Consider the following 144,179-nt stretch of genomic DNA (forward strand, 5'->3'; position numbering starts at 1 on the left):
CCTAGCAGGGGGGTGGAGAGCGAGGGACTGGCGAGGGCAGGGTGAGGAAAGGTAGCTTACCGGTGAGAGGGCTGTAGCGACGTCGGGCAGCTCCTTCGCGGCGGGCAGCTCCTTGGGTGGCTCCTTCTCGGCGGGCAGCTCCTTTGCGGTGGGCAGCTCCTTCGGCGGGCGGCTCCCTGGCGCGGTCTTCTTGCCGGCGGCCATCTTCTTGTGCCGGCGATGCGTTTTTAGAGGCCGGGGGCTCCCTGGGCGGCGGCGGGCGCGGCCCGCGGGCACGGCCCGATGCGTGGGCGCGGCCCCCGCAGGGGCGGCCCCCACGGGCGCGGCCCGATGCCCTGCCGGTCCCCAGCCTAATAAAGGTTGGGGACCACTGGCTTAGAGGTTCTTAGAGGCCGGCTGGCTTGGAGCAACTGCGAGCTGCGCTACGCGCGGCTCGCAGTTGCTCCGGCAAGGAATCGGAGGGACCAATCGGCAGGCGCTTCGCGCCTGCCGATTGGTCCCTCCGATAGTCTGTCATGAGGAAGGGGCCAATCGGCACCCTTCCTCATCCCGGACACAGCCCGCCTTCCAAGGGCTTACTGTTTTATTTAGTCCGTGGCGCCGCGGCGCCACGGGCGGTGTAAAGATGGCGCCCGCGGCGCCACGGGCGGTGTAAAGATTGGTGTCTGCAGCAAAATTTACTTGTGATAGATGTAAGCCACTTGTCTCTGAGTGGCAGTCTTTGATCACGGAACAAGTTGAAATGGTCTATAGTCTCTATTTCTCCAGATGTACATTGGAAATTCTTCTCTTTTTTTGCCATCAAGTTGCAGCTAATTTGTGGGGATCCCATGGGGATTTCAAAGCAAGAGTTGTTCAGAAGTGGGTTGCCACTGGCTGCCTCATACAGCCACCCTGGTATTCCTTGGGGGCCTTCCAGCCAAATACCGACCAGGGTTAAACCTTCTTCGTTTTTGAAATCTGATGAGATTGGGCTAGCCTGGGCTATCCAGATTAGGACACAGCCTCAATAGAAGTCAAAAATACGGGGAGCTCTGCTGTTGGCAGGACATTCAGTCTGCCGAACATCAAAGTGCTCTTATGGCCAGGAGTTGTAAGGAGACATAGGTACATCTGGAAGATCAAAGGTTCCCGTAGCAAAAGTAGAACATTACAGACCTTACACAGGACTATGTGCTGGTTTGATCAAACTCAATAATAAGAGTGAGAAAAACAAAACAAAACAAAAATCGGTATTTTTCAGTTTGGGTCTATTGGACCCGAAATCATTTTGGTATTTCTGAAAAATCCTGAATGCTAATACCGGTACAGTGTTTGGATCTAGGATTTTCCACCAATCACCATTTTTGGGGTCCAATAGACCTGAGAAGCAAAATGCCAAATTTAAAAAAGCCAAACCAACCACACTGAAGGAGAAGACCTGGCTGATAGCTCCCAGTCCCTGCTGCACCTGTTTCCGCACTGAAGGCTTCGCCCCCTGGGCTGCAGGCTGGAGTGTGAGCTAGGGCAGGTTGTCCCGCCTCTTCCTGCTCCTGCAGGGGGGAATAGTTGGCCTGGTGCACTTCGTCCACTCCGGATTTGTGTTCCCACACAGGAGCCAAGACAGTGGAGTTCCCAGTGCGGAAACAGTCAAGGGCTGGCTCCTCCTGCAGCTCAGTTTAAACTGAACTGCAAGAGAAGTAGCCCTAGCTGAGGTGGTTTGGAGTTCTCAGTGCTGATATGTACAAATGTATGCCAGTTTCACCTGGGGTGAAAATCCTGCAGCATCTGCCTACACCCACACACAGACCATGTACACTCCAGCCAGATGCCACACTTTCCAGGAGCTCATAATGATTCCTCATGTGACATTATGGACCCGCAGGGGTTGCTCAAGCACTGGCTTTTCTCTCCCCCACCCTAGAAGCAATGCCTGCCTGCAGATCAACGGTGAACCTGTGATTGTGACCAATCTCATCGGCCCTGAAGTGTGTTTTCTTCCCTGCCTTACCAGCAGAACCCCATTAGCCATGGCTAACAGCTGACCTCACCCAGGCCATCTCCAGTCCTCTAATCCCAGGGTTGGCCCAAAGTCGTCTGCACTGTTTGCCTCATTTGGGTGATGTCCTGTAACTATGGCTCCCAATGGCTTGAAAGGCTGTCGCTGCAGAGGGTCCAAACAACGGAAAGCCCACTTCCTTACCAACTCTCCCAGACTGCATCGATATGTGTGTGTGTGTTTGTGTAACTGCTGTCCTGTGGGACAATCGTCTTCCAGCCCCAGTCACCAGAGGTCCTTTGCTCGATAAACAAAAGCGAATACTGTAGCCTTGAAGATCAACCGCATAATGCCGGGCGTGGAGGGTTTCCAAATCGATTCTTGTCCTTACCCTGATAATCCCTTGCAGGCACCACTCAATTAGAGATGTGAACCATCTGGATGTTTTGAAATTCCATGGCATATAATTCGGGAAGCCAGTCTTGGAAGCCTGAATGAGTTCTCCAACCTTCCTGTTTAGGATTCTTACAGTGGTTGGTGCCCTCTTGTGGTCAAAAGCTGCTTGGTCCGAATCATAGCCAGAGGAACAGCATCATGGCAACTGTTATGAATCATTAGTGTCACATTCTACAGCTGCAAAGGACTTTGGCGAATGCTCTGAGGACAACCCAGGCTCAGTCCCTTTAGGAACCCTCAGCCTTGAAAGGGGCAGTTCCTTGACTTAAACCCAGAGTTGCCATTTGCTGAGCTCCAAAATAAGGAGGACAGCGTGAGAACAGAAGGACACAATGTCTTCCGCACGTCCGAACGTGAACAGTACTTTCCGAAGAGCCGGCTAGCGAAGTTTGGAAACTGATAAAAGCTGTTTGCAGCCATGCTGGTCCAAAATCCCAAATGAAATCACAGCCTACCTAATAACTTTTATCAGGGCCAACTAAAACGACAACACTGTGCAAGCTTTTCATGTTTGTTAGAACATTTAGCATTGTTAATTTAAAAAAAATGTGGAGAAAGGGGCAAAAAGAAATAAATAAAGATGTTCTAGGCCACGATTTTAAGGCCTTTTCTTGCCAGACTTCTTCTTGTGCTTAATGCCAGAAGGGAAGCAGATATAATGCAGTTCCTTCGGTGTCCAAAATAGCCAAGGTTACCTGCTTAAGGGAGCTTTAGTTTGTATGTTAGAAGAGCAACTGTTAGACCGTTTATGCACTGGGAACTTCACTGCCCCAGCTCCTGTGCAGGAGCACAAATCAGGGGTGGATGAGGCGCACCAGGCCAAATGCTCCCCCGTGTGGGTGCAGGAAGAGGTGGGACAACCTGCCACGACTAAAACTCCAGCCTGCAGCCCAGCATGAAACAGGGATGTAATTCTTTTTAGGATTACACTATTAGGCATTCGAAAGAAACTGAGGCTCTCAAGACTGGGCTCCTCCCTGGCCTCGTAGGTGCTCCAGAGCATCCTGGATGGTTCTTTTCTGCTATTTATTTATTTTTATTTAGGCTGCCCCTCCCCGCAAGAGGGCTTGGGGCATCTCACAACATATAAAATCATATTAAAAATATAATAAAACAATTTTTAAAATTTTAATTTCATTTTAAAATGTTATTTCTTAGATTTTTATCCCACAACTCTCCAGGGACTTGTGGTGGGTTACTCAAAGCAGAAACAACCCCCAATAAAATTATTCACATCCCCCATGCTAAAAATCCATTAAAAGCCCATAAAAACCATAACCCCCAAATCTTCCTCAATTCACAATCAAGCCACCACAGGTACAAGATAAGCAGGATGTGATAGCGCTGTCCGGAGGAGGGCCCCCCATTTAGCATCTCTATTTGTTTCATAACTCTCATTGTCTTGTCCAGTTGCTCTTCTCAGTCTTGATGGGTTTCACACGGATGGGGGGGGGCATCATCATGGCAATAGAACAGGGAGAGGGAGCACATGAAATGGGTGAAGGCAGGGGGAGGCCCATAGTTGTATCTCAGCTGTCCTGGACTCCACCATAGGCCTGTTGGAAGAGGGCCAATTTACAGGCCCTGCAGAACTTTGATAGCTCTGTCAGGCCTGGTTCTCTACTGGTACTCTAGTCAAGGCTAGTTGCACTACCTTGGAGCCAGGGCTCACCAACAGGCTGATATTTGCAGAGCAAAAAACTCTGTGGGGGACATACATACTTGCAAGTGCTGAGCAAACTGTTCATGGCAGGACAGCCTGGAGTCAGCAGTTTATACGGCTGTCATAGTGGGAGGTGACTTGATGGTACACAGCACACACACGATTCTGAGTTTGGCCAAAGGAAATATGTGTCTGCAGCTTCTGATCGTGCAACTACAACCACAACCGCTCAGAAATCAGGGGTGGAAATACAAGAATTAACGGCAATCAAATGCTTCAGAAGATGACCTCGCCTGATGATAAAGCCTCGGGCATTTAACTGACTACTGTATGACACCCAGTCGTCTGCAGCCACCCTCAAAGCAGAACAAAATACAAATTGTGTTTTTTTTAGAGTAACAGCAGCTTCTGAACTTGGCTGCAAACCGGGAGAGCCAGGATTCTCGAAAGCAGGCTGGAACACAATGGGGCCCATGTCATAGTCCAGGGCTAGTCAAACTGCGGCCCTCCAGATGTCCATGGACTACAATTCCCAGGAGCCCCTGCCAGCATTCGCTGGCAGGGGCTCCTGGGAATTGTAGTCCATGGACATCTGGAGGGCTGCAGTTTGACTACCCCTGTCATAGTCAAACCTCATGTCTGCACTAAAGTTGCCTCCTTGAAATGGAACAATGCAGTGCATGCTTCCAGATCTCAAGACACTAACACCACTCCTTCAAGGGAGACCCATACTGATGCAGAGGGACGAATGCTAGTCTTTGCTAGTCTCTTCATACTGTTTGGAGCCAAAGGGCACAGTATGCTTCCTACTTAGTCTATCAGTACAGGAAGATCCTTTATTGGTGCTGAAAGTAAACTGACATTGACTTACTCCAGATGTAACTGGGAAAGCTATCACGCTCCAGCTCTGTATTTACATGTAGTAGTAGAAGAAGAGCTGGTTTTTATACCCTGCTTTTCTCTGCCAGGAGTCTCAAAGTGGCTTACAACTGCCTTCCCTTCCCCTCCCCATAACAGACACCCCGTGAGGTAGGAGGGGCTGAAAGAGCCCTGACAGGACTGCTTGGTCAGAACAGCACTATCAGGGCTGTGAGGAGCCCAAGATCACCCAGCTGGCTGCACGTGGTGGAACAGGAAATCAAACCTGGCTCGCCAGATTAGAAGCTGCCATTCTTAACCCCTACACTACTCTAGATTAGAATTCCTAAAGTGGAACTCAGCAGACAGTTTTTAGACTTGAATGCTCTGCTGGTAGAATATGATGACAATATTGTATGTCTTTCACAGTGTCCAATCATGCAGCCAGCTGGAACAGCGCAAGATGTCCCCTGGTACAATCTCCATAGGGCCTGGCAGTAACCCTTGCAATGCTGCATCTGCAGTGTGTATTGCCAATCACCGTATCATGCTAGTCTGGATGGTACTAGAAAGCCAGGCTGGTCACACCCAGCGGGCTTCTCAGAGCCCCATGGCTTTCTCCAATCATACTGGCAATACCAGGGGGTATGTATTTCTAGCTCTGTGCTGAGTATCCAAAACCCACCCCTAACCTGAAAGCCATTTCTCATTGGTCAGTAGGCACAAATGCTGCTTCTTCAACTCCCATTAAACAACCACCACCACACAAATGAGCCACAACACGGCCCCAATATTCTGGTGCATCATCAGTTTAAGCAGTCCCGCTGTGTCCATGAGAATTCCCAAATGGCCATGAGAATTCCAAAATGATTTACACACAGGAACTGCATGCAAACAGATGCCACAGGATCCTGGGCCACACGGCAGCTAAGCAGTGAAAGAGGAAACGGTTGGTAGGTGATGGGAAAGTATAACAAGGGTGAAGCCGAGCAAGGACCGAGCTCTCAGGGAGTCAGGCTGTTGATTCACAGAGCTCAGTGGTGACTAGCCTGACTGGCAACAATTCTCCTGGTGTCAGGCGACGGTCTCTCATGGCCCTGCTGCTGCACAAGATCCTTCCCTTGTGAATCTGTGACCTGTATGTGATGCTCTCTCATAGAGCTAATTTAGGAGAGCAAAAAGGAACAAGGTGAAAGATGGAGAAGGATAAACGAGGAGGGAGTGCAGGACAGACAAGAGGAAATGGGGGCGGGGAAGGACTCCTAAAGTTACTGCCCAGTAACTTCTTTTGCCCTCTTCCAGCAAACAATCGACTTAACCTCTGTGGTATCGTCTCACCTTTTTGCATGTGCTTTTTCAGACAATCCCCAGCCTGGCCTCCTTGGGAAACCCAAAGTTTGGATTCCAAGTGTTTTAAGACTGAAGCTTTATACTACAAGGAAAGTGTGACTTTTCAAAAAGCCGGCTGTGCAGATACAAAGGTTTTGCATTCTTCAATGTTTTGGAGTGCGTCCAAGCGAAGTTATTCTAACGAGCCACAATGCATCCTCTTTCCAAGCTGCTGGCCCCAGCACCCAAGTGTCTTACGATCCAAGGCAGTCGCAACATTGTCAGATGGCCTCATCGAGACGAGTGGTACACAGGCACCAAGAGACTTCATTGTGTTCATTCCAAGCCTGCCCATTGTGCTTGACCCAAGCCCTGCCCAGTTTCCCCATTTTGCCAAGCTGTAAAGGAGACGGACAGAACAAGTTGCACAAGGTCACACCCAGCCTAATATTCAATGCATCCCCCAAATATCTCCATTTGGGTCTTCCTGCTTTGGACTGCAGGGGGAGCTCACATGATGTGATGAATGAAGAGAATGAATCCATCCCTGCATCTGGAGAACTAGGTGCCCAGAAGGCAGCGAAAGCCAAGGAGTTCTCAGGTTCAAGCAACTTAGTTGAATTTTTAATAAGTTGGGTCTGGGCTCATGGCAGCTCTGAGGTCCAAGAGGGAGGAAGGCCCTGAGGCATCTGCCTTTGGGAATGGAGAATGGCTAGTTCCCCCCTATAAATGCTGCAAGCCCCGACCACCAACAATCAAATAAAAAGGGAGTTACAAGCTTTGATTAGAGGATTGGTATTGCGGAAGTTATGGGCTTCCTAAAGGTCTCTTACTAGGAAAATGGCTAGACCAAGGCTGTCACTGTTCACTTTACTTTCCCCTAGATATTTGACTAGATCAGCCTTTCTCAACTTCTTTACCATTGAGAAACCTCTGAAACATTCTTCAGGCTTCGAAAAACCACAGAAGTGGCACAATCAGACAGAATATAGTTGGGAAACAAAACTGTGTACACGTCCACCCGGGGCCCCTCCCCTTCTCACCCCCTCCAGGACCATCATTGGCCATTGGGGGGAGGGTAACATGACCACATGATTACACATGTGAGTACTAGTGAAGATGTGAAAGTTGAATTTCAGACATTAGATCCTCAGAAATCTGGAGCTATCTGTCCCTTGAATATTTGATTCCATCTCTGAATTAGATACCATGAAAAGCCATTGTAGGTTCCAGAGTAGATTCTGCGTGGCAATCACATCATCAGCAAAGGAGCATGATTTGTCTGAGACAGCCCGATACTTGCTTCTTGGTCCGGCTGTATGATGGTCATTCTGCAAATGTCTGCTGCCTCTTTGCTTAGGCAACCATTTTGAAAACAGCCACCACATTAAGGACCTCATTGAATACCTGTAACATTTCTACTGGTGCAGTCACTTATTTAGTCAATAAATTGTGCAAAGACCATTCAGGCTTCACAGCTATGTAACAATTTCCTTTGTGCACAGACCATTAAAATGAAGGGACAGTTAAGGTTCTGTACATAAGGCAGATGTGGCTAATTTCAAAACAAAGGAACACATACAGGGCAAATCATAGCAGCAGTGCCGATATTGGCTCAGATCCATGGCAGCATTTCTGCAGACTGAATTTCGGCCCACAGAGTGGGACTTCTTTATCTCCCTCCCTCCTGCTGCAACCCAGAATGCCTCCCCGTTTGCATCCACAGTCTCTGTGCAATATTATGTGTTAGTTGTTAACCTGCACTTGTGCTCCAGTCTTGTAGTCTGTTTAACTTCCTGGTTCTATATCAACTTATTGTCACAGAGGAAGACTCAGTGCAAGGACCCTTACATGTTGCCAGAACATCATGATGTAGATCGAACAAAGAGGCTGCTAAGTGATGAGTCCCCCCAGGTGACAACTCAGCTGGCTAAGGTTTGTGCCGCCGCCATAAAAATCCGATGTTCTAAAGCAGGGGTAGTCAACCTGTGGTCCTCCAGGTGTTCATGGACTACAATTCCAATGAGCCCCTGCCAGCAAATGCTGGCAGGGGCTCATGGGAATTGTAGTCCATGAATATCTGTAGGATCACAGGTTGACTACCCCTGCTCTAAAGTAGCATAATTTTAAGTTCTATTTTATGATCTGTTTTAAATTGTATTATATTAAATGACCATATTATTTTGGTCTTTTATGTATTAACTTCATGTAACTTGGTCTGAACGACTGTAATAAAGTTTGAACTGAACGGACCCTTACATGGAGCGCTATGATGAATCCGTGATAGGATGACCTGCATTACCCCGGAAGACGTTTTAAGGCTTCTTCAACCTGTTAGCATTCTGGAGGTAGCTTTGCATTTCTCAGGAAACTGCTCAAAAGACGTGATTGTCACAATCCTTTGTGTATCTTTCGGATGCTTTGACTTCCCAAACAAGCTAAAAAACGGTAAATCCTGGGACCACGGCATGAATTCTGTACTAGAATCTGGAAGGACCGGGTTCAAATTGCTACTCTGCCATGGAGGCTCACAGGCTGACATCACTTTTTCTCAGAGTTGTTGATAGAACGGAGGATGGGAGAATGATGTTGTAAGGCTGGCAGGGGCTCATGGGAATTGTAGTCCACGGACATCTGGAGAGCCAGTTGGACTGCCCTGCTGTAAGCCAACCTCGGAGAAAAATAAATGCATGCTCATCTTGCATAGGCCATATTCTAATACTCTATTACATTATAGTTTGAAAGCATTTCCCCCTGAACATAAGCTTCATGCTAACTATCCTTTGATTGTAGAGGATTATTTCATATTCAGCAACAAGCCAAGCAAGCAGGCAGCCTCTGTCTTTCAGTCAAGCTTCTGGTGATTTGATACAGACTTCCTGCTGGATGGCCACTGACATTCAGGTAACATAGCAAACGTCAAGGAAATGGCAGAGAGTTCATTGCTTAGACTGTCACAGGAGGTCAAAGGCTTTATAAACTCCCAACCAAACCTGTGCGTCACACTTATGCATACAGGATACATAAGCAAGCATAGCCACCCCCCCCCCCCCCGAGGGGACAAAAGTCTTAAAATGCAACCTCATTTATCGGATCCCTTGCATTGCCTTGGCTGTTATGCCAAAGTCTAGCTGCATGGGGAATCTGTGAAACTTCTTACAAGTGAAAGAAGCATTTATACTCTACATTGTCATCAATACCTGGGGTTTGAAAGCTGACTTTTGGTGATGATTATCCTTCACCAAAATAGAGAAATGAATGATTTCAACTCATATTTATGCAGCACCATCAGCCAAATACACGCAGGCACTCATTGCGTTTGTTTTCTATCTTTTCTTCAAGCAGCTCAGAGCAGCACCAGAATCTCACAGCCAGCCCATTAAGTGATGTGTCTAATAATGATGTATTTCCCTATCAGAAATACAGAGATTGAAACTTGGGTTCCTTTACGTCCAGTCTCAACATTTTGACCAATATTCCACACTTGGTGTCATGTAGCAGCTGCATAAGGAATATTGACTGAGCCAGTATGTTCTCAAACAAGTCGATTCCTAAGTATCAGAAATCCAAGCCAGAGTCCTGCAGCTACAATAATCTTGGAACAATTCCTGTGCGTTAGAATGTTAAGGTCACCAGACACCTAAGAGGGTCAATATAAAAATGGAACCAAGCTGAACATGAAGTCAGAAATGTCCATATCCCTGTCCCATGACAGGTTTCGTTCAAAGGCTAAATTGTGAAGCATAAGCAGCGATACCAGTGCAGGAAATAATATCACGCAGTAATTTTTATTTACGTGATTCATCAGTTTTTCCCCCCCTATTTCACAGGCATGGAACTGCCATGCCACTTTCCTTATTATCACAATCAAATGCTCGTTCTTAAAGAAAAGCCCACCAGCTAGCACAAACCTGCAACTAACTGTTCTCCACCTGTCATGGCACAGGACTGTTCAGGTAAGTTATGTGTACCGCAGTCATACTTCTGATTGTAGCCATGAACAGAGAGCAGCGGCGCTGGTCCCTCAGGCCCCGATCGACTGAATGAGTACAAAATGCAAACGTTATCCCAAATTGCACAAAAAGTTTATTTGCATTAATCTAGTACACGTAAAACTTTATGGACTAGACAGAATTCAAAGTATTTTTGGCGAGTGTGATCCTTCGTTGTCGTTTTTTTTAAAAAAGCAAACACTTTTCACTCTTAAAAATATACACACATTAAAAAGACGATAAGAAGTTACCATAAAGGCAGCAGGACTAACCGAAGCCAGTTTCATAGTTTTGACGAAAGCTAAGAGTTTTACATATATTTTAGTGGTATTAACAGTACTGCACTTGAACAGAGAACAAGAACCCACAAAAAAAAGTGAATATATTAAAGTCAAACACATTAATTGAAAAAACAAAAACAAATACAGAGGCATTCAGATGTTCCAGGACTTTCACAGTCTGTTCTGCTGTTTCATTTTCATGATACTAAGAAAATCTAATCAGTTCTGCTCATCCAGAGGATCCAGTAATGTGGGAATTTTTATGAGCATCTCCACTTTTTTACAATTGTACATGTGGAACATTTCACAATATCCACAAGAGCGGTGTTCTCCTACCTCTCCAGAGCCCTATGTGCAATCTGGATCTTTGGAAATGACTCTGGTGTGGGACTATTTGGTAGACATTAGTTATACTGGATGGAAGGAGAGTTCCAATGCCCTAGTTTTATGGTAACAGTTGTCCCTTCCTGCAAAATGTTTTACAAGTGCACCTCATTCTAAAATATGAAACCAACCACTGGCAAGACTAGAAGAAATTATATATTACCTTGGGGAGAAAAAAAAAACCCATCCCTATAAGTAGAGGTCTACAGCTGACAGGCAAAATATCCAGAGTAAAATCTGAAAAAGGCAACATGTTGTTTCATTTTTTTTTCAAAACACGGACATGAAAAAGACCAAGTTAGAAAAAGCATAAATTCAATCTTAATATAAGACATTCATAGTACAGTGGGACACACTACAGTAACTGGACACGAGTCATTACAGTGAGATTCTAAGATCTTAGTTATTTAATGCACATGTTCTACAATCAAATTGCTACATTTCATTGTCCCGAATGCTTAAAAGCAGCACACTTACAAGCCCAGTTTTGCTATTTTGTCCCAGAACTGATGAGACCTATCAATTTATTCAAGCTTCCCTCCCTGAAAAGGCCATTTGGGTGTCGTTAACTATTAGTTCTCAAAGCTTTATAGGCTATGTTGGGAAAGGACAGACGGTGCAAGGGACAAACGTCCTACTATTATCCAACGAGAATGGCCTGGCTAAAGTTCAAGGGGTAGTCAAACTGCGGCCCTCCAGAGGTCCATGGACTACAATTCCCAGAAGCCCCTGCCAGCAAATGCTGGCAGGGGCTCCTGGGAATTGTAGTCCATGGACCTCTGGAGGGTCGCAGTTTGACTACCCCTGGGCTAAATTATGGTAAGCATCTTGGAAAAACCTAAGCCGCATCATTTGAGCACCAAAGTGTCCGGTGCATTTATGAAACCAGCAATGCTTTCCAAGAGTGATTTAAACTAAGAATGTTAACTGATAGCCACTCGCCAATTCTGATGGCACATCCCCAGAGTGCTTTGACTAGGTCTACAACTGACTCTAGAAAGAGCTTCATGCATTAGTCAGCAGAACTCGTATTGTTGCAGTGAACCCAAATCAAGCCCATTCAGCGCCTTGTGGCAGAGCTCATTTTGAAATCCATATTTATTTATCATCACACAGTTTCAATAAAAAGCCTTTTCAAGAGGTATATCCGTCAGCACATGGCGTGGCATGTCGCCATTTCTCTCAAACTTTCACTGTTGGTTCAACTGCACGACAGCAGGTGCATTTCCATGTAGCGCGTGTACTTGAAAAAGTCATTTACAAAACAGTCGTTTATAGTAAAATTCACGTTAGGACAAGTGGTGGGAAAAAGCTACAGTGCTCTGCCTGTGATCTGAATGTAAGAAAACTGTTTATGAAAAAGTGGTACAAAGCAACTTAAGAAGGAATTTAAGTCTCTGCTACTGCATCAACTTCCATAATTCAAAACTGTCACGTGGTTTAAAGTTGCAAAAAAAAATCAAACCCCTTGAATACACTTTTTTAAAAAATTTGTAAACATCAGTCATTCTTACACTGTTTTGCCTGTTAATGTGGAATGGACCTATTAGTAATGTCTGCAACAATTCAATAGTCAAGCATGCTCTAAAGTCCCACTGATTTCAATGGGCTGAAGAGTGCAATACTTTTGTGTTGTACTGTAGCTGTTGAACACTGACAGTGTGTGCAATACAAAAAGGAAATGCTCGTGGGAAAGCCGCACTGAAATGAGCAGAAGGCGTGTAACACACTTGCGCCATTCCCGTTTATTTCAGCAGGGGCTTCTAGAGGGAGAATGTTTGGAGAATTGTGCGTTTAGCACTTTGTCTATGAACAGCAATTCAAGAACTCATTGTAGTTCACAGTAAATGTGTCCATAAAACTATCAAAGTCAGTGCATTTCCCCCCTGTGCAATATTTCTCCAGAATCTTCACCCGAATAATACTGAGTTGGAAGCATAGTGCAGGTTGGAGCGACGCTGTGTATCATAGGTGACGGATGATATCTGCAGGGCTTCGGTAAAGGTACTTCCAGATAGCATAATAATGAACCGCAGCAGCCGTGGCGACAAACAGATGCCAGATGGCATGGGCAAAGGGAATGACCCCATCGCTCTTGAAGAAGATCACTCCCATACAGTAAATGAAGCCTCCCCAGGCCACCTCTTGGAGTCCATCCGTATTGTTCTGTGTGGATTCACAAGAGAGAACAAAGGTTACTCCATGCCCTTGAACACGCAACTCTTCTGACAGTCATAACATTGGAGAGTTGTGAGTCCTGTTATGACTGCATTTATAGCTAAGCACTAGTTAACTGCAGCAATTGTAAATACCAGCTACCGTATTTGCCGGTGTATAAGACGACCCCCCAACATTTCCACTCAAAATATAGAGTTTGTTACATTACATTACAGTGCCTGTCATTGTCACTATTGTACGGCCGCAGCGCGACCGCAGCGCCTCCGGCCAGCCCCTGCATCTCCCTGTGACCGGCACTAGGGCACAAGTGCCCATGTGCGAGCTCTGCGTAGACAAGGGGCGGGCCAGAGCACGGCTGCTTCCTGCTGAGCAGAATGGGCTGGTCACGCCGAAAAGGCTGGCACCCCTGTCTCGCTGCTGATGCTCACTACAGCCACGCTGATGACCCACCGCGGCCGCGCTGGATGCCGCACAATACAGCAGTGGTCCCCAACCTTTATTAGGCCGGGGACCGGCAGGGCATCGGGCCGCGCTCACGGGGACCGCGCGGGCGCGGGCCACGCCCACGCTTCGGGCCGCGCGGGCGCGGCCTGCACGGGCGCGGCCCGGCCCTGATTCCCTCTTCCCGCCCTCCCGCAGTAAGAAGCTTCCCGGGCCGCAAGCTTGCGGCCTGGGAAGTTTTTTACTGCGGGCGGGGGGCGGGGAGAGGGAGCCGCAGCCCGGCGCCATGGCCTTTGCGGCCCAGCGCCGGGCCGCGGCCCGCAGGTTGGGGACCATTGCAATACAGGATGGTATGTAGAATGAGGTGGGTGGGCACCGGGAGGCCACTATGGGCACTGGGTGGGCATCGGGAGGCCACTATGGGCAGCTATGTCTATCCCAGCTGAAGTGCACCCGGCATATAAGACGAGACGACCCCCCCCCCACTTGGAGGCATGTTTTTCAGGGGGGACAAGTAGTCTTATACGCCAGCAAATACTGTAATTTAAGAAAACTTGCTGCAGAACCCTACCTAATAAGACTCACACCCTTCTAAGCCCAGAGCACTACTGAAGACACAAAAGTTTTCTAAGAAGGGGTGATGATTTTTACTGACCCACTTCTTCTGCACAGCCCTGCAACGTTGTACCTAAGCACTCTCCGACCTCCAGTAATAAAACCTGGTGGCAGGGCTGCAGCAGGAGGATGGAATTGGTAAAAACAAGGTCTTTCATCATCCTGAATAGGTTTTCTTAACCACTTGGTTGGATAAAAGCAATTCTGGTGCAGGAAGACGAGACAAGCCCTGCTGAATCAGGTTAACACATTCTAGTCTGTCATGGTGTTTCCAACTGTAGCAAAAATTCCTATCCATTAGCAGGACATGAAGGCAAAGGCCACTTTGGTTGGCCCTGATCAACTGGTATCCAGTGGCATAGTTCTTATGAATATGGAGATTCTATTTAATCATCATGACTAAATAGCTACAAAACACAGATAAGAAGAATAGAGACAAGCTGGGTTTTTGGACCTCACATTTTACTACACAAAAGCATCTCAAAGTGGCTGACAATCAACTAGCCTTCCTCCCCCAACAAACACCCTATGAGGTAGGTGGGTGGAGAGGGATCTAAGAGAACTGTGACTGGCCCAAGGTCACTCAGCTGGCTGCATAAGAAGGAGTGAGATGTCAAACCTAGTTCTCCCAGTTAGAGGCTGCCACTCTTAACTAGAACACCAAGCTGGCTCTCAGATTCCCCTAGGAGTGTCTGTTAAGGGGTTTTGTCAAAACAGCTGAGGCATAATGTTCACTGGATTACCCGTTCATGAACACATTCCTGTAATTCCAGAAGTTTGGCAAGGCAAGACTTCCCTTTGCAGAAGCCATTCTTCTTAGACATGCTAAATAAATCTTTTTTTAAATGCTGCTTTATATGAATTCACCAGAGAGGGAAGTTGACTGTACTGTGTAAGCAGTTTCCTGTCTTGTCCCTGGATTTTATTCAAAAACTGATATTACAGGAGCTTCCATCCTGTTCTCCAATAAGATCAATTGCAATGACAACTTATATTATCAGAATATCAAATATTTCATGGATGAGTTAAGACCTCTTTGCTTTTATTCTTGAAAATAGGGGACCTGCAAGGATATCTGGACATCTTCTGCAGTAAAGATAGATGTAAAGGACTCATGTAGTTTTTTCTGGAGTTTTTCCATCCTTCTTCAAAATCCCATTTACAACTTTGTCATCTAGTGGCCCAATCAACTTCCTGGCTCATTTCTACTTCTGCTATTAAAAGCAATATATTCACCTTTTACGCCCATTTTGGCTTACTGTCATCTTATATTTATTTTGCCAGTTTGTACTCCTCCTCATTTTGCAATACTTTCATATTTTAAAAGAAGCCGTTTATAGCTTACTTGTCAAACAATATTGGTGCTCTTTGAGACTTGCAGGTATCTTTTCTAAATTTGTGGGATTTTAAATTGAGTTTTTCTTTCAAGATATGTATTAGATAAAGGGTGCTCCAGAAGATTAGCCAAACTTGAGAAAATCCTTAATTCTAGCCTAATGGATGCTTAATCAAATGAATACAAAAATAAGGAATTAATACAGGTGCACAAACACATGCTAGTTTGGCTCCCTTCCCATTTATATGTGGTGGCCAGTTAATTTATGAGCTGTTTAGCTGTTCCCAAAATGTTTGTGTGTATTCGCACCAACAACCTCCTCAGACATCAGCTGGGAGTCAGCTTCTTGCCTCCTGCTGGAAAATTTTTGCTCTGTACCTAGGAATTTTTTTTTCTTTGGGAATGGGGGGCGGGGAATTGGCTGCCATCTCCCAACAGATCAGTTGGAAGTCAGGTTTTCTGACTTCCCATCATGGAAACATTGCTGCCTCTTAGACTTGCTAAGATGTAGGGCATGTAGTATGTGTGATAAAAGGGGATCAGAAGACCAGCTGATTTCCTTTCCCTTTGCTCACTCCAATTTGTTGTCTTGGGCTTCAGGGACAAAAAAAGAGAGAAACAAGCTCTTGCTCCTCTCTTTTTGCAATACAGACCTTAAAAACCTTTCTCTCTCTGCTCAGTTTGAAGGAGAAGAAAGCCCAATAAATTCTCTTTCCTCTCTCTTTTTCAGCATCAATATGTTACTATTCAGAGATGGTGGTGGATCAGAAACAGACTCCCAGCTGATCACCCAATCAGCTGGGAGTTGGCTTCTGACAAACTGAGCTCACAGTATGATTGAGAGAGCTGAACAAAGACATTTAATGGCTGAACATGGTCACTGAGAAATTTGTGGCATTCATAGAAATTAATTCTATGTCTTTGGGTACGTGATAAGAGTGCTTTAAAAATAAAGCCAGGGAAGAGCATTGTGTGCTGTGCAGTAGACAAACACATACCTCTGCACAATGGATGAGCATAAAGAAACCATCATGTCATATCTTTCTGTAAATCAGCAGACTTTTGCAGGTTACAGACTCTCTTCCTGACAGTAATTTGGCACATACACTTCTTTGTCCCAAAGCTATTTCCTGAGATATAGAATTAAAACTGACTGAAATGCTAATGATGTAGTATTCATGCATGTTCATATTCATGTTTACTTTTGTATATTTTATACTTGTACATAGCTGTTCATTGTAATATCTTGTAACTACTTCAAGATAAATTTTATCCAGTTCAAAATTTGTCCACAGTTATGTTATTTCCTATGTCTGGTGATGTAACAGTCTTATGGGACATTTCAAGGATCTCACAGGATATGCTGAATTCTTTTGTCACTGTGAGAGTCAAACAAGGTATTCGGTGACTCTATCAGCAAAACAACTCATTTGAAATCTGAAACCCTCTTGTGAAAGGACAATCAATTTAAAAGTGGAAGGTGTTTTCCATACTCGAAATCTATGCAGAATTTCAAATACATGTTTGTCTGCATCTGGAATTCCATGAGAGGAAAGTCTTTAAGAAGCGTTTTGGAAAAGGGAAATGAGATACAGTGAAAGGATTAAGCATGTCTCCATTCCTTATCAGACTCCAGCTCTGGATGTGGTTTTGGCTTTAAAAATGTGGCCGGGGTGATGTTCCACATCGGCTGGCAACATCTAACTTGTCTTTTAGAAGATTTAGAAGAATTGTGTGTAAACTGAAACTTTATGTAAGGAGGATGCAATAGAAATCTGTGCATGTATAAGAAAACTCCTCTCCCTATTGCATGCTGGGACTAATGGAACTTCACGTGAAAACAAAACATTTTCTCATAGCCAACAATTGAGCCCACACCTCTGAGAAAAAGTGCCAGTGTGGTTCTTAGTCTGACGAAGAGTGCTTGCACTGGAAAGCTCACGCCTTGAATAAATCTTTGTTGGTCTAAAAGGTGCTACTGGACTCTGATTTAATTGTGCCAGTGTGGTGTAATTGTTAGAGCAGTCTTTCTCTACCTTCTGACCATGGAGTAACCCCTGAAATATTCTTCAGGCCTCGAGTAACCCTGGAAGTGATGCCAGTTGGCCACGCCTCCCTACTGCTCCCGGATGTCACATGTTGACAGTGTGCTTGGCATCAATCATAAAATAAGATGCGTATTAAATAAGAAGTTGTTTAATTTATGTGTGTGCAGTACCTTGACTGAGCAAAACAGAAGAAGAAAAGGGAAGGTGAATGTAAGCGGCTTTGAGACTCCTTCGTGTAGAGAAAAGCAGCATATAAGAACCAACTCTTCTTGTGCATAAATTCACCCAGGTCACCACAGACCAGATGGGTGAACAGAAAGGCACTCTGTCCTCCTGACTCCTCCCTGATATATTTTTTAAATGACCCCCCTCCCTACTGGAGTAACTCCTCTGGGACTCAGGAGTTACTAGTAATCCTGGTTGAGAATGACTGGGTTAGAATTTCAGACTAGGATATGGTTCAGTTCACCGTCACTGCCATGGAAGCTTGCTGGATGACCTTGTCTCAGTCACACACTCTCAGCCTAACCTTCCTCATAGGGTCGTTGTGAGGATAGAATGGAGGACAGAAGAACAATGTAAACAGCTTTGGATCCCCACTGAGAGAGAAGGCCGCAGTACAAATGAATGAAGAAATAAAAGAGGACGATATTCTAAAAAAACTCGTGTTCTTATAAGACCACTTTCTCATTAATGGCCATTAGGAAAAGTACCAAAATAGAATCTCCATGTTCAAAGACCATTTTCCTTGAGCACCAGTTATGGGAGAAGAAAACAAGAGAAGGACTATTGCATGCATGCTTTTTTCACGGGCTTCCTGAAAACATTGGTTGGCAAGTGGATGATAGATCAGGTGGCCCTTTGGTTTGATCCAGCAGGATCTTATGAAACAAACCAAGTGCCTCTTTCCCATGGAGAACAAAGACAACTCTTCGACATAATAGCTGTTTAAAATCATCTCATGCAAAGCAATCATGTAGGATTAACAAGGCAAACAAAAAACCCCAGCCTCACTGGCTAGACCATCCTTATATTGTCTTAAGCAGGATGCTTTGAGATCATGCTTCCTTCTGTATAAACAGAGCACTTACAGACCACAATATTAAAAATAGCTGGGCAACAGAAATGAAGTGATTCCCTAAAGCTCTTTTAAATATGCGTAAATCACCACAAGAGTTGTTTAAATACAAATGCACAAACGCATACCACAAGGACAATAAATCTGATAATTAGATTTTTACATTTTTTAGCAAGAGTTCATTACTTACCATAGATGTTACCACTAAAGCAGGGGAAAAGCCCATTGCTAAGTAGAAAAAGAGCTCCACAATTTTATACCTATAAAAACAAAGATACATAATAAATCTACCATTATGAAAAGATAAACAATGCCTCCCCACCAAAAATGCAATTATTTCCAGTTTCCCATGGCAAAATTTTATTTTTTTTAGTTTTTAATATCCTGTGTGTTATTACTGCACTAGGCTTCCACAGATAAGATAGGTTTTATGTCGGTTCCTTAACCACTACTAGCTGGAGAGATGACAAGCTATCCCACAGATATTCGAAGAATAACATTGCCCTTGAATGGCCCAGTAGATCGGTGTTTAAGGCACAGGAAGCATTTCCCTCAATGTTAATTCAGCAAAGGTGTTTTGGTCACTCTTTCACAGTCAGCCCCCCCCCCCCCCCCAAGCTGAGACCAAAAGCCTGTTTCCTCCCCAACAGCGTACCTGGATGGGCAGGAAGTAAATATTTCAGAATTTCCCCAAACCAAACTGGCCAGTTTGGATCTCCCTTTCTCTTGAATGTGGGGGATCACATCAGAAGGGTTAAATGGCTGGCAGTCATTCAATTGCCTGTTCTGCTTCTTCCCACTTTGAAGTGGGGGAGTGGAACAAACATATTTAATGGCTCACAGCCATTTAAACCTGACAGCTGATTGGTGCCATTTCAGCCTAACAGTGGAGTGGGTGTGCCTATCAGCTTTTAGGTTCAAATGGCTGTGAGCCATTTCACCAGTCTGTTCAGTGGACCCACTCTGCTCTGCTGTTAGGTTTAAATGGCTAGAGCAGGTGATCTGGACAGAAGTCTGATAAGTGTTCAGGAAAGGCACCTTTCCCAAACACTGGTTCAGATGCTGCAAAGCAGACCACATTTGTGCTAAATATTGGCTTGTTAACTGGTTCATGCCCATCCCTATTTATTAACCCTCCTGGAACAATAAGAACGAATACCAAAAGGTTGCCATCCAAGTCCTTTCAGTGGAACGGAAAGTAGAACTTACAAGGTGCAATCTGTTTCTTGGGAAAGAGAGAAGTTCAGGTTCTCCTCACCCACTAATATTAAGTGCTGCTTAAATTATTTATCAAGAAGAATATCACAAGAGAGATGCTGTTTCAATTTCCAATACTCCAATGATGCTCCCCAAACTGGCACGGCAACACGCAGCCTGAGTAACTAAGCAGATATTGTGCTTTTTGCAGCAGCAAATAAAATAATGTTTCAGGTAAAATTACTTTTCTTACTAGAAAAAAGTTCCAGTTTTCAGGATTTTATGTTCTGCCTCTTGCCTTCATCTACCTTCTTTCAGGTTGACGACAAATCTGGTGAGGGTATTCTGACCCTAGTGAAGAATATTCCAATTCAAAACTTTTATTTCTACTTTGATTTCATGATTGATTCCTAAGCCTTAACAGTGGCATACAAACTACACCTACAAATACTGGTAATATTAAGAGGCAGAAAGCACAGGTTTCTTACCTTTCATGGTAGAGAAATACATAAATGGTTCCTCCAGCAGCCATAAGCCAGATAAACCAACGCATATGGGAGGCCAGAGGTCCAAGCTCACGAAGATTTAACCTAAAAAAATATTGCAGTAGATAACAGACAATAATGAACAGACGGCATATTAAAGACATTTTTATGTTCTGCAAGTCTGATACAAAACATTTCTCTAAAGGAATGCTCTCTGTATTTCTTACAAAACTAAACACTGTAAAAGAACAGGAAAGCAATTCAGTAGAGTTAAAAGATAAGTGCAGGCATGTTTCTTTAGAACATTTTTTATTTCATTATATTAATTTGAAGCATGCCTCTCCAGATGCTAAAGATGACTTACAACTTTTTATGAGCAGAAAAACTACAAAACTTAAGGAGTCTGTAAATCACTTTAAAGATCACTATTGATTAGAATAGCAGAAATGAAAGGAAAAATCAGTAGTTACGTTCACATAGGGAAAAACACTGGCCTCAGTTCATAGGTATATGCATATGGTCCTTGCTCAATCAGGGCAATTGTAGTAACATCAGATTTAATTTGTTAAATGGAAAAAGGATTTAACTTCCTGGCTTCTAACCCTGGCCAGATTAGGCCATATGCAATCAGTCACCAATCAACGGAGTAGAAGCTGTGCTGATAACATGCCAATGTAATTTTATCTATGGAAAAGTACACTGTAATCCTTACCATGGTGCGTAGGATGCTGCGATAAAGATGTAGATCATCATTCTATCACACATATGAAAACAGTGCTCCATAGTCCTAAGCGGAAAGGCAAAGAAGGGGAACAAATCTTTTGAAAAATGACAGGCTATGAGAATGTTAAGCTCCATCCAAAATAAGACTGCTCTTACAAAATTAATACTACAGCCACTATGCAATATCTCATCTACGGCACTCTGAAGCTTGGGGGAAAGTCCTAAATCTTAACATTTTAATATTCAGCTTAGGCTACCAAAAAGAACTCACTGTAGCATGTGATACAGAATTAGAAAGCTATAAGCTGGAAAGGCAGGGAGCCCAATAAACATTTTGCATTGAGTAAGGTCATAGGATGATGTCCTTACTTTCTTTGAAAGGGAATTCCTATGTATATTCACAGAGGAGAATTAAGTCAATGTGCACATGGGTACATGTGAGTGGCAGAGGATGTAAATGTAAGAGGCATGCCACAGGAAAAACAGGCATGCGGGAGCCTCTGCTCTTACTCATACAGAACTTAAACCCAACCCATCAAGAGTTTAAAAAGTCATGTGTATACATGCAAGAGTCCAGAGGTGGTGAAACAGAAGCTGCAATGTCACGAGCAAATTATCACTGACTGCTCTTTTAAACTGGTTTGTATAATCATTGTCACTGGAAATTAAAAAGTGAACTCTCAAAACAAAATTAACAGTATCTTGTTGTATATAATTATATATAATATATCTTATTATATAAATATAAATAAATATAATAAATAAATCTTGCCTGGAACTATCGTCTGTCACTTGCATTTTCGCTAATATCGGCAGCTTAGGATGTATTCAAAACATTTTAAATGTCTCAATTTAGAAACTGTTCTGCAACATGGGCAGTTCACATTTCCCGGCCTCTAGATTCCATTTTAAAATCTAAGTAGGGGTAGTCAACCTGTGGTCCTCCAGATGTTCATGGACTACATTTCCCATGAGCCCCTGCCAGCATTTGCTCATGGGAATTGTAGCCCATGGACATCTGGAGGACCACAGGTTGACTACCCCTGATCTAAAGGCTATATTAGACTAATTTGCATTGCACAACCAAAGGTGGGGTTTTTTTGGGCACAGTCATGATCCACATTCTCTATCTCCTGGATACCTGATTTAGAGCTAGTAAATAATTGTCAAGACTCAGATGAAGGCTTTAAAAATACTTTTTGAAGCTAACAAGTGCATCTCTTTGGACAAGTGCTCCAAAATGTGAGATATTGTCACACCAGTACCCACTATAGTATAGGCTGCCAGTTGATTGGTAGCTAGATAGCCATCTGATGGAAAGGCTGATTCTGTGAAGGCTCAAGGGGGTGGCAGGTTACAGTGGATGAGCGATAGGGTTGTGAGTGTCCTGCAAGGTGCAGGAGGTTGGACTAGATGACCCAGGAGGTCTCTTCCAACTCTATAATTCTATAATTCTATGATTCTAAGCTAGAGGAGGCTGTAAGATACAGGAGACCCAGACCTATGAGTTTTCCTGCTAACTGCTGTTAGTGCCTGTTAGTGCAATCCTAGGCAGAACTACATCCCACTGAAGTAAACTGGCTTAGATGTGTGCAAACTCCACTGCCAGTTCACAGTCCCACAGGTTTGCCACTTGTTGAAGAAACCCCATTAGAAACGAGCAGGCAGGGCACATCTACAATCCAAAGGAGAGCTTGGTTTATACCTCAGATGACTTTTTTTCCAGGAAATTATATGAAACCCTGTGGATACAATGAAGAGTGCACAAAGGCCAACTCCATACATCCATGCAGTTATCTTTTCCCACCGGTCATCAGAGAGACGATGGAGGAGAGCACTGCCCACAATTGCTGGAACAATGAGGAACTAAAACAAAAGAAGAACAAGTTATTAGCTGTCTTCACTTTTCACATTTCATGCCTTCTGTCATTCCGTGTTCTGTGCTTAAAACAAACTTCTCCTTTCCAGCCAACTGGAAAGAGATTTTGAAAAACAGCAGATAATTTGTTCACGGGTGCAGCACTGCTATCTTAATCTTTGTCATAGAATCAGAGGCCCACATCTCCTTTACCTTCTTCAGCTGTTAACCTTTTAAGAATTTATTTTGACTGAAGGTTACAGAACTGCTGTCAGCCTCCCCCTCCCCCTAAAAAGACAAACTACAAGCAGTGCCAAACAGTATACTGTGTTTGGAATTAAAATATGCTGAAATTAACACTTTGCAAACTTCACTGAGCAAGCAAAATGTGTAGGAATTGCTGACAGAGACTAATGCAAATACTTCGAGACATATTTATGTATATATAATACCTTTACTTAAAAAAACAACCACAAATTCTCCTGGTTCCTATTTAATGGTGTCAATGCTATATTAACATTAGTGAAAAGCACCCAAGAACAGGACATGCTAATGGCCAAGCTTTGTAATTGGAGTCCAGGGATGGGCACAGACATAAAGTTTGGCTGATTCATGGTTTGGAAAGCAATGTTCACGGAAGGCTTCCCAGAACAAACATTCCGCGGACTTTGTTGCCATTAGTGGAGGCTCATGAATGGATACATTTCCGGACAGACTATCTCTGTTCAATTAAACTGTTTACAGAACGCCAAAGCAACAAGAAGAATTCTCCAGCCTTGGAAACACCAATAGGAGCCCTTCAAAGCTTAATAGACATTGCTGGCTACCAATAACAGAGTTTCCATTCTGATCTATGGAATCAGAAAGGTATTATATACTCTCAGCTCCACATCCTCTCATCTTTATTTTATTTATTTATTTATTTATTTATATTTTTATACCGCCCTTCCCTACGGCTCTGGGCGGTTTACATAAAACATTTTTGAACATTCATATAGAACACTATCAAAATCAATATAACAGTATAACAATAACAACACATCAACTGGAACAATTAGAACGGCACTTCAACAATAGCTTGACAATCCCTCAGTAGGTTCAGTTTTTGTTCACAGCCATGCAGAGAGGCAATGAACTTGTTAAAACCAGGTTAGCAAAGAACATTCATTTATTCCTGCTGGGGTTTAGGTCTAAGGGGGGCTCAGAATTTAGCAAACGGGTGTCTTGGCTGAGTAAGGACCCGCATTTTAAACCCTCAAACCTATGAACTCTTCTCTCCTCCTGAAGCTTGGGTGTTAGGTGGACTTGGGCTCTGAGCCACCCTATCTCTGCCCACCCAAAGCTGAGGAACTAAGTTACTGGGTGTCATGGCTAAGTGAGGACCCACATATATCACCCATATGATTGCCAAGTCCTCTCCTTTGCTGCAATCTGGATGTGAGGCAGATTCAGGACCCATGACCATGCAACAGAGGTCTGGCCAGATGACAGCCTTGCATAACCAGTATTCCAGGGGACTGCTGTCAACTGTCTCAGGGGACTTGGTGAAAGGCAGGGCACACCACCATCATTTCTACCAAATCCTCTGCCTTTGCATGCGTAACATGCCTGCCGTTGGTGATCTCCCAGTTCACTAATAACCACTGGTAATGGGGCTTCTCCCTGGTAGGGCTCTTTGAGGTTGAGGTGCTGGACAGAAGCTCTCCCTCTTCCTCAGCCTTTTCCACCCACTGTTCCCTCTAGCCATGTCTGTTGATCTGTAGCCTTCTTTACAGAGCTCCTGCTTCCATTGTGATAGCTTTACATTCAGGAGAGCAATGCTGCCGTTTATCCGGGGGACACAGGTACAGGCCAGCTTGTACTCCCCTTTACTGCTGATACAATCTGGTGGGGATGCCCATCTGCAGCCTCTTTGCCAAGACCGTGACTAGAACATGTAAATTTCAACGTGTATCTGTTAAACCAGATATTAAAAACAGAACAGGCAGGTTGCAGCCGTACTTGTGCAAATCCTTTTGATTTACTATGTATGTGCAATTGGCTGCAGAGTTACAGACATAAACAAGATAAAAATGCTAGACAAAATTGTCAACCAAGCTATTTGATCATGGCCGGTGACTACACTGAACAAGACAGACTTGAAATAAAATGAGGGTTATGCAGAAGTAGCAGAAGGATTTTTCAGCTGAGATAGTCTAGCTCTTGTTCAGATAAACCTTCCTATTAGTTCTTAAAACAACCATAAAACACTTTGCTGGGGAGGGGTAAAGAAATGATGCCAATTCCCAGTCAAGGCTTCCACCTTGACTGGGAATGTGTCTGAGTTCATTGTTCATGGTGATATCTTTGAAAAAAACACTGACATTTAATCATGTGAACATCTTACACTTTGCACATACGTGTGGGTCACTTAAGAAAAACCCTTTAAGATTCTGCCTGGTTAAGCTGCAAACCTACAAGGACTGCAACCCCATTCCCAATAAAAGAGTCAATGCAGTAAAGAAAAAAACCTCGAACGTTAACAGTAGACAATCATGCAATTATCACCAGAGGAAAAAGTACCCATATTAGCTATTATGAACTGGGATTCTAAGACAATGAGATGCAAAGGGATCTTCTATAATCACATATAACTGCTCAACATCCTAATTCTGATATTTAAACAGAAATTTACATAGCACAAAAGTGTCCTTTGCAAGTCACCTGTGCTACTGAAAAATAAACTTAACAACCCAGCCTTGAGAACACTTGCTCACCTGAGAAAGAAAAAAGCTCCTCCAGCATTATACCAATTAGCAAGGCATTCTTTTCCACTTTTAGGTAACATGTTATTAATGCACGATATGCATGGGCATGCAGATTAACAAATGTTTTTCCTGGCTGAAAACATTTGGAGAATTATTTATGAGCTTGTTTTGACATGGAGTGTATGCTTTGATATACAATGACCGCTGCTGCTGCTTGGTTCAGAAAACCTGCCAAAACATTTAAAAAATAAATCTTTCCAAAGTGGTCAAATGAGCGTTTGGCAATCATTAATTTAGTGAGGATCAGTTTTCACAAGGCTTTAGGGAATCGTCAGTTCCTAAATACAGACCAGATTAATGAACGGCTGAATCGGTAAATAAAATCAATTGAGTTTTTGTACTCTGTGCTCCCAGAACAGGTACTTAGGTCAGCAACGTTGTGCCCATATTATTGGTTCTTCCCAGTACTGGCTTGTATTGAATCACGATTTAAACACAATAAAATCTAACACAGATGGGAATTTGAGCAATTTAAATACCACAGAGATTGTGCTGCCAGTAAGTCAATTTACTTACCGCATGAGTATAACAGTTAGCAGCATGCTCATAGCAAGTGGGTTTGTAACGGCTGTTTGCTGGAGCCGGATGGTTCATGAATCTGTGGAGACAATTGAGACACAGTTTACATAAATGGATACTTAAAAGGTTGTAATGAATACACTTATTCAGTGGGTTAATATTTAATATTCTCGCTACTGATCATTGAAGGGGCTCTATAATAACAGGGTGGTAAGGCAACTGACATGCTGTCTGAAGCTGGGAGACAGCATGAGGCTGGGAGTTCGATCCCAGGAGCTGGCTCAAGGTTGACTCAGCCTTCCATCCTTCCGAGGTCGGTAAAATGAGTACCCAGCTTGCAGGGGGGTAAACGGTAATGACTGGGGAAGGGAATGGCAAAACCACCCTGTATTGAGTCTGCCATGAAAACGCTAGAGGGCGTCACCCCAAGGATCTGGCATGACTTGGTGCTTATACCTTTACCTTTAATAATAACACTGAAACTTTTCTGAACAGGAATTTGGACAAAAAGTCCCCATCAAATTAGTTTAAGAAGGAAAAAAGGGCTCAATACTGCCAAAGTTAGCAGATCTCTTTAGGACCAGTATTCAGTCATATTCCATTTAGAAACAAGTATTGAAAAAAAAATTGTCATAAATACTAATTTGTGTCATCATCTTCTTCCACATTTCCCTTGTGAAAACAAGTAAAGGAAGTCAGCTTTTGCAGACAAGAGGAGACGTGGAGTTGAACAGAGGTATATTAAAATACAGACATTAATTAAAATAGAAAGGAAATCAAATTAGTTAAAACACAGTATTTCTCTGGACTGGGGCAACAAGATTAGCCTGATGAACCCAACATCAGAAGCCCAGAGGTTAACCAGCGTGCTGCACACAAAAGCTTATATCCCAGAATTACACTTTGTTGTTCTTAAAGGTGCCATTGAACTCAAACTTTGTTATGCTGCTGCAGGCCAGCACAGCTCCAGTCCCGACCTCAGCGACCAATCTATGCACAGTAAAGTTAGCCACACTTAATCCCTCTTAAAGTCACTAGGAAGCCAGAACATGATTGGAAGCCACAGAACATGTCTCTTGCCTTCTTTCACGTTGCTATCCTCTCCTCTCCTCACCTAGCAGCTGAAACAGCTGCCCAGCAGTGAACCACTCCTGTGACCCAATCACAGCCGTTCATTTAAGATGCAAGTTCTGATATTTTTGATTGTTTACGGCACTTCACAAAGTAAATGTCAACAAGTATGCCATGTCCAAACAAATGAAAATTCTAAAAAGGAAATGGGTAGTCAACAAATCAGAGGAAGCCCAAAATCCTCAAGTCAATTAATTAAATAAACAAATCTCTTCCATCTAGTTATAATTATCAGGAAGTTAATGCATAATTCATTAGTGTGTTTGACACTGCTCAGTCAGGACATAATTACTTTGATTTTGGCAGTCAGTCATCACATGAGATTGCCATGGACATTAAATTTGAATCCACCGAAAACGCTAATAGTCTTTCATCTTAGAAACCATTTGGAACTGAAGTATCTTGGAGCAGTGGTTCCCAACCCCCGGTCCGGGGACTGGTCCCAGTCCGTGGATCAGTCGGTATGGGGCCACGGCTCTTCTTTGTTCTCCTCCCCAGCTGCTGCCTCGGGGGCTGCCCTGCCACTCTACCGCCGACTCACCTTTGGTGCTCTCCAGTGGCTGCCATGGTTGGGGCTCCCCCTCAATGTGGCACTGCACAGCTGCTGCTGGCAGTGCCCCCCAGTGGGTGGTGGGAAGTCAGGAGCGTCGGCAGGAAAGTGGAGCAGGGGCTCTGGCAGCGTCGGCATCGCTCGACAAAAGTCTATCCCCCTGGGCCTCAGTAAAATTGTCAAGCGTTGACCGGTCCCCGGTGATAAAAAGGTTGGGGACCACTGTCTTAGAGTGTGAGAAGTATTACAAAACTGACATTTAAAACTGCTAACGAATGTTCTTCAAGAGTTAAAAACCTAAAGTTAAATGTATGGTGTATTCATTGAAGGGGGAGATTATATGCAAAATCTTTGGGAGGTGCTGTAAATCTTGTTTAATTGCCAGGACTTTTAATAGGTTAAGAACTGCAGGCATCTGTGGGGCGGGCGGAACAATTTGTGTTTTTCTTATAATCTTGGTATTGACTTATAATGTTCTGATTATTACTGTAAGCCACCTTGAGCCAAGAGGAAAGGTGGAGTATAAATATTTTCATAAATGAACATACTCAACTTTTAGTGTGGAAGTCAGAAAGCCCAGGAATAAGACCTAGTGGAGAATACTTCTGAGTAAACCTGCTCAGGCTTGCTCCCATAATCTTCTACAGAAGAAAAAGGTCATTCAGAGGATTCTTCTCATCAGCAAACGCATCACCATATGCAAGAAACTGGTCACTTTTATATCACATCAGTTCAAAACATGTTGCACTTAATGCAATTCCAGTTTTCAGTAAATCACCTGCTATAAACAGAAGACGTGCTCTTATAGATCAATGGTTATTTTGTTAGTAGCCACGTTCCTCCTCATTTTGAGAATTAGTCTAGCTGCAAAGACTCTTCCCCAAGTTCGCCTCCACACTGCTCTGAAATCATATTGCCTGGCCAAAATATACACAATTGCTGTCTGCTTCCAAAACAGAAATACAAAAATCCACATGCTAGCCTGATGCCATGCTTCCAGGAGCTGCCTGGCCTCTTCAGTCCCGATAACATTTGGTGGAGCCGACTGAGCCATAACACCTACAGGTGCCCCCCAGACTGAGGGAACGAACCGACTGAGGGATTGTCAAGTTATTGTTGAAGTGCTGCTCTAATTGTTCCAGTTGATATTTTGTTGTTATTGTTATGTTGTTATATTGATTTTTGTTATTGATTTTGATAGTGTTCTATGTGAATGTTCAAAAATGTTTTATGTAAACCGCCCAGAGCCGTAGGGAAGGACGGTATAAAAATATAAATAAATAAATAAATAAATAAATAAATAAATAAATAAATAAATAAATAAATAAATAAATAAATAAATAAATAACTGCAAGCCTGTAGGGGCTGTTAACCTCTTTCTCCCCATGCAAAACCGTGAAGCATTTCTGCAGGACAAAAGGAATCCTAATTGCATCACCCTGAAAGCTTCTTCTTTTTCATCTAAAGGTATCCCCTGTGCAAGCACTGATTCATGTCTGACCCTTAGGGTGACGCCCTCTAGCGTTTTCATGGCAGACTCAATACGGGGTGGTTTGCCAGTGCCTTCCCCAGTCATTACCGTTTACCCCCCAGCAAGCTGGGTACTCATTTTACCAACCTCAGAAGGACGGAAGGCTGAGTCAACCTTGAGCCAGCTGCTGGGATTGAACTCCCAGCCTTATGGGCAGAGCTTTCAGACTGCATGTCTGCTGCCTTACCACTCAGTGCCACAAGAGACTCTATCCTTTTCATCTAGCAAATTCAATTAGACAATCACTAACAAGCCTGCCACATCTAGTCAGCATCCTGTCTCACAATCTAAGGGTCATCAAGAAACCACGTGCGTTTTCGGTTTCATTCAAGTAATGCAATTATGGATTTGGTCTCTTTTCCTGGCAAATTCATTAAGGATCCACCCAGGGAAATTACAGGTTTGAGAAAACTCTGGAGCTCCTCCCAAGGTTTTTGTCTCAAACCAGACAAGAACAGCACATGTTTTCCAGTTTCTTTATCGTGCACCTACAATCACCTCAAGTGCATTATTTTATGGACTACAACACCCACATTTAGCTTCAGGATACAAATCTTGCTACTTATGCCATGCACCAACCCCCGCCCTGCCCCCCGCATTCTTTGGGATTCTCCATACACACCCAACTCTATGTGGGCCCATCATTGAAGGGGGGGGGGAGTGTTCTTGGATCCTATATGCTCATCCCAACATGCTTACAGGCTTCACTTTTTTCCACAGACATTGCTCATTTCTCCAGTGGGCTTCACGCTGTGATGGTAGCTATACTTTATATTTTCCCCTATAATCCCCTATTGCACCCTCTCAACCTTGTTTTTCTAATCTTGCATGTGTGATATCTAGCCTATATCGTTGTACTTGTAGTAATGGGTTTAAAATTCACAGTCAGAGTAGTTCAGCAGTGGAATAGGCTGCCTAAGGAGGAGGTGAACTCCCCTTCACTGGCAGTCTTCAAGCAAAGGTTGGATACACACTTTTCTTGGATGCTTTAGGATGCTTAGGGCTGATCCTGCGTTGAGCAGGGGGTTGGACTAGATGGCCTTTATGGCCCCTTCCAACTCTATGATTCTGTGATTCTGTGATATTTTGATTTTGTGAGCAAGTTGGTTAATTACTTTAAATTTCTTTTAATAAAAACCATTTTCATTTATTTTTGTCTGGTTCATTGAGGGTTTCTAAAGGAATAACCCCGGTATACACTGGTGGAGATCCTGTTATTACCCCTCTTGCTAGCTTGGTATAGTGATTAAGAGAGGAGACTTCTAATCTGGCCAGCCAGGTCTGATTCCCTGCTCCTCCATATGCAACCTGGGTGACCTTGGGCTCATCACAATCCTGATAGAACTGTTCTCACAAAGCAGTTCTTCCAAGGCTTTCTCAGCCCTACCCACCTCACAGGGTGCCTATTGCAGAGAGAGGAACGGAAGGCAATTTGAAACTTCTTTCAGCAGGATATAAAACCCAACTCTTCTTCTTCTAAATTCCCCATTCCAATATCTAACTTGGGTCACACTTTGTACTACTGAAATAACGTTGCCAACAGTTTTTAAAATACCACTTAGAATGTTCAATTTTCATTTATGCACAATCCACAAGGGATTTTATAAAGCCACAGCCCAAACTGTATACCTGAGAAATAATGTATACTGATCACAACATAACAGAGGCTGGACTATATTTAAACTCTCATAGGGGCCCTAATGTTCCACAAAATATACTCAGTTAATGGACTGTTGAGACGCTTTGTAAGGGAGGGGAAATGGATGCCATCACTGGAGACTGAGAGAAAACAAAAGGGGGGGGGAGGGTCATGTTGAGAGAGGGCAGTAGAGGGGCTGAGATTCAACCCATGTAAAGACTTCTGGATCCACCTCCTTTTCGTAGTAGAGTCAATGTGATTTTTTATAACAAAGTAAAACACATGGAAAATGGGCAATAAATTCACCTGTGTCTTTTGCTACTCCCCTCTCCCTTCCAGCAAAATCCGTATCTCTTTAAAATAGTCTCTTTCAGAACTGGAGGCCAGCTGAGAGAGAAGTCACATCGGGAGTCAGACTACCAGAAAGCCAGTCATGGTTTGCAGAAGTGGGTTAATACCACTAACAGAGGTATCAACGTCCTTCCGGATGTTGTTTTATATATGACTAGGCAGACTTACGTGTGAAGAGGATGAGTGCACCCCAGCTGCATCTTGTTTGGCCCCTAAACCATACATATTTGTTGCATACATGTAGGGATCAGAGCTTTCACACAGAACAATAAACAAAATATTTGACTCCCCATTTGTGAGAATATTCCAGTGCATTAGAAACAGAATGCCCAAACACAAAACCCTCAGCTCAAAGCTCTCTGACCACCAAAGTGTAGTTCCTATGTTACAAAATTAGTAGGAACAGGACACCTTACATGTGGTGTGCCATGTGGGTATATCTCTTCAATACGTGGTCAACATGTTATGATATACAACTCAACGAAGACATCAACTGAATGTGTAGCAGCTATGAAAGAGGAAAATCCTATGGTACAGATAAGGGACTGAGAATAAAAAGAATGCTGGTTGTCCTATTGCCTTTATGCTCTGTTTATGCTCTAGGGAGCAACTGCTGAGCCACTGTGGAATTAGGATGCTGGACAAAGTGTAACCTTAGTTCAACCCTGCAGGAGTCTTTTTATGCTCACACAGAATTATAGAGCATACCTGCTAATTTCATGACACGTGGAGGCTTTAAATGGTGGCTGGAAAATAAAAAAAAAAAATGCGTAGGTTAAAGGCCTGAGAAAAATATTGTACAGCAAGTTTATTTTTAAAGCTTTCTCCACAGTCTCCCCCAAGGGTCACTTTTTTGCTTTGCCTGCATTTGCTATTGCCGTTTAAGAACTCAGATAGACAAAGAGAAACTCCTTTTTCTCTGAAGCTTTTCCCCATTTACTGTATACTTAAGTGACTTCATCTCAGCGCTTGAGAAATGTGAGCTCCCCCTCTTTTTTCTAGCTGCAGGATGTCTGTTTCCTCCAGTCTGAAAGTAGCAAACCCATGCAAGTCACCACTGGTCTGAACATACATTTTAATAATAATGATGATGATGATAATGATGATGAAGATGATCGGGGGAGGTATCATTTATATCATCTACTATTTTACTCAGTTTAAGTTACATGGCTACAAACATACCAGTGTCTTTAAAAAGCCTGGCTATCTTGGTGCCTAAACATTAGATACCAGTGTTAGTCTCAGTAACCAGTATTCGTCTGGACCATGCAGAATATTATCATGAAATATGGCCTGACTCAGCAATATTGCTATTTTGCACCCAGTTTTCGTGTCCTGATGGCAAACCATTATTTGGTCACTTGCCATTTTCTCCTACCAACCCAGAATTACTGTATGCTTCTCCCTCACTCACAGAAGCGCGAAGACATCAAATCGAATTATGCTACAATAAAACAATGTAGTTGCAACAGTCTTTAGAAGGTATTCCCTCATGGTCTACATATTAAGATTTCTTCAGTTTCCTTCTATTTTACATTTGGATTTCAGTTCTCTGTGGAAGCCACTGGATAAAAGTTTTCCACAAAGACACACCTGAAATGGACCAAAGGAATCCAACTTGGCTATGCACATCAAACAGCTAAAGTTATCATCTTTCCAAATGGCATAATTGAGCTGTTGATCCTGGATTCTAATGAATATTTTATCAATAAATACCCTAAAAGGACCAGTGCCTGTTCTTTGCATTGTCAGGTCAAATATTACTAGCTAATGTTTTGCTATTTGATTAGATTAGTGTTCAGGGTTGCTTATGTATTTTAAATTAGGTATTTTATTAAATACTCTCTTACTAAATACTCTCTGACATCTGCTTCCACTGCAGATCTAAATACAAAGCACAATTCTATGCATATCTTGTTAGACTGCAAGATCAAATGTAATCCTGATCAAACGTGATGTACTTCATAGCTTTTGTAATGGATAAGAGAGGAAGATTAGAAGGCTGGTAAACGTTTAACTGGCCATGCAAATTATTTTAGAGATCTAACTACTTGTTGTTAACGACAGACTCCCTACTGCTCCATAACTACCAATGGGTGATCTACTTTCACAGAGCAATGGTTGGCGATTTTAAAATCTGGAATGGCTATAGTGTGCCACACAGAAGTTGCCCAAAAATCCCAGATAGGGGGTCAGTAAAAACTTCTTGTGGCGCAGAATGGTAAGGCAGCAGACATGCAGTCTGAACCTCTGCCCATGAGGCTGGGAGTTCAATCCCAGCAGCCAGCTCAAGGTTGACTCATCCTTCCATCCTTCCGAGGTCGGTAAAATGAGTACCCAGCTTAGCTGCTGGGGGGTAAATGGTAATGACTGGGGAAGGCACTGGCAAACCACCCCATATTGAGTCTGCCATGAAAACGCTAGAGGGCGTCACCCCAAGGGTCAGACATGACGCAGTGCTTGCACAGGGGATACCTTTACTTTTACCTTTAAAAACTTCTGGCATGGATCACTGCTGATGGTACGATATACTTAACTTTTGGCTAGGCTGGTCCATAAAAATATATTGGCTCTGAGGGGTTGGGTATTGGAACCTCTGTACTTGGATATTTTCTAGCCCCAGCCAAAGTGTTAAGTCGCCTTCCCAGAAGCAGAGGGCATACCAAAGGTGAACTGGAATTGGTTACAAGTACGGCAGTGCAACACATCTATCTGCTTCATGACTGGACCTCACATTTCACATTATACCTCCTTACTGACAACCAACAGTTCTGCATTTGCAAGAAAGATCTATTTGCTCTTAACAGGTTGTACAAAGGAAGGACAACAAAACTGAGCAAACAAGAGGAAGACAGCCAGACAACACTGTCTCATGCAGGGGCAATCCATGCATGCAGCATATCCTCTCATACTTCTAACTAAGCACTGCTGTCCATTCCATGTCCCTTTTCCTCCTTTGACTGTCAAGTATATTTCTCAACAGCATAATACTATAATAGCTGCAGAAAAGATATATACATTAGAATAAAAGACAGGCTTCTTTTATAACATATTCAGCACCAAATGCAAACATTTATTCCCAAACAACTTTGTTTCTGATCTGAGCTGACCCGTCTTTAGTAGGATTCTAGATCTATATTGTTTTTCACTTTCTTCACTTGCCCCTCTTTCCAAAGTTGGAAACAGCTAACAAAAACAGATCAACCCTGTCTTGTGGAAGTGTCACAACAAAAATTGAGTCCAGTTAGCACCTTTAAGACCAACAAAGAAGTGGAAGTGTCAGACATTCAGGATAATGATAAATGCAGAAAAATCGCTTACAGCTGTGCATAAAAAGGGAAGCTTAGTTCAAACAAAATGAATGAAACACCGGATATATGAACTTTCACCCAGTTCAAAATAGAAAAACTTCATATTTCATCACGATCCATTTCCTTTCTACAAGCAAAAGAAGAACACTCACCTCTTCTTACCACTCAGCAAAGGTCTACCCTCTTTTCTCAGCAACTAAGAAAGAAAACAGCCAATACTTCTGAATGCTGTGTAAATTTTAAGAGGCTCTCCAAATAGCAACTGTGTGCAGTGTTGATACTCAAAAATCCAAGATTTCAACAACTATATCTGACCATGAAAACCCCACTTCAATTCTTCATAGCAGGACAAGAAAATGCACAATTATTAGATGCACAGGGGGAATAAAAAGCACACCCTCAAGAAGTGCAATAATCAGAATGGTTCCACAGCTAAGCCAGGTGCATGTGCCTCCCTCAATTCAACAAAACTCCCACGAACATTGGTAGTTGAAGGTCATATGGGTGCCCCAAGGTTGCAGAGAAACGTAGACAAAACCCACAGACAAATGATCTCCTCAGCACTAAGAGATATTTGCATGAAAACACAGTTCCATAGTTGGGCAAAGGTTTTTAGTAGGAGCTGTGAACACAACATCCCTTAGATACAAAAATGTGCTTTCTGGGCATTCATGTTGCAACTTTGTGAGCCGTGTTCCTGCTATCATATATCTGGGTCAGTGTGGTGACATTTCCACAATACTTATTTTGTTGAGGGCGTTGCAAGCTCATTATAAATTTACCTGCAGAAAACGAAGAGGACATGGCATCATGCACTTCGGCAAGAGGAACAACTCTGCTCAAGTGCTCCAAGAGACAGTACAGAAAGAACACTGTTCCATCAGTGGAGATGCAACAGGTTTAAGCATTATGTGTACGATATGACAATACCCAAGATGTTCTGCAATAAAATAAGCTGTCCATCAAGGGGAAATTAACTGAAGAGGGACTCCTGTTTACAAGCATGACTGAATAATGCTCGGCAAGTATGTTTTTTCATCCCAGTCCAGCCAAGACACATTCAAATTACATACCTGACAAGCTCTCTAACAGTTTTCAAAGAGCATCCCCCGAATTCTCCGTATTCAACAGCTTCTTTACACTAACAGTGTTATGAGGAGAAATCTTTCCATAGATGGAAGCCATCCCACTATGAAAACAGGCAACCCACAGGGTAGAGCTTCTGAACCAGTATCTGGCAAAGGCCTTGATTCCCTCTTGGGATGCAAGACAAGTGACTCAGAAACGCAGAAGACAAATCGCACACAAAGGAGGATTGCTCTGCAGTAAAAACCAATGGAGATGCGATGCTTTGAACCCTGGGTGCCACATAAACAAGGCTGTACATACTCTGGAATTACTACCACTACGCGGTACTCCTGCCCGCATCACAAGCCCACCCAGATACACACACCCTTCAACTATCAAAAGGAAACACCCTTTTACTCTTCAGATCACAGGATAGGCTACTAAGGGCTAAATCATGCAAGTCAAAGAAGGCAATCTTTTTGGCCTGATCAGTGGAGATCTGGAAATTGCAACCCCTAAGGCCAACCCCCCAAACCACGCTTTGAACTTTAAAAAAATTTTAAGCCCCACAGGCATCCAACTCCCCTGAATGCAGAACAGGAGTCGAATACTGTAAGGCGGAGGGAAGGAAGCCCAGCATCTGCCACGAGCGGTCCTGAGCACCCCACAAAGGGACTCGGGGAGGGCGGCAATTAGGGTCCGAAGGAGAATCCGGATTCCCCACGAGCTGACGGGCAACTCGGCTGCCTTCACATGCCCCCTCCTGGGCGATCCCCCCTCCAGCCCCCGTCCCAACCACTCACCGCCGGAACCTCTCCTGGAGCCGCCGCATGAGGCTCCCGCCCGCCCGCCTCCGCTCGCGCTGGGGGTCGGCACGGGGGGCTGCGGGCGGCTCCTGAGGCGGCGAGGGCCGGAGTCCGGGCCCTCATTGGCTTCCCAGCCTCGAGCGGAGGCAGACGGAGCAGCAGCAGGAGGCGGCGGCGGCGAGAGCGGCCCCGGGCTGCCTGGGACGCGGAAAGAGCGGCGGCAGCGACGGCGGCGGAGGAGCGCCTCCCGCTGTCGCCCACCCGCCCCCCGTGTCGGCCGAGGCCGGCGAAGGAGCTCCGCCTCCCGCCCAGAGCCGCCCGCTAGTTGGGCGGGAAGGAGGGAGAACAATAGGCGGGCGGCAAAGGCTGGGTCGGGGGCGGGAAGCGGCGGCGGCGGCTGAGGTAAAAGAGGAGCTCAGGGTGCGACCCAGCCCCCTCTCCCACCCCCCCCCCCGGCCATGTCAATGGGGAAGGGGATGAGTCACGATGACACGGCCTGACTGACGCCCTCCCTCCCTCCCTCCCTCCCCCCCCCGGGGTGGGGTGGGGGGAATTGGCCTCGGGCGGGCATATCTGGCGGCCGCCCGAGACGCTTCCCCAGCGATAAGGGAGGCGGTCCAGCGTTGCACAGCGAGAGACTCATGCGACGCCCCCCCCCCTCTTCCCCCGTCACATCTATCCCAACATATGACTGGCGGGGGAGGCTTATGGCGGTCTAAGCCCATTGCAGTCCTGGGGGAAGTTTCCGAAGGGAATGCATTGGGGTGGGTAGCCGCGTCGGTCTGTAGCGACGGTCCAGTGCCAGGCCGGTTTATCCTCGTGGCACATGTAGCATGGGCTGCGTTTCCCGGGGTCCCACGCAGTGCCTCCCGCCCATGGATCAGGGCCTTAGCCTCTCTTCGCCCCCCATTTTCCTTTTTAAGGACACTTGGAGTGACACCCCTTTCCACCGTGGGGTTGCTCCCGCTGCAATTCCTAGCGTCCCGCAAATCCTTAAATCATCCCTGGTCCAGTGGCCTCTTTATGACCAACGATGTTTAATTCTGGGGATAAGCTTTTGTGTGTAGGGACACTCCCTAGATACAGAGAAACAGAATTTCCAATAGGAAGTGGGGAGGGGATAGTTGCCAGGAGAGGCTGGTTAGCGTCAAGATGCACAAGTGACATTAAACAGCCCTTCCTGGCAACCCCTTCCCGTCCACGTTTCCTAATAGCTTATGATATTCTGTTTCAGTGTATCTGAGGAAGAGCGCTCTAACACAAAATAGCTTATACCTTGAATCAAACTTTGTTGGTCTTAAAGATGCTAGTGGAATTACTGGTCAAATGACAGCCTACCTCCTATGTAGCATAACTTAATAGTCAGCTTGACTGACTCATTCTGTAGCAACATGGGTGGAAACAGCCAGGTTAGGCTGGGCTCGGAAGATTGTAGAAATTTTAGGATTTTATTATTTGAATGTTGGTTGTGTCAGAGGCTGCTTCTAGAACCCATTCAATGGCCAGAGAGTTTCAAGTCCCACATTAAATAAAGCATGGACATTGATTTTAGCTGTGTGTGATCCTGCCATATGACTTTGACAGGAAGACTTACGTCCATTTTCTGTGAATTGATCTTTAGGATCAATCCTGGACTGTGTATCTTGTGAGCAACAGGCTCTAGAAAGGGTGCATGAGTTTGGGGATGAGTCTTTTTTTAATCAGAGCCAGCTATATAAGTACATTAACATCCCATTACATGGTCTTGGATAGATCTAATAAAGTGCATTACTGTTGTTTTACCCTCTAGGGTGGGAGACAGAAAAAGCTAGCTAAAAACGTTATCTTGAGTGAACTTTTATAGGCAGAAGAGACCTGGTAGAATTAGAAAATGCATATATTAACGCATATTTGTAGACATGCTGAGTAAGAAATGGCCCAAGGCTGGCTATTTATATCCTGTTTATGAAGGCCTTTCAAGGTTTCTCCACACACAAAATGTTCAGAAGGAAAGGCAGAGGAAGATAGAATTTTACTCCAAATTTGTTAGTGAGAAGTTTGATAGAGCTAGTTACTATTACCTTGGAGCCTGGAGGATCTATAATACTTGACCTTTATATGTTCTTGTTGCCATAAACAACTCCCATGGAAGAATGTTTACATCAGGGTTTTCCCAAACTATTGGGCATCTTTTAACATCTGAGAATGAAATTTTGGTTGCCACAACAACATGACTGTTCTAAGGGTCCAGTCACAACACATTGGGAGGTTCCACAATGGAGGCAGCTGTTTCCAAACTGGTGCTCCTTGTAGTCACGGAAAGAATACCTCAGGACTTCTGAACCGTCTCCTACCCTACTGAACTGGAAGAAAGTCAGGGTTGGTTCTTAGCTTTAAGGGAAGAGACAGTCTAGGAAAGCAGTAGCTAGATGCGAGGAAGCATATCAGCAGGTGTCATGGTGCTGACAGCCATCATGTTGGGGACCACTGGTTTAAATGATCCAACCATGTAAATAAAATACAAGCACAAGGGATTGTTCTATTGAATTGCCCTTCTTGGCATAGTTAAAAATGCACATTATCAGGTGTTTCCCACGCGGTTAGGTCGCATTAATATTCTTCCAGCTTCAAGGGAGCAAGTTACAGGAAATGGGTATCAGGTTTGTGTCTTCCTCTTGCTTTTTAAGTAGAAGTATGCAAAGTCAAGAAGCAAACATAACAATTTATTTTCCCTAGAAGACAAGAAATAACTTTGGTTTCGGTCATTTGGGACACAGCAAACTACAGGCTGACTTGTAGGAGAAAGAAAGTACGTGGCTGAACAAAAATTTCCTTTAAAAAAATTAAAAAACAACAAAATGTACCAAGCTGGCTAGCAAATATTTTCTATCATATGACAAGGAAAGAGGGAAAGAAACACTCATGGCTTTTTTGTCTGGTTTTCAAACAGAACCAGTGTTTGAAGCTAATCTACTTCAGCTGAAAATAAAGGACTGACAAAACGGGGACAAAATATTTCAGGGCATATGGGGACAAAAAAGGGATTAAGATTAGGCAGACGTTCATTACAGAATAATGATAGCAAAGCAGGAAAGAAGATAATTAAATACAAAGGGCTAAAACGTCATTGTTCCTGGGAACTGGTATCATTGCCAACAAGGTTCAAAGCATCTAACAATAGTGGGTCAGAACTGCACAACACAAGAACTTTGAATCAGAGCTTCAATGGGAGTTTTGTGCCTCCCGGATTCATGCATGCCTATTTGTTCTTGCAACCAGAGCAGACAGGCAGAAACAGCAATTGCTTCCCACTCTGTTTTCTCCTCGAGTGTCCTGTGGAGCCATTTGTGAAATCATGTGACTTATGTAAATACATATGAGTATTGCAACAGAGCCTATAGCAAGTTCTATGGGGTGCTCTATGGAGTGGAAGGCAGCCATGATTTCTATCTGGTGCTCTGGTGGCAAAGAGAAAAGAGCTTGCTGGAGAAGACTAAACATTCCCACTGAGCCATGCTTTCTCAACCAGGGTTTCATAAAACCCTGGGGTTTCTTGATGGCCCTGGAAAGGTTTTCTGAATGAGCTGGAGTTAATTAATTTTTAATATATTTAAAAATGTGTTCAACATTTTTGAGTTATCATATATGGTCATGTCGACCTACCCACTCCTCCCCAAATGGCTAATGATAGGCCTGGAGAGGGTGGGAAGGGGAGGTGCCCCAGATGAGCATGTACACAGCCATGCTTCTCAACTATATTCTGCACGATTGCACCACTTCTGGGGGTTCTCGAATCCCGACAAATGGTTCAGGGGTTTCTCAATGGTAAAAAAGTTAAGAAACGCTTCTCTAATTCAAAGTCACCATCCAACAAACACAAGGATTTTGTAATATCTCCTCCCCATGTAATACAATGCTATTACTATTTTCCACCTGCTCAGATTCCTTTATTTGCCAGCCTCTCTGAAGCTGCTATTAGATGCACAGAGAAAAAATGATGGATGATAGACCCACTGCTTTCCCTCTCCAGTTAAGTTTATAGTACCTTAATCTAATGCATGGGATTTCGATCAGGAATACAATGTGGGAGGAAAGGGTTAATGATCATCTACCCCAGTGCCATTTCCCCAATCAAATTAGCTTTGAAGGAACCCCCCACCCCCAGGCTTCAGTCATGGATGTCATACCTTTGATCTTATTTATTTTATTTATATTTAGATTTATATACCACCATTCCCAACAAGCTGGCTTCCGGCGGTTCACAATAAAATATAATAAAATACACAATCCCATCCCTAAAAACATCAAGACAATATAATTCTTAACTAATTCTGTATTCTAATACTATACACTTTACAAGCAATTAAGTCCCAAGTCTATATTAGGGTCCTCAGTGTGGCCAGACGCAATTGAAAAAGTTATCTTTTTAAACTAACAACCCAGGTAGCAATAGCCTTTAATTATAGCACTTTGGGCAGAATCATAGTATATTTGTGGACATTAGAACAAAAGGAAACATTGTGTGTGTATATGTGTGTAGCCACACAATACCATGGCTGCAAATATAAGCTTCTCTGTGGTCCATAAATAAAATATGTATTCTCTCCCTCTTCTCTGAAATTGGATCAGGAGACTGGCATATATTTAGCCTGAGGCTAGAGGAACTTCCTTCCTCCTGTTTAAGTGGCAATTCCATTGGAGGAAGAATGACTTAAATTGGAGGAAGACTCCTTAAGCAGAAAGAAGGCTTAAACTTTTACTCAGTGGAGTGGTAAGTCAGCATCCATTTTGTCTTCACAAGAACCCTATGAGGTAGGCCAAGGCAGGAGTTACTGCCATGCAAGGCCATTCCTCTGAGACTTAGACACAGAAGAAGAATACAAAGTCAGGCAGCTTTGCTATTATTTATCCTTGTTATATATCAAAGGTTTCTATTGTCCCTTTTTTTTGTAACAAGCATCTCAGTCAATTTGAATTATGTATGTCCTTTTCATTATTTGGAGAGATGCAAATCTGGCACAATGCCGAGTTTCTGAAGGGGGAGGGGCTTGCAGTTCTAATAGCTTCCTTCATATCACAGAATGCTCACGCCAAGTAACTGGAAGTTCAGACGAGAAGAAACAGAAATACATGGCAAGGGTGAAAGATGTTGGCTAAATGTCTGACAGCTCATCTATTTCATGTAAACCCTACAACGATTCTAATCATGCACATTCCATAAAGCCAGATCTTCAGACACATAGTCATAGATACATGGATTCTCTCCCTCTTCTCTGAAATTGGATCAGGAGACTGGCATATAACTCCCCCCCCCTCCAAAAAAAACCCTTTGCATCAGAAAAAAATATCTTCAATATGAGGGGAGTGAGAAGATGATAAACAGCTTTAGATACCAAGATGTACTCATTTAAGGATATAATGAGTGTAGAAGCAGGAAACATTACAGCTGATTAAATTTGCCAAAATATACTCTATGTGATATGTACTAATATCTCTACTTGGATACTCACATTTCAGGATCTTCTGTGGTCTGAAGTGGCTCCTTATTAGCCAAAGGCTGCCTTTTCCTTCTACATGAGCTGTCGGCCATCTTAACAGAAGAGCAAGATGATAGCGCTGGACGCTTTCAGGTGATGGAAGAGCAGACGGATGAGTGGAATCCTTTCCTTCTCCCGGGGTATTTTGATTGAGCTTGTTCAGTCCTCTTCAGAAAACAGATTATGGGTTTAGGCATGCACAAGAACTGGTCCGCCCACCAGAACTGTATGGAGTAAGAAATAATGAAGGTTTGCTCATGTGACTGCTCTGGCAACAAGCCGTCTAGGGAAAAAGCATTTAAGGATAGATGTTCTGCTGGATAATGACCTGGTGAACAAGGGTTTTCCCTAATGGCTGGCTTTTCCTTTCCCAGGGTGTATGCATATAGTTAACAGTTTTTAATACAGCTGGAAAAATGCTTTCATCCACCTCAGTTTAGTCTGCACAATGGGTCCCTACTTTGACTTGGCCAATCTGGCCACCTGGATCTACACCATGTAACATCAAGACAAAGCTATCTTAATACCCTCTACATCAATCTCCCTCATAGTCAACTTGGAGACTTGTAGCATGCAGAATGCTACAGATCGGTTCTTATCAGGAGCTAGGCAGTGCATGCATGTTATTTCCCTTCTGTAGTCAATCCATTGGCTACACAACAATGGATTCAGTTCAAGGCATCAGAGATCATATACAAAGCCCTTCAAAGCCCTGGACCTAGAATTTCAGTGAGGAAGGTGGACTATAAATAACTTAAAAATAATGTTTTTCAAAGCAAGCTCTGTTGTACAGTTCCTAGATCAACAGCTGAGTTTAATGAAATAGTCCCTTTGATGCTTGCTTTGCTGGATGGGTGTCTCATTTCTCCATCTGTGCAGAAAGATTCAATGAGTTTTGCAGAGGCACTGAGTTCTTTGTTTTATCTTGGTTTTCAAGAGTGCATTATATATATTGAAAGAATACAGGATGGAGCAGAGTTGTTTTCAGTTGACCCAAAGGGTAGGACCAGAACCAATGGGTTGAAATTAATTCAAATGAATTTTCAGCTAAATATCCGGAAGAAGTTCCTGACAGTTAGAGCGGTTCCTCAGTTTTCCTGATCTGGTCTTTTGAAACCTACAAGGGATTAATCACTGTGCCTCTAGTCTGGCAAGCTGGGTTTGATTCCCGGCTCTTTCCCCACATGCAGCCAGTTGGGGTGACCTTGGGCTCCCTACAGCACTGATAAAGCTCTTCTGACCAAGCAGTAATATCAGGACTCTCTCAGCCTCACCCACCTCACAGGGTGTCTGTTGTGGGGAGAGGGAAGGGAATCTAATAATAATAACAACAACAACAAAAACAACAATGCAATTGTAAGCCACTTTGAGACTCCTGGTAGAGAAAAGCAGCATATAAGAACCAACTCTTTTTCTTCTACTACTTCTCCCCCCCCCCTTTTTTTTTTTTGCCAATGGACTCAAACTTATGACTTATGGCAGGCCTGTGAGGTTTTGAAGGCAAGAGACATTCAGAAGTGGTTTGTCATTGCCTGGCTCCACATCATGACCCTGATATTCCTTGGAGGTTTCCCATTCAAATACTAGCCAGAGTTGACCGTGCTTAGCTTCTAAGATCCGATGACAGCAAGCTAGCCTGGGCTTTCCAGGTCAGGGTTCCCGGTCCATAAGAAGACTGGCAAAGGACTATCCATGCTCTTCCCCATCTTCATGGTTCATGTCTTTTAGACCCAGGGGTTTCACGATCAAAAGCACTGCATATGGATTGAAATAGTGAGCAGGAGAGAATGTTTCTGGTTGACTTATTGTTTCCCTTGGTAAATTATATAGTTATCATTCATTGCTGCAACAATGTAAAGTCTTCAAAGCAAACCTCTGTTCTACAGCTCGTGGTTCAGTGGTTGCTTCTGCTGACTCTGCTGTGTACATTACTATAGGTTGGGTGGCCAGTCTCTATCTGGGGCCTGGAGTTCTCCTGCACTACAGAGATGTTCTCCTGGAGAAAATGGCAACTCTGGATTCTGTGGTATCACATCTCTGCTGAGCTCTCCCTTCTTCCCAATCTCCACCCACAAATCTCCATGGATTTCCCAACCTGGAGTGGCAATCCTAGTGGCAACTCAGGAATAGTTTAAGGATTTGTGGGAATAAATAAACTCACCACAATGGAATGGCAAACATCAAATTAATTATACAAGGAGAACAGTTATACAGATATTCTTACAATTAGAAAAGGTATACAAAAGGTACACAACAATCTTCTATTTTCTTTACAAATTAACAGTAACTCCCACTTTGTGGATACTCCCAACAGGAGTGTAATAGGAAGTGGATTATAATTTGTGTAGAAGAAGGAACACAAGTCCTTTGTTGATGTCAGAGCCAAAAACAGGTCATAAGAAGGCTTTACTCTTCAGCCAAAAAAGCATGGGCTACCAAATCATGTCTCTCAAGTGCACTTATAATCTAAAGGTAAAAGTAAAGGTATCCCCTGTGCAAGCACTGGGTCATGTCTGACTCTTGGGGTGACGCCCTCTACCGTTTTCATGGCAGACTCAATACGGGGTGGTTTACCAGTGCCTTCCCCAGTCATTACCGTTTACCCCCCAGCAAGCTGGGTACTCATTTTACCAAAGGATGGGAGGCTGAGTCAACCTTGAGCTGGCTGCTGGGATCGAACTCCCAGCCTCATGGGCAGAGCTTCAAACTGCATGTCTGCTGCCTTACCACTCTGCACCACAAGAGGCTCTACTTATAATCTACTTCCTATTAAAAGAAAATTTTGATCAGCTGTTTGCTCCCCGGCAGAAGCTGTTGTGAAACAGGCAGAGCTCCTGGTCCTGTTGGGAGTATCCACAAAGTGGGAGTTACTGTTCATTTATAAAGAAAATAGAAGATTGTTAATTGTGTACCTTTTGTATACCTTTTCTAATTGTAAGAATATCTGTATACCTGTTCTACTTGTATAAGTATGTATAAGTATATAAGTATGATAAATAAATAAATAAATAAAAATAAATAATTAACTTGATATTTGCCATTCCTTTGTGGTGAGTTTATTTATTTCTTGTTGAATCTGCCACAAGGTTCCCTGTTCCTTTTGTTACTTTTAAGGTTTCGTGGGGCTCTAGCAGAGCATAATTGCAGCGAGAGCAGCCAGACGGGGCAGAGGGGCCCTCTACAGTAGAACGGGGCGTCACTCCAAGTGTCCTTAAATAGGAGAAAGGCTACAGCTTTGATCCATGAAGGGAAAGTCCCATGTGGGGACCCTGGAAGTGCGGGGCCTGTAGCATGTGCTACATGGATAAACCAGCTTCTTGGAAATTTACAAGTTCAAGCAACCATGTGGAGAACCCTTAGAGGTGCCACTATTTTCAATTTTGGGGCTTCCTTTCTTAATCCAAAGCAAGCAAGAATTAATCAATGCTTTATCTACATCTACACAAAACAAGCTTGTCTGAGGTTTCCCTTCTGTAACTTCTAACATTGCACAGTGAAACAAATAACTCTCACACACCAAATTTATACAGAAAGGTTGCATCTGATCTCTTTAAAGTGCCATCAGATTTGGCATGTTTGTGGTGGACATAATGCAGATTTTGATATAATTAATTCCTAGTAACTTTTTCAGAGTCACAGATATACTGAAGAAGAGCCGAGAGCTCAGCACAGAAGCCTGATTGCTATGAAAGCAATGCTCAGAAGTAAGTATTTCCCTCCTGTTTTGCCTGTCTGACGTTCAAAGGATATGACAGAATTACCTGACAGACATGAGATTACACATTTGTTCTGGGAAAAGATAAGACGCATCAGTGACTTATTGTAAACAATAAAGTTTTACAGTCTGTCATTTTTAAAAATCTGCCACAATTTTGGGATATGTTTAACACCACATGATTCATTTATATTGAGTGGTACAAAAAGGAAAGGCTTGGGGGCAGAAAATTAGCCTCTGTCGTGATATCAAAATCCTATGACCGTATTCAGTCTGGGGGAGGGGGGGGGATCCATTGTTTTGAACTTGTGAATAAAGTTAAGCAATTTCATGTTGTGATTTCCCCTTCCCACTTTTAGGTCAGCAATGGAATGATCTGAAAGATTAAAATGTTTTCCTATTGTTTTTTTTTAATATTGTGGTTTTTAATGGCAGATTTAAGCCCATTTATTCTTTTGCATAGGAAGTGACATGTTTATTCAGTGTAGAGCAGGGGTAGTCAACCTGCGGTCCTCCAGATATTCATGGACTACAATTCCCATGAGCCCCTGCCAGCGTTTGCTCATGGGAATTGTAGCCCATGAACATCTGGAGGACCACAGGTTGACTAGAATCATAGAATCATAGAATCATAGAGTTGGAATGGGCCATACAGGCCATCTAGTCCAACCCCCTGCTCAATGCAGGATCAGCCCAAAGACTACCCCTAGTGTAGACAATAGAAGCGCAATCTGATTACAAAATTTGAATCCAGACTTAGCATGTGTAGATGCAATGAAACAGACTTCCTTAAATATTACATACTAGCAAGAAAGCCCATTGCAAGCAGGAATGCAATGGGCGCTAGGACCCAGGGTATACCAGGAGGTGCAGGTCTATCTTTGTGTGTCTCTGGTATAGCAGGTAATGAGGGCTGGTTTGTAGGAGGGAAGGAGGGCTGGAGTGCAGTTTGGGGCAGCTCTCTCTGCCCGTCTCTCTCTCCCTCTGTCACAGCAGGAGCGGCTCTCTGTGTCTCTGTCAGCAACTTGGGGCAGCTCTCTCTGTCTCTCTCTCTGCCTCCCTCACAGCAGGAGCGATAGGAGGGAATGAGGGCTCGTGTTCAGCCTGGCAGGGCTCCGTGTGTCTGTCTCTGGCGTGGCTGAGAGGAATGAGGCTAGCGTCTAGGGAGGGAGGGCAGGAGCTGTAGGGGCAGGGCCAATCAGGGTGCAGCCATAGTTGCTGGCTGCACCCTGATTTGCCCTATTCCAACTCGGACAGCCAGACATGTTTCACCCCCCCAGGCTGTTTCACAAATATATAGAGGAACAATGGATAAGGATAGGCAGGAAGGGCCGTTGCCAGGAAGGGCTAATTAGAGTCACAGTGCATAAGGATAGCTAAGATTGGACCATTGGTAAGGTCTATGAATAGCAGCGAATTAGAATACCTATAATAAAAGAGGTAACAACAGATGTCACCTTTAAGACCAATAAAGTTTAATTCTGGGGATAAGTGAGAACTGAAAGGCTTAGTATGCATAGATAAGAACACAATATCTCTGTTAAGCCCTGAGGACTCCATTGCCTTGAGTGTTGTAATAACTTGTAATTCAGTAGTCTCCCATTCCAGTCTGTTTCTGAAATTCCCTTGCAATAAAATAGCTACTTTGAGGCTCCTCACTGAGTGCCCTGGGAGGTTGTATCTGATTGCAATATGCTTTGTTCCTTGGCACCCTTTACAAACATTCTTTTTTACCTGCTCCCATCTACTGACAGAGGTAAAAAGTCTCAGAGATCTCACAGAATCATAGATTCATAGAGTTGGAAGGGGCCATGCAGGCCATCTAGTCTAACCGCCTGCTCAGTGCAGGATCAGCCTAAAGCATCCACGATAAGTATCTGTCCAGCCGCTGCTTGAAGACCACCAGTCTCCATTCCTTCCTGAGTCTGACAGAGGGAGCTTTGCTCTTGAAAGCTTGTACCATAGGTCTCTAAGGTACTAGCTTCCAAGCAGAAATGCTTTAGGTTGTTCCAATAATCCACAGAAGCCTTCACTTTAGAGATTCCCCCTTGGAGTGGGACAGTGGTTCTCTTCCTTGAAGAAGGCATCAGGGCACACGCTTTAGCAAGTAACAGTTTAAAACAGACACACTGTATTCTCACACTAAAGGTAAGTGGTTGAATCCCTTCCCCTCAACACTCAACTGTCTCATCTTGTTAGACCAGCCTTTCTCAGAATTTTTATACTTGAAAACCCCCTGAAACATTTTCCAGGTTTTGAGAAACGCCAGAAGTGGCATGATCATGCAGAATATGGTTGGGAAGCATAGCTGTGCATACGCCCACCCGGGTCCTGTTCCCACCCCTCCGAGGCCTGTCATTGGCCAATTTGGGAGTGCAGGGCGGGTAGACGTGACCATATATGGTCGTATCACCTGATAAATGTTAAACAAATTTTTAAAATATATTAAAAACTAATTAATTCCCACCTATTTAGGAAACCCTTCCAGGGCCGTCAAGAAACCCTAGGGTTTCACAAAACCTTAGTTGAGAAAGCCTGGAAGAGAAAGCCTCTTCTCTGTTGGTGTGTGCTGTCTTTGTCAATTGTTTGTTTAAAGTCACAAAGGAACTGGCCGTATTTATGGAACAGATGCAACTCAAACACATTCAGCAATATTTACTCTCTGGATTGTAATCAGTATCTCATTCAGTACTTAACCTTCAGCACCTCTAGAGAGGAGAGGAATAACACAGAAGGTATAGCAACCTCTAGTGCAAAGATAATCATACAAGAAAAAGAAATTAAAAGGGAAAACCCAAAATGTGCCAAAATGCAAATCAGATATCACTCTCTATTTTCTGGCACCTGTCCCTGGTAAGCATGAACACTCAATGTCCATTAGTGCCTTTGTGACTTTGTCTGTTTGCATGCCTAGGAACTCCCATACTGAACACTAAGGGAAAACACTAACTATGCTCCTTAACCCTGGAAGCAAAGGTCAGTCAGTGACCTAGGCAGGCAGGCACACGAAGATGAAGTGTCAACAGCAGAGCTCCTGTCTGGAAAAATAACTGAGTCCCATTGCAAGAACTGGGACCTGTTAGATTTGGAGGATGGGGTGGGGATGCCAGGCCCCATGTGGGACCCGGGGATCCCCCAGTTTTATAGCTCATCTCCAGACTAAAGAGATTGGTTCCCCTGAAGAAAATGACTGCTTTGGAGGGTGAACTCCATAGCATTATACCCACCCTGCCCCAAATCCCACTCACCTCCTGGCTCCACCCCCAAAGTCTCCAGATATTTCCCACCCCAGAGCTGGCAACCCGAGGTAGGCGGGGGTTTGCTACACAGACAGTGTTGAAGTAGGGGAGGCCCGAAGGGAAGAGAGGAAAGGAGGAGTCTTGGCTTGCAGCCTCCACCACCTTGTCATCAGGCTCCATTGCATTACAAGTTTGTTGGAGAACAATGCATGTGCAATGGGACATTTGTGCCTGCCAGACATACCCCAGGGTGTTTTTCTTTCCTGTTTGTGACCTCAGCGCTCAAGGACAAGCAACCTTAGCCTCTCCCCACTGTTGTTTTCACATCTTCACAAAGCCTTTGGAGCAAACTTAGGTGTAGTCACATAAATAGCAGCAGGACTGGGGGAGGGGAGTGCGGTAGCAGGTGTACAAACAGCAGATAAAAGAAGTGCTGTGGACCCAAACAGAAAAAACCCAGTATGTATTCGGGAGGCACAAAATTCCCATCATGTGTATGATGCAAAGTACTCATGTTGTTTCTTAAGAAACATAAGAGAGCCAGTTTGGTGTAGTGGTTAGGAGTGCGGACTTGTAATCTGGCATGACAGGTTCGATTCTGCGCTCCCCCACATGCAACCAGCTGGGTGACCTTGGGCTCGCCACGGCACTGATAAAACTGTTCTGACCGGGCAGTGATATCAGGGCTCTCTCAGCCTCACCCACCCCACAGGGTGTCTGTTGTGGGGGGAGGAATAGGAAGGCGACTGTAAGCCGCTTTGAGCCTCCTTCGGGTAGGGAAAAGCGGCATATAAGAACCAACTCTTCTTCTTCTTCTTCTTCATAAGGACTTAGTCACGTGTAGCTGGAGCAGCCACAACAGAATAGCCGCATTTCCATACATGTCACTAGCATCTGCCGGGCATTTCTCTAGTCCACTGTATAATGCATCAACATTCAGGTCATTTTGTAATGGCAAAGCTGAATGCTCAGTTGAGTCAGTTCCTGGCCTGCCGTCTTTGTTGCTGCTTCTTTTGTTCTTGAACAAACAATGCAAGTAACATTGGAAAGACTTTGGAACGGTCTCCAGAGTTTCACTGGAGGTAAAATATCGCCAGAAGTATTTGGGAGAGAAAGATGAGACACCAGAAGTGCCTGGTAACTTAACAAGGCAAAACAGGTTCTGTGTTTCAGGAAAGGGACAGCCAATTATTGTTCATGCCAAAATGACAATTACTATCTGAAAATATCCCGCATTCGGTGAAGGGCTACAGGTAGTGCATGGGGAAGAGTACATGGGGAAATGCATGGGGAGGAGAACCTTATCTCAGTCAGTAGTACATGCCTGTGAACTCAGAGTGTATGGAACTCTCTCCCCCATACTCCTGAGTGCGTGGGTCTCCCCCTTTCTCCCCCATACTCCTGTGAAGAGCCAACACAGCTTGTGAGACTTAAAGTAACCCAGAGACCATCATGTTGACCGGGCTACACAATACACTTTCCCCAGGTATGTCCTCATGGTCGGGCCAACAGATATAGTCTGGGAGTTCTGTGCTTCCCATTGTGGGGGGAGGAGCATGTTTTAGACTAGAGATGCCAGGTATGGAACTTGGGACCTTCCACATGCCAAGCAGATGCTCTCCCACTGAGCCTCCCTTAAGCATTAAGCCTCCCTTGTCTACTGTCTAAATCAGGCCTGTGCATACCTGGGAAGCATTGGGACTCCCAGACTATGTTGGCCAGCCCAACTCATGGGGATATCTGGAGTGGTTCTGCCCTGTTAAAAAGCTTTTTATCATGAAGGCCACAGTTAAGTAGGCGTATGGTAATCAACATAAAAAGGTAAGCAGCCCACCTGAAGCAAGGAGGCAAAGGCATGCTCTCTCTGACCGGTGAGCCAATTTTTGATTGGCTGGTAAGTATAGCTGAGAGTTCAGAGCCAGGGCCGGGAGGGAACTGATGTGCTACAATCTAGGAAGAGTTTACTGTCAGCTCAGTCATTGCCCTTTGGAAAAATGGAGCTGGAGTTTTAGGGTTTATGGGAATGCTCTCTGGCCAGGTACTCAAGTTTCCTTGACTTGAAAGAGGTAACAAGTGAAGACTTCCCTCATGCCTTAGCCATCCTAAGCTCTCTGTGCAAAGTGGGAGGGGCAGCTACTCTCAGGCTGTTAGATTCTTTGCCAGTCTTGAGGCCTCAGACGTCATCACTCTTGGGAGCTGGCAGTCATACCAAGGAGGCAAACAGGGTGAAATGATAAAAGCCAACGACTGGGAACGCAAACCTCTTCTAGAGCGAGGAAAGCACTTTAAATAACATTGTTTGTTTCTTTTCCTCCAAAGTGGTCACACCGTCAGTCCTTCCATCGGTTTTTCTAATGGGTTTTCTTTTTAACAGCATGACAAAGAAAACACAAATGGGATGGGGAAAAGATCGAAGCGTGATCACTTATTGCACGGTTAGGTTATAATGCAGACTTCCTTCGGCTCCCTCCAGAGAACTAGCTCTCAGCACTCAAGGAGGCCTCAAAACCTCTCAATCAATAACAGCAACTGCAGGAACCACAACTAAAACCATAACTAAAACACACACTTTGTTCATGGGCACTAGTTGTGACTTCTATGACAACAGGGGAGCAGCATATTGCTGTACCAGGGAACAAAATGACCCTGGGCTGATCCCCCATAAAGCCACATCAACAAATGGGTGTTTAGAAAGGATTGCCATCAGGGGCCTTCTGGTGACAGGCGGAAACTGCATTCCAGCCAGGAGTGCCATGCTGGTCTGATGTTTTCTGCCAGCAACAGCCCTCCTTCCCCACTAATGTGCAAAGCTGGGATCAGGCTCTCACAGCCCCACAGTCAATTTAGTGTAGGAGTCCGGACTTCTAATCTGGCAATCCAGGTTTTGTTCTGCGGTCCTCCCACATGCAGTCAGCTGGGTGACCATGGGCTCCCCACAGCACTGATAAAGCTGTTCTGATTGAGCAGAGATATCAAGGCTCTCTCAGCCCCACTCACCTCACAGGATGTCTATTCTGGGGAGAGAAAGGGAAGGCAATTGTAGGCTTCTCTGAGAGTCCTTTGGGTACTGAAAAGCAGGGTATAAAAACAGAAGAGGAGTTGGTTCTTATATGCCACTTTTCTCTCCCCGAATAAGTCTCAAAGCAGCTTACATTCGCCTTCCCCTTCTTCTCCCCACAACAGACACCCTGTGAGGGAGGTGAGGCTGAGAGAGCCCTGATATTAAGAAGCAGAGTTGGTTCTTATATGCCGCTTTTCTCTACCCAAAGGAGTCTCAAAGTAGAGCCCTGATATTACTGCTTGGTCAGAAGAGCTTTATCAGTGTTGTGGTGAGTCCAAGGTCACCCAGCTGGCTGCATGTGGAGGAGCGCAGAATCGAACCCAGCTCGCCAGATTAATAAACAGCTCTTCTTCTTCATATAAAAGAGAGAATCGTGTCGGAACTGGAGAGGGCTCATTTGGGCAGGCTTCTCTCCTTGACCCCTCATTTGTAGCACGGGATAATAATACTGACATCTTTTAAACGTTGTTACAGAAATTACTTTGAACAAAGCCACTTCTTTCCTTTGCAGACCTGTGACTGGGCACCCCGCTATGGTGTTTACCCTTAAAACCCACTGTGTGAGGGTACCTAGGATGGAATGGAGCCACGGGGCAGAGGAAGGAATGGTTAACTCTTTATCTCCTGTCTCATTTCCCTGATGGAAATTTGCCCTGTTGACTTCCACTCCTGGCAAATATTTTTAAAAGGAAGGGTGTGTGAGAAATTCACCTGCCCTGCCCAGTACCATGGTCCCAGTGCCTGGTCCTGCCAAAAGCTCCCTTTTAAACTACCTGATGCCTGAACTGCTCTCATCTCTCCCGTAAAACATGAGGTCATGACTCATGCCCTCCAAAGCATGCATATGTAATCAAATGTGGTTGAAAAGGAGCGCACAGATGAGGTGTCAATATTGAATAAATAAATAACTCAGAGGCATTCTGGTAGCCTAGCCTATTTCAGATGTTTGCTTTTGAGAATAAAATGGGCAGGGGGGGAATCATGCATGTCACCATCCTGGGTGCCTTGAAAGGATGTCAGGATAAAGACACACAAAATTAATCAGGAAGTAAAGATCCATGAAGATACTGGCTATCGGTAGCAGCTAACTTTCAAGTTTTGCCTCATTTATTAAAGTGAGCATTTGAAAAGCCGACACTCGTTTTGACTATCTGGTCCCCTTGGCTCTCCACCCCACCGAGTGCCCACTTCAAGCTTTTGTGATAATTAACTCCCTTGTTATGTTATTTGGAGTATTCTGAAGAGGCAGCCTAGAAATACCTGCCTGGAACCATGAGGAAAGGTGAGACCTAAATGTTTTCATAAATAATAAATTAACAATATCCTACATAAATAAGGGCAGACAGTTCTTTTTCCCCTCGAGCTTCTGTGGTGCTCCTCGCTGTGTTTATCCATCATGGCTTGTCCTCTCCTCTTGGCCTTCTGTATGAGTTATTCCAACTTACCAACTGCCATCTAGCAGCTACACAAAATGGAAGTTCTGAGTTCATTGGTTGGCTGGGGCTTGTCTTGAGTTCTACACCTACTATGGAAAGGAGCCATCCCTTGTTTCATAAGAGGAGAGCTGCAGACATGTTTGTGAAGCAGCTTGGGAAACCTGACAAACAGGCTGAGGAGAACTTTATTATCAGCATTATTATTTAGCCAAGAGCAAAGCTTGGGGGCAAATGTGTTATAGTGTTGTGATATTTTTTCCTATCAGTCTCTGGGGTCCCGGTAGCAGTCATAATTCCAACAACAGGAGGCTATTTGCAAGTCTTGTAATGGCCGAGGGCTGTTTTCCCTATCTACAGTGGCTTTCTTTGTTTTGCAGAAGGAGATGCAAAAAAATGAGATGGGATCTAGATATCTGGGGGTGTTACTTGTATGGATACGTATGGCTGGGAGGGGTGGTGGTGCAACTCCTATCAGAGAGCTGAGGCTGTAGTTTATAATAGGTGTAACCTGTAGCCTGAAATCTACATGATTCCAGCTTCAGCCAGACTGTGAACTGCTGGGCGAGATGACTCATTCAAGTTCTCCTGGGGGATGGATCTGCAGTCCATATAACCAACCAGTATGGAATCTGGCCCCGATCCTTTCTGACACTTAACCACATAAGGCAGAAATTGTCTAGGCAAACGAAGGATCAACTAGACAGGGAAACTTGATCTGCAGCCACGATCTCTGTCTAACATCCCTTTGCAACAGCTCCTAAAATGGAAACCGAGTCAAATAAAATATTGATGCCGCCTTGAGTAAGCTAGCCGATACAGTGACACACACTGAGCACCAACCACTGCTAATGAACAGGCCCTTCAGGTTAGAAGGATGAATCCCAGGAGGCCAGTGCTTCAATGACTAGGCCATCCTCTAGCCAAAGAGATGAAAACAAGAAGATTGGGGGGGGGGGGAGGCACAGAGGTGATGTGAAGGTGATTGCTGAAGCATACTTTGCACCTCCATGGACCCAGCCACTGATTTGCCAGCTGTGCAGAAAAATATCAGTTTAGAAATTTGTTTAATATAGCAAAATAAAATCTTGAAGTGGATCAATGCGTATGGAGCGTGCCAGTGTGACACAGCGGTTAAGCGTGTTGCACTAGTATCTCAGACGCCCAGATTCAAAACCTCCACTTGTGCCCTAGAAGCTTGCTGGGTCACCTTGGGCCAGTGTCACTCTTTCAGCTTACCTTACCTGTTGTGAGGATAAAACACCTCAGTAGGGCATAATACCACACAGTCCTCTAAAGCAGCCACTTTCTCCAGGGAACTGGTGTCTGTAGTCAGGAGATGGGTTGTCATAGCAGATCTCCAGGTGCCACCTGGAGATTGGCACCCCTAGCTGGAGCTTTCAATGGCACAGAGGTGACTATCACCTGGTAAACCATGAAGCCTTTATTGAAGTGTCAGTTATTTTGTTTCCCTCCAAGACTTACATATTGCTAGGCTTCGGAAATTCCAGGCTAGGTGTGCAGGAAGCTACTCATTCATCTCATGCAATTTTAATGCAGGGAGGGAAGCATTCCTTGCAAGCTTCCAAGTTTTGTTTAGAACAAAAGGACTCCTCATTACAGATTTTTTCCATTACTCAAGGAACATGCATAAGGGCTTCTGCTGCAACTTGAAGTTCTGTTTAATATGCTGGGTTTGATTTCTGGGTAAACACATTTCAGACCTTCACTCCCAACTCTATTGTTTGGGACCAGGACTGCCTCCAGTTGACCCAAGACACAATCGAGGTCAGCCAGCACACATAGCCGTCAGTGTCAGTGACCTGATCCACTTGGAGAACAAGTGTCAAGTTACATTGCAGGTTAGCTGGACTTTAAAGGGTTTTTGGAACTACGAAGGGGCATAGATGTCCAACTATTACAGTTTAACTGGGACACAAGATGATGATGTTCGTAAAATTAAGCCCAATGACTTCGGTTTCCTGCTTGGAAAGCAAAAACATCCCCAGGTGCTGGTCCTGAGATGGTTAAGAACCTAGAAGCATAGTTGGCAGGGGCCATGCAGGCCATCTAGTCCAGCGGTCCCCAACCTTTTTGCAGTTGAGGACCACCTCAGGGGGTGGGGGAGAGCTGGCAGCCCGGGCGCTGTGCATGCGTGGCAGCTGTATTCAAATGCGCATGCGCAGTTGCCATGCATGCATGTTTGCACCAACAGGGGCACAAACACGCATGCATGGCAGCTCCGCACATGCACGTTTGCATCCAAGGGCATCCCAGCGGCCACACCTGCCTCTCCCCCCCTCGCAGCGAGAAGCTAGCCGGGCCGTGAGCGAAGCAGCTGCTTTGGTGGCCGCTTCGCTCGCACCCTGGTGAGCTTCTCGCTGCGGGGGGGGGGGGGGAGAGGCAGGCGCAGCTGCCACCGGCCCCATACTGAAGACTTTGTGGCCCGCTACCAACCCCCGATCTAGTCCCATCCCCTGCTCAATGCAGGATCAGCCTCAAGCATCCAGGATAAGTAGCTGTCCAGCTGCCGCTTGAAGACTGCCAGTGCGGGGGGGGGGGACTCACCACCTCCTTAGGCAGCCGATTCCACTGCTGAATGTTGCATGTTGCATGTTGCCATCAACACCTTGCTATTTATGGATGCTGATCCTGGAAAGGCTGACATCCCCAATTCCAAAAGATCTTGGGGCTCCACAGCTGCTGTCCAACAAAAGAATGGCACTGTGCATCATAAAGCAGTGTCATAGTTGCTTGCTGGGAGCACCCGTCCTCCCTAGCCTTTGAGAAATGGGTTTCCCACTGTTGTGTATGTGGACATTCTATGCAACATCGCAACACGCAAACGAAGACTTGAAGGCGAACCAATCACAGGCTAACTTGAGACTCTAGTAATGGACCATTTTGTGGGCTCTGTTAAGCGCCAATCAGATTCCTTGGTGGGATGCCTGAAATGTATATAAGTTCCAGGGGTTCTGTTGTTCACCGCTCGGTGTTTGGAGTTGGAGTGGGATTCAATAAAGAGCTGTTTGATTTTGAAAAACTTGTAATCCATGTCGAGTAAACCCACAGACTTAACACCTCCCCCACAAATTTGATCACAAAGAAAAAGCTTGAGATATGATGGAAGGAGCTTGTAATGGAAATCAAAGCTGCAGTCGGAGTGAGATGATCTAAGGTGAGCCAATCACCCAGCCTGTTCAGTTTGTACTACAGAATCCCAGTGCCTTCCAAGTAAGTGACATCAGGTCCCCCCCCCCCCAATGAATCCAGACTGTGAACTCCTTGGAAGAAGGGCAGGAGTGCTAGGTGGTTCTGTGCAACTCTGAAACGTTTTAAAATGCATGCTCCCATGCTGCCAACAGAAACTGATGTGAGATGACCATTTTGAGTGTGTGTGCATGAGTGTGGGGGATTATTTCTCAAACGGCTTCCATTGCAAGGATAACATTTCACAGGAAAGGTTGTTATCACAGCACACATTTGCACAACATTAAAGAAAAGCTGGTCTGCTGTACTAGGAGGCAGGAGGGATCAGCAGACCAATGGAACTCCCACCCCACTGTTTCTACAATCAGGAAGGCATTGTGCAAGCCTCCCTTTGGCACCAAGGAAGGCACAGAGAGCCTGCAAAGAAAGCCAAATTGTATTTAGTTGTTTGGTCTTTTGTAACTTATGAACGGGATCTCCAATGGGCAGCCAGAGAGAGAACATTGTCTGCTCACAGCAGTGCATATTGATAAAGCACGTGCTCATCCAGTGCCCTATAAGGCGGCCCCCCACCCTTCTGTCTCCTATTCTACCTGTTGAAAAGCACCTTTTGACACAATAATGGTTTAATGGGATAACTATTGGATGGGAAGGTTTGCATTTTGGCATAGCTCTTCCTTTCTGGAAAGCTCAAAATTGTGAAACCCCAGGGGATATTATGCCAATTAGTCACCTTCATAGGCAGTTTCTACTCGTATCTTTTAAAACAAACAGCCCCCTGATCGTATTGCAAGGTTTTCTGGAAGTAAACCTTGTGGAAGGTCTTAAAGCTTTCTTCTAACCTGTGGTCGATGGTATTTTACAAAATTATAGAATGTTTGTGTCACTGGGTTGCCCGGCAACTGTTGGCAACTGGCAGGGAGTTTAGGAGGCAGGAACCTGCAAGTGGACGGAAAATAGGCATCTGGGCAACGCCATGTGGTCACTTCCAGCACAAGCCTGCAAGTGAGGCCATCGTGTTGGCACAATGCTATAGTAAAGAGACTAAAAGAAGAAAGTGAAAAGATGAGACTATACCTAAATATCAAAAAACCCAAGATCATGACAACTACTGGCAGTAGCACCAAAGTCACGACTGATCATGAGACAACAGCATTTCAGTGTGTATTCAAGGCTTCAGGAAAAAGTTTTTCACAGTCAGGGTAGTTCAGCAGTAGAATCAACTGCCTAAGCAAGTGTCGAGCTCCCCCTCACTGGCAGTCTTCAAGCAGTGGCTGGACAGATATTTAACCTGGATGCTTTAGAGCAGTGGTCCCCAACCCGCGGGCCGTGAACCCGCGGGCCGGGCCGTGAAGGCCTTGGCGCCGGGCTGCGGCTCCTTCTTCCCTCCTTCTTCCCTCCCCCCCCAAGCGAGAAGCTCGCCAGGGGGTTGGACTAGGTAGCCTGTATGGCCCCTTCGAACTCTATAATTCTATGTCTGTAATTTTATACCTAATTAGGAAATTAGGATTTGTACAGGAGACAACTTACAGATAAAGCCCTCACCTGTGTAAGCATGCCTACCCAGGTACATTTAGATCCTTTCTTCACATATAGAGGCCTGTTTGTATGTAGCATAAATGCAGCGGCTGAGCACCAGACTGGCACGTTGATCACTGGTGTGCTAATGTTATATATAGATGGAGTCGCGCAGTTCTGGTTAGTTCATGGCAGCATGGCCCAGTACACTTAGAAGACCAGCAGAAGGAAAGCAGAGTTGACAGTGCAATCCTCTGCAGAATTTCTCCAATCTAAACCCATTGACTTAGTTGCTTGAGACTGGAGTAATTCTGTATAGGACTGCACTGTGGCAATTTCCTGCAGCCAAAACAACAAGGGCCTTGTGACTCCTTAAAAGCTCACTCTTTTGTGAAAATGCAAGCTTTTATGAGCCAGAAGTCACGACATCAGACTTCGTGTTGGAAGGAAAATGTACAGACATAGGAGAGGACCAGGAGAGTTGTTGTGAGGCCAGAAGGCCCTGCAACTCAAGGAGACAGGTATCTTCAATCACTATGCAAAAGAGCAATGAAAGAAAGAGCCTGTTGGAAGTGTAAACGGATGAGTATGGACCTCACTTCCTAGAGCAGTGGTCCTCAACCCCCGGTCCGAAGACTGGTACCGGGCCGTGGCTCCTCCCCGTCCTCCTCCCCGCCTGCTGCCTCGGGGGCTGCCCTGTCACTCTGCCGCCGGCTCACCTTTGGTGCTCTCCAGCGGCTGCCTTTATCCTCCACTGAGGGCGCTCCCTGACCCCCAAATCCCACCCACTCCCAGTCCCTCTCCCAAAGTCTCCGGGTTTTCTTTTTGTTTTTATTTCTTCTCCGCCACTCTCAGGAAGCCATCTTGCAGCGGGTTACTTAAATTATAAAACGCCACATACAAATTAAAAACATGACCTCCTCCCCCTTATAGTCAAGTCCCAATGGTGCAAAATCCCCCAGCTCCACCCCATTTTCCAGCCCCCCCCCCCAGTGCCTCAGGGAGAATCCAGGGGTGCCGTTGATCATCTTATTGTTGTCTGATTAGGCATTGTCAGCTTCCCCTTCTGGTGGAACAACTGATGCATTTCAAGAGAAGCCAAATGAGATTCCAAAGAAAAACACACCTCTTTGAAACACACACACACCTGAGTATCTTGAATAAAATAAACTCTGAGCCCAGTGGCACCTTTAACCAAGTTTTATCCAAGGTATAAGCTTTCATGTGACTGCACATGAAAGCTTATACCTTGGATAAAGCTTTGTTGCTCTTATAGGTGCCACTGGGCTCTAATTTCTTTCTGCTGCTTCAAGTCGACACAGCTACCCACCTGGATCTATCTTGAACAGAATAAGCCAGTTGGGGGGGAGGGGGGAATAGGGTCATGCATAAGATCTTGCTTCAGGGGTACATTTTACTTGTTGTCTTATTGGTAGTAAGATGATAGGTGCTTTGCATGTGTTGAACTAACCTCAGATGCCATAAATCAGGGGTAGTTAACCTGCCAGCATTTGCTGGCAGGGGCTCATGGGAATTGTATTCCATGAGCATCTAGAGGACCACAGGTTGACTACCCCTGCCATAAATCACACCCTCTCCCCAGTATTCCATTACAACATGGTTTTCAAAAATATATAATAATTATTATCCTGACATGGGATGTTAACAAAAGAAAATCATATGACTTCATTTGCAAACACAACCCAAACTGTGGCTCTTGAGATGTCCATGGTCTACAATCGCCATGCACATATGCTGAAATATTGCAACAAAGGTGATTTCTCTATTATGTGGGAAATGCATGTCCAGAGGTATTTATTCAGGCTCCTGTTGTTGACCCATGCCGCCAAAAGTACGGCTGCTGAAAATCTTATCCGTATGTCATATCTGTCCTTCAGTCAATGCCTTTGGAACACCCCACCCCCCACCCCAGCTGCTTTCCATTTGTGGTGCATTCACCCACCCACCCACCAGGGCTTCCCTGGCATTTCTCATCTTTCACAAAGCTACTTTGCTGCAAAGTTTCAGGAAATATCCTAGCAGATGGTTGCCATGCGGGTTGGATATTTTCCTGAGTCATTTCCTCTGTAACTGTCCCCACAGTCAACATTCCCTCCAACCAGTTTTCTTGTCTTTTAAAATCAGCAATGAAATAATTTAATCACAGTGGCTCTTGTGGCTCTTTCTTACATGCCCAAGGAAATGCCAATCGCCATTTTGGAGTTGGGAGGCAACTGTGGGTGGGCAGGTAGTTCTGAATTTCCTGCATTCTGCAGGGGGTTGGACTAGATTACTCTGGAGGCCCCTTCCAACTCTATTATTCTATTATTCTATGAATATTGTTATAACTTTATAGCAATGTATCTATCAAGTTCTCTGAATTCCCAGCTTTATTTTTTAAAACAAATCTCTGCAATAATGTTATGACAGCCAATTTTTGATTTTTTTAAAAAGCCTGGAAAAACCCTGGTGGCATGGGGAGGATGGTTAGAGTTGCTTGGCCAAAGTCAGCAACTCCCCATAGAATTTGAGGGCAAGGACTGGCACAGCATCATCATGCAGTGCTCTAGAAACACTATGGGAAACCCATGTTGGTCATTTATTTCCTCTGAGTCTTGTCAAGTTGTTTCTCCTCCTGGCATTCTAGCTTCTGTTCTCTAGGTTTAGGTGTGAGTGTATTTATCTGCCTCTGCTTTTGTGTTTTATATATACCTATGTTCTGGGGTGGCCTGGTGTCTCCGTATCAGCATTCAGCAACTATAGCAGCACTGGGGAGCCCACCCAAGTTTGTCCCCTGTGGAGATCACTAAGCTCTGAGGAGTCCTAACTCAAATGATCACAACTGGGGGAGAAGGGGGGGGGGCTTGTACCTCAGGCTTTTGGGCCATATGATTTTTGCTGTTGTTAATACAGATCTTTGGAGGAATGAAGGACTTTTACTATGGTAATAACATGCAAGCTACTTCAAGCAAGTAGGCTGAGACAGGTCCCAACAAAGTCAATTGAGGGGAAGCAGACAGAGTCAAAACCTAATTTGGTAATGAAATTTCCTCTCTCACGTTCCTCCTCTTGGATGTTGAGATGGCAACATGCCAGTTCCCGCTGCAGAGCTGCCAAAGCAGAAAGGTCACCAAAGGACCTTGTTTTCTGTAGAAGTTATGTATTTGTTCCTTTCATCAACAAGAATCTTCTAAGTTTATCCTAAAATAGGAGCCAGCATACATACTAGCTCCTTCCCATATACCTCTAGGTTATGTATGTATGAGGCCCAAATTAACCTTCCTCTGTGATTCAGCTGGAATAAGGGACCTTATTCCTAGAAATGGTTCCCTAGCCCAGTGGTCCCCAACCTTTTTCGGGCCAGGGACCAGGGAGGCGAGGGAGGTACGGGCACCAGCACGCTGGCAGGTGCAAACGCACATGCACGGCATCTCTGTGCCCGCCGGCACCCGTGCCTCCCCCCCCCCCCACAGCGCGGCGCTCGCTGCACCGGGGCCCAGGAGCGGTTGGCTGCCAAAGCCAAAAACAACTTTGCTCCATCTTCTATATGACAGCCCTTCAAGTATTTTAAGATGGTTATCATATCATCTCTTAGTCGTCTTCTCTCCAGGCTAAACAGACCAAGCTCCCTCAGCCGTTCCTCATATGACTTGGCCTCCAAACCCCACCATCTTCATAGCCCTCCTCTGGACATGCTCCAGTTTCTCTACATCTTTTTTCTGTTGTGGTGCCCAAAGCTGAACACAATACTCCAAGTGAGGTCTAACCAGAGTGGAGTAAAGTGGTAACGTCACCTTGCTTGATCTGGACACTATACTTCTTTTAATACAGCCCAAAATCTGGTTTGACTTTTAACCACCAATTCACACTGCTGACTCATGTTCAGTGTATGGTCTATTGAGACCCCCAGATCCTTTTCACACGTACTTCTGCTAAGACAAGTCTCGCCCTTCCTATAGTGAAGCATTTGATTTTTCCTACATAAATGCAGAAATTTACATTTATCAGTATTGAAATTCATCTATTCATTTTAGCCCAGTTTTCCAGCCTGTCAAGATAATCCTGTATTCTCATTCTGTCTTCTGCTGTGTTTGCTACCCCTCCCAGTTTAGTGTCATCTGCAAATTTAATAAGCACCACCTCTGTTCCTTCATCCAAAGCATTTATGAATATGTTGAACAACACAGGGACCAGGCCAGATCCCTGAGGCACTCCACTTGTCACTCCTCTCCAAGAAGATGATGAACCATTTAAGCACCCTTGGGGTGCGTTCTGACAACCAGTTCTCGATCCACCTAACAGTAACAGGATGCATGCCACATTTTACCAACTTGCCAATAAGAATATCATGCAGAGCCTTATCAAAATATAAGTTGTGCTTTTGTCGTAAGGTCTAACATATTAAGGGTGGTGGGGGGAGAATGTGGCTTGACAATGATCCTATTCATATTTTTGCAAGAGTATATTAACTACTATGGGGTAAAATCCACTAGCAAGATCAGGGAAGACTGTTGTTGAACCATTTTTCTTTTTTTTTGGGGGGGGGGGTCAAAATAATTCTCTGTGGGATTCCTATAATGCACACACTAGCAGGCTTCTTGTGGCACATGAAAGATGTAAAAGCTTTTATTCTAGGATAAGTTTTTGTGGACTAGAACTCACTGTGCCAAGCACATACTGTATTATACATTGCAGGCGAGCCCCACCTTGCTGTTAATTTCTACTTCTAATCACATCCCAAGATGCAATTAAATAAATTAGTCGGACAAATTACTATTTATGTTATGGAATACCAAACAAGAGAGACCGTGGAAATGAATACCCGAGGGACTGGGGCCTCAGTCGGAAATCACTCAGAAGCAGACGGTAAACTGTGACAGAGCTCTTTTCTAGAGGGCTGAAAATTTGACTGCCAAGCAATATTTTAAAATGAAGGAAGGAAGGTATGCAGAGGTGGGAACCCGTAGGGCCAAGTATGATTTAAAGGGGGAAATAGCTGATTCTGCTTCTTTATCTCTGCTGCAAGATTAGAAATTTACAAAGGAATGGAAAGCAACCAAATCCTGGTACAGGAAGGTTGTGCTCTGAAGCTACCAATGGAGATGAAACTTGTGATTTACACAGTACGGGAATGGTTACCTACAGGCACCAAAAGTCAGGCAATGGGCTTGTTCTACCTTAACAAAAGCCCTGTTGTTGCCAGAGCAGCTTCAAAGGGTGAATTCTTTGAAGGCAGCTACTGTCACTAGTTAATTGGAAATGTCAAGTGCTTTAAACATTCCCCCCTTCCCCCAGCTTTAAATTAAGGTGATGGCTGTATCTCTCAGGTTGAAGTTTGCTCTACTGGATTCTTACAAAAGCCGTTCCTTCCACTTTTGCTACCTTATAGGGTCTTTGCTTAGGATCTTGGCCCAAGTAACCTGAAAGGAGGGGGTGGAGTGCTGCTGGTGTCATCCAGGGATTTGCCCTGCAGACTTTGTATACTCTTATTTGTTTATCTGCATAACTGGGCAAGATAACCAGTTTTAATTATTCACTGTTTGCATTTATGATAGTGTTGACACCCTGTGTGAACAAAATCCAAGAAAAAATATTCATAAAAAGCCAAATATTAAATCAGGAGTTTTTTTTTAAATAATTTTTTTTCTTTTTGAAAAAACAAACATTCCACTTTAAATTGATGTCCAAATGGAATACCGACAAAATATCAACAAAAGGAATGCAGGTAGGTTTTGAAGGTTAGCTGTGTTGGTCTGCCATAGAGTGTCAGATATTCATGGAAACGGTTTGGGAAACAAGTACACAGCAAGTATATCGGCTCATTAAACCACGGGTTTCTCGTTGGTTGGTTTAATCTGAATTTTGTGTTTTCTGTTGTATGTTTTGCACAAGAGGCCGTGATTGGTTCACTTATGATTCCTCATTTCCATAGTGTTCAGGATTAGCACTATTGAGTCCACACACATAACAAGAGTTCCCACCAGGCTTTCTCAGATTTGAAACCCTGCTGATTGCACTGTTTGAATACGCGGAAAGGAGCTTGCTGAACAGGCCCAAGCTGCTCACAAACAACCTAATAGCTCAGCAAAAGAAATTGACAAAAACGGGAGCCAAACCACCAGGGGTTTGAACACCCCTGACTTCCAACATGGCAGCTGACTCTGTAAGACATTTGCTTGAGCAACTGCCTTTCAGGATTCATACTCAAAAGTTACTCCTAAGTAGAAGTCTGTGTTTTGGAACACCATCACCTCTAGCCATGTTTGGAGCACTGCAAAAAACAGACATTCAATCTGCTGATCCGGATTTCACTCTGGGCATGACCTTGGCAGGAAATAAATGCTGCAGTAAACAACTAGTTCAATTCCTATTTTTTTTTTTTTTAAGCACGAAGGGGACGCTTCCAGCTTGCCAACAGCAGCACGTGATGGCCGACAGCCTCTGGAGAAAGGTCGCTATCTTTATCAAGACGCTTTTGGGCTTTCCTTGAAATGCCTCAGATGTTTTGCCTGAGAGGAAACCTTGAAATTCTTTCCCTCAAGCAGGGGCTGAAGGAAAGATGAAGAGAACCACTAAGGCCAGAGAAGAATTCCAAGGCAAAGGCAAAAGATGCAAATTAAATTCTTCTGTAGTTAGATTTTAATGTATTTTTAAAGATCGCATCGTTGCTCATATATTTATAGATCCCACTAAGGGAGGAACTTGAAATGCATCGGGAAGTTTACATTTATACTTATAAATCCTCAAATGAATTTTACATTACTCTTTTAATTGTAACTTTTGGCTTTGATTTTGACTTTTTCACACAGGCAGGGCCTCCCATCTCTCCTTGACATATCTCTGAATTCAAAATGTGGTGGTAGCTTACACCAGCGGTCCCCAACCTTCTAGTAGTTGGGGACCGCCTCCGAGGGTTGGAGAGAGCCAGCGGCCCGGCTGCCGCCACCGCTCGCAAACGCGCACGCGTAGTTGTCGCGCATGCGCGTTTTCGCCACTAGGTGGCGCTAACGCGCATGCGCAGAGCTGCCGCGCGTGCACCTTTTCACCAGCAGGGGGCGCAAACACGCATGCACGGCAGCTCCGCGCGTGCGTGTTTGCGTCGCTGGCGTGCCGCCGGCCGTGCCTGCTTCTTCCCCCCTCTCACTGCAGCGGGGGGGAGGAAGGCGTGGCCGCTGGCGGCCCGGTACCATGGCCTTTGAGGCCCGATACCGGGCCGCGGACCGGGGGTTGAGGACCCCTGGCTTACACTGTACACATTTGTGGCCACGAGGAAGGGGATGGGGGCAGGTCCTTCACAAGATGGAATCTTGCCACTTGGTCAGGTACCTTTTCTGCTCACCACATCTGTCCCCCGTCCCCCCTCCATAATACACTCAGACATTTTTCAGGTATGAATAGAGGGATAGACCTGATGAAGCACCAGGGTGGCTAGTAGGGTTAGGTGCTTCGGCTTGCTTTGACCACTTTGGCGATCATGGAAGCCTGAGGATGCCAGCGCCGAAGTGGACGAAACGCACCAAAATGCCCAACCCTAACTGCTAGTCTTAAGGTAGGAGCTGATGTCAGAGATCAGTTCCCCTGGAGAAAATAGTAATTTTGGAGGGTGAACTCTACATGTCATTATACCCCACTGACTTCCCTTGCCTCTACAAGTCTCAACTTCTCCAGACTCCACCCTCAAACCTCCATGAATTTTCCAAGTGAGAAAGTAACCCCAGGATATGCTTTGTTAGATTGCTCCCTAACTTTGTGTAGTGGTTAAGAGCAGCAGCTTCTAATCTGGTGAGCTGGGTTTGATTCCCCACTTACATATAGCCAGCTCGGTGACCTTGGGCTCGCTACAGTACTGATAAAGCTGTTCAGCCCGAGCAGTAATATCAGGGCTCTCTCAACCTCACCTACCTCACAGGGTGTGTGTTGTGGGGAAAGGAAAGAGAAGGCGAATGTAAGCCAGTTTGAGACTCCTTTGGGTAGAGAAAGGTGGCATATAAGAACCAACTCTTCCTCTAACAGGGTTTTTTTTGGCAGGGGCAGGGAGTCAAGAAGAAATTATTCTTATGCTGCGGCCTGTGGCAACAGCAGTTCTATCAAGGTGACTCATAAAAATTTATAATCTTCCTAGCCTGGGTAGGTGGGGCCAATCTAGAACTACCAGCAAGGATAAAGACTACCAAGTTGATCTGAGACGTTGCCCAGAAGATCAGAGCTGCTCCTGCTATTCTCCAAAACCATAAACGTTCCATATCCTGCAAGCATGTTTACAAAAATAATTGTTGGCATGGAAAAGTAACCTAATAAGACTTCATACAAAGTGATTTGGATGAACCTACTCATCTTGTCAAAGAATCCCTGAATTCATGGCTCCCCTTTTCTGATTTCTTACTGTGCTGTTAATGATATCCTGTTAATATTCATTTACAAAAATAAATGTTCCCGCTGCATGTGATGATGGCACAGCGTCAACAACTTTTTATCCACATCTGCTCCCCCCATCTCCTGGGGGGCTCAACCTGTGCCTGGCAATCCGACCTCTGAGAAAACTGCCAAAGCTTAACCCGTAACCCAATGGGATTGGAGGATGATGTTTCAAGGTGAATTCTCTATTTCTTTGTAGCAGTTTACATGGAATTTAATGCATTTGAGAGGATTAACTGGAATATTTACAGCATTATTTGCATATCTCAAGAAGAATGTTTTCTTGTAGATTATAGGGAGAAAAACTGAATGCTTAATCTGGCATTAACATCTAGAGGGTAAAGTTTTGTTTGTGATTATCTTTTCCACAGGGTCTCTCAGATGAGCATTGGTCACCACTGTGATAGAGACATCCTAAACCAAAATAATGTGTGGTTGGGTTATTAGTCTGTGGCTATTCCTATGGTCCATCTGACTAGATCAGGGGCAGTCAACCTGTGGTCCTCCAGATGTTCATGGACTACAATTCCCATGAGCCCCATGCCAACATTTGCTGGCAGGAGATCATGGGAACTGTAGTCCATAAACATCTGGAGGACCACAGGTTGACTACCCCTGGACTAGATGACCAAGACTGAAGCAGAGGTAGCAGAGGAGGACTCACCCTGACATCAGAATTCAAGGTCAAGGCCATATAATAAGTTGGAGTTTTGATATGTCAGGAGGCCATTTCAAGCTAAGGCATAGGATAGCCAAGCTCCTCTGGGCAGCTGGTGGGGGATAGGGGTTGGCTTTCCAAGAATAGGCAGATTCATTCCACATTTCAGCAGTGTGGCCATGTGAGTTCCAGTGTGACCCAGGAGAGATATAGGCAGATTGGGGATGTTGGGGCACTGCAGTTTGTCACCCGACACCTCCAATGTACCTACATCTCTTCTAGGTGCAGCGGTGCAGAGGTTAAGAGAGGTGGCTTCTAATCTGGTGAGCCAGGTTTGATTCCCCACTCCTCCACAGGCAGCCAACTGGGTGACCTTGAGCTAGTCATAGGCCTAATAGTTCTGTTCTGACAGAACAGTAACATCCGGGCTCTCTCAGCCCCACCTACCTCACAGGGTGCCTGTTGTCAGGAGAGGAAGGGAAGTCAATTGTAAGCCACTTTGAGACCCCTTCTAATAGAGAAAAGTAAGGTTTAAAAACCAACTCTTCTTCATCTTCAGGGTCAAGTTGGAGTCATGTAGGTACGTCACTGAAATGTTGGATCTTCCTCTCTTTTGGGGTAGGAGTTCTCCCCACCAGTCGGTTGATTGGAAGTGGGGAGGCAGGACCTGGCAGAGAGGGACCCTGTCCCTACTGGTAGAGGGAGGTCTGGCTTCCATAGTAAGGCCCATGAAGTGGGGGGAGGGGGGGGAAGATGATAAGCAGCAGTGCCGATCAGAATGAGGAAATTATAATTAGCTGAAGGTAGAATTCCACACTGGGAACACACAAGGAGTGGTGGATGGTGGGAATCATTTGAATCTTCCCTTCCAAATCTCCCCTTTCAGGATTCCCCTCAGGGGCCTTAACAGGTCAATCCTCCCTTTTTTTTCCCCCTCGGCTGCTCAATACTGTGTCCTTCTTAAAACACACCCCTTTTAAAGGGTTTTCCTCAGGGAGGGTTTGTTTACAAAGTCCTGTTTTTCTACATATCCTGGGGAGTTCCCAGAGTAGGTGAAAACACCCGATCTTGAATGTGACTGGCTTCTTTGTGCTGCTTTTGTGACTGGTACTAGGTCTAAGCATATGACAGCTGTTCCAACCAGTGTAACTCAGACCCCATAGTTTATACCAGGGGTAGTCAACCTGTGGTCCTCCAGATGTTCGTGTACTACAATTCCCATGAGCGAATGCTGGCAGGGGCTCATGGGAATTGTAGTCCATGAACAACTGGAGGGCCACTGGTTTATACATTGCTTCTATGGTTGCCAAAGGACCTGGTGATCCCCTGAGCTCATCTCCAAAGTAAAGAGATCAGTTCCCCTAGAGAAAAACAGATGATTTGGAGGGTGGTATTCTACCCCACGGAAGTCTTCCACAGCTCCACCCCATAATCTCCAGGAGTTTCCCAACCTGGATCTTGCAACCTTACCTCCACTGGCCAGGGGAGACCTGGCAGCCCTAGTTGCTTCCTTAATCTGGATACCTTATTAGCTGAAGAGACCTACTAGACAGAACCGAGAGCTCTCTATGCTTACACATTGGAGATTCTCTGGCCACTGTTCTTGTCCTTAGAGTGGACTCCTCTGAAAAGTAGACTAGTGTTTGTTTTTGGTCCCTTGCACCCTGGGCTTGTCCTAACCCCTGGTGCTCTGACACAAGGTAACCGAAGGGTGCAAGATCCTGGGCAAATATTGATTATATCAAGATGGAATGTTCACAGGCCCACAAACATTTGAATACCCTGCTTAAACTGGATGAGGAAAAGACAATCAAATATGATGAACTAAAGTCTGTAGTAAAATCTGTGTGTATAAGTTCCAGAATATTTCTAGTACAAACCACAAAGCTACAGCACCATAAATAAGGTCCAAACATTGAAAACGGAAGAATAGCTGATTGCTAACACGGGGGTGCTGTTTCATAAACTGATATGGATTTTAAAAATCTACAGAAAGATTTGAGTGAAGAAGTTTTTAAGTAACCCTAGCGATGATAAAGATGAAAATGGGAGACTTGTTTAGGCTCACCACCCTCTCCATAGCAGGTAGTAAAGTCTACCCATATTTGACTCCTAACATCATTCAGTTTACCACAGATTATGGACAAGGAAAGACTTGACACATACCTGCCATTTTCAGTGGCAGCCCTGTGTATTGTAACCTGCTATTCCTCCAGATTGGACTGACTACCTGCAATTCACTAGCAAAACAACTAGGTCTGTGGCTCACTTGACTTTGGTGAAAGCTCCTAGACAACTTTAAAGTTATATACAGGGATATAGAATTATGGGAAACTAGGAAAAAAGCCCATTGTATAAAAAATACAATGGGCGCTAGAAGGTGGGAACAGAGGGAGGGACAGGGGAGGGCAGTGCACGGGAAGGAAGTGCACCTGAAAGAGGACGCGTTGTTGAGTGCGGGTGGCGGCGGCGGAGCGTCCTTGTTTTGGCGGCGGGCCGAGAAAGGAATGGAGAAGGGAGGCCGCGGCTTCAGGCGGCGGCTCCCAGGCGGCCTGTTGCTGTGTTCGGCGGCGGCGGCTCCTTGTAGTGGACAGCCATCTTCGACTGCGGGCGGGCTAGTGCGGGGCTCCGTTGTCGCTAGGCAAGGGAGTCCCCGGCAGCCGCGCGCAGTCGCCTCCTCTTTCCTTTCTCCACAACAGACACCCTGTGAGGTGGGTGAGGCTGAGAGAGCCCTAATATTCCTGCTCAGTCAGAATAGCTTTATCAGTGCTGTGGCGAGCCCAAGGTCACCCAGCTAGCTGCGATTAGAAGTCCGCACTCCTAACCACTACCATACTAAGCGTCTTGTGGCGCAGAGTGGTAAGGCAGCAGACGTGCAGTCTGAAGCTCTTCCCATGAGGCTGGGAGTTCGATCCCAGCAGCCGGCTCAAGGTTGACTCAGCCTTCCATCCTTCCAAGGTCGGTAAAATGAGTACCCAGCTTGCTGGGGGGTAAACGGTAATGACTGGGGAAGGTACTGGCAAACCACCCCGTATTGAGTCTGCCAAGAAAACGCTAGAGGGCGTCACCCCAAGGGTCAGACATGACTCGGTGCTTGCACAGGGGATACCTTTACCTTTACCTTTACCTATGCCGTTTTTGTTGAGGTATATGTCTTGCCCAGGAGAGTAAGGATCTCATATAGGCAAGATAACTAGAGATGTCTGAGACTTCTTTGTTATACACTTATATCTGAATCAGGTTTTACCAGAGACATCCAGAATACCACACTGGCTAGGCTAGTATAATATGTTTATCCTGGGAACATATGAAAGATATATAGGAAGAAAGAGAGGGAGATAGTTGCCTTTCCTTCACTCTGGGGTCAGCACAATTTGCCCTAATAAACCTCGGGGCAGAGGTAGTGCTTGCAGGGTAAGTGAATTCATGGACAGGATGACTTCTAGGGCGTCACCCCAAGGGTCAGACATGACTCGGTGCTTGCACTGGGGATACCTTTACCTTTACTCCTAACCACTACACCAAACTGGCTCTAAAGGATACAGATGTGATGGTGGTATTGTCAGCATGTCATTAAAATTACCTAGTCAGATGTCAATGCTGAGGTTGACTCAATGCCCAGAACTATACTGGGTTCTACCTAATCAGGGGAACAGCAAGGAGAGTTTCGGTGAGTCAGAGATCAATATATTCACGGAATCTCCTAGGTCAGTACTTTTAAAAACTCCCAGTTTGAAATGCCAGGTTTATTCAAGAAAAGACTGAGCCAAGGCTAAAAATGCACAGGGAGGACAAGTGTAATGTTTCTGCATTCACAGATACAGAGTACTGGAACGGCTTCAAACAATATTTTAATTTATGAACATAAATGAAGACATCTTGTGCAGCCTAGGGTGCCAACTTTTAAACAGATTCAAGCGGGTAGCTGTGTTGATCTGAAGCAGCAGAACTAATGTTGAGCCCAGGAGCACGTTTAAGACCAACAAGGTTTTATTCATGGGATGAGCTTTCACGTGCACACACACTTCCTCCATAACATTGTATCTGGGTGAATATGAAAGCTCATCCCTCAAATAAAATCATGTTGGTCTTAAAGGTGCCCCTGGGCTCAGCATTTGTTCAACTTGTGAACATTCTAGTTACTCTTTTAATATCAGTTTGATCTGCAAGCATTTTTCAGGAAATGTAATGGAAATGCTATGAAAATCTCAGTAGCCCATGTCCGCTCGTCAAACCTCTATTAGAGGGACAGGACATTTCCGTCCAGTCCACCTGGAAACCCAGAGGACTCTCTAAGACCAGATCTAGAAGAAAATAAAGTCGTATGATTTTAGAGCAAGTTCACTAATTAGAAGTTCCATAACACTGTAAACTACAAGGGATTGTCTCTAAATGTTAAATTCTGCCATTACAAGTAGGCAGATTATCTGATAGTTTGCAACCCTAGCTGAAGTCCGCACAAAATACCGCACAAAATATCAGACCACGCAAAATACCATCTATATTTCACATAATAAATTGAAACAAAACACTCCTTACCTACCCACTGCAGCATATTTCACTTTCAGTGTACATAATCCATCTTGGCTGGGGAAGTGGGGAGTCTGTGATGTAATGGAGTATTAGTCTGTCTGACTGTGCCAGCCACAAAGCAAAGATCAGGACTGTAATAAAAGCAGAACTTTGAACTGTTGATGGACAAAATCTGATATTCGACGTACCAGAGAGTCATTGTGCAATACTGATTATCAGTGCAGTGTGAAGGAGAGCTGCACTCCTCTAAACCCATTGACTTCAATGGGCTTAGAAGAGTGTAAGTCTGTTTAGGATTGCACAGGTTAGGACTGCATTTCCTTGACATCTAGTGGAACATCCTGCCAAATGTCCTTTGAAATGCTTCCTCAGTGCATATTCCTTGCAACACAAAAAGCGCATTTTAATATTTAGCTGTCATGAATGCTCACCAACACCACATGGTAAAATATTTGGAAATTCAGTACACAGTTAGGGTCATAGTAAAAGATTTGGAAGTTCAGTACACAGTAAGGGTCATAGTAAAAGATTTGGAAATTCAGTACACAGTTAGGGTCATAGTAAAAGATTTGGAAGTTCAGTACACAGGGTCATAGTAAAAGATTTGGAAATTCAGTACACAGTTAGGGTCATAGTAAAAGATTTGGAAGTTCAGTACACAGTTAGGGCCATAGTAAAAGATTTGGAAATTCAGTACACAGTTAGGGTCATAGTAAAAGATTTGGAAATTCAGTACACAGAGCCAGTGCAGTGTAGTGGTTAAGAAAAGCAAAGCAAAAGAAAGAAAAAAGTTGGTTCTTATATGCCGCTTTTCTCTCCCCAAAGGAGTCTCAAAGCAGCTTACAGTCGCCTTCCCTTTCCTCTCCCCACAACAGACACCCTGTGAGGTGAGTAAGACTGAGCCTTGATATCACTGCTTAGTCAGAACAGCTTTATCAATGCTGTGGCAAGCCCAAGGTCATCCAGCTGGCTGCATGTGGGGGAGTGCAGAATCAAACCCGGCGTGCCAGATTAGAAGTCAGCATTCCTAACCACTACACCAAATATCATGGCTTCTAATCTGGTGAGCCAGGTTTGATTCCTCACTCTTCCACATGCAGCCAGCTGGGTGACCTTGGATTGATCATAGTCCTGATAGTGCTGTTCTGATCAAGCAATCCTGTCAGAGCACTCTCAGCCTCACCTACCTCACAGGGTATCTGTTGTGGGGAGTGCAAGGGAAGGCAGTTGTAAGCTGCTTTGAGACTCCTTCAGGTAGTGAAAGGCAGGCTATAAAAACCAACTATTCTTCTTCTTCCTCAACTTTGGCAATATAAGAACATTATTATCCTGCCGGATCAGACTAGAGTTCCATCCAGTCTAGCACCCTGGTTTCACACAGTGGTCAACCAGTTCCTCTGGAGAATCAACAACAAGGCACAAAGGCCAAGACCTTCTCTTGATGTTGATTCCTGACTCTAGTATTCTACATCATGTAGAATCAGCACCTCCTCTACATCATGTGGTAAAACCGGTTCCCATTTGTAAGAGTAGGAGAGTAGGAGCATAGATGGATGTAGTCCAGAAATAGAGGCACAACTTTCAGTGTAATCTCAACAGGAGTTGCATCCTTCTAAACCCCTTGAATTCTTTGGGTTTAGAAAGGTCTAACTCTGTTTCGGATTGCACTGTATGATGCTGAATAATTAAATAGCAGTTCACATCAGGGGCTACGGACCAATACGGACCAAAATTTGTGATACAATTCTCTGACAAAGTTGATTCTACATATTCCAGATAAATAAATACCTACTGCTGTTATGTAAAATCCCCCAACTAGAAGATATTCGGATGCATTTCTGGTGTTCTCCTGGGTGGGGGAGAGAACACTAAGAGAGCCAGCTAGCCATTACACTGCCATATCCCAGAGTTGTGCATGTGTGTTAGGGGCTTTCAAATCACCTTTGACTTATGACTCACCCATGAACTGACAACCTCCAAAATGTCCTGCCATTGGCCGACTTGCTCAGGTTCTACAAGCCAAGGGCCATGGCACCCTTTATTGAGTCACTCCCTCGCATGTCTGGTCTTCCTCTTTCCCTGCTGCTTTCAACTTTTCCTGGTATTTCGGTCTTTTCCATTGGCTCTTGTCTTCTCATTATATGACCAAAGTACAATAGCCTCAGTTTAATGAGAGCTTGGGCTTGATTTGATCTAGAACCCACTTGTCTTGGCAGGCCATGGTATTTGTAAAACTTCCCAACTATGTCACATTTCAAATAAATCAGTTTTCTTCCTGATCATTTCCTTGATTGTTCAACTTTCACACCTATACATGGTAATGAGGAATACTCCCAGAGCTCTGCCATGCAGACTTAGAGCAAATGGCATGGCACTTTAGTGGTGGAAAAAACAGAGTGGGCACTTAGCACTACTGGGTGAGCATTTAATACTATGTCTGCTGAAAAGGTGGGGGGCTGGGGGGACAAAATTCAGGGAACACAAGTCAGCTGGAGGGCCCCTGAATCATGTTGATGCAGTTCAGACTGAAGCCACTAGGGGTGTCAGAAAGGCATAGTACAGCAAAGAACAGTATCTAACTCTGCTGTTTTGGATCAATTCTGCACAGAGGCACAAAACTCACGCTGCCTACTGCTTGCAAACACACAGTTGTAAGTCGTGCATTTGCAAGCTTCCTGATCGGAGACCCCTCCCATGTTTTCCCGCTGCCTCATCACAGCTTTTTGCCTCCCAATGAGGCAGCAAAGGAAAACAAGTTGAACTTCTGGTCCCCATTCCTTGGCTTGTCAATCACAGCAAGCCACCAATCACAGCACAGCAGTTGTCTTAGGGAATCCAACTTTCATTCTCTTGAGCCCCAAAATTAATTTTTAAAGTGCAGTTCTGTGCTGCTATGCAATAATGCAACAATGTTAAAGCATTTTTAATTACAAATTAACGCTTCGGCATTGCTATGAAGAAATACCACAACGATAAAGCATCTCCCCCCCTTTTGGGATTTGTGTTGTTTTGGTCTCTATTTATGTTCTGGTAGATTTGTGAGAGGCTGGACATGGTGACTGGACCCCAAAGAGTGATTGTGTGTAAACAATAGGCTTAAAAACAAAGAGCATGGATGCCTAGCTGATTGGGAGAGGGTTGCTTCATCACATGCCCCCCCCCTTACCTGTTCATTCCCCACAGCCAGAAAACACAAATGGGACTGTGTTTTGCCTGCCTGATCTCCACAACAGACACCCTGAGAGGTGGGTCAGACTGAGAGAGCCCTGATACCACTGCTCGGTCAGAACAGTTTTATCAGCACTGTGACAAGCCCAAGGTCACCCAGCTGGCTGCATGTGGGGGAGTGCAGAATTTAATCCAGCATGCCAGATTAGAAGTCCGCACTCCTAACCACTACACCAAACTGGCTTTCACAAACTGGCTCTCACAGAAATCTAGTCTGGAGGTGACTGTCACACAGATCACAGTGACTAGGTATTCTGGAGCAAGGTAAGGTGCCAGTAGCCTCACTTGGCGTAGGTGGAAAAATGCCAGCTTGGCTATATTTATGACCTGAGCCTCCATGGAAAGGGAAGCATCAAAGATCACCCCTAAATTCTTGGCTAGGAATTCCATGAGTATATCAGTGCCCTGCTACTGTGGCACAGGTGGCCCTTAAAACCTCATGGTCCATCTTTTAAAATAAAGCAGGGAGCCTGTAATGTAGGTAAAGCACTTTCCCTCAACATCATTACACTACTTTTCTAATGCCTGGGGAGGGGGGGGGGCACAAAAATTCTTCAGGTCTGTGGCTTGTAAATACTAGTATGTACCTGCTTATTATCAATTGGTTGTTAGGGACCCAAGAGTAAAGCAGAGTATCTTAGTGACCTTTTGCTACCTGCACTGCAATGTGTCAGGGCAAAGTTCAGTGAACTGGCTCATGAAATTGGGGTTTGAACAGATCACAGCTCTCGCTTGCATGTCTACAGCAAGATAAGATCATCAAAAATGGAGGAGACAGACAGCTTCCCATGTCCCTGCAAAACATCTTTCATGTCGGTGCCTGTACCTCCCATTACCTAGACAGGTAGGATGTTTGTCCTGAAGCTGCTCAAGGCAAGGTGTGCTGAGCAGTTATGTGTTACGTGATTTTGCTCTGCCTTGGGTTGTTCTGCTGGCGCCCGCTTGGCTGAGTAGAAGGAGGAGGAAAGAATAACTATGTGCAAAAGATCAGCCTTTTCAATCATTCTCAAAGGCAAGTCCTACCTCTGTGTTTCCATGTGTTGAGTGCGGGCTTCTTCTTGTGCACGCCTCCCAAATCAGTATTAACCATATGTGAGGAAAACAGAAATCCTTGCATGAAGTCACATGCATATATATCCTGCTACTGTTTGCAAAGATCTGTGGAGAGGGCACTAACCCAACAATGGCGAGAGAGAGAGAATAAAACAGGACATCTGAGATGGCACAACACTCTAAATCCACATACAAGAAACTACAACTAGAACAAAACAGCATCCGTTTTTAGGTTTCCTTTTTTCTAAAGCGGATGTCATCCTTACAAATCCAGTGTTAATCAGTAACAGTTTCTGCCAACAGCATTCATCCCATCCATATCTTGGCTTGTATGGGCAGGAAAACAGCCCATGTCTCTGGGAGGCCTGCCATTTGCTTGTCCACAGCAGATAAATTACTATCCTCAAGAAACCAAGGACTGAGAGAAAAATGGCCAGTAAATAGCCTCCATAGTGTCACTCTATTAGAATTTCCCCATATTTCTGTGGTCTTTACCATAGAGATTAATGTCTAGAGTGTCATTAAAAAGTGACATCATATCCTCCCTAAATCCCACCCTCCCCTGGCACTGCCCTCAATTTTTTCCGCTATTTGCTAAGGCAACACTAGCTTCAAGGTCCTAGCCTTCCTTGGAAATCTGTGTTCCCTTTCTGGGGTTCCATAACTTAAGGAGTCCCACTACATCATTTGACAACCACTCAAATATATTGTCAAGAACACTGAAATCAAAAACATTTGCTCAGATGTCTCAAGCAAAGGGAGTCAAACCAGCAGCAATGGGAAACAAACAAACAAACAAACAAACCCAGTTTCAGTAGCAAATCCAATCAGAACCAAAGTAAAGATGATGCGCATGTCTTGCAACTTGGAACGGACTAGATTTTCCCTCATTAATGGAATTCACCCCACTCTGATCACTAAGACTCAAGCTCTCAGGTTACTACAAGATGAATCATAGAATCATAGCCTACTTCTTGAGCCTATCACGATCATCGTGTATTCTGATTGTGTCTTCTGTTATGTTTGCTACCCCTCCCAGTTTAGTATTGGCTGCAAATTTAATAAGTACTCTCTCTAATCCTTCAACCAAATCATTTATAAATATGTTGAAAAACAAAGGCCCCAGGACAGACCTCTGGGGCTCTCCACTTTATCGATCCACCTGACAGAATTAGGATCCATACCGCATTTTACCAATTTGTCAACAAGAATATCATATGGAACCTTATCAAAAGCTTTACTGAAATCCAGATAAACTATGTCCACAGCATTCCCCTGATACAGCAAGGTAGTCAGTTTCTTGAAAAAAGGGATAAGGTTGGTCTGACATGACTTGTTCTTGTGAAACCCGTGCTGAGTCTTAGAAATGACAGCTCTCTGTTCCAGTTGCTCAAGGACCGACTGTTTGATGATTTGTCCCAAAATTTTACCACCTACAGATGTCAAGCTGACGGGTAGATAGTTACTCGGATCCTCCTTTTTCCCTTTCTTGAAGATGGGAACATTTGCCCACCTCCAATTATCTGGTATCTCACCTGTTCTCCAAGCTTGTGTACCAAGATTGATAGTGGCAGAGATGGCTTTTCACTATTTTCACCTACAAAGAGAACTGCTAACTTTGTCTCAGATGCAGATCTACTAACTGTCATGCCATGCCTTGAAAAGTTAAGCATATTTATTTACACTTTTATTCCACTCTCTTTCCAAGGAATTTAGACGGACATCAGTCAATTTATCCACACTACAGCACTGTGAGGTAGGCTAGGCTAAGAGACAAGTAAGGATTTGAACCAGGTGTAGCTCTATAGCCCAACAATGTATTGTCATAGATCTAGCCAGAAATGAAAGGGGACAGTTGCTAGTCTTGAGGATACTTTGCAGGCCATATTTAAGGCTGCCCTGATCCCTCATCTAAACACGCCAAATGGGGAGTTAAGCCCTACCTGTCCCCTGACCACTTGGCCACAGTGATCCATGTGACAGTCACCTCCAGAATAGATTTCTGTAACTTGCTCTACGCAGGCCTACCCTTGTCCCTGACCCGGAAACTACAACTGGTGCAAAATGCAGCTGCCAGGGTCCTCACTGGAACATCTTGGAGGGCCCACATCCAGCCGGTGCTGAGGCAGCTGCATTGCCTACCTGGTGGAATGAGCTCCCGGGTGATCTGCGGGCCCTGCAGGATTTGTCAGCTTTCCGTAGGGCCTGTAAAACGGAGCTCTTCCACCAGGTCTATGGTTGAGGCTGGGGTCAGCAAATCAGGGACATCGCTCCCCCCCTAGGAGTTGGAGTGTACGCTACTCCCCAATCCTTTCCTCTTCACCTCTTTAATAACTGGGGGAGGGATGGGATTTTTAGCCGTCATGTTAGTAGATTGATGTTTTAATGGGAATTTTAATGGGGTTAGTTGTTGTGACCCGCCTCGAGCCTGTCAGGAGAGGTGGGAAATAAATCTAAAATAACAACAACAACAACAACAACAACAACAACAACAACAACAACAACAATAATAAGGCAGTCTGCAGTCCAGCCAATCTGTTAAGTTATGGTTAAATGTTTTAAATGGTTTCGCAGCTTAAATGTTCAATAATATTGATGCAATTTACTGAGGCTAACTTTGGAGCACATTGTATTTTACATTCTATCAGAGCATGTATATCAGACTATATTGTGAACTGCCCTGAGCCGCAAAAGTATAAAAATGCAATCAGTCAGTCAATCAATCTGTCAACCAACCAACCTGAATTTTTGGAAGTTATATAGTAATAAATAATATTTATTAATTTATTTACCTCATGTAAATAAGGTACTTTCTTCCTGAGACTCAAGATGGATTACAAAATATAGAAATCTGTTCAACCAAACAGCATAAGGTATCTTTCTTAAAGATCACATTGTATGCCATAGGACGAGGTAGCCAAATTGTGGCTCCCCAGATGGCCATGGACTACAATTACCATGAGTCCCTGCCAGCTGGGTTCTTGATAATTGTCGTCCATCTATATCTGAAAAGCCACAATTTGACAACCGCTGCTGTATGACTTTACAATATAACGAGTTAGCCAAGAATGCGAGCCCCTATCACGAGGGACAGTTATTGTTGGAAGATGTTTTTGAAAAACTATAAATATGGGCCCCTTCTTAGAGGGGGCTAGTTGCTTGAGACCTGCTTACTATTAACCTTTTAACAGGCTTAGATAATTGTCCTCATTTCATTATCTATGTAAACATTAATGGACAGCATTTCAGGCTAGTTCATGTTAAAGATGTTTGAATGAAAATATAAAAGGGCAGCAAGGATTCTCTAGTATTTTTACTTGTATGCCGTTTTTTTAAGAGCCTCTTGTGGCGCAGAGTGGTAAGGCAGCTGCCTGACAGCTTTGCCCATGAGGCTGGGAGTTCAATCCCAGCAGCCGGCTCAAGGTTGACTCAGCCTTCCATCCTTCCGAGGTCGGTAAAATGAGTACCCAGCTTGCTGGGGGGTAAACGGTAATGACTGGGGAAGGCACTGGCAAACCACCCCGTATTGAGTCTGCCAAGAAAACGCTAGAGGGCGTCACCCCAAGGGTCAGACATGACTCGGTGCTTGCACAGGGGATACCTTTACCTATGCCGTTTTTGTTGAGGTATATGTCTTGCCCAGGAGAGTAAGGATCTCATATAGGCAAGATAACTAGAGATGTCTGAGACTTCTTTGTTATACACTTATATCTGAATCAGGTTTTACCAGAGACATCCAGAATACCACACTAGCTAGGCTAGTATAATATGTTTATCCTGGGAACATATGAAAGATATATAGGAAGAAAGAGAGGGAGATAGTTGCCTTTCCTTCACTCTGGGGTCAGCACAATTTGCCCTAATAAACCTCGGGGCAGAGGTAGTGCTTGCAGGGTAAGTGAATTCATGGACAGGATGACTTCTAGCCTCTTCTATGAGATATGTGTGAGAAACAAATTCCTTCTTTTTCAGATAAGTGGTCTATTGACCTTTGTCTAAAGCAGGGGTAGTCAACCTGTGGTCCTCCAGATGTCCATGGACTACAATTCCCATGAGCCCCTGCCAGCATTTGCTGTTACAATGTGATTCGTTCTCACTGGCCTGCAATCCTTTCCCCGAGATATTTTGGCTTACATCTCCCACTACTCTAATTAGAGTTTAGGGAGGAGGAAAGCAATTCTAGAGCTATTTAAGATAGTTTTGTCACAATACATTTTGTCTGGTTGGCACCTGAACTGGGCCCTGTCCTTGTCATGTTCGTTAATATTGAAGATAGATATATATAAAACAAGGAAGCCTTGCACTCTCTGTTATCTGGGGGTTTTCCAGCTTCAGTTGAAAGTACAGGTGAATCAAATGAAAACAACAAATTTGTTAATCACAGCTGGTTGTGGATTCTTGGCATAGCCCCTGGAACCATTCATTAGGAAAGCGTTTCAGTATTGGTCATATTGTTCTCTCTCTCTCTCTCTCTCTGATTTCTATACCACACTTCCATATGGTTCAGGGCGGTTTACATACATCATGGGGGGATACATGGAACAAACTTATATTTATATTTTATATGTTATGATATTATTTTTATATGTTATGAAACGTATAAATATACTCCTTGACTCAGGCAATTGATGAACAATTCTTTCTAAGACAATAAATGATTTGGGTTGCTTATTGAGCAAAACCGTTCCTTATCTTTATTCGGCAACAGTTGACTACTCGGCCCACGTGGGCAGAACTAGACAATATAGAAGAGTTGGGGCTACCATAGAAAACGGCATTCTTGAAATTAGGTGTTCCCTTTAATGGTCAGGGAGTTTCTTTTTGTAGGATGATACTAACAGGATGTGAGTTTATCTCATACAGCATAATGATGTCAGAAGAGAGAGAGGATGGGAACAGGATACAGGCAGCGTTTTTGGTAGCTGCCATATGCATAGGGTGGATAGATACATTTTACGGGCATTTGAGGGATCTAGCCAGTGCTACATGCCCATGACTATGATAACGTCAGTTTATGACTTTTTGAAAATATGGTACAAATTTGTATAGAGCAGATAATGAAAGACTCACTCCTGCTTCTCAAAGCCCTAGCTGAGGTGACTTCACAGGGTTGTCATGGAGATAAAGTTAGATTACTTGATATACTGCATTGTCAATTCCCTGGCTACTCCAAGCCTAAACCAACATTCCCAACTAGGAGTTGCTCATGAAGAGAAAGACCAGATATTTTGTGGTAGGGAGAAATCAAGTACAACCCCCTGACTTCATTGGAGGAATGGTAGGAGCATAAAACTGTACTAGGTCCTCTCTCTGATGATGCAATTTAGCCCATCCGACCAACTGGGGAAGTTGGGAGGGAGAAACATGAGTTGTGCAGACTAGACGGCCAGCAGCTGTACCAGATCCCATGCAGCATGAAACTGTTTTGAGTCAGTCGCATTCTCCTTTTAGGGTTTGATGGTGTTTGGGGGAAGCAAGTTTAAAATACAAATGGGAGGTTAGTTCCTGGGATGCAATCCCGGGCATAATTTTACCTAGCAACTCTCTGCCTGTGATAAGGGGGAAAGCAACAGGTATTGAACTGGGGAGCTACTTTAGGGTATCAAGAGTGATGGGATCTGGAACCCACTCAGTTTGTGCCTGAGCAGCTCATAAGCAGAAGAAAATTCATCCTGTGAAGGCTGTCCTAAAATGCCTATTACTTGAAGACAGGTGAGTGTGAAAGAATGCCTTTTTGGGATACTGTTTCCTGCCTTTTATATTGCACTGAAAACGTCAGCCAGGGAATGAAAAACACTACAGAGAGAATCGGTCTGGAGAGAGCACTGAGTCCCTTTGCTTGGCTGCTCTTGTCGCACACTCCTTAGCCTATTACAGGATTTAACATCCTCATCCATTATGATCAATAATTATTTCCCGCCTCTTCTCTTGGCAGTTATCAGATCAATAGTGATGGACGGCAGCCAACAGACCAAGTAGGTTGTAGCAACTGTTTTCTATTCACTTCTTTCAGATCCTTTGCCTGTGTCTAACAATCTTAATTTCCAATTTCCTCCATGAATCAATAGCCTATTCTGACAGCGACGCTTCCTTCTTCTAGTACTGCTTTCAGGGTCGCCTCCCCCCCCCCCCAACACACACCAGGCATTTCTGCAACAGCCAATGACAGCTGCCATATGTGGAAATAATACGCTGAATTTGGGTTAGGTGGGGACTAGGGCCCAGTCCTGAACACAACATCATAAGGCACTGAAATATTACTTAGGAGGAGGAGGAGGCCACCTGCTCCGTAACACAAACTGCCAAGTTCAGCTTACCTTGCTGTGTTATCCACATGCAAACAGGATGTAAACATGATGGACAAGACAATCCTCGACTAGAAACCAGGTGCAACGGAAGGCCTTCTTAAACAACTGTAGTCCTTTTCCCTGGTGGGCCTGAAGAATTTTCATAAGCGTGGACAAGTCCTTTACTCCAGCAGGGTCCTGAATTCCCTTGCTGCATCACCACGAGACGGATTGGAGGCTGAGGTTCTGTTGGGGTCTCCGGAGCATATTCTTTGCTGGGATCTTTCCCCCTGCAGTCATACAGCACACAAGAAATTAGGAAAACCAAAAGCAGGATGACATAGCTAACTACAAGGATGACCAAATTCAAGGTAACTGGGTCAATTTCCAAAATATCCATTGGCTCCCATAATATTTAGCTGAATCTCAAGGCATGAAGCTGTATATAGCTATATACATACACACATGCACTTGTGAGCTGTAGCTAACTGATAGAATAGATGTGTTGGCTTTGTGGTAAAAATACTTTAATCCCCTGCACTCCAGTAGCAATGGATTTCTCCCCCCTGAACTGCATGACTAAAGCAGCTCAGTTTAATAACTTAAGCTTCTTCTTTTAATACCATGTTGCTAACAGCAGTGGAAACTAAATTTGAATGTTTCAGGGCAGCACAATATCCATCTTTCTTCATAAAGGAGAATTGTACATGATCTGTTCCCCCATCTTCAGCCTTGGGAGGCGTAGAGTTCTGTGCTCTCCTCCCCAAGAGACTGAACTTACTCTGCAGAGGGCACTGAGCAGGGCCTGGTCTGTTCAGGAGCAGGCAAGGACGGGGCACAAGAGCAGTCTGGGGCACAGGAGCAGTCAAGGACTGGGGCAGGCAGGGTCTGGAGGGCAGGAGCTTTCAATGTCTGGCTCCAGAACCATCAGTGTCTGGAGGTGGCAGCATCTACAACTGGATCTGGCAGGCCAAGTGATCCTGCAAGACTGTCTTATTCAGGCCCCAGCTGGCTGGGAGGTAGCTGACTAACTGAGCCCAGGTGTATTGCTGACACCAGCTGGAGTTCCTGAGGTGGCTCTGCCCACTACTTTAACTGTACCCTGGTGTTGTGTGCAGCTAGCCTGGAACTTTGCCTCCTGTGTGCCACTTCAGCACAGGCCTTCTGCCACTGGTGTTTCTGAAGAGCAGGAGAGAGTTCGGGGGGGGGGGGGAGCTACAGGGTCAGGCTTTAGTCCTGCATGACAGGACTGGTGATGATTTCAGGGAATGGTGGAAAGGTTTCTCTTGTAGGCTCCAGCAAGACAGTTCCTGGTGCTAAGGAGATGGCACTTGCGGGTGGTTCTGCAGTTCTAGATCCTTCTTTGTCCCTAGGGATGCTAGCTCTGGGTTGGGAAATAGCTGGAGATGTTGGAGGCGGAGCCAAGAGTGGGCGGTATTTGAGGAAGGGAGGAACCTCCATGGAATATAACGCAATGAATCCACCCTCTAAAGCAGTCACTTTCTCCCGGGGAACTGATCTCTGTCACCTGAGATGAACTGTAAAACCGGGGAGTCCTCAGGTCCCACCTGGGGACTGTCATCCCTGGTATAATGCCAAACAGTCCACCCTCTAATGCAGCCATTTTCTCCAGGGGAACTGATCAGTTGTAATAATGAGAGATCTCCAGGCCCCACCTGGAGGCTGGCAGCCCAGTCCCACAGCAAAGCTTTGGAATGTGTGGATCGTGATTGGTTTTAAAGGAAGTTGGGTATGCCACAGAATCTGATTGTTTTGATGCCACCGGCAAATGGTTTCCAGTTGGCAAAGGATTCAGACAAGGATGCATTCTATTTTCATGCGTCTTCAATCTGTTTGCAAACCATGTCATAAGAAAATCTGCAGTAGATTTAGGTAGTGGAATGAAAACTGGTAGAGGGAACTATTTGAGCTAAGAAGGTGATACCTCATTATTGGTGGAAGGTGGTGAAGACTTGAAACAACTACTGATGAAGGTAAAAGCAGAAAGTGCCAAGGCAGGATGACAACTGAACATCAAGAAGATAAAAGTAATGACTACTGGGGAATTAGATAATGTTAAGGTTGGTGATGAAGAAATTGAAATTGTTCAAAATTGTCTATTACTTGACTCCATCATCAACACAAAGGGAGACTGGGGGTTGGGCTAGATGGCCTATATGGCCCCTTCCCACTCTATGATTCCACAATTATGTATCTAAGAAAGGGGATTGAGCACAACAGCCATGAAGGAGCTAGAAAAGATCCTTAAGTATAAGGATGTGTTGCTGATGATCAAGATCAAGTTAATTCATGCCATAGTAATCCCTGTTACTATGTATGGGTGCGAAAAGACAACAATGAAGAAAGCTAACAGGAAGAAAATAGATTCCTTTGAAATGTGGAGTTGGGGGAGAATTTTACGGATACCATGTACCACCCAAAAGACAAGACAAATGTGGGTTCTAGATTAAATCTAGCCTGAACTTTCCCTAGAAGCTGGGAACTTTCCCTGAGGCTATTATACTTTGGTCACATTATGAGAAGAGAAGATTCACTGGAAAAGACAATACTGCTAGGAAAAGTTGAAAGCAACAGGAAAAGAGGAAGGCTCAACATGACTTGGATTGACTCAATCAAGCCCTCAGGTTTGCAAGACTTGATCACTGCTGTTAATGACAGAACATTTTTGAGGTCATTAACTCATAGGGACACCGTAAGTCAGAAGTGACTTGAACATCCTTAACATACATAATGCCCTTAGTCCTTCTTACCTGTGATGGGAAAATGCCTAAAGGAAACTAACCAGAACATGGTATTGTGGCATATGGTATTGTGGAATGGTACAGAATAGCCCGATATCATCAGAACTTGAAAGCTGAGCTAGGCTGATTGTTGGATGGGATGGCCAACCACCTCTGCTTATTCACTTACCTTGAAAACCCCATTGGGGTCACCATAGGTTGTGGCTGTGAGTTGATGTCACTTTACACACACCAAATGTTAGAACACAGGGAAATTCAGATTTGATTCTGAAGGACTCTCGCAAGCATTATTTATATCTACCTGTTTAAATGTTGTTTAGCAGCTGTGGCTTCCTTCAAAAAGATCCTGGGTACTACAGTAGTATAAAAATGGAAGTAAAGAAAATGACGCAAGTCAGTTTGGGTCCAAAAAGCAGGGTATCAAGGAAGCATAAAATAAATAATAGTGTGACTCAGAAGAATCCCCGTACTCTTCATAGATCTAGGCTTCCCACAATTAAGGAATGGTAGTTAAAGATGTTTGAAACTAATTAAAATATTTAGGGTAGTCATGTCTCCAGAAACATGAGTTGGGAATTTTGAACTTTGTGGTTGTCATGCAAAACATCCATTTAAAATTCATGCATTGTCCCACTTTTGTTTGAAAAGAAGGATCCAGCAGAAATAAATGTCTCAATGTGAACGGATATGGTTTCACTTAGTGGAGGTATCTCTGAAAATGAAACATCCCTGATGACATCCCCTCCCCCCCCCCCAGCTTTCTCAACAGAGGGGAGGGGTGTGGCTCAAAGGCAGAGCACCTGCTTTGCATGCGGAATAGTCAAAGAATTTCAGTCTTGCAGAGGGGTGTGTGTGTTTATGTGGGAGGGCTTCTTGGGCAACCTGTGCTAACTGGCTGGGGGAGGAAGGCTTCATTCCGCTGGAGACTCTGATTTCGGTCGCTTGCTACCAGGGAAGGTTCATTTTGTTCCTAGCTAAGCCCTGCCTTTTTTCCCCATCACTATATTTGTTATTTATAGACACCATTCATAAATGTATTCACTTATAGAATGTATTTTATCTCCCCCAGTAGAGTTCCAAAGCAGCTTATAAAAAAAAAACCCACAATTTAAACCAACTTCAATAAATACAGTCTAAAAACAAAGAATGCTTAACAAATTCAGAGCCGGTATCCACTGGTTTTGTCAAGAGCTAAGCAGGATAAGGACTGATTTTATGAACTTAGGCAGGTTGTAAGTGGGTGGGCAGGAAGGGATGTGCCGGTGTTTGTCTCTTGTGGCCCTTCCCTGCATACCTAGAGAACTGATGATTGCCACTGTTGGATGGTAGGTGAATTTCCTCCAGGCCAGGCTGGATTCTGGAGATGTTTGGTTTTAGGCAGGGGGATCACATGGGCATGAAATTGGGGTCAGTGCGAGTGGGCAGGTGGTTGTGCAGGGGGTTGGACTAGATGGCCCCAGAGGTCCCTTCCAGTTCCATGATTCTGTGACCAAAAATGTTTGGCTTTTGCCTTTTGGCTCTGGCCCTGACCACATCCACAGCTGATGGGAGCTCTTGCTTCTTTCTCCAAGCATCTGGTGCAGGCTGGGCACAGAGAGAGAGAGAGAGAGAGAGAGAGAGAGAGAGAGAGAGAGAGAGCCCCAAACACAATACTTCCTAGGCATCATGTTTATCAATGAAGCTTACTCCCAGTGAGGTGTTGTTAAGATGGCATTAAATATTGGTTAACATCCTGCTCCAGGCAAGAGAGACCTGCTTTTCAAGGCTCTGTCCTAGGGGGACATCTCACTCTCCAAAGTCCTGATTTTAAAGCAACATCTCCATGTATTGCTTTGGAGCTATGAATGCTTAAGAATAGATAGCACATTAAAATATCTTGATAAACCCTGACCTGGATGGCCCAGGACCATATCACCCGATAAATGTTTAACAAACTTAAATATCTTTAAACAGCCCGTGGCGCCACGGGCGCCACGGACTGTATAATTCGTTAAGCCCCCTAGAGGTGGGCTTTGTCCGTGATGAGAAGGGTCCGGGTTGGACCCTTCCTCACAACAGACAATCGGAGGGACCAATCGGCAGGCGCGAAGCGCCTCGCGCAGTGTCAGACCGCCGCCCGAGGGAACCCCCAGCAGTCGCGCGAAGCGCGGCTGCTGGGGATTCCCTCCTTGCCGGTCTGACACTGCGGGAGGCGCGAAGCGCCTCGCGCAGCGTCAGACCGCCGCCCGAGGGAACCCCCAGCAGTCGCGCGAAGCGCGGCTGCTGGGGATTCCCTCCTTGCCGGTCTGACGCTGCGGGAGGCGTGAAGCGCCTCGCGCAGCGTCAGACCGCCGCACAAGGCAACCCCCCTTTCAAAACCCCTTTTTATAAAGGGGCTTTGAAACTAGTATATATATAAACAATTAATTAATTCCCACCCCTTTGGGAAACCCTCCCAGGGCCATCACGAAACCCTGGCTGAGAAGGCCTGCCCTGTGGTGTTGCCATAATGAAGCTGTGACTGGATGCCACTTTCCACCATCACTTGTCTTGATGCCCCATTGGTTATGACTAGGACAAGAAACTACTGTTGCTGTTCCTGTCACTATGCAAGTTAGTTGAGGTATGCAAAGAAACTGGCATGCAATACTTCCTTCTAATTTTCCTGATTTTCCTCCCTGCTGAACATTCGTCTCTTAAGCCTCAATGTTACATGCAAATCAGACATGGTCCCCCAATTTGGGAAGCCAGCTAGAAGTGCAATAGAACAGTGGTCCCCAACCTTTTTGAGGCTGGGGACCGGCAGGGCAACTGGCCGCCCGCACATGCCACCCGCTGGCCGCCCGCACATGCGCGAAACTGGCTGCCCGCGCATGCACGAAAGTGCCACGCATGTGCGATTTCGGCCGCGCATGTGCAATGTGTGGGCGTGGCCCTGATTCCCTCTCCCCCCCCTCCCACAGTAAGAAGCTTCCCGGGCCGCAAGCTTGCGGCCTGGGAAGTTTTTAACTGCGGGGGGGCGGGGAGAAGGAGCCGCGGCCCGGTGCCAAGGCCTTTGCGGCCCGGCACTGGGCAGAGGCCCGCGGGTTGGGGACCACTGCAATAGAAGACTATGCGAACAGAGGGCAGGACTTTCCTCAGCTTTACACCAATCCTCCTAAATTAAATGATTATTAAGTATCAGTCATATTTCTGCTCTTCTGCTCTATGAGGGGGTCGAACGGCTCTTTGGGGGTTGAACGACCCTTTCACAGAGGTGTTGTTGTTGTTAGGTGTGAAGTCATGTCCGACCCATCGCGACCCCATGGACAATGATCCTCCAGGCCTTCCTGTCCTCTACCATTCCCCGGAGTCCATTTACGTTTGCACCTACTGCTTCAGTGACTCCATCCAGCCACCTCATTCTCTGTCGTCCCCTTCTTCTTTTGCCCTCGATCGCTCCCAGCATTAGTTCACAGAGGTAGCAGCAGGGAAAGCAGTTTGGCCAGGGGGACACCATCCACACAACAGCCTTGCGGTGTAGATCGAGTGTTCGTCTGTCTGGAGCAGAGGAAAAGAGTGAGATATGGTGGGACAAGAGGCAGAACTGAACTGAGAAACCCCAGGGGGAAAAAAAAACAATTTATATACTGGGGGTCACCACAACATGAGAAAATGTATTAAAGGGTCGTGGCATTAGGAAGGTTGAGAACCGCTGATATAGACTGATTGCTATTCATTGCAATATCTTCTCTTATCTTCTCTTACTATACTATATTTTAACTAAAGCAGCACTGATGCCCTCTAAGCGGTATAAGCGCCTGGCAGTTAAGGCAAGTGAATTATATGCACGTGACTTCTTCTCACTCTTTTTTTCCTCTGGAGCCCTCTCTAGCTGCTTGTGGTTTTAATTCCTGCTTGGGTAACATTTGATTGTGTTGGCAGATAACGAGAAGGGGACATTGAGAGTGGGATGAAGAAATGCCACAGGCTTCCTACACAGTTCCTGGAAGACCTATGGCTTACGTATCTCTGGATTGGATGACCCTTGCAGAAGGACCAGCAAAACCCTGGCAACTGAGAAGACTATTCAAAACAAGAGACTATGTTATTTCATTAAAGTGTCTCTACAAAATGTCCTTAAGCCACAAGAATGGGATGCATTATGCAGCCCATGCCATGAGCCAGATGATGCCAGAGCTCAAGGGCTTAATTTACATGGCTCTTCCTGCTTCTTGCCTGGGATGATGCCAGAGTTGGGGCGTGGGCATCCGTGTCCGTGTGGCGCAAGGGAAAGATCAGAAGGCTTTCGTGTCAATAAGAGGGAGGTGCTTTTCATCCAAAGTGGTCTAGCGAGAAGTGTCCCCATTTAGCAATTCTTGGGCTGCCACCTGCTGGTTGTCTCTGCTTTTATGGTAGCCCTCCTGGCCTTGTGCCTTTTCCATCCAATGTATGTGAAGGTTTTAACAAACTTTACTGTTTTTTAAACAAATTGATTGTTTTAACTCATGCTGTCACCCGCCCTGGGCTACTAGGAAGGGTGGGAGACAAGAATAAAGATTATCATTATAATTATCATTATTATTATTGCTACCCTAGCTCCCGCCCTGTGTGAGCAGGTGAAGGAGACACGGGGTGGACTGGGAGGATAATAATGGCCCTGGGAAAAGCCCTGCCCCCACAAAGGAGGGAGGAAAAACAAGCTGGCCAGCCCTGCTGCTCTGCTGGGCCTTGGACCTGTTTTGCTCAGGCTGGGAGCAGATTCTCCTAGGCTGGACAAGGCTGGGACCACTTCTCCACTGAGGACACACCCAGCCATCAAGTTGGGATGCTTCCTGGTGCTTTTTTCTTTTTTTCCGGCATCGCACCCCAGACTGTTTCCGATGTCTGCATTGGAAGCATTTGGCCCATTTTGCTATCTGTTTGCCACCGATTTGAACCCCCATATTTGCCTCTGCACTGAAGCCAGGGGTTTCAACCTTTCCGACAGCCATTTCCCCCCTGTCGATACTTGTCATGTGACGAAAACAGCCAAACATTTCCCTGCATCATTTTGCTGCCTCTGACCAGCCCCTCTCCCGTCTGAAGTCATATTGGTGTTGTTGTTTTTTAATTACCCCAATTGCGTTATACCACAAAACCATAATAACAATAACAAGTCATTGAGGATGCAAAATAGTTTGGTGTTGTCTTGTGCCACTCCCCCACCCCCCCACACCAGCATGAAAAACCATTGTCGAAAGACTATGCACGTGATTGAGCTCCTATGTCACCAGCACCGTTAAAGCCATGTTCTATCTACCTGAGTAGCTTCCCCTGGGCCTGATTGGGTACAGCTCACACCCGCTGAGCACTGCCTTCCCAAGGCTGGAAACCTTCCCCCCCCCCAGCCAGCATGGCTTTTCTTCCCTGGACTAGACCAAGGGTTGTCAACCCCCAGGTGGAGTCTGGCAAATCTCCTGCTTTTGCAACCAATACCCAGACGACTAAGATCAGGTCCTTTGGAGAATATGGCTGCTTTGAAGGGTCCACTGTGTGGCATTGTGCCCTTTTCAGGTCTCTCTCCTCTCCAGACCCCTCCCTCTCCAGGCTCCATTCCCAGAATCTCCAGGTCCTCCCTAACCCAGTGGTATCAATCCAGTTAGACCGCCTCAAGGAGGGGTATGCCATTGGCCTACTGGGAAATTTCCCACTGGATTAATGGCCAGTCTGCTAGGGTGGGGGGGGGGAGCATCATCTCTTAAGATTCTTAGGAGGAACTGTAATGCTACTATGGGCAAGGGGTGTGATGTGGCCTTTATGGAATTTGTATTTTAAAAAATCTGAATGTTCTAGCCCCATTGAGTTATGCTGGAGACGAGATAAACACATACCCATGCGATGTCTCTGCAGCTTACTTATTTATGGTGACCCCATAGAGTTTTCAAGGCAAGCCAATAGAAGCAGTGATTTGCCATTCTCCTTCTCTGAAATCTCCCTTGGGGGTCTCCTATCCAAGAACTGACCCGGCTTAGCTGCCACCATCCGGCGACAGCAGGCTGTCCTGCACCACATGCCACATTAATACAATACAACAAGATCACAAAGCCTCCTACAAAAAGAGGGAAAGTCAATCCACACTGGGACCATGGGCTCTTCTGGTTTCTACAGGCATCATTCCAAAGTCACTACTTTAGACACAGACTGTGTTTTAAAGCCCTGCTCCAAATACACACTTCGTTCTTAGGCCATCTGCTGGCAAGGAGTGGGAACGTGGCCATGCTGGACTGTGAGAGAGGTATTTGTGCATTACAAAATTTGTGCATTTGTGAAATATGAACCCAGGACTGGCATTCAGCTGGGCTGGGCCTCGTTGCATGGTCTTGGGCAAGGGTACACCACGAAAAGAGGACGGTTCGAAATAAATATGATAACAGAAGGAAGAACCTACCCTGGGCTATAATAAACATTTAAACAATTTAACAATAAATACAAATAGAAATGTCTTATCTCTTCTTTTAATTGTCATAAAACAACCAAAACGGCCTCCAGATTCAAACCGTTTTCAAAGGTATTTTCATCAGTGGTTATTATCAGTGGTTGTTTTTACAATTTAGTATTTGCTGGTGAAGTCCTTCACTAGGATCTATTCTTCTTCACAGAACTTAAACAATATATATGTTGGCCTTTGGCTCACAGGTAGAGATTGTACTGCTTTCTTGGGGCGGGGGGGGGGACTATAATCTATTAGGTATAGCACAATCTTTTAACTGAAATACTAATGCGGGTATGAGCTAGGGTGGTTACTCAAAAGAATACCCACAAGTGGGGAGGATTCTGTTTTTAATTAAGATATTCTTACCAAGCTTGTTGGCTGAAGTCCTGCACTGCAGGCCAATGGACGGGACGCAGTTTTGCAGAGAGCTGCAGCCGGCCTTTCTCAGTTGTGGAGCCAGTTACGAGGACGAAAATGGCCATTTATCACCTTCTCAGCTAGCCAGTAGTTCTATACCCAAGCAAGGACTTCAGCAAAATTCCTATGTGTTGGTAAATTGCAATCTTTGCAAGAGGCAGCCTTAGAGAATTCCTAGTCAGTGACCACTCCATGCTGGTTTTCTGACTCTTAATCATTTATAGCAGGGGTAGTCAACCTGTGGTCCTCCAGATGTTCATGGACTACAATTCACATGAGCCCCTGCCAGCATTTGCTGGCAGGGGCTCATGGGAATTGTAGTCCATGAACATCTGGAGGACCACAGGTTGACTACCCCTGATTTATGGAGCTTGCAAAGAGCAGCAGCAGCACCTCCTGGCATCAAGAGAGGCCACGGAAGGATTGCTTGCGCATGGGAAAATAGCCTGTGTTCAAACTTGGGCTGAAACCCTCTCTGTGCCACGGAAGCTTGTTGAGTGAGCCTGGACCAGACTCTGTCTCTTTCTTTGTCTGCCTATCCATCCTCATAAGGTTGTTTCTAAGACTTAGACAAGGAGAAAGCAATGCCCAAAGTTCCCTGGAGCAAGAAAAACTGGATGGACGTATGTCAATAGCCAAAAGATGCCCCTGCTTGTTCAACATGTGAATTTTTGTCCAATGCAAATATGGTGTCTCCTATTGTAGCCTTTTTCAACCTTTTGGCCGTGGAGGGAACTCAGAAGTGTTTTTCAGGCTTTGAGGAACTCCAGAAGTGGTGACATGCTGACATGCTCCTTTAGAGAAGTGGGAATGGAAGTAAGATGTGTGAGCCAGACAGTCAATCGACCATTTATTGTTTCTATTGTGAAGAAAGAGTCTAGGCCTCTAGAGCAGCAGAGGAAGGAGGCTCCGGTGATGTCCAGTGATGTCAGCAGCCAGCCAAACATGTGGGAAAGGCTGTACAACAGCTGGGGACCTCTTGCATAACCCCAGGGTTCGCTGGAATGCTGGTGGGAAGCCCTGTTCTAGTCTTAGAACAACCTTGTGAGGTTAGATAGGCTGAGAGAGAGAGACTGGTCCAAGCTCACTCAACAAGCTTCCATAGCACAAAGAACCCAAGTTTGTTTTTGTTTGTTTGTTTGTTTAATGTATTTATTTACATACAGCCACTCAGGGCAATTTCCGTCCCGTGGTGGTTTACAATATAAAGCAATAAAAATCACAATAAAACCCCAATAAAAATTACAAAACAATAAACAGAACAATAAATGGTGGCATAAATTACAAAAAAGAATCTCTCGGTCCCAGCTCTATTATTCTAGCCTGGGGATCTAGGCATAATCTAGATAATATAAGTCCAGGGGTTGATCTCAATGCATAGCCAGGGGGGACCCACAGCTGACAACCCCGGTCATCTGACTGGCCTCAACCAAATGCCTGGGGGAAGAGCTCTGTCTTGCGGGCCCTGCGGAACCTTGATAGTCCCATCAGGGCCCTTAGCTCTTCAGAGAGCTCCTTCCACCAGGTCATGGCCAGACAAACTTCCTGGGGGCTGGGACAGCCAACATATTCCTACCCAGTTTGCACTACTGGCTACTTTCCCATGTACAGTGATGTCTAGTGATGTCAGTGTCCATCTGAGCCGCAAAAACCCCGGGGAGATCTCACGTAATCTAGGGTTCCTCGGAACCCTGGTTGGTAATACCTGGTGTTGTGTATGCGGGCACATGGATAATCCTACAGAGCGGTGGTCCCCAAGGCCCTGGCACTGGGCTGTGGCTCCCCCCCCGCCCCCCCCCGCAGTGAGAAACTTACCAGGCTGCAAGCTTGCGGCCCGGCTTCTTACTGTGGAGGGGGGGGGGGGAGAGGGAAGCAGGCCCGCGCCCGCGCATGCGCATGCGTGGCTGGGCAATTGCCCTGCTTTCTGCTGCCAGTCCCCAGCCTCAAAAAGGTTGGGGACCACTACTACAGAGGATCGAGCACATGGTCCGAGCTAGGAACAGGTAGACCTGAGCTCCAACCATCACAGCCACTGCAACAGCCAATCAGTTTGAATGAATCAAGGGGTCTGTGCCAACGGCTTGCCACCCTGGCCGGCACCATTGTTCTCACTATGTATAGATGTTGGGATCTGTTTTTTTTTTTTTTTTTTAAATCAGAGTGAAGTCCTGGTGCTGCTTGTATCATGTGTCTTCACCAATAAAGAGCTGCAACGGTTCCAGTGTCATGTGATTCTTGGACCCACCTATTTTATACCTGTCCTTCTGAAAGCTACAATAAATCACTTTCAAACAATTAGGAAGCAATACCAACTGGGGGCAGATGCACAACAAGGTTTGCGGCTGCCATCACTATTAACCAAATAGGTTGATTGGGTTTAGCTGCTTTTGCCCTGCTGTCGGATAGCAGAAGGATTTCTAAGAATAGCTGGAGGATATAGAAAACACAATCCAGCTAATCTTCCTTAGAAGTGAAAGACAAGGAGAAAAGTCCCAGCTGTCTAGAGGCGTTGGATGCAAGACAACGGCCAAACGATACAGGTAAAGAACAGGATGAGCTTTTCAGACAACAGGGTCCGGTTGTTAAGACAGCCAGCTTTATAAGGATTGTCTTGGGAATAGGCACAATCGCTTTAAGACTCAGTGATCCTCTTGGATACTGATCAGAAAAATATAGGATTTGAACAATAGGGGCGTGGGAGGGGTTGGGAGTTCGGTAGTTTGCAGACTCACGCCGGTCCTGCTTTGACTGTAGTCTGTGGCAGGAAGCAATTGGGAGAGTGGGTGACAAAAAGAGTTAAAGGTGGTGACCAATGGAGAATTAAATGAGTAAAATCCCCAGTGGGGTTTTGCAGGTAGCACATGGATAAATGCAAGTTTGGAACCCAGCAGAATCACTCCTGGCCTGTGGGGGCAGGGAATCTCTTCGCGGAATGCTTCCCCATCTGAAGTGAGCAGTGATTCATCAAAGCTTATACCCTGCCACAGATTTTATTAATCCCTAAGGTGCTGCAGGGCTCTTGCTTCCCCCTTGAGCACTAGAAACCAAAGCAACCCTCACCCTAGTCTGAAACTGAGTCTGTAGTTTCTGTAAGCTATCAAATGTCTTTGCTGTTTTCAAAGAATGCTTCAATAGATTCCTTTAAAAAAATTAAAAAATTATTTACAAATTTATATGCCACCATTTCCCGAGTGCCCGGGTGGCTCACAACATATCACAGGATAGAACAATGATTAAGGGCCCTGTCAGAACTACTCGAGTTCTGCAGGGCTTGCAGGACAGAGCTTTTCTGCCAGGCCAATGGTTGAGGTCAGCTAGATAGATAAATGGCTACTACAGCAATATTGGGCCTCCCTCCTGCCCCCTCTGCCCTCTTTTTCTCTCCCACCCCCATACCTATATGTTAACATCTGCTGGCTACAACCTGACTTTAGTAATCAAAATTGATGCAACAGTGAGGTAACCGAGAGGGGTGGCAGATAAATCAAGAAAGAAATACATAAAATATAATTTTACTGCATTTATAGCCCACCTTTCTATTTATAATTGTGAGAAACTTGTAATCACTATTTTGGAATAGATTTTATTAACGTAAAAAGTAGTAGAATGAATCAACAGCTTTTCTATAATTTTAAGTAAACATTTTAATTATAGATAACTTTGTATGGCCTTTGAAGTTCTAATCTAGATAAGAATGCACACCCTTCTCACGTGGGTCAGTTAGCTATTGTTAGGGGATGATTTTAAAATCTTGTAAAGATAGGAAATTGAATTGATTGAGAACTTTTTGTAAAGTTCTTATGTAAACCGCCCTGAGCCTCCGGGGAGGGCGGTAAATAAGTAGGATAAAATAAATAAATAAATAAATAAATAAACTCAGAAGGCCTATGAAGTACTTATCTCTGGGGTACAAAAATTATGAATTAATTGCTCTCCTTTACCTATCTTTGTAATCATGATAGATGGTATAATTTTCAGTTGATTTAGTCAATGAAAAGAAATCAGTAGGCTCAAAAGAACCAAGAATGTTCAGCTTGCATTTCACGAATGCCAAAGTCACCTATTCAAAATCTCCATCCAACAGTGAGGATACTTGGGGCGGCCTTAGACACATTTTTGTCTTTTGGGCTTGATTCTCACATTCATTTTTGACATGGGGATTTCTTGGCAGGGCAAATGGTGATGAGACATGCACTGCAGAACTATTGATTTTGTATCTTTCTCTGGGATAAGTGAAAACCTCAAATAGCCCGTAAAAGGAAATGCTCATAATACAAAAGAGACAAGCAAAATTCTTGTCATTAATCTTCTGGGCATTAAAAATAGTGACCTGATGCAACAAGATTTAGAATTTTAATGGAAGAGAACATAGCTAAGAAATTTAAAACAGGTCATGATCACATTTTAATTAGAGTGGGGTTAAGTATTTATTGATATTGTCACATGCCATCCCAAGAAGAAAGATCTTTTTCTAAGTTCATAAGAGTCAGTAGGCTCCGGAGGGTATAACTATAATATGAAGTAGAAGAATCTGAATATTTTAACAAAACTCATTACAGTAATTCATGTACGTCTGCTTTTCTATAAAGGTAAAGGTATCCCCTGTGCAAGCACCGAGTCATGTCTGACCCTTGGGGTGACACCCTCTAGCGTTTTCATGGCAGACTCAATACGGGGTGGTTTGCCAGTGCCTTCCCCAGTCATTACCGTTTACACCCCAGCAAGCTGGGTACTCATTTTACCGACCTCGGAAGGATGGAAGGCTGAGTTGACCTTGAGCCAACTGCTGGGATTGAACTCCCAGCCTCATGGGCAGACAGCTTCAGAGCATTTCTGCTGCTTTACCAGCCTGCGCCACAAGAGGCTCTTGCTTTTCTATAGACATAGCAATTTACTCTATATGGTAGGTAATTTATTATGCTGTAAGCCACCCCAAGACCCTTTTGGAGAGGGACAGTCTAGAAATCTAATAAATAAGAAGAATTAACAATTGTACATTAAAAGGAACCAGCAAAAGTCTTTAAATACTTTTATGGACCTGAGTGGAATTATTTATTTATGCATTTTCTTCCCTACCTTTGAATTCTGGAGAGGCATTTTGGGAAGGGTGTGAGCATCTTTCAAAAGGATACAGACATGCTCAGAAGTCCCCCTGCATGCACAAAGATATATTCTTGGTCTTCTGTATTCTGTCAACACAGCTGGAAGTAATCCACTCTTCAATCTCATCTCCTCCCACTCCCCACTCATAGAAGATTAGACATGTAACCCTGCTCAGAAATGGTAGAATTATGGGAATGTCACTTGCAGGTGGCAGGGTCATCTTCTGGATCCCTATATGTCAGCTAAAGAATCTTGGAACTGGCCTTAAGAAACCCAGAAAGGGCAGGCAGGGTGCTGTAAGCCACAAGGCAGGATGATGCATAAATTGCATAAACTAGTCCTGGTAACTTCTTGGTGTAAAACAAACCACGCAAACAAACTCACTGGACACGAACGGCATTGCATGGGAAAAGCCAGCAGGTGGCAACAAAGGATCATACGGATCCCAAGCAAGACCCTTTTGCAACAAATGAGAGAAACACTTGCATCCCCACTTAGGAAAGAAATCTTTTATTTTTCAAAACTCGGTGAATAGCCTCCTGTCGTTCTCTCGCCAGCATCAGAACAGAACCCCCCCCCCCCCGCGCCAGTATTGTTCATAGTTTATGCTACAGCTCAGGAAATGTTAAAGTGCTGTGGATAAACCAGTTTCCTGCTTCGGAGGTGCATTCTTATCTATTTGATCTACTGTATATACAGTTTGCAAGAAAGTAGCTGCTCGTCCCATGTGCACTTTAATTAATGTCCAGCCTTCAATTGGCAGACCAGCCATGCTTTCCATGCGCTGATTGGCACAGCATGGGAACTGAAGGGTCACGTTCTCTTCCCTTCAAGCATATGGGGGGGGGGGTGGAGTGGTGCAGAGGGAGCCAAAAATACTGTTCATGAAACAAAGCTCCATAACTAGGACCAACCACTTCAGTCCTAAATCACTTAAACTGAACAAGACAAGGACGCAGCAGCCTCTAATCTGGTGAACTGGGGTTGATTTCCCGCATCTCCACATGAAGCCAACTGGGATAGTCACAATCCTGATAGAGCTGTTTTCATAGAGCAGTTCCCTTAGAGCTCTCTCAGCCCCACCTATCTCACAGGGGGTCTGTTGTGGAGAAAGGAAGGCGATCTTAAGCTGCTTTGAGACTCCTCCTGGCACTGAAAAACGGGGTATAAAAACCAACTCTTCTTCAAATGCAACATCCCTCTTCCTCTCTCTCCATCTTTCTGTCACTTATAACTTGTTCTTCCTTGAGAAACATCCCAGCATCTTACAAAGGGCTTTCAGTGGCCACTGCGAAGGTCCTCATCACAATGTTTCTGTCTCTTCCCTTCTCCTGTACTTCAACAATACCTAGAGTGCCAGGAATTGCCAGTCATTTATAGCTGGGATTTGGAAGCCTTCAATGAGCCCTGTCCAGACAGCAAATTAGTGAAATGGGAAGGACGGAGTTGAGCACATATTAGAGCACTGGAGGAAGCAAGCAGCAAACATCATACATCCTAACATCAAGCAATCACTTCTGTATCACGAGAACAGGATGCATCCCTCACACAGGAATATGTGCATTCCTGGCAGATCTGTGCTGTCATCTGCCAAACTCCAGGATGGGTGGAAGATGGACAGAATCCTAAGCAAGCATAACTTGTCCCCTCTGGCAGGGATCAGTGAGACTTGAGAAAGAAGTCCATGGGTCGCCTAAGCAGCCTGAAGCATCACCTGCTTGTTGATGGAGGTTGTCAGGCATGTGGATGGGGGAAGTACACAGTCCCTGATGCTGGCCTGTCTTTGCAACTTCAGCTTTACTATTTTGACAGGTAGATGTTACTGCCTGGTTTCCCACTGGCACTGCTTAATGATCCATTTTCCGGGGATAGCATGGAATGGCATTTGTGACTGGATTCCAGGACTTAGAATGAGAGGGAGATCACTCAGACTGGAGACGGCTGTTGGCACAGGGGCCAAGGTCATCTCTCCAACCACAGATTTCCTAGAGACTGGGGCCACAAATTACTATGTGGTCAATATCCAGTATAAAACAATACCGTGGCAATGGTGCATAGTTTATTATTGCATGCTTGATGCATTTCCTTCATTTATACATAGAATCATAGAGTTGGAAGGGACTTCCAGGGTCATCTAGTCCAACCCCCTCACATTTACCTGCCCACCCACTCACAATCTGCCTAAGTTCATAAAATTGGCATTTCTGTCAGATGACTATCTAGCCTTTGCTTTAAAACTTCCAAAGAACGAGAATGTATCACCTCCCGAGGAAGCCTGTTCCACTGAGGATCCGCTCTAACTGTCAGGAACTTCTTCCGGATGTTTAGCCAGTAATTCTTTTGAATTAATTTCAACCCATTGGTTCTGGTCTGACCCTCTGGGGCAACAGAAAACAACTCTGCTCCATCTTCTATATGACAGCCCTTCAAGTATTTGAAGATGGTTATCATATTACCTTTTAGTCGTCTTCTCTCTAGGCCAGTGGTCCCCAACCCGCGGGCCGCAAAGGCCTCGGCGCCGGGGCCGTGGCTCCTTCTTCCCTCCCCCCCCGAAGCGAGAAGCTCGCCAGGCTGCGAGCAAATTGGCTGCTAAAGCGGCCGATTAGCTCGCGGCCCGGCAAGCTTCTTGCTTTGGGAGGGGAGGGAAGAGAAGCTTGCCGAACCGCAAGCTAATCGGTCGCTTTAGCAGCCGATTTGCTCGCGGCCTAGAGGGGCCGGGAGGGGGAGCCGCAGTCCGCGCATGCGCATTTGCACTGGGGCTGCCGCGCGTGCGCAGGTCCCTGGGCCGCCTCTCCCCCCACTACGGCGCAGCGGTCCGCAGCAAGCGAAAGCTTGCGGACCGCTGCTCTAGGCTAAACAGACCAAGCTCCCTCAACCTTTCCTCATACGACTTGGTCTCCAAACCCCTCACCATCTTTGTAGCCCTCCTCTAGACACTATCCAGTTTCTCTATACCCTCCCTTTCCTCCCAAGGGGGACCCAAAATAACTACACCACTTTCCTCCACTTTACCCTCACAACAGCCCTGTAGGGCTGAAAGCTTGTCACATATACTGATGGCAGGAAGGTGTATTTCATTGCACAAATACAAAGTGCATGAGTATTATAAAGCCCCCACCCATCTTAGCTTCCCACCAAAATGCGCACATGTGTAACTAGCATAAGACAATTGACATGCACGCGGCATGTTATAGCCCATTCATTTCTGTTAGCTCCTACCATTGCTAGTTCTTCTATAGCGGGCTTCCTAATTATTTTTAATTATCTGCCTTTTAAATTGTTCCGCAAATTATTATCGACCACATAGTTTCCATACAGGTTGGAATGCACAGGTTACATATCGGGGGGAAAGTCCATGGAATGCATTTTGTGATGATTTTCTTATGGAAGCCACATTTACTGGGCTATATTAACCTCTAAAATACAAAGCGTATTTGTTTTGGATCAACCTTTGAAAGTCTAATACCTTAGGACAATGGACAGTGTTACCCTCAGAGAATCCATTGCATTTTTATAGGCAATTATTCCTGTACTATTGTTTCCTGAACATACAGTAGCATTTAAAAAGCCAGAGACTGTTTAAGGCCTAAGTAGGCTTAGGGCAGATGGTCACCTGTGCACCGGGGGCAGTGGGGGGGGGGTAGCTATCCATTTTTCATAAGCGGAAGTTCTGCCACTAGGCTTCTCTTCCTTGTGGAAGAAAAGGTTCACAATAAAAGTTTCCTTTTGTATGTTGGCGTAAGGTTTAAGATGTACTATGAAGTCCTCCAGGAGCAAGCTCTCAAATCTTTTTCAGTTACTGGGTTCATCTCAGAAGCAAGTAAACTATTATTGATCCATAAGGGCTTATCTAAGAGCCTCTTGTAGCGCACGGTGGTAAGGCAGCAGAAATGCTGTCTGAAGCTGTCTGCTCATGAGGCTGGGAGTTCAGTCCCAGCTGCCGGCTCAAGGTTGACTCAGCCTTCCATCCTTCCAAGGTCGGTAAAATGAGTACCCAGCTTGCTGGGGGGTAAACAGTAATGACTGGGGAAGGCACTGGCAAACCACCCCATATTGAGTCTGCCATGAAAACGCTAGAGGGCGTCACCCCAAGGGTCAGACATGACCCGGTGCTTGCACAGGGGATACCTTTACCTTTTACTTTAAGGGCTTATCTAGTGGAAATGGCTTGATGATGAATTTCAAAACTGGCAGTCTTCAAGCAAAGGTTGGATACACACTTTTCTTGGATGTTTTAGGATGCTTTGGGCTGATCCTGCATAGAGCAGGGAGTTGAACTAGATGGCCTGTGTGGCCCCTTCCAACTCTATGATTCTATGATTCTAAAACCAACATTATGAGTCTCCCTCCTGTTGCAGCTTACTAGGGCTACCTTAAAACTGTTCCCTTGAGTGGGTTGAGGGGCCTCCAGGAATGGTGTGGGGCTAGTGGAGGAACTGAAGGAAAAGAAACTCATCCTCTCTTTTCCAGGGGTAGAAATGCCTTCTAAAAGCACAAAGCTAGGATCCAGGCTTTTGGGTGTGGATAGATGTGAGTCTTCTTGGCTCCCCTCTTCCAGCATCAGCCATTTCTGACCCTGGAAACATTGTCAGAGGACCTGGGACCATCACCATCATCATTAGCTTTTATTAACCTCCACTCCCGGACCCTACTGCCTTGTGGCCATGCATGGAGTCGCAGGGAGGACTCCATTGATGTGCACAGGGATGGGGAGGGGGTGAATCTTCTCCTTCCCACCTCTTGCATGAACCGCCTCTCCAGAGCCCTGCTGCAGGCAGCTCATGAAGGAAAACATAATCAAAATCAAGCATAAAAATGGTTTAAAGTTCTTCTGAAAAACTGATGCTGGTCTGAAGCTCTGTCTTTATGTTGTCCACTGCCTGGTTCCTCTTCTTGTTTTTTTCTAGCGGCAGCCATAATGGATAAAAAAACCCACTCTGTCTGAGCATGGTGGTTTGACACCAAGTGTAGACGGGAGGCGATTTTCTTTACGATCTTCAGTTTTCCACGGACATGGCCAAAAAGGCTCAGGTATCGCTCCTCACAATCCTCCATCTCAAAATGATGACTTCCACAATGACAGTCTCTTTGAGGTTGCATACTCAAACACCATCAACAATTCTTCACAGGACACAGAGTTTACAAGGGCTTCCTCCTGAGCATATTAAGCAGCCAGTGTGATACCTAGAAAGCAAGGTCCTTGAAAACTATAGAAAAAAGGGAGTCTTCTTGCATTTCAGAGAAGCACTTGTGGTCTCATCTCTTGATTCTCTCTGCTCTGTTTCAAGACTCTTCGCTTAATTTAATATTGATTATTTTGATCATGTAGGAGAATGCATAAGCCACTGAACCTGGATTGTGAACAAGTCCTCACTGGGTGGGTGGGGCCATGATTTATGAGCCCTACCTAAGCCCAAAAGGAAATCAGAGATAGGTGTGAGCACATATACCTGGCTTTCTGAACCAGGGAGTCGTGAAACATTGGGGTTTCTTGGTGGCTCTGGAAGGTTTCCTGAATGGGTGGGAGTTAATTAACTTTCAATATATTTTTGAAATTTGTTAAACATTTATTGGGTGATATGGGAGGGGCCCTGTTGGGGTGTGTGTGTGTACACAGCTATACTTCCCAACCATATTCTGCATGATTGCACCACTTCTGTGGTTTCTCAAAGCCTGAAGAACGTTTCAGGGATTTCTTAATGGTAAAAAAGTTGTGAAAGGCTGTCATATATACACACACAGCATAATAACCTACCGCAAATTCTATGTGCAGGTCTAAGAGGTTCACAGGAGCATTGACCAGGAAGAAAAGGACCAAGTCCTCCTCCTATACAATTTGTCTTGCAATTACATACATCTGCACTCAATCCCTTTATTATACAATCTCTATACTCTAACAACCTACAGTTATACAGTTTCAGAACCTTCATTGGCTTTTAAACTTTTGTCACATACCCACTCTTAAGCACGTGTAGTTGACAACATAAGCTCCCAGTGAAGGAGAAGGGAGCATTCCAGCACAGGACATGCCATTTAATGTAGACAGCCCAGGAAAGTTCCAACAGATCTGGGGCCATTCACTTCTATGGAAAAGCTTCCTCTTCTCAGCTAGCAGGACACACTGACCAGGCATTCCTGCCATTATTGCAACTGGAGACCTTTTCCTCTTGTCGCATGAGCAGCTACAGCCATCCATTCAGATGGTCTCTCCTGTAAAAAAACTAAACTAAGTGTGAACGAAAAAGAGCAGACCAATGGTCAACACACTGGCAAGAGTTCTCCAGGATCTCAAGCAAGGGTCATTCTAATCTTTATGAAGCAATTTCTATGCATACCATCTTACTAGATATAATAAAACAAATTAGAAACAACTATGGGACTGGAATCAAGAATTCTCTGGAACCCTATCAAGGAACTTCTAGATCAATAGCATATGTAGTCCCTTTGCCATCTGGCCCAAATACTTTGAAACAGATGAAAGGACTGCCTGGGCAGAGGGAATGAATATTCAGACTGTTGAACTGGCTAAAATATGTTGTACATATCTTAGAAATTTGAGCACAGTAAATGCGCAGTCCTGGGTTAATGGACATTGCCTAAGATTGATATAAACATACCATGATTCTCACTCTCACAGAATCACAGAATCATGGAAGGCGCCATACAGGCTATCTAGTCCAACCCCCTGCTCAATGCAGGATCAGCCCTAAGCATCCTAAAGCATCCAAGAAAAGTGTGTATCCAACCTTTGCTTGAAGACTGCCAGTGAGGGGGAGCACACCACCTCCTTAGGCAGCCTATTCCACTGCTGAACTACTCTGACTGTGAAAAAGTTTTTCCTGATATCTAGCCTATATTGTTGTACTTGAAGTTTAAACCCATTCCTGCGCATCCTTTCCTCTGCAGCCAATGGGAACAGCATCCTGCCCTCCTCCAAGTGACAACCGTTCAAATACTTAAAGAGGGCTATCATGTCCCCTCTAAAGTGAGCCTGATTGAAATACGTGGGAATTACTTTCAAGCCAATATCTTTAGGATGAATTGTGAAGCAGCCTGGGAATGCTTACCCTTGCACCCTGATCCGGCCTCTGTGCTATTCAGGGTTATTCAGCACCATAGTTTGTATGAAGACAACCTGGATACTCTACAGTTGTGGTGCAATGGAATAAAAGGGTTTTATTCTGCTTGATGGAATTGAGATGTTTTAAATGTCGGAGACCCAGTTGATGCTAATCTGCAGTAACACAATATAGAAAAAGTTCATCTGCTTTAAAAGAATAAACATGATGTTATATAAGTGCAAGAATGCCACTGGAAATCCAAAATCCACACGAGGAACCAGTAAATATTATAACAACAACAACAACAACAACAACAACTTTATGTTATTCAAGTTTTAGTTTGTTTTGAAATAAATATTCTTGAAATAAAAGGGGCTTAGAAACATCAGTATCCAGTAAACACCATCTTATCCATTTGGTCCCTCTTAATAATTGTGAAACATCCTTGGGGGATGAATGGTCTGGCCTCTCCAGAGCCAATCAGGGTGCAGCCAGCTGCACCCTGATTGGCCCTGCCCCTACAGCTCCCACCCTCCCTCACCAAGCCCTCACTCCTTGCCTCACAGATGTGCCTGGCTGTTAGAGCCATTCCACTTGCAGGGCCCTGGGTGAGAGGCCGCAGGGGGGAGGGGGGAGAGGGAGCGCTTCCCAAAGGCCTGGAAAGCACACCCAGGGCCTTGCAGAGCCCATGGGTATGCTTTCCAGGCCACCGGGAAGCCATTCGGCAGAGGGGGGGAAGGAGCGCTTCCACCGGGAAGCCATCCGGCCGGGGGGGGGGGGCGGGGGAGAGAGGGAGCGCTTCCCAAAGGCCCCAGGTGTGCTTGCAAGGCCCCCGGAAAGCCATCCGGCTGTGGGAGGTGGGTCGGGGAGAGGGAGCGCTTCTCGCAGAGGCACCAGGTGTGCTTTCCAAGCCCCCGGGAAGTGCTCCTTCTCCCCCCACCTTGGCCTCAGCACTTCCCGGTGGCCTGGAAAGCAGCCGGGACGCTGGCGGGGAGGACCCTTTCAAAGCCTGTTCTTATGAACAGGCTTTGAGGCTAGTCACTAGATAACTGAAGTCTGGTATTTGGTGTACTGTGACCATGCTACAAAATTAAACCGAGTCTTTATAAGCAATATATTCATATTTTCCTAATAGATTATAAATTAATTATTTCTAGAATTGATCCCAGTTCATGGAAATGGAGAAGGAAGTATCCATCTGAACCAGATTCAGTGTGTGTGTGTGTGGGGGGGGGGGGGGGTCCAAAGAATTTCTACCTTCTAAAAGGTTTCAAAATTAAAACCCCCTGTTGAATACCTGTTGAACACACCCAGCTGTTCACAGCTGCTCTTTCAATCTTATTGGCTTCATTGTTTCCAGAAAACAATGAAGCAATCAAAAAGCAAAATAGAGTTGCGCAGACAAAATAAAACTTTTCAAGAGGGAGGCAGGGAGAAGCCCAAGGGCCAGGCTTTTAAACATTGTCACTGAAACCAAAATCAATGGGAAATAAATCATGCCTGGACACAAACAGGAAATTGAAAAATTACATCAATGAAAAGGCAGAAACAGAGACGTCAAGCATTTGGCTGTAGCCGTTGTGGCACAAAGATTTTATTGTGTCTCGGGAGAATTAAGATAATGGCGTTTCGGTCTGCAGAGTGCAGGACTCTCCAGATGCCAGGTTTTAAAGTTACAAGGAACGGACCTCCCTTAAAGCAATTGTTTATTTTTGTTTCTCCCTCTCTATGGAAAGTTCATAAGTCTACTTAGGACAATTAAAGCAATAAAACAGTGGGGAAAAAGTGAGAATTAATAAGCTAAAATCAGCAGCATAAGACCTGTGATACAATGCTAATCCATAACATGGGGATCCCCATGGAGTACACTGATATGTTTCTTAGTGCCCCTTGTTGTCTCCTCAAAGTATCTCTTATCAAAGCAAAACTACCACCCTGTCTTCCCTCCACTTCATCAGAGAAGGAGGTATGTATCTGAGGGACCGTCTCCCCCAGTATGTTCCCAGAAGAACACTGTACAACAAATGTGCTGGTGATCCCAGAGAGATTCGGCTGGCCTCAGCCAGAGCTAGGGTCTTCTCAGCCTTGTCTCCTGCCTGGTGGAATGAGCTGTCAATGGAGATCTGGGCCCTTAGGGAGGTGTCAGAATTCCAAAGGGCCTGTAAATCTGCACTCTTCCACCTGGCCTACAGTTGAGGTTGGTGGGGTTCAGAAGCACATTGGCCTCCCTCCCATCTATTCCCTCCCACCTATTCTGACCCCTATTATAGACCCCACCACCTCCCACCAAATTACAGTTAAAACAATAATTTAAAAATCTATTGTCTAGTGGAACACATATCTGTTGTGGGACTCCATGGTCCTGGCCCCCTTCTTCTCTGACACACACACACACACACACACACACCTTCCCCCCTCCCCTCTTACTTCTCCCACGTACCTCTCCCTTCTGGTCCCTCCTGCTTCAATACCTCCCTTCTCCCACACACACCTTTCCCTGTCCCCCTCTCCCTTTGTCTCTCCCACCTACCTCTCCTCCCTGGCCCCTCCCCTCCCTCTCAGACATACACACTCTCTCTCTCCCCCTCCCCCTCCTTACCTGTTGCAGCAGAAGTTCTGCAGCCCTCCACTGGCGGCTGCGGCATCTCCCTGCTTCCTAGGCCTGGCCTGCCCTGCAGAGGGTGCAACTGGCCTGGGAAGTGAGGTGCCGTGGCAACAGAGCTCTGAAGCCCGGCTCTGAGCCTCGCAGCTCTGCCGCTGCAGCTACCATCTACTGCTACCATCTACTGGTGCCCTCCATAAGGTGGGACAACAGATGTCATGTCCATTATCATTTCCGTTATAGGGAATGTGCTAGTAGATTTGTTCCACCCCCCTCATGTTTGGTTTTGTTGGTTTTAGTGAGATCTGGGACAATCTGCATGTGTGTGGGTGTGTGTGTGTGTGTGTGTGGGGGGGGAAATGGCATGATTAAACAGCCCATTTTTACAATCCCTTTGTGTGTGTTGTAACAGTTTTGTGTTTCAATGCAATCCTGGTAAGAAATTTAAAAAATATATATTTCAGAATTGGAGGAGGACACACAAATGATGCTGGAAGAATATTGGGGAGTTCTCTCCATCACAATGATTGATTATGTAAATGAACGGCAGGAAGTTTACACTTCCTGTCCCTCGGCTACCTCATGTGGTAGCGAATATCCAGGGTGGACAGGTGGATGTGGGCCAAATGTTATCTTGTGCTGTCATGGGAAGCCTCAGGGCAACCAGCCCCAGACCAAAAAACAGGTGCCATCATAGCACAATGCCTCCCAGGTGCTAAAGTTCTGAGTGACTGACCCCAGGGTGCCTGGTGAATTTCACTGCAGGGTGAGGATCTGAACTTGGGTATCCCCCATTATATTCTCACACATTGTTGTTGTTGTTATGTGCGAAGTCATGTCCGACCCATCGCGACCCCATGGACAATGATCCTCCAGGCCTTCCTGTCCTCTCACACATTAGCTACTATATAAAACTGTTTCCCAGAAGGCTTTGGGGCAGCTGATTGCTTTTGTTGGTTTGTTTTTAGCCCTCTTCTTTGTGCTTTAAATTGCTGCCTTTTATTTCATGCCTTCTATCAAGAGTGCAGTGAAGCTGGTTAAGATCACAAACAGTCCCTTTGCCTTGACTTTCAGAGATTAATGGAGCTCCATCTTTGTAATTCTTAAGCTAAACATCTCATCTTAAACCTACTGGCTTCAATGGAATTCATTTTCCTGGAAGCATGTGATGTAATTTAATCAAATAACATGGTAGCAATGGGGCTCCTTCACTTATTGAGGGTGCTGACATGGATTGTACTTTCTCTTGCTGGAATAAATTATTCAGAGACTATACAACTATCACAGGAAATGAATCAATTCCACCTTGAAAATGTAGCTGTTTCAAGAGAGAAACAGCAGTGGGATTTTGCTCTTTCCAAGGTCATGTTTGCACAGACAATTCCCGGGAAAACTGATCCCAGAAACTATGAGTTGCTTGGTCTTTAACCTGCTCATCTGAATCCAGCATGAGCAACCTGATTCGCATGTTATGATATCAGGTCAACTGAGGGTGGAGTCCAGTAGGTCATGAAATGAAATAATGCTTTAAGGTGGCCAACTATGCATCATTATGCTATGACTGATTCCCTCTGAAAGGTGCAAGGGAATTGCATTTGGAGGCAGCTGGAGGCAGAGGAGTGGATCCATTGTTTCCTGATACTAATGATGTCACATTTTGGCACCTAGGGTATTTTCTCTACCTCCTTCCAGGACAGAAAACTGAAACCCTTCTAATGATATTTATTTGGAGTGAAAAGGGGACTCTCAGCTAGATGTTATCATCTCCTATTGAAGTGGGCTGTAGTGAAGAAATAGAGGATGTGGTATCCTTGCTTGTTTGCAGAATTTAATTGTCATGAAGTAAAATTAAAAATCAATCACAGCCAAACTACCATCAAGGGGGATATTTCAGCAAGTAAACCATAAGGACCCTGAATAGCCAAGCAAGCCCAAACTCATCAGATCTCAGAAGCTAATCACGGCTGGCCTTGATCAGTTCTTGGACAGCAGGCCAACAAGGATAACCAGAGGTCTTCTGTAAAGGCAGGCAATGGCCAACTACCTTCATACTCCACTTGTCTTGAAAACCCTACAGGGAGTCACCATAAATCAGCTGCTAGTTTCCACCATCAAACAGCTGGCCTGATTTTGCCAGATCTCAGCCCTGATGAGAACTTGGATGGAAGACCACAAGAGAAGTCCAGGGTTGCTATACAGAGGCAGGTAGTAGTGAAAAATCACCTCTGTTCATCTCCTGCCTCAAAAATCCTACAGGGTCACCATAAGCTTGTTGTGATTAGTGGTAAAACCCCCACACAAGACAAAACAAACAGAACAGAGAAGGGTAAAGTCCCCTCCCCGCCTTTTCCTTCTTGATAAAGCAATCCTGATGGCTCAATTTGAAAAGAAAAAAAGTAAAGGCAGAAGAAACCATAAAGTGCAGTTGAACAATTGGTGTCTCCTGACTGCTGCATCTTCTAAAGTATAATTTTGCCACTGGGGCCTTCTCATGAGAGCTTTTCAGCCAATGGCAGCAGTGACATTTACTTAATAGGTGAATTGCCAGAAGATTGGAGGCAAGCAGATGTTATCCCCATCTTCAAGAACTGAAAGAAGGATCCGGGTAACTACCGATCCATCAGCTTGACGTCTATAGCTGACAAAATTTTCGAACAAATCATCAAACAATCGGTCCTTGAGCAGCTAGAACATATGGCCGTAATTACTAAGCATCAGCATGGCTTTCTCAAGAACAAGTCAGACTAACTTAATCTCTTTTTTTTTTGAGAAATTTACTAAGTTTCTAGATCAGAGGAATGCTGTGGACATAGTTTACCTTTATATCAGTAAGGCTTTTGATAAGGTTCCACATGATATTCTTATTGACAAGTGGATAAAATGAGGTATGGATTTTATTAGCTAGGGGGCTCGAGAACTAGTTGACAGATCGCACCCAAAGGGTGCTCGTAAATGGTTCATCATCTTGGAGAGGAGTAATGAGTGGAGTTCCTCAGGGATCTGTCCTGGCCCCTCTGTTGTTCAACATATTCATAAATGATTTGGATGAAGGAATAGAGGTGGCGCATATTAAATTTGCAGATGACACTAAATCGGGAGAGGTAGAAAACACAGAAGTAGACAGAATCAGTATACAGGATGATCAAGACAGGCTAGAAAACTAGGCTAAAATGATTAAAATGAATTTTCATAGTGATAAATGTAAAATTCTTCATTTAGGTCGGAAAAATCAAATTCATCACTATCGGCGGGGTGAGACTTGCCTTTGCAGTAGTACATGTGAAAAGGATCTGGGGGTCTTAGTAGACCAGACACTGAACGTGAGTCAGCAGTGTAATTCGGTGGCTAAAAAGGCAAACCAGATTTTGCGCTGTATTAAAAGAAGTAATCCAGATCACACAAGGTGATATTGCCACTTCACTCCAATCTGCTAATACCTCACTTGGAGTACTGTGTTCAGATTTGGGCACCACAACTGAATAAAGATGTAGAGAAAATGTAGTGTGTCCAAAGAAGAACTACAAAAATGGTGAGGAGTTTGGGACCTAGCCATGTGAGGAAAGGTTGAGGGAACTTGGTCTGTTTAGCCTGGAGAGAAGAAAAGATGACTAAGAGGTGATATGATAACCATCTTCAAATACTTGAAGGGCTGTCATATAGAAGATGGAGCAGAGTTGTTTTCTGTTACCCAAGCGGGTCGGGACCAGAACCAATGGGATGAAATTAATTCAAAAGAATTCTCAGCTAAGCACCTGGAAGAAATTCTTGACAATTAGAGCCTCAGTCGAACCGGCTTCCTCAGGAGGTGGTGGGTTCTCCTTTGGAAGTTTTAAAGCAGAGGCTAGATAGTTATCTAACAGAAATACCAGTTTTATGCAGATTGTGAGTGTGTGGGCAGAAAAGGACGTGTCAGTGTTTGTCTCTTGCGGCTCTTCCTTGAAAACCCAGGGAATTCCTGATTGCCACTGTGGAATTCTAGTTGAATTTCCTCCAGGCCAGGCTGGATTCTGGAGATCACTTGGGCATGAAATTGGGGTCACCATGGGTGGACAGGTAGTTGTGAGTTCCTGCATTGTGCAGGGGATTGGACTAGATGACCCTGGAGGTCCCTTCCATCCTTATGATTCTATGGTTGCATGATTCTATGAAATACCAGGATACTATTTCTGATTGCTGTACCTGGTAAGAAGGTAATGAGATTGTAGGGGAGGAAGGACTCATAGCACAATTTAAAACCCAGTTAGAAATACTGCAGGTAAAATTACTTATTTTTGTGGCACTTTATTCATTTTGGTTCCTTTACTATAACAGTCTGTCACATTTTATCCTCACTGCCTATGAAGCAGTTTAGGCTGAATGGCCCAAAGTCGCTCGTTATCCTCTCAACAACCCTGTGAGGTATGTTAGGCTGAGAGCATTTGGTCCAAAGTTATCTGATGACTATTATGGCTCTGTCCAGATTTGAAGAGAAAGCATTTCTTCCTCACACCAGGCCAATTACTTCTAGTATCAGAATCAGGTAGGGAGAAAAAACCCAGCAACCATAGCACAGATAGGGAAAGCAAGAATTTATCTCTCCTCACCAATGTGAGCTATCAGCTATAAAAATTAGATCCTCCCCACCCATATAAACAAGGCACCCAAGAGAAGAACAAACATGATTATCCCTCTCATGTCTAATTTGGCCTTTACAGAGGTATCTTGTAAAGAAAGAAAGAAAGAAAGAAAGAAAGAAAGAAAGAAAGAAAGAAAGAAAGAAAGAAAGAAAGAAAGAAAGAAAGAAAGAAAGAAAGAAAGAAAGAAAGAAAGAAGCTTCATGCCACCTCTTATTTGCATGACAAAGATGCACACAGCCTATTCAAATATATGGTGTTGTTTTGGCGTGTAAAAAGCCCATACATTAATCGCTATTTTCCACTATCCACACAATAGAGCAGTTCAGGGATGTCACAGAGACATACTTTGTGGAGTATAAAGCAAAACACTTCAGAACTGAAATGGCGCTGTGCCTAGGCACAATCTTTACTCTTTCCCTTTCAAGGCAATGGCAACCAACCAACAGTTCTTGCTGTTTTCCCTGTTTGCCTGTTATGTGAGAAGCGCCAGTAGCACAATGTCTGAAGATTGCAAGCCATGACTTCTTCAAGTAGAGGAATACCATCCTGGGAGTTCTTTGTTCTGTAGGGTATGTTTAAATTCACCGGCTCCTTCCTGTGATCTGACTGAAATAGCTCTAAGACCACCCAGTTGCATGGCTTGAAATGCCCCCCCTCCACACACACACAAACAAACACACACACACACACACTGTTCTTACAGCCTGGTTTCAGGGCGGCAGCTGCTGCTTTCACAACGCCCTTGTTTTCCCAGCTGCTTTCTGTGATTGAAATGAGGTTGCTAAAAGCAAGAGGGGCTTTAAGAAACAAAACAAAAGCTCTCCGGAGTTAAAGCAGGCCAAAGGTTGCACACCTCCAGGTGGGGTTTGGAGTTCTCTGGAAATTATGACCCATCTGCAGACCACAGAGATCAATCCCCTTGGAGAAAATGGCAGCGCTGGAGGGAGGAGTCTATGGCATCTCATCCTTCTTGAACAGCCTCCCCTATCCAAGCCTCCAGACTCTGCCGCCATATTGCTGGGAATTTCTCTATCCAGAGTTCACGACCTTCAAACCAAGGTGTCTTGGACAAGACTAGCAGCAGTGGAAAAAGAACCCATTTTAGAGAAAGAGGCCGACCCCAAGACGTTCTTTCTTTCACAGGCCTGGAATTCATTTGTCCCCTCCCCTGAAGCACCTCAGAATTTGGTGTCAAAGACTCTACAAACATTCTCCATTGGAATACAGTCCTAGGACTGACTTCTATTTGACAGTGGATATTTGTCAATATTTTCTCACCTAATGAGATTTAGTGGCAAATGGTGTTTGACAAATGATGTATGATGGCCTTGAATAAGACAGATGACAGCATTTGTAAGCTGCCAAAACCACAGCAAAATGTTAAATCCATGGCTTTGTTTGCATTCAGCAGGAGTGCCATTTCAAGTTTGAGAAATGTCTGGAGACTTTAGGGTGTGGCCTAGGGAGAGCAGCAGGAGTGTGATTCTGTACTGTCTATCCTCTGAAATGGCCATTTTCCTCCAGGGGAACTAATATCTGCAGCCTGGAAAGCAGTTGTAATTCCAGAAGAAGTCCAAGCCCTGCCCAACCCTAATTCACAGACTTACACATTATGTATTAGCTGGACTCAGGAGGCAGCCAGCATTGTTTTGTTTTTTCCACCAAAGATTCTCTGAAAGAAATGGTCATGCTTGAGCTTCTCACGCCAGCCAATGCTGCCTTCCACCATCTTGTTTCCATTGCTCATGGTGCTGAGGTTTACAATGTGGCAAGGAAGGCTTGAGTTGCCCTACTTCTGAGCCATTTTTATTTTTATTTTTATTTTTATTTTATTTTTATTTTTATTTTTTTTATTTTTTTTATTTTTTATTTTTTTTTTATTTCCCGTCTCTCCCAACAGGTTTGAGGTGGGTCACAACAACTAACCCCATTAAAATTCCCATTAAAACATCAAACTAATAACATGACGGCTAAAAATCCCATCCCTCCCCCATTATTAAAGAGGTGAAGAGGAAAGGATGGGGGAGTAGCGTACACTCCTTGGGGGGGGAGAGCAATTTGTCTCACCTGTCAGGACTCGCCATGCTGGAGTGGTCTACATCAGGGGTAGTCAACCTGTGATCCTTCAGATGTTCATGGACTACAATTCCAAATTCTGGCAGGGGCTCATGGGAATTGTAGTCCGTGAACATCTGGAGGACCACAGGATGACTACCCCTGGTCTACATCACCTTTGCCTGTGGCCTGATTTTAGCAGTGATGGGGGCTGCTGCCCCCTAAGGTAAGTCCTGGGGAGCCAGATACAAACCTAAGAACCTCTCCCAAAACCTGAGAAAAATACTGCTGTTTTGAATGATTCTGACTGCAGTTGTTGTGAAGGAGCTGATGGGAAAGACATTGCGCAGAGAGGGTGACACATGTAAGAAAAACACTGAGGAGCACCAGCTACTTGATAGCCGCCACAGCATAATCAGGATAAATTTCCTGGCTTCATATTTTCCATATAAACACTCCCACTTCTGGCTTGAGTTAACGGCTCCCTTAACTGCCATGTAGAGGAGCTCAGCCTGTTCAATTGACGTCACTGATTCAGAGCGCTTGCGGTGAAATGTGCTGAGCTTCCCTCATTTATATGTTTGACCCTAAACCTCGACCAGATGTTCCACTCATAGTGCATGTAGGCGCGTGCACGCACACACACACACACACACAAACAGCCTGGAGGGTTGCTTGGCGGAGGTTTGCAACGAATCTGCACTGGAAGGGGAATAAAATCCTTCTTACAAACATCTTTTTGTTTAAACAGCCATCTCCATTTCACCACAATAGGGTTATGAAGTTTTCATCTGATATCCAAGCCCCTTGCAAGCTTCTTTTGAGGGGTATGAGCAGTTGATAGGAATTTCTCCCTATCATGTTGTCTTGTTTTTCTGTGTGATGAATATACCTTTTTTAAAAAAAGGTATTTAAGTGCAAATTCAACAGAAAAGCCTGTGTGGTATTACTTAGGTCCAATACGGACATAATGCAAAACCTATGGTATAAAGGCTTGCAAATGGCATGTCCCCACCCATCTTCCCTATTCTAGAATGATTTTGCTTCATAGTACATATACAACATACATACTTGTATGCGAAGCACATCATGTGAAAGGCGGGGTTAGATGAGTCACACATTGGGATCAAGATTGCAGGGAGAAATATCAACGACCTCAGATATGCAGATGATACCACTCTAATGGCAGAAAGCGAAGAGGAACTAAAGAGCCTGTTGATGTGGGTGAAGGAGGAGAGTGCAAAAGTTGGCTTGAAACTCAACATCAAGAAAATGAAGATCACGGCATCCGGCCCTCTCAATTCCTGGCAAATAGATGGGGAAGAAATGGAGATAGTGACAGATTTTATTTTCCTGGGCTCCAAGATCACTGCAGATGGGGACTGCAGCAAAGAAATTAAAAGACGCTTGCTCCTGGGGAGGAAAGCTATGGCAAGTCTAGACAGCATCCTAAAAAGCAGAGACATCACCCTGACAACAAAAGTGCGTTTAGTCAAGGCTATGGTCTTCCCAGTTGCAATGTATGGCTGCGAAAGTTGGACCATAAGGAAGGCCGAGAGTCAAAGAATTGAGGCTTTTGAACTCGGGTGCTGGAGAAGACTCTTGCGAGTCCCTTGGACTGCAAGGCGAACAAACCGGTCAGTCCTAGAGGAGATCAGCCCTGACTGCTCCTTACAAGGCCAGATCCTCAAGATGAAACTCAAATACTTTGGCCACCTCATGAGAAGGAAGGACTCATTTACAATTGGCTGATAGGTTTCCACAGCATGAAGACAGATGTAGCCAACTACATGTACTGGGAGTAGTTTGAAGACACATTGTGGAATCTGATTCCAAAATATGCTTTCAGGGCAGTGAATGTATATTCAAACTGTTTTAAAACACCTAAATGTTAAAACACCTAAATTTTATTAATTTTTTTCTGAGTCCATCTCTGGTTAATAGATGAGGTCTATGAATTCCACTCTTGGAACTCAATTCCCAGGGGCATGAGAGGACAATTTTGATCAAGAGCCATGTTAGGTCAGAGAAGCACCGCAAGGGGAAAGACTTAAGTCCCCTCTTTTTCCTGATCAAGGCCCATGCATCCGGACAGAATGGACCTGAACAATGCATAGTAAGGCACTTAAACAGATACTTTTGCCTTCTCACATAGTGCCCCTGTCAGCTTTGGTGCACTTATGAAAACCATTGCCCTAGAGCAGAGGTTCCCAAGCTGTGGCGCTCCAGATGTCCATGGACTACAATTACCATGAGCTGCTGCCACCATGGTAATTGTAGTCCATGGACATCTGGAGAGCCACAGTTTGGCCACTGCTGACCTACAGTGCAATGCCTCCCTTTTAATTGCACCAATCTTCCAGTGAACCCTAAAACAATTTTCCTGGGAATAAGACCTTGATTAGATTCTGCATAAACTTGGTTTAGGATTGCTCGTTTCTTGAAGAAGTTTCTGCTGTAACAGTTTGACAGTCCCCTTTATTCTATATTTTCCAGACAGAGTATGATAGACTCATAGAATCATAGAGTTGGACGGGACATCCTGGGTCATATAGTCCAACCCCTGCACTTTGCAGGACACTCACAACCCTATCGCTCATCTACTGTGACCTGCCACCTCCTTGAACCTTCACAGAATCAGCCTCTCCATCAGATGGCTATCCAACATCTGTTTAAAAATTTCCAAAGATGGAGAATCTACCACCTACCGAGGAAGCCTGTTCTACTGAGAAACCGCTGTAACTGTCACGAACTTCTTCCGGATGTTTAGACAGAATTTCTTTTGAATTAATTTCAACCCATTAGTTCTGACACCTCCATGGAATTCCAGACACGGTGTATGGTTCTCACATCATGGTTTTATTCTTGTAGCAATTCTGTGTCGTAGGTGGGGTTTCCAAATGTAAGATGCTTTCTGGAGTTCTCCTGCTATTACAACACCTCCAGGAGACAGAGATCAGCTCACCTGGAGGAAATGGCCATTTTGGAAGGGGTCTCTATAGCACTGTACCTCAATGAGGTCCCTTCTCCTCTCCAAAGCCCATCCTCCCACCCTCCTCGGGCTCCATCCCACAAAATCTCCAGGTATTTCCCAGCATGGGTCTGGCCACCCTAGTGGTAGGCTAGGCTGAGAGATTGTGACTGATGAAAGCTCACCCAGCAAGCTTCATTTCAGAGTCTGTATGTAGGTCTCCCAGCTGCTAGACTGACATTCCCTAACTGGTACTGTGGTTAGGTAATGGCTGCAATACTTCCCAGGAGTAAACCCTATTGACCTGCTTAGGATTACTTCTATAAGACCTTTGCAATGTGGTGAAGGTAGAATTAATTTGCAGATGGTATTGCTTAGTGTAAAGAATTGGGTTCAGGTCCCAAAATGCCTTCCAAAAACCTGTCTCTCTTGCCGCTTGAAACTGGATGCTGCAAAGCTGTGACTCCTAGATATGTTATTAAAGCTGTTCTTAATAATTGTTGTTCTAGATCAAGGAAACCGCCCTCCTGTAAGCCAGGCTTCACAGCATCCTTCCCGTAAGCCAAGCAGCTCTTTCCCATATGGTATGTATTAAACAGAGTCTCTGTAATCTTCCATCCACCCACATGGGTACACAGCAATTCTACAAACCTTTAAACCTGAACTCACAGAGCACAATCCCTGCCAAGTGGACAGCTGGGTTCGTACTGTATCCCTTCTACTTCCTCAAGTAAAATGAAATATAGGACAACCTTTGCAGAGCCCATTCTATCTGTTTCATCCCTAAATTTTGATGAATTGCCCAGGAACGATTTATCAAAGTAGAGCACAGTCTGTGAGCTGGATTTCTCAGTATAATAGTCTCTCCTCTGGTTCTAGAACTGGGAGGGTCTTATAGGCCAGGGGTAGTCAACCTGTGGACCTCCAGATGTCCATGGACTACAATTTCTATGAGCCCCTGCCAGCATTTGCTGGCAGGGGCTATGTGAATTGTAGTCCATGGACATCTGGAGGTCCACAGGTTGACTACCCCTGTTATAGGCTATCTGATTTGACTCCCTGATTTGACTCCCTGCTCTGGGCAGAAAATCTACAACTGTTTCCAGCCTCTGCTTGAAGACCCTCAACAAAAGAGAATCTTCTTCTCCAGAATAATTGGTTTCATTCTCAAAGTGCTCCCACTGTCTTCTTCGTAAGTCCATTAGATCTAACCATTGGAGTGGCAGGCAAGACGTTTTGTCCTCTCCTCAGCGGAATGTAGCTTTCAAGGAGATATTTGGAGCTGAGACCAGACAATCTTCTGGTGAGAACCAAATTTAATAGCGTTTTAACCTAACCCATGATAATTTGTTATATCACCTTCAGAGCAGGATATGAATGCTTGGGTTAATGCATCCATGTGACAGGGTCCGTTTCTGCACTGGAGACTTGGTGCCCAAGTTTGATCTGGGGGCAGGTTGCTCCACCTCTTCACGTTCCCTCACGAGGGAGCATTTGGCCCGATGCATCTCATCTGCCCTAGATTTGTGCTCCTGAACAGGAACCGGGGGGAGCAGAAACCACCAAGATGTGCCAGTTTTTATATTGAAACATGATGAATATATGTCTCCATCGAGTCAAGAGAAACAGGGCTCTCCATAATAGTTCCAACATTATGCAAAACCACGGTTTAATTCAACTGGCTATGGTTAGTGATTATCCAAGCATGGGCCACTATGGCTAGTTAAAGTAGGATCTGAAAAGATAGCCTGAATTTAATCTTACCTTGGTTTTGCAAGAAACATGAATGCAGGTACCCAGGTTTATTCCCTCACTACAATGCTGGCTATGATCTTGGGTGTGGGGAGGGGAGTATGATTTGAATAATCACTTGCAAGTCAAAACCGGTTCCACCCCAGCCAGAAACATTTATTTTATTTAAATATTTGCACTCACTTTTCTCCTTCTCATTCCCCCCTCCTCTATTGTAGCCTCACAACAACCCAGTGAGGTGGAGAAGGCACTTGGCACAAGGTGCCCCAACAAGCTTCCACAGCGATAGACCAGAGTTTCTTTCTAAAATTCTACGTTTCTACTTGCAGGGGAAATTTTCATTGGGAATAAGCTTTTGCAGGCTTAAGTCCTCCTCATCAGGTGAAGTGTTCATGGCCTCATGTTCAAGGTCTAAGAATGTGCAGGAATGGTTGGCAACCCAGCCTTCTACTCAAGCAGAATGCTTTCCAAGGGAAGGTAGTGCTAGCATGCTCATGCTAAACATCAATCTTTTTGCATTTTTGCATGCATCTCTAATAATCATCTGGTGGAAAAGTCTGAGTGGTGTCACTTTGGATGACATATGGCTTCTGGGGGTGTGACAGGGAGGTGTGGCCTGCTGACCTCACTTCTGGGGTTTCTTGAAGCCTGAAGAATGTTTCAGGGGTTTCTCAACAGTAAAAAGATTGAGAACGGCTGACATAGAGAGGGATTCATATGAGAGTCCAGCAGTATTTTCCAAACATTAATGCTGAATGCAGGGTTGGCATGTCAGCTATGGAAATATATTTGCGGAATCAGCTTTTGAACAGACACAGAAAGTCAAATGGCAGAAAGACACATGCCAACTTCAACAGAGGCTCAGTCTGGAACAGCAGTCCCCTGCTTGGTCCCTTGTTGTCACAGGTTGATTGCCAGCCCATTAACGCAAATGTTTTTAATAGCAGGAAATCCTGGATCCGGACATCAAGTTGGTCATGTAATTACACTCTGATTTGTGCTTAAAGGTAGTGCTCAAACTCCCAGATGAAGATAAGCGTAGTGTTTGGGGTCAAAGTGGGGCAGTAATATTAGGGGAGGGGATGTTGCTTCGACTGTGGAAGGTCCCAGGTTCAATAACCCAGTTGAAAGGATTAGGTGCTAGATCATGTGCAAGACCTGACACATGGAAAGCTGTTGCAGTCAGAGCAGAGAACTGACAGACCAAGTAGAAGGCAGCTTCATAGGTTCATGTCCTAGAAAGATATGGTTGCCATTTTCAGGTTGGGAGATACCTGAATATCTTGGAAGTGGAACCTCAGGAAGGTGGGCTTTGGGGAAGGGAAGGACTGCAGTGGACTATAATGCCATGTAGTTTACTTTCCAGTTTCTCCAGGTGAGCTGATCTCTGTCACCTGGAGACCATTTGTCAGAGTGGGAGACCTCCCACCACTGCCTGAAGGTTGGCAACCCTACAGAAAGAATGATGCCCCTTTTCATCATTAAGGAATGAAATCCAGGTATGGGGACCTAGCAAGAAGGCTCCTCTGGGACTGCATAATTTGGTCATAAGAGCAGTGCTACAATATCAATGAATGTGTTTCTTTCTCAAAGGAAGGGCACTCGGGAGAATTTGGGAGGAGATCACATGGGCAAAAGATATCCAATAACAGGGAAGCCGTTTGGTGAGTTATTTCCTGTAAATCTCCAAAAAGGGCCTAGGCTGGTAAGGGATAATTTAGCTATTCTCTGAATGGAGAAGAGGCTTAGGAAAGACTGGACGGGGAGAGGAAGGTCAATGTTTAACACAACCCCTTCTCTGTGCCGAGACCAAAGGGCTACTGGAGATGTGATTGAGTACAGCTCATTATAGGAGAGTTACACGATCCTTCGGTGTGTTGACAATGTCCTGTTTTCTATCTGGCTAAATGCCTTTTCCCCCATACTAATTCTGGCGCGGCCTTTACAAAACCATCTCCTGAGCCCTCCAGCACAGCTGTGAACCCCAATTCAGCACCCAATCTCCATCACCTCTAAAGAGATTTGAGTATTGGCACTCTGAATCAGCAACACAGCAGCTGGTGGCTGCTTGACCGTGGTCGCTGTGGGACGTGGGATGACAGCAAGGGGCAATCTTGAAGGACAAGGGAGGGAGGGGCAGCCAGCCAGACTTCAGTTTGCTTTGGAAGATGATTAGCCTCTCCCGATTTCCTGTCACTCAGTGAGGAAGGCTGTTATCCCCTTGGAAAAGAAAGGTAAACGTCCCGCTTGTTTGCTTCTGCAAACAGCATGGTTTGATTAGAAATGCATTTGCAAACACAAATGGCCCAGATGTGAAAAGCAGGATGCCAGAGAACCAAATAGGGGGGAAAGTGCTGTTGTCTCTTTCTGTTTACGCAACTGGCCTGGAGAGATTGATGGCTCAGATTTATTCGTTTGACTTCATTGCTTTTGTTTTCTCCCTGAAACAATATGATGAAGCCAAGAACAATTATTGGGGAGGGAGAAAGAGTGGGTGAATCCACGCTGCCGTTCCCCATCGGGCTGTATGGCGGTAATGATGACAAAACCTCTGGCAACGACTGGGCCAGGCACAAATGGGCCAGGCGGACACAAAAGGTCTTTTGTTGGCTGAGCTGCTCCAGTTGTATAGAGGCTAAGAAGCAAGGGGAAGGGAGGGGAGGGGAGGGGGAGGGAATGAAAGGAAGCAGGGTCCTAGGAAATGAGAAGGCACCAGAGGTACAAAGAAATCTTGTCCAGGCCAGTATGAATTGCCAGGGAGGAAGTCGCCAAAATGGTGTTCCCGGCGTGCCAGTAAGAAAGTTACAAGAGTTTCATGCCTGGCACCCTCCCAATGTAAGAGGGAGAAACTACGAAAAGAGGACTGGGCAGGGAAAGTGCCTAGAGAAATGGAGGGGAATGGAGAAGACCAGAGCCAAGGATGAGTCTGAGAGGAAGGAAAGCTGGAAGAGGGAATGGGGAGAGGGAGGAAGGGGGGGACACAGCCAGGACAGCCTGTCTGGACTCTCTAGTTCAGATGTAACAAAGCTGTGATCTGCTGTGGCCTACATTTCTTGGAGATGCCACTTCTTCTCTTGAGCTCTGGTATGGTCTGAAAGCATCTTCACAATGGCCTAATCCGTGCCTCAACCTCAGTGTCCCATACAAAGATATTCTTAGTGGCTTTGAGATTGTAGCCAATACAGCTGAGGTTGCTATGAATTATTGTTTTATCTCCATGCAGTACTGGGTTTAAACTACAAGTACAACGATATAGGCTAGATATCAGGGAAAAAATTTTCACAGTCAGAGTAGTTCAGCAGTGGAATGGGCTGCTTAAGGAGGTGGTGAGCTCCCCCTCACTGGCAGTCTTCAAGCAAAGGCTGGATACACACTTTTCTTGGATGCTTTAGGATGCTTTGGGCTGATCCTGCGTTGAGCAGGGGGTTGGACTAGATGGCCTGCATGGCCCCTTCCAACTCTATGATTCTGTGATTCTATGATTCACCCCACCATTCTGCTAAAGGCAGCTTGCAACACTGAAAAAGTGCAGGCTTCCCACAGGTTTAAGGGTTCCCAACACACTGCATAGGGTTGGTGGACAAACAAGGTTTTACTCAACTAACCTCTGTGATCTTAGAGTCAAGGGAGAGGGGAGACCTGATTTGCCTCTCCAGTGAATCAGTATTCATGTGATTTTATTAAATATTACACACTAAATTATGTAATAAAAACCATTTATGTCAATAGTTTTCTATTTTACTGACCAGCAGTACTTGGGGGGGGGGGAGGTGCAAGGAGAGGACCCCTAAATCATGTTTTGCCCCAACTCCGGGGTTCCCTCTTTGTAGCCCTGCAAAGGACCCTCCTCACCATTGCCGGAAGAGTTATGCAGATTAAGCAATCTGAGGCTCTGTTCTTCCCTCTTCCAGAAGATAAAGTGCAAGTGATGTTGCAGATGCATGACTGGGTCTCCTAACATGTTTTCTTGACCTTAAAAGAGCAAGGATGATGGCAATTCAAATCAGGGACATTTTACTGGGTAAGGGGGTGTCAGCTATAACAGGCCAGCTGAGGGCCTAAAGTTTTGAACATATTTTCTTGAAGATTCCTCACAAATGCATCTGTTTGGTTAGCCCCAGACCTGTTGCTATCAGTTGGAACATGTGATTGGGAGCCGAGAAAGCAGAAGTGCCAGATAGATAGATAGATAGATAGATAGATAGATAGATAGATAGATAGATAGATAGATAGATAGATAGGTAGGTAGGTAGGTAGGTAGGTAGGTAGGTAGGTAGGTAGGTAGGTAGGTAGATAGATAGATAGATAGATAGATAGATAGATAGATAGATAGATAGATAGATAGATAGATAGATAGATAGATAGATAGATAGATAGATAGATAGATAGATAGATAGATAGATAGATAGATAGATAGATAGATAGATAGATAGATAGATAGATAGATAGATAGATAGATAGAGTTTATACCTTGTCTTTCTGCCCAGACAGAGCTATGAAAATGGCTGCCAGCTAAAGGAAGAACATTATAAAGCACATCTGAAAACCAAAAGAAAAACACATGTACAACCACACTGGACTGGCAACCCAAGCAAAGTGCAGGTGGGTTGTATGCCAATAAAGGTTTTTTGAGTCTGAGTGCAGGTGGGCGGCCTAAGTGAAAGGGTGCCAGATGAAACAAGAAAATTCTTCTCTACCTGCTGTTAGAACCCTGTTCTGGAAGGGAACAGGTGAATATCCCTGGCGAGAGAGTTCCATCATTCTGTGCCATGACCCAGAAGGCCCTTTGCAGAGGGCATCTTTCCCCTCCACTGCCCTCCCATGATCCTCTCCTCTTGACCACCCACTCTCACGGGTGAGAAGGCCCAGCCCTGCTGTCAGGTCAGACTTCATCAACCTGGGTGGAGATGCAGAAAGAAAATGCATGACAGGAAGCAGACAGAGAGAGAGAGAGAGAGAGAGAGAGAGAGAGAGAGAGAGGTTTAATGACAGTCCGAGGATAGCAATAGAAAAGCACAAAATACACGGAGTTGTGATTTAAAAAGTAAAAGTTATAGATACAAATACGATATAATGTATAGAATACCTAAATATAAAACCAATAATAGTACACTTAGGAGCCATCAGTATGGCCTGTTCATGTTCTCCTAATGGGATGCAAGCCTTCCATATCTAGCCACTTCAGAAATTGTCTCCAAACTCCTATCTGAAAGAATCATTCTCAATAAACGTGCCCTACACCTTCCCACAAGGGGCAAAGTTGTGGAGACCGGGACAGATTCTCAGATGTTTTAATATGAAGTGCAGTAAAAAACTGACATGTTTTAAAGCAGGGGTAGTCAAACTGCGGCCCTCCAGATGTCCATGGACTGCAATTCCCATGAGCCCATGCCAGCGTTTGCTGGCAGGGGCTCATGGGAATTGTAGTCCGTGGACATCTGGAGGGCCGCAGTTTGACTACCCCTGTTTTAAAGCCTCTACCTTCAGCACAAGAAGGGCATCTACATTCATCATTGGGCATTTTTTTATTCCTGCCTTCAAGAACAGCAGTGTAAATATTCTCCTGTATTCGCAATTTACTCGATGAGAAAGACAAGGCATGGGTATTGCTTTGTTGAAGGCACCCAAATCAAATAGCTGCCTTTTCATTCTGTTTAAGTCATGCTTCCTCTCAGCACGCAAAATCCTCTGCTTCACGGCTTCGTCATAACCCAAGGACAGTAGATAATCCATATATTGCGATAATCCATATGAAGCTAATTGATCAGTCATCTAAGATTTTTTATCACCGGGGACCGGTCAACACTTGACAATTTTACAGAGGCCTGGGAGGGGGTAGTCTTTTGCCGAGGGATGTTGCCACCGCTGCCTGAGCCCCTGCTCCATTTGCTTTCCCGCTAGCGCCCCTGACTTCCTGTCGCCGACTGGGCAGCGCTGCTAGCAAGAGCTGCGCAGTGCCACACCAAGGGGGAACCCCAGCCATGGCAGCCGCTGGTAAGCACCAAAAGTGATCCAGCGGCAGAATGGCAGAGCAGCCCCTGAAGCAGCAGCCAGAGAGGTGGGTGAGGAGGAACCATGGCCCGGTACCAACTGGTCCACGGACCGGTCCCGTTCCCCAGACTGGGGATTGAGGACCACTGATCTAAGACAAGGAGAAATAAAGGAGTCCAATATTATTAAGCTGATTAAACCTTGGGGGGAATCACTAGTGTTAACCAGTATGAGACCACAGCAATTCACAGCCTTGTCACCACTGTCAAGATACAGCTGGGTTGTAGCATTTGAGACCATGGGGTGGGGGGGAACCTGTAGGGCTGTCCATGCCAGGGAAAGATGATCAAGGAAGGAAGGAGGGTGTGTGGGCAGCTTCTCCCTTAAGGCTGCCTCACAACTAGGGTTGCTAACCTCCAAGTGGCACCTGGAGATTCCCTCCACTATTACAATTGCTCTCTGGGCATCCAAGAGCAAATCCCCTGGAGAAGATGGCTGCTTTGAAGAGTCGGCTTTATGGCATGGTGCTTTGTTGAGGTCCTTCCCCTTCTCAGACCCTCCCCCTGCCCCCATCTCTAGGTATTTCTCAACTAGGGTTGAGTGCTCTGGCCACTTTGGTGAGCACCGAAGTGGCCGAAACCTATTCCCAACTCAGAGGTGGCAACCCTACTTATAGTGTATTTATTTTTCATTGCAATTCATGTATTGCTCCTCCCACTCAAAGTGAGGCTCGGAGCAGTTCATAACAAATATAGTTACCCCAGTACAAAAACTAAAGTATAAAAAACAGACATGCACAACTGATAGAGGGGGATCCAGTGTTAAGCATTAAGCTCGACACCATCAAAGCCGACACAGGGATGACCATGAACCAACTACAAGAAGCAGTCATTCCGCCGTGTGGCGGAAACTCTCCTATAGAATCGCTGAGGGTCAGACACAACTGAATGGATGACATCATCATCAAATTTAACTGTGTGAGGCCTGGTGGAATAGCTCAGCTTACAGGCCCTGTGGAACTTAGAGAAGTCTTGCAGGGCTCAGGTATCGTCTGAGAGGGCATTCCACCAGGACGGGACCATGATTGTATATGATTACAACATGGTACCAAGGGCAGGGGCAACTAGAAGGTGGCCAGGATGGTGACAGTGGAGTAGAATGTGCTCAGCCCAGGCAGCTTGCCGGTAGCAGCAGGCGTTCTCTTGATGACTAAATCCTATGACAGCAACACTCGATGAACATAACCCGTTAAGTTTTTGTTTCATTTTATTTATATACCGCCCTGAGATATCGCAGTGAGGAGCGGCATACAAATCAGATGAATAATAAAAAATAAAAATAGGTTTATACACATGAAAGGCAACATCTGACCTGCCTGCCAGACTTGAACTAGAGGAAGAAGGTTGGATGAAAACCCAGTTGCAGGAATCCGAATGCCTTTTGGCCCTCAGGAGTGGGTCAGATGCCATTTGGAGAGGGGCCACCCTAGGAAAAACATGCCAAATGTTCCCAAAGCTTTCCTAGAAAAGATTTGTTGTGTGAAAGGGAAAAACATGTTTAGCTGATGTCTGGGTTATTGTAACAGGCTTCAAGATAAGACTAATTTCTTGTGGTGGTGAAATCGCACCAAACCCTCAGGGTGCCACAAGATTCTTTGCCGCTTTTCTTGCAACCGACCAACTCAGCTTTCCTCTCTGAAACCTGCACTGACATTCTTCAGCTTGAACTCCAGGACTTTGTCGCTTTTCCAAAGCAGTTCTCTGTGTCCAGCGGCCTCAATGAAACCAACATGCCCCCCCAGTTCCCTAACTGAGAAGACAATATGAGCTTTGTTAAGGACTTGGAATGAAGGGCGGCCTGAAACCGAAGAAGGGAAGGCACTGTGTCATCTCTGCACTTCCAAGGAAAGCTTGGTTATCTCTCTGCACATCTATCCAGTTCTGAAGTTTTGCATCACAGAAAGGCTTTAGAGCTGAGCTTTGAACTGTCAACAATTTGGCTGACAGTACACAGGACTGTGTAGGGTGCCTATTTCTTGCTTTTTTCTCTCTCCTCAGCTGCTCTGGAGTGCTGGTCCTTTGGTGCCATCGCTTTGTAGTCCTGTCAGAGGTGTCTGACGCCAGATTGAAAGCAGAAGCCCCTTCTCGAAAAGATGCATGAATCCCAGGCTTGGTTGGCCTCTCTGTGGTGCATCTTTTGTCCCCCTCCCCCTTTCTTCTGAAGGACAGGACAATTGCATCATTGTATGACTTGCAGACAGGAGGGCTGTGTTTCTTCCTTAGGCTGGAAAGGCTTTCTTAGTACTCAAGCTTTAAAACGAATCCCTCCTGCACCATTTCCTTTTATTTGCACCGTGCAATCCGCAGCTGGGACAGAACGATTTTACAAATGCCAAGGAAGAAATTTAGCAAAATGGCGATCGTTTTCCCCGTAAATGCTTTGCAAGTCAGTCAAGGAGTTTTTAAGGCAATTGCTTTCTTCTGAAAGACTGTCTCAGAAAACTGATTGCCACAGGATTATGAATTTTTTTTAAAAAGACCCTGAAAAAACTAGTTCTTGCTACTCTGAAACTTGGTCTGCACAGAATGGCGGGGGGGGGGGGGGAGTTAATTCCCGTGTTTCCAAAGGCTTCACCTATTCTTTTGTGGACCTCAAGCTGCAGACGAAGGCCCAGGAGCAGGGCCACTTGCTCCTGGCCTTATTTGGCAATACAGAGGCAGGGAGGGACCACAGTGGAGTCTAATGCTATGTTCCCCACCCTGAGCTATAATTCCAGGGGATCCTCTGGTCCCACCTGGAGGCTGGCATTCCTAAAGCCAACATCAGAGCCCTGTAAGTGGGGGGTGGGTGGGGAAGAAAGCTCTTCTCCAGAAGTCTTCTTTACTGTCCTTCCAGACCAGGGAAAATGTTCACCGCCAGGTTTCCCTGGTCCACCTTAGCCACTGGCAGGGTCTGGAGGGCGCGTTGGGAAGCTTCTCATGGATTGTGAATGAAGCTTGGGAAGGACCGGGACCTCAGTGGAGTACAATACTACAGAGTCCCCCCTCCAAAGCACCCATTTTCTCCAGGGCCACTGCTCTCTGTACCCTGGAGATGAGCTGAAATGTCTGGGGTCTCACCTGAAGGCTGGCATTCCTATTAACTGCAAACACTCACCTTGCCCAGTCAGTGTGATGTGCATTATTGGTGACTGGGATGGGATAAACAGAAGGAAGCACACTGGTCACATTGTGCTAGCCTTCTGGATTTCTCACCCGCCTCTCCATTCCAGTATAAAAAACGGCGCTGCTCATACTTTTTCCTGGTATGTCCTCTGCCATATCCAGCCCAGGCAAGCCAGATGCAAGTCCCTTTCACCCTGCAGAGTGAATGCTTTAGCACACAAGTGGAAACGGAAGACAAAAGACGGCATGACTGCAAACTGGTTGTCGGCAATGAAAGAAAAGTCTTGATGCAATCTGGTCACTGATAGGAAACAGTTTGATTTTCGTACATTTTGCATTACTCATTGCCCATAAGAGAGCAGGCAGGAGACGACCTTAAAAAATGCCTGCGAAGTGCATTAAAACCAGAGAGCTCATTTGACAAACTTCCCATGAACAGGTTGACGTCTGGCCACTAAGAGTCCCTCAGAAACAATCTGCCGTCAAGGCGACATTGTTACTGTTTCCTCCTTTTCACTTGTGGCTGGACAGTAACAATAGGGTGGGCACTCTGGTTATCTAGGCAATCATCTCGGTGCCTCCTTGAGAGAAATGACTCGACCTTCAGGCTAAGTTTATCTCTCAAGGAAGCATATTGCCTTGTAAAAGAGTATGCCCATCCTATTGTCACATAAAAGAAACAAATGTGACGGGCTGGGGTCTTCCCGACTTTCTCTCGTTCTTTGGGATTTTAAAGTCCCAGAAAGCCTGGAGGCTTCAGAGAGGCATAGTTAAACAGCTGGACTCAGGCAGCTAAATGAGGTGCCTGTAGCCTGATAGCATGCCCTCCCCTGTCCTCAGCAGTGCTAGGAGGCAAAATTGGGGAACCCCTTGGCCTCCATGCTCTCTTTGAAGAAGAAGAAGAGTTGGTTCTTCAGATTCAGATACCTTTATTGGCATAAGAAGAGTTGGTTCTTATATGCCGCTTTTCTCTACCCGAAGGAGGCTCAAAGCGGCTTACAGTCGCCTTCCCTTTCCTCTCCCCACAACAGACACCCTGTGAGGTGGGTGAGGCTGAGAGAGCCCTGATATCCCTGCTCGGTCAGAACAGCTTTATCAGTGCTGTGGGGAGCCCAAGGTCACCCAGCTGGCTGAATGTGTGGGAGTGCAGAATTGAACCCGACATGCCAGATTAGAAGTCCCACTCCTAACCACTACACCAAACTGGCTTTGCTAGCCCTACAGGTCAGCTGGCTGTCCACTGAACCTCTGCTTGAATCTCTTCCACTGAAATCAGTGGGACCTAACTATGCTGAACTTTGGCTGGGCTGCTGTGCAAGCAGTCACCAAACAGTGTCAAATGATGCCGTAGGCCCAAAGAGAAAGCCTGCCCTGAGCTAAGCAGCATGCGCAGCATGGGGTATTCTTCTGGTATCTAAAGGAACAGAGCACTACATGCAAATGAGCTTTAAACCCATATGCGCCTATCAGAAAATAACATGAAGGGTAAAATTGGCCTTTGTTCAAGCCTCCGCAGCATGTGACAATTTATGATGCTGCTTCACAGCATTGGCCCATGCAGCTCAGTATTACTGACCACCCTAATTGGCTTTCTCCAAAGTCTCTGGTTAAAAAACGCTTTTTACCAGCACCTGCTCTCAGAGATCCTTTAACTGGATGGGTCTGGGAGTGATGTCTTCATGCAAAGCAAGTGGTCTGCCACTGAACCATGGTCTCTCCCCTATATGTGTAAGAACATGTGAACCTGTGACTCGCTAAGGTGACTGCTAGTGATGTTGTATGGCCTGTTTGGTGCTTGGCAACTTTCTCCCCTCCCCTCCTTTTGCTCTTTAGTAGCAAAGGTTTTTCTAACTCTGCTGATTGGTAAGCATCCCTGTCAGTTACCCCTTCCCCAAATCTCTGCAGCCTCCAACTAGGCGCCGACATAAATAGACAAATCCCCAAATTACCAACGAAGGTTTTCAAATTTGATTTATGGAATAATACTATTAAGGGAAATGGACTTGTTTAATTTAATTACCTACTATCTAAACACATTTGTTCTGATGACTCATGAAGCCATGCAGGCGTGTTCTGGGGAATAATTGTTTATGGACTGCTTGAAACTATACAATCCAGAGGACAGCTGCACAGTATTGCTGACTTTATGATAACTGCATGCTGGGCTTTTACCTACTCAGCTACCAGTCATACATTTTAATGTGATTTCCTTTTTTTCTTTTTTAAGGATGGAATTTTTTGCTGGTTCTTACAAAATGCCATGCACTGTCAGATTCTCTCCAAACAAGATTTCTGTGTGCTCAACAAGGGGTTCTTTATCTAATGATTTATTAATAGCTATTTACATAATTTATAAAAATCCATTTATAATTCATGCTCATTATAGACTATTTTTTAAAAAAAATTCTAGCCTGTCTTTCAGGGTCACTAACATCAAAGCAATAGTATAAAAGACCATTTTTTCAAATTCCGATCCTAACAGATAACTGTAATTTAAGTGATCCAGAATGCCTTGTTGTCTTGTTGGGGGCTTGAAGGTCTTACTATGTACTACATCACATAGTGTATTACATCACACCAAAATCACAAGATGTCATAGTCCCATTGTATACGGCACTGGTCAGACCACACCTGGAGTACTGTGTGCAGTTCTGGAGGCCTCACTTCAAGAAGGACGTAGATAAAATTGAAAGGGTACAGAGGAGAGCGACGAAGATGATCTGGGGCCAAGGGACCAAGCCCTATGAAGATAGGTTGAGGGACTTGGGAATGTTCAGCCTGGAGCAAAGGAGGTTAAGAGGGGACATGATAGCCCTCTTTAAGTATTTGAAAGGTTGTCATTTGGAGGAGGGCAGGATGCTGTTTCCGTTGGCTGCAGAGGAAAGGACACGCAGTAATGGGTTTAAACTACAAGTACAACGACATAGGCTAGATATCAGGAAAAAAATTTTCAGTCAGAGTAGTTCAGCAGTGGAATAGGCTGCCTAAGGAGGTGGTGAGCTCCCCCTCACTGACAGTCTTCAAGCAAAGGTTGGATACACACTTTTCTTGGATGCTTTAGGATGCTTTGGGCTGATCCTGTGTTGAGCAGGGGGTTGCACTAGATGGCCTGTATGGTCCCTTCCAACTCTATGATTCTATGAATCTACTATATGTTTCTCAGGTAGATCCCTAGGATGTGCCACAGATGTGTTCTGGTAATTCTATGCTTCTAGATGCAGAGAGACCTAATTTGGATTGGGACCATGGCAGATGGGGAGAAGGGGCTTAGACCTTCTCGCCATGCCATTTTCTTGAGCTGAAATAGTGCCTGAGATCTGCTGTATGGTCCACTATGGCCTATACATGCACTCATATGGCTACATGTCAGTTTCCTGAATAGAGCAAATACTGCTTGGACCATTTCAGATCTGGACAATAATGCATCAGGCAAGTTCTAAGCTCCCTTCCTTGCACCATGGTCCTCAATCTGAATCAGACCCCATGCAGCTGGCATGTTGGTTAGAGCACTGGGATACCTAGGCTGGAATCTCCACTCTGTCACGAAAGATTTCTATGTTATCTTGAGCCACTGACAGTCCAACTTGCCTCACAGGATTGCTTTGGGCACCAAATGGAGAAGAGAAGAATGTTGTAAGATGCTTTAGGTCCCTGCTGGGAGGGAAAGTGGGATACAAATGAAGTAACGAAATAAATAAATGATGGGTCACTCCTGCCAGATATGACAAAGTCAAACATCCATTCAAAAATTCGCAACATTTTATGTACGCCTGTGTGAACCAGATTTATTATCCCTTCCCTTGATGCAAACTGCCCAGGTCAACACAGAAAGCCAAGTGGGTTTTGTTCCTTTTCACTCCCAGTCTTCAGTGATCAGTGAAAAGCATGCAGTCTGGCTTCCAAATTCCCAACATACTCAGAGATAAACCCGTCCCAAGCTATTTGTCACACTTTAGTTGAGCTTTTCACATTGGCTAGACTTTCTCTTTGGAACTAAAGGGACAGACTGGCATCTAATCATCGCAGACAGGATATCCTCTGGGGAAAACAGCTCAACACAAATGTATTACTTGCCTTAGCTGCCGGTTAATTGGTTACCTAAGGGTCTGCATGTATTTGTTATCTAAGCAGTCCCACCACGGGGACCTATTCCATCATTAAAATTTGCTGAAGGAAAATGTTTTACTACCAGTGATAACTGCTAGCTGCAGTCATACAATGTACATATTTTGTAGTCAGGAATGGCCTTTTAGACATCAGTGACAGATAATCCAAAGTCTCTTGCTGACTACAGTTTAATTAAGTTGTGTGGTGGGGGGAATCTTGGTGGATTAGACAGGTGGGCCAGGACTGCCCAGCTACATGCTCCAAAAATGGCGGATGACATAAGGACTTTGCCTCCGCTGGGCAATGAGAGGTTTTTTTTTGCCTCCCGGATATACAGTAGCCCTTTTCTGCTCACTTCCACAGCATCCAGGGAGAAGCGGCTTCACCCTTTTTCCTCACAACTTTGTTTTTCATCTTAAAAACTGCCGCATAGAACAGCAGAATACATAGAGCATACTTGTGCAGCTACACATAATTTTCATAATGGAGCGACATAGGGTGCTTTGAAGCCCCTTCTTCCTACACATGGTTGCAAGCAGGGAAAAGGCCAGCATGTATCTGGAAGACCCCAGAACTCCCATCCCCTGTGTAGCTCAAAGTTTCCAAGTCATCCACCAGCAAACACAAGGATTTTTAACTACAGGGAGGCTTTTAGATTCTATTGAATTCCTGAAGGCTCTTTTCCTGTGGTAATCTATGTTAATATTCGATCAAGGCCCTAACAAGGTACGGTTATGTATTTTTAACTCCAGCTCAAGATCTTAATACAGCTGTTAAGCTACCATGAAGTTCAGTGTGTAGAAATGATAACCAAAGAACCCTTTTCTTTGATGGGTACAAAAATGTCAGCTGGGCTCCAATAAAACCTATGAAAGGTTTCTTTCAGCTACTATGGGGACTTGAAATCCTAACCTAGCTAGCATAAAACAAATGTATGACAACACATAGGAAATATTTTCTTTCATTGAAGGATGAGTTGGGACATGACAAATGTTGGAATACACAAGATCTGTGGTGTGCACAATTCAAAAACATCGGAATAATATCCTACAGAGTACATCGGAGGAGATGTATATTTAGCATAGTTAGGATAGGAACTTCCTTCTAGGCTTTGATTGTCAATTGGAGACTTCTTGCTGCTGAGCACAGTTCCTCTCTGCTTGCCTCCGGCTCACAACAGACAGAATAACAGTACCGTTAGGCAGGTTGTTAGGACTCTCCTCTGTCCTCTTTCTCTACAAAGTTGTTTTTCTTCTGAATAAAACTATTTCATTCTTTAAAGCAGCTTGGTGCTGCACCCTCTTGCAAATTTAAATGCTGTCAACAACAAATGTGTGTCTGTCGCTCAGGAGTGGATTATAAGGAGTGGTAAAGCTAAACATTAAAAAAAAATAAATCACAATAACTTGACCAATATTTCTGACATAAAGTGAAGATTTCTGGAGAGATTTCTCTCTCTGGTTCTTAATAATTTATATATATACTAGATTTAAAGCTCATTTTATTTAAGAATAAAATGGGCGCTAGCCCCCCTCCCCGGGGACGGTGCTGGGTGGCTGCCCGGGGCCGCAGAGGCCTCCCCTCCTCCATGGCAAAAGGCTTCTGTGGCTTCTAATCTGGTGAGCCAGCCCCGGGGCCACAGAAGCCTTTTTCTTCCCCCAGGCAGGCAAAGGGATGGGGAGCCGTGGGCCTACCTTCCCTCTCGGCGGCCAGCAGAGGAATGGCTGCCGTGAGGCGAAGGTTTGCCCTCATGGGGGGTGGGGCCAGCCCAAACAGCCCAATTGGTGGTTGCCAGCCCAAACAGCCAATCAGCAGCCATGCTGTGTGCGGCTGCTGATTGGCGGTTTGGAGCTGGACTGACAAGCGGAGGACCCAATCGGGAGGTGCTGTGCGCCTCCTGATTGGACCCTCTGCTTGTCAGTCCAGGGGAAGGGGCCAATGGGCACCCTTCCTCATCCTGGACAGGACCCGCCCTCAGGGCCCTTACTCTATTATTTTATCCGCTCCACAGGAGTGGTTAAAGATCCGTTCCACAGGAGCGGTTAAAGATATCCCCTACACCCCACAAAGAATGTTAAGTTCAGGCAGCTTGAATTTGCTTAGGGTCTCCGGATCCGGGGAGTTAAAAAAGGGGCAACCTAGGAGCTATGCAGTATCTAGGGTTGTGCGTGGCGGCATCCAAATCTGCATCTAGAAGCCTGGTGGAATGCTCTGCCTGAAGAGATCAGGACCCTCTGGAGTTTCACACAATTCTGGAGCGCCTGCGAAACTGAGCTGTTCTGCCAGGCCTATGGTTGAGGCTATGCAGGCACCATGAGATGCCAGTCTCTCCACTTTGAACATCCATGGACAGGGACCCTCCCAAACTCTCACAAACCCCCACAGGGAGACAACAGTAGGAGGAAGATTCAAGCGGGTAGCCATGTTGGCCTGAAGCAGCAGAACACATTTAGAGTCCAGTGGCATCTTTAAGACCAACACATTTTTATTCAAGGTACGAGTGTGCACACAAAATCTCATACCCTGAATAAAAATCTGTTGGTTTGAAAGATGCCACTGCACTCTAAACATGTTCAACAATAGGGGGCAGGTTTTAACGAAGGATTGTTGTTTTACTGCTATCATGTCTGGTTTTAAAATGATGTCAACTGCCCCGAACTAAGAGAGATGGGGCAGTGTTAAAATAAAATATTGATTTATTTATTATGCATACACCCAACATTATCTTCTGCCGTGGAACAAAGAAAGAGTACACGAGATTCCTGAGGACCCATGTATATACTGGGGTTGTATGCGGCGGCGTCCAAATTGGACTGGAACGGCCGATTTGGATGCCGCCACGCACAACCCTAGATACTGCATAGCTCCTAGGTTGCCCCTTGTTCTGCTTCATTCCTGTTGACCAGACATGCCCTGGGAGTACCCCTCCACAAAACTTAATTCCCAGGCATGTGGTAGCCAAGTTCAGATTAGTACCACAGCATGTGGGGAGAGGGGGCTTCAACCTTCCCCACGACACTGTTTTCTTATCTGAACTGACCATGGTAAGATATTGACACTATTTGCGCCACTGGGAAAGTGCTGATAGGCTATATGTTTCCCCAGTGGGACCAATAGGAAGTCCCTGGGGCCAGTTCAGGTCAGGAAAACAGCATGGGGCAGGCATTAGATGGGAGGTGGGATTACTGAGAGCAAGGAGTGAATCAGCGACGTGTTCACATGACTGCCAACATGAACCAGAAGTGACATAGGCACATCAGGGCTGTCAGAGCAATGCTTTGGTTTGGGAGCAAAAACTCTATGGTAGAATTAGTTTCTACCATAGAGTTTTTTGTGCAAAAGCCAGAGCGTTGCCCTGTTGTCTCTGCTATGCCTGTATCACTTCTGGGTCATATTGAAGTCACACAGACACGCCGCTGAATCATTGCATATGTCATGCCTGCACCTGCTGCACCTCCTGTTGAGCCACCGGAGGACACTCCAGGGGCACTAGCCAACTCAGGTGCTCTGCCCAGGCTGAACATACTCCCTACACCACCTTCAGACCATGCCACCAAAGATCGCATTGAGGGTCAGGGCCACCTGATCCTTTGGAGGATGAGAGGCCTGGTCCAAGCCCTATATGCCACCACCCTCAAGACCCTGGGGCAAGGCCCCTTCCAGCCTGGAAGACTTGCCAGAGCAGCTGGGATGGTGCTTCCATAGCCCTGATGGGGTGTAGCTGAAGCTCCTTCCTTGGATGAGCTGAAATTCTGGGAGATCCCCAGGCTCCCCCTGGAGGCTGGCATCCTTAGCCCGGAACATGGTGCCAAGGTTAATGTGCCATGGACTTCAGAAATGGTCACACTATTTAAATTTGCTGGCAAACAAATACAAGCCAAAACCAACAATGAAACCATTACCTAAACCTAATTCCCAGGCTAATGCAACGGTTTTGCAAATTTTGCCCGGGAAAAGATTTTATACGTAGACATGCTTTATGCCATGTCCCGTGCCAGACCCATTTAATTTAAATGCAAGACACCCGCTAATTTCGCAAGGGACACATTTCATCTTGTAGAGGTCAAATGTGCATTGCTAGGAACCAAGGCTTGGCTGTTTCAAAAGTCTTCTTTCATTTCTTTCGCCAGGCAAAATCAATCAAGTTTGTCCTGTCCCAGTAAGCTCTTCTCAAATGTTCGTTTTACTTACTGTGCCAAAATTACTTAACTTGCAGATGTCCAGTGATATCATACTTGACACTTCAGGCCAAGTGTTTTCAATCAAGAACACTCTTGAGCACCTTGGGTTTGCAGTACGCTTTTCAAAGCACAAGAAACAGCAGGTCTTTTAAAACAAAAAACAAAACAAACCCTTAATTCTCTAAATTACAGCCTGTGCTGATATCTACCGTTGGCAATGAGCCAGTTAATGTAGGTACTGGTGAATTCAAGCTTTCCTCACGGCCTGTTCTCAGGCCAAGACACTCAAGTGACCTCTTGGAGAGGCACAAGGAGGCAGAGGGAAATGTTATCGGCTCAGAAAGACAGCAAGAAAAATCACAATATGACCGGTCACAATGTAGCACTCAGATTGCCTCAGAAATGACACCCAAGCTGAAAAAGGAAGAGTGCATGCATTGGAAAGCTCACGCCTTGAATACATTTTGGTTGGTCTTAAAGGTGCTATTGGACTCTGTTTTGCTGTGCAACTTCAGACCAACACGGCTACCCACTTGAATCTACCCAGGCTGAAAATAAAAGTGGAAATCCTCTGTACACAAATGGCACGGGGGGGGGGGGACTTTAGCAAGGCTGGAAGGCTGGCTGCCCCACACGGATACCCTCCACTCCTTCCTTCCCTTTGAAAATTCCTAGGGGCGAAAAGTTAACCCAGCTGTATTTGAAATGGCATTTCCAGTCTGCTGGTATCACAGACTGACCTTTTCCCTTTCTTAGCAAAGCACCGCCAAGAGGGTTATAAAATGATTACCTCCAATACAGTATTGTTGCATTCTGGAAAATATCAATGGGAATTCAATCTGTGTTAAGAGGCTTAAAAACAAAACAAAAAAAAGATGTAGAGCCTGTAATGTCTCCAGCATTCCGAGTATTCGCTCTTCGGATTTAAAAAGGAAAAAGAAAAAGGAAAATGATGAGTCCGTTATTGCATCCTGACAGCTACATTTCGTTCAATTCTACTCATGCAATTTCTACATAATTCTAAGAAAGAGTTTATTATAACCAGAAAGAGACGGGAAAATCCTCTTCCTGACCACAAAAGCGTTTTATCGCCTATATCCCATTGTTGAATTCTCATTATTCTCTCCTCCCAAGCGCCATTAATGAACTCATCAAGGTCTCTCTTTTTCCCCCCCTGCCTGTCGTGTCTCTAGGTGGAGTTGCACTCCCGGTGTTATCTGAACAGCTGATCTTTCCCACCAAAAGCCCTGGTGCCAGGGTGTCCGATAGCGCTCTGGCCGCTGGAAGTACGCTTCAGAACAAACACACATTGAATTACCCGGAGGATATTTACAATTGCTGACCCAACTCCCAATTTCCTCATTTTAAGCTCCTTGCAAGACAATGCATGTTAAAGCACCAGGACCACCCCCGCCCCACCCCCACACACCCCAATTGTATTTTCAGAAACAGATGAAGAACCCAAGAATGAGAAAAGAACATGTTTTGCTTAGTGGGACAGGCAAGCAAAAAAACAAACAAAAAAAAAGTTAAGAAAAACTCAAAGGGGTTTTTTTTTGGTCATGTTTTTGTTTGTTTTTACAATGATATCATTGGTCAGTTTGACAGAGAGCCTCCCCTCCTTAAACATCCTGCACAGCCCGTGGACAACAAACTGTGCACCACGCCCAGTATGCTGGGCCTGGAATATGCCGTTCCAAACTAGCCAGAAAGTCTTTTAGATTTAAACACATTTCTGTGTGTCATTTTACGTGAGATGCCCTGATTAAGGAGCATAGGGGCAGGCAGCCTATGGGACAGGAGACGGTGGCCATTTCTTCCCCTGCTTAGGGAGGTCTGCAAACCCAACCACAGCATAGGGTGCAGCCAGGGGCAGAGAGCTGCCAGCATCCAGAGGGGGGATGGAGATCTCTGGGGATTAGAACTGGTTTCCAGGCAACATAAATCAGTTCATCTGGGGGAAAAGATGCCTAGACTAAAGGAAACCAACGACTGTGGGACTCTTTATATCTTGCTGTAGCATCAGCTCATCAGTGCCAATTGATTTTCCAAAACAGGAGGACTATGGGCTACAATAAGACGTCTTCCGCATGACCAATTAGGCTGCAATCGCCACTTATTTGCATGTGGGTCTAAATCCGCTTTCACATGGAATTGGGCCTGTTCCAGTCAGGCACGATCCCCCCCGAGCGGCACTTCTATTATCTACTCTCACAACCTTTTTTAAAAGAAAAAAACGTACAATTGCGATTCTGAAGTAATAAAATAGCAACCCCCTCATGTTTGTTCAGCACCTTTCCTTCTATCTATTTTTTCTTGGTTTTAGTGAGATCAGGGATAGTGGGTTCGTGTTTGTGGAAAATGGCACAATAAAACAGCCCGCATTTTTAAATCCTCTTGTTTATGTTCTAATGGTTTTGTGTTAGAACGCAATCGTGATAATTTTTTTCAAAAAAATTTTTCAAAAATTATTTTGAACTTGGAGGAGGGGCTCTCAAATGAGACAAAACGGCACTGGAAGATGATTGGGGAATTTTTGCCACATGACACTGATTGATGAGTAAAACAAACAGCGGGAAGTTTTGACTTCCTGTCCCTCAGCTATCCCGTGTGTATACAAATCCTGGGGGCAAACAGCAGGAGAGGAGCGCAAGGGCTCCCTGTGAGGTTGTTGGAAAAGAGGGGCCGAGCTGGGCCATGGCAGAAAACCCGGGGGCAGACATCTAGGAGTGTCACAGCTAGAACTGATTATAGCAGGGGTAGTCAAACTGCGGCCCTCCAGATGTCCATGGACTACAATTCCCAGGAGCCCCTGCCAGCGAATGCTGGCAGGGGCTTCTGGAAATTGTAGTCCATGGACATCTGGAGGGCCGCAGTTTGACTACCCCTGGATTATAGTATCATCTTTTCACCAGCAGTGCAGGAATAAGTACAGGGGTTTCAAATCAAATTGGTCCAGCATCGATAAGCAAAATCTATACCAAGGTAACTCAAACTGTGCATGCCGAAAAGCTATTTGTGTTCCTGTGTCCCAAGTAAATTATGCAAATTACTCAGTAACAAATGACACATTATTTTATCCATTTTCTGCTAAATATGGAGACATCAAAGTTCCACTTGATAACAACTGGCAAGTTTTCATTGGTTTTTACTTTCTAAGAATACCACAAAAGCAACTGCTACATGATGAACCAAACCCATGGACTAAAAGTTTGTGCATGAGTGTTTTTTAAAAAAACTGGGAACTAAGCATCCTGTCTGAACTTCTTGAAGAAATCACAGAATAAGGGGGAAAGAGATAACCATTAAGGTAGGTTCTTTCACAAATCATTCCAAGGGGGATGTGCAGGAGACATTGGAAGGAGTTTCTGTATCGTGTCTCCTTTCTTGTTCACATGTTTATCATGCATGATTCATGGGGGCCTGGATTCTGGCCTGGGTGATGCCAGTGTAAACCTGGAGCCATTCCAATGAAATCAAAAAAAGAGTGCTCATAGTTTTCATATAATCAGTTGACTCTCTCAATCAGATCCTGGCCTGTTATGCTTACTGTAAATCTGAAATGACTGAAAAGGCAAACACTGTTACCGCTGACTTTCCATCTTCCAAGTTGATACAGCACCTCAAAAGAAGGCAATAATTCACTGCTTAACTCACTAATGACTTCCAGGATTAGAAAATTTCTCCCTGAAGTCATGGCAAACTTTCCCTCATAGGTTATCGAGAGATCAAGATCTTAATGTGGAAAATCTCCTTAAAACAAACCCAAAAAACACCGAACAAGGTTTTGTTTCACAACGCGTAGACATTTCTTAGCAAATTTCCCATTTGTTTCAATAAAGATGTCTCAAATATTATTAAGCTAATCAAAATCATTTCCCCGGGGACCCATTCATTATATCCCCTGCACACAATGAAAGATACAAGAGAGACTAAGGAATATCTGTTCTAAGGTAAGCTTTTGTGAAACTAGAGTCCACTTTGTCAGATACTACTTAGTGGCGGTGGTTGCTTATATTTCCCCATTTCTACAGTCCACAACCAGTTCAAACAAGAAATGGAGTAGCCTGATTTGTGACAAAACAATTCCATAAGAAAATTAGCCAGAATATGGAAAGGGAAAGTCTGTTGTGCTATAGAACCTGGCACCGTCTCAAGCAGGGGAGCCAAAGTAAATATATATAATCTTCACTGTCACACTGCATGACCTGAAGCTCATTATTTGTAATAGGAAAAAAAATGTGGTTCAGTGTGTGAATGAAAAAGAATCATAACCTAACCCATGTGGCTGGAATCAAGGTTTCCAATTTTCACTTTAAAGAACCTTGATGATTTTCCCCCCAAAACTGTCCCCAGTCAAGTGAATGTTCAGACTGCTCTACATATGCTTCAGAATTGGGTGACAGAGGTGCTAGAACAGATCACTGAGCCTGCTGGCAAGGGATTACCTTTTAAAAGGTCTTCTCAGTTATACCTTGTGAATGGGAAAATAACACAGCATGCAAAAGGCTGGCATAGAACCATTCCCCCCAATGTATTCATTTTACATTCACAGCCCAGCAGGTGGGGGCTCCATGACCCACCTGAGGGGCCCAACCCACAGTTTTCAGATCACTGCTAGAGAGTACCTCACTACCTCAAAACTTTACACACAATCCTATATGAGAGGTTGGAATGATTATCCCATTGTTATGGAAGTGGGGAAATGGATCACTGAAGCTGATACACTTGCCTGACCCCTGAGCCTGCTTTAGAAGAAGAAGAAGAAGAAGAAGAAGAAGAAGAAGAAGAAGAAGAAGAAGAAGAAGAAGAAGAAGAAGAAGAAAGCTTCTTTTCTCTACCCAAAGGAGTCTCAAAGCGGCTTACATTCGCCTTCCCTTTCCTCTCCCCACAACAGGCACCCTGTGAGGTAGGTGAGACTGAGAGAGCCCTGAGATTCCTGCTCCATCAGAGCAGTTTTGTCAGTGCTGTGGCGAGCCCAAGGTCACCCAGCTGGTTGCATGTGAGGGAATGCAGATTCGAACCCAGCTCGCCAGCTTAGAAGTCCGCACTCCTAACCATTGCACCAAGCTGGATACTCTGTTGTTATAGTGCCCATTGTGAAAAACGGAAGAGAGTCACTTTCCTCCGCCATCCTGTTTCCTTGTCATACAAGCACCATTTTGAATTATTTTCCCAATAGCTTAAAATTTTTTAAAAACAAACTGTAAAAGTTATAAAACAGTACATTTATATCACTGAATGCAGTGAGATGTAAATTCTTGCATATTTATGTTTTTAGTAGTAAATCCAGCATCACTTGATGAAACTTGCTTGTGTGGTGCACGTAAGATCGCAACTTTTGTGGCAATTCACTGGTTTTAAGGAGGTTTTGGCGTTGTGGCAATTCTCATTTCCCATTGATTTCAATGAGATTCCGGCCTGGTTGACAATGCCGCAGAACCTTGAAAATGTAAAATGTACTACTCCAGGCTGAAGATGGAAGGGATCCTGCCATTAAAAAGAAAACATCCTGGAATATCAGAGAGAGAAATTCTAGCCCTGTTGTGTTGGTTTTCTATTTGAAGATGTGAGGGGAGGGGGTGGTTTGGTTTAGATATTAGGAAGCATTCTAAAACAAGGTTCTCCCCATTGGAGTCCAGATATGGCCACCCAACTGGCTGCATGTAGAGGAGCGGGGAATCAGACCTGGGTCACCACATTAGAAGCTGCCACCACACCACGCTGGCTCTCACAGTATTCAAAAATGTGCAGATATAGACCTGACATGAATAATCTCCTATAAGTGGAAAACTAGCACAGAAACCAATGGTAGATAGAACCTTACTCTCTAATGTGCTATTTATTTTTAACATACAGGAAGTTTTTACCTAATGAGGATTAAAAAAATTGATTCTGACCTGTAGTAGTAGTATGGCCTTCCTCATACAATGCACATATACTGAAAGAACAAGAAGGGAACCTGGTTCTTTTCATAATTTGATGTCCACAGCTTCTACATCTGATGAGGGGCTGTGGTGCGGTGACAGTGTTCTAGGTAAAGACCCTTCTTCAACTGGGACCCTGTTGATGATGATGATGATGATGATGATGATGATGATAGCTATTCAGTCGTGTCTGACTCTTGATGATCCTATGGCTCAACTACTACCACGATTTCCAGTCTTGCTCCTCTTCTTTTAGTTGTGTAATGTTCCAACCAGTGTCCATTTTGATTGTATTTAACCACCACGTTCTTTGTCACCTGGTTTCCTTTTACAACTGACCAGTCCTAGCAGAATGGCTCTCTCCATTGAGTTGGATTGCATGATATGGCCAAAGTAAGTGAGCTGTAGTTTTGTTGTTTTGCCTTCCAGTGATATATCAGGCTTTATGCACCGTAGTATTTCCTTGTTTGTGACTTTTGCTGTCCATGGAATCCGCAGAAGCCTTCTCCAGCACCAGAGCACAAACGAATCAACGATGTCCGATTTCTTCATTGTCCAACTTTCACAGCCATAAGTGGCTATTGTAAATATGATAGATCCAACCATTCTTATTTGGTAATCAGACTTATGGCCTTGTTTTTCCATGCTTGGTTTAAGCTTATCATTGCTGAGCCACTCAGAGCAATTTGACGTTTAATTTCCATGCTGCAACTACCACTCTGATCCATTTGTGATCCAAGAAAAATGAATTCTTCCACACATTCAATCTCTTCACTATCATTCACTATATTGATATGTTTTTTTTGCAGTGGTTATTATTTTTGTCTCTAATATTTAAGAAAAGGCCAAACTTCTTGCTTTTTTCACTGAGACCCTAGTCAGCTATAAGTCAGGACAGAGACTGTTTATGCACTGGGAACGTCATTGCCCCAGCTCCCGTGCATGAGCACAAATCGGGGGTGGATGAGGTGCACTGGGCCAAATGTTCCCCCGTGTGGGTGCAGGAAGAGGTGGGGCAACCTGGCATGATGAAAACTCCGGCCTACAGCCCAGCATGAAACCTCCAGTGCATAAATGGTCAGAGCTAGGCAGGACCGACAGGCCCATATTCTAATAAAAAGGTAATAGCTTCATTATGTTCCTATGTTTTTTTAACCTGTGCTCTTCTTGCTCTTCCTTCCCAAGTTTTCTTGTGTAAGTATTTTAGAGTACCCTTATTGGCATAAGGTAAAGGTAAAGGTATCCCCTGTGCAAGCACCGAGTCATGTCTGACCCTTGGGGTGACGCCCTCTAGCGTTTTCTTGGCAGACTCAATACGGGGTGGTTTGCCAGTGCCTGCCCCAGTCATTACCGTTTACCCCCCAGCAAGCTGGGTACTCATTTTACCAACCTCGGAAGGATGGAAGGCTGAGTCAACCTTGAGCCGGCTGCTGGGATTGAACTTCCAGCCTCATGGGCAAAGCTGTCAGACAGCTGCCTTACCACTCTGCGCCACAAGAGGCTCTTATTGGCATAAACTTGTGTAAATACTGCTTCCTGGAAACCACCAACCATTTCTTGTTAAGAAGTCTTCAAGCTTTTGCCATTGGATTTTATTTGGAAAACTGAAAATTAAGAAAGGCACACAATTTGATCCGACAGCAGAATAGGAATGTGTCTGTTGATTGCACTAGAGAAATATTGCCATCAAATCTTCCCACAACCATGTAGATACTGGTGGGGACTCTACACAAGGACTGCTTCCAGCCTTCCCATCTGAGGATTATAACAGCATAATAAGAATGAAAAGATCCAGAGAAATTAATTCCTGATTTTATTACACCGAGGCTCAATTACTGTAATCCCTTTTTCCGCTGGACTTCCTGATGAGTTGTGACTTACACTTAATTCTGACCAAATGCAGCTGTTTGGCTTTTTGCCTGTCTTTCCCTCCCTGATCTGCTGGAAGGAACAGCTTTTCACCCCAGGGTGGGGCTCTCGGTCTGAGAACAGGTGTGCAGACTTTCAGAGAGAAGACTGCAGTTTGCCACTGTGACCAAAGGACTGTGACCACTGTGATAAAAGGAAAACATAGCAGTGCATGGACTGGACTAATTTTCATGGGCTGGATCCTATGGATTTGCTCAGCTGAAGTTGTTACTAAGGATGGGCATGAACCAGCTCACAAATTAAAGTTCATGATGAATTTTGACAACTTCGTAAACTGAACTGTGTCAAGACAACTGGAACAAACTTTCAATGAACTTTCAAGCAGTTCATAGCGGCTCCTGCAGTTTGTGAATGGACACATTCTTGGTCTCTGTTCAATCAAAATTTACTAAACCTCGGAGCAACAGCAGAAAGGTTACAGAGGCATGGTCAGCAAAGCAAGAGTCCTGTGCATTTAGTGTGTGCAGCTTGTACTTTTGAACGTGTACCTGACATCCCCCCCTCCAAAAAACACATTTAGGGTAGAACTGGTGTAGTGGTTAGCGGCAGCAGCCTCTAATCTGGAGAATCGGGTTTGATTTCCCACTCCTCCTCCACATGCAGCCAGCTGGGTGACTGTGGGCAATTCA

General features: G+C 44.9%; 2 protein-coding genes and 2 long non-coding RNA genes across 9 annotated transcripts; 2 read left to right on the forward strand and 2 right to left on the reverse strand.

Moving 5' to 3' along the window:
* Positions 1–10,347: 10,347 nt before the first annotated feature.
* MMD (monocyte to macrophage differentiation associated) lies at positions 10,348–42,259 on the reverse strand. Of its 5 annotated transcripts, none has more exons than XM_077328691.1 (8): positions 36,611–36,824; positions 34,892–34,935; positions 26,224–26,305; positions 22,748–22,908; positions 21,032–21,106; positions 20,323–20,424; positions 18,828–18,897; positions 10,348–13,107 (listed from the first exon to the last, which is right to left on the reverse strand). In XM_077328691.1, the coding sequence occupies exons 1-8, from the start codon at positions 36,734–36,736 to the stop codon at positions 12,907–12,909; spliced, it is 861 nt and encodes a 286-aa protein (XP_077184806.1). In that variant the 5' UTR covers positions 36,737–36,824; the 3' UTR covers positions 10,348–12,906. The 5 variants fall into 5 exon arrangements, with proteins under 5 accessions (XP_077184806.1, XP_077184807.1, XP_077184810.1 ...); XM_077328692.1 differs by lacking the exon at positions 34,892–34,935 and adding an exon at positions 32,137–32,174 and having other exon boundaries at positions 36,611–36,751; XM_077328695.1 differs by lacking the exon at positions 36,611–36,824 and adding an exon at positions 35,522–36,547.
* On the forward strand, positions 36,891–67,081 carry LOC143833183 (uncharacterized). Of its 2 annotated transcripts, XR_013229548.1 has the most exons (5): positions 36,891–37,015; positions 39,329–39,401; positions 42,110–42,269; positions 45,761–45,833; positions 64,693–67,081. It is a non-coding gene; the product is annotated as an uncharacterized LOC143833183 (long non-coding RNA). The 2 variants fall into 2 exon arrangements; XR_013229547.1 differs by lacking the exon at positions 39,329–39,401 and having other exon boundaries at positions 36,909–37,015.
* SMIM36 (small integral membrane protein 36) lies at positions 42,239–82,952 on the reverse strand. Its single transcript, XM_077328697.1, has 2 exons — positions 82,510–82,952; positions 42,239–42,353 (listed from the first exon to the last, which is right to left on the reverse strand). The coding sequence occupies exon 1, from the start codon at positions 82,877–82,879 to the stop codon at positions 82,598–82,600; it is 282 nt and encodes a 93-aa protein (XP_077184812.1). The 5' UTR covers positions 82,880–82,952; the 3' UTR covers positions 42,239–42,353; positions 82,510–82,597.
* Positions 75,735–89,710, forward strand: LOC143833184 (uncharacterized). The gene is made up of 3 exons (XR_013229549.1): positions 75,735–75,983; positions 82,128–82,167; positions 89,145–89,710. It is a non-coding gene; the product is annotated as an uncharacterized LOC143833184 (long non-coding RNA).
* The last annotated feature ends 54,469 nt before the right edge of the window (positions 89,711–144,179 follow it).

The sequence above is a fragment of the Paroedura picta genome, chromosome 3, assembly GCF_049243985.1.
Source record: "Paroedura picta isolate Pp20150507F chromosome 3, Ppicta_v3.0, whole genome shotgun sequence".
In the NCBI taxonomy this organism is placed as follows: Eukaryota; Metazoa; Chordata; class Lepidosauria; order Squamata; family Gekkonidae; genus Paroedura; species Paroedura picta.

Bases quoted from the DNA above. Each gene is read 5' to 3' on its own strand.
- MMD (XM_077328691.1), bottom strand. From the start codon at position 36,736: ATGAGGGCCCGGACTCCGGCCCTCGCCGCCTCAGGAGCCGCCCGCAGC. The intron at 20,425-21,031 runs GTAAGGATTACA...ATATTTTTTTAG, and splicing joins GCAGCATCCTACGCACCATG to GTTAAATCTTCGTGAGCTTG. The intron at 18,898-20,322 runs GTAAGAAACCTG...TTGTTTTTATAG, and splicing joins GTATTTCTCTACCATGAAAG to GTATAAAATTGTGGAGCTCT.
- SMIM36 (XM_077328697.1), bottom strand. From the start codon at position 82,879: ATGGATATTTTGGAAATTGACCCAGTTACCTTGAATTTGGTCATCCTT.